Consider the following 144,179-nt stretch of genomic DNA (forward strand, 5'->3'; position numbering starts at 1 on the left):
TTTCCTCACCTTGACTATGTTTTGAGAAGCATAATGCCATTTTACTATTTCTGCAATATGCATATTCTACATATGGTTGGAAGGGTTACTTTTGAAGTGTATCCCACTACAGATTACTGAATACATGCTGTAAAATGTAAGTTGTAACTTATTTTTACTCAAAATCAGTAACGTATTCTAAACACTTTGGATTACTTCATCAGCACTGGTAGATTTTTTTCACTTATTTTGACTATAAAAACTCTGCCAGTACAGCAAGACAAAATACACATGTTAAAAATACATTCTCAATATAAACCTAAATATCTTATGCAGTTTTGTTTCTAAAACAAGATCAATCCAATTGATCTTATTTTAAAGGATTTTAGATATTTTTACAGGAAAGAAATACAGAAATGATTATCAAGAATAAGATTTTTTGCCCTAATATCAAAGGTCTTACTAGAAAAAAGAAATTGTGATCCAATGTGAATTTTCTTGATAAATATTTTAGCTTAGCGTAATGCTGAAAATTTACACAAGGATTATTTCTATTTCTTCTGCTTCAAACTTACTTGTCTGTCTCCTCGAATTAATGTAACGCATCACAAGAAAGTGTTTCACCGCTGTTCAAATGCACTTTGGATCACATCATTTATATGTTTAAATGTTTTTCATCTGAAAGGACTAAATATTAAATGAAACAAATGACAATAAAATGTAAAGTAATCTCTTCAGTAATCAAAATAATTTTTGAATGTAACTATTCTAATTACCAATGATTTCAATTGTAACTGTAGTGGAAGATAGTTACTTATATTTTAATCCCGTTACATGTATTCCATTACTCCCCAACCCTGATTGTACATATTGTATGCAGATTTTCTGTATGCATCAAATATTCAGATGACCTAATACATTTGCCGAAATGTGTAGTGTACAACAGTGCATGCTGCATAAAATAATGTATACAATACTGAATACACAATTCGATGCACTTGACTTGACCTTTCATTACCAAGTGACAAATTAACCAGAAATAAAGCTGTGATTTTTTACAAATTCCTTATTTGATTGTACTCACATTTTTAGACATTAATGTAAATGCAAAGTAGACTATCCATTTCTTAATTTTCTAGATAATAAATTGGTCACCCACTAAATTAAACATGCAGAATGAGGTTATGTGTTACGATCCCTGTGTTCTCTGTTTTCACTAGTCACGTTTATGTCACCTTTCATTGTGGTCCGCCCCGCGTTCCCTCTCGAGAGGTCTCTCCTATTGCGTAAGTAGCTTACGCTATGGGAAAACTCAGTTTCTCGAGAAATATTGAAGTCTTTATGTAAAACGCATTGCAGCTGCACAGCATACAGCAATGAGCGAGGCAGCTCGGTCATTGGCTGTGCTGCGGCAACTTGCTCGAACCAATGACGGGCGACTCTGAACGCAGCGACCAATGGCGCTAGCCAGCAGCTCAGAGCCCGCCAAGATGGGCGTGGCTAGGGCTATATATTAGGCGCCCCGTCATGAGAGTTCTTTAGATTTAATCTCCTTCAGCGAAGACCACTGGATCCTCCGGATTGTTGGAGACTTTTCGCCCGCCGTTGACAAGCCTACAGCAGGACTGCTAAGAGGACGCCGGCACCTTCAGTCGCCTTCGAAGCCTTCTGCTACGCCATCCGGCGTGCATCACTGATATCCTTTTTTACTTACAAGTGTTCGCCTCTGCGACGCTTTTGATTTAAGTAAAAGAGCAATTTTCGAGGCGTTGTTCCAAATGCCTTTAACCTGCGCCTCGTGCAGAGGCCCTCTTCCTGACGGGGACCGTCACGTTATCTGCACTCGCTGCCTGGGACCGGACCACGCAGAAGCTGCTCTCATTCAGGGCGGATGCCCCGAATGTGACTCCCTGGGACTCGCCGAGCTGCGCGCTCGCTTTGCCGCCTTCACCGCGAACGAGCCTGCTTCCACCGTGCTGCCGTCTCCTCCGTTCGAGCCGCGCAAGAAAAAGCGCCGCTCACAGAGGCTGCCAGAGCACGCTGAATTCAGTGACGCCACGCCGGGCCAGTCCCGCGTGCTTCACCACTACCCAAGATCTCCCGCCGCCAGTCCATTTCACGCAGGCGGACCAGCACCCTCCAACAGAGCGGTGGGTCTCGTCTCGTTCGGCGCGTCAGGGGACGACGGTGAAAAGGATGACAGCCTTTCTATTGACGCTGCATCCGACGACTGGCCGGGCTCGGCCTTCGACCCCGCGCCGTCGACATTAGCGGACACGAGCACGGGCACCAGCATGGACTCTGAGATCGTCCGCATCCTGTCCAAAGCCGTGGAAGACCTCGGGCTCGACTGGTCTTCTCCGGAAGAACCCGCCCGCAGCCGGCTGGACGAGTGGTTCCTGCAGGGGCGCCGGCAGGCCCCTCGACAGAGACCCTCCCCTTTCTTCCCCGAAGTTCACAACGAACTCAGAAAGTCGTGCAAAGCCCCGCACTCTGCTCGCCTGAAGCCTTCTTTCTCTTCCTCGCTCTCCTCGGTGGACGGCACGAGAGAAAGAGGCTACGAGGGAACCCCGCCCCTCGAGGAGGCTGTGGCCAACCATCTGTGCCCACCCTCCACCGCTGGATGGAAAGCCAAAGCTTCTCATCCCTCGAAGCCCTGCCGATCTACCTCAGCTCTCGCCGGCCGCGCATACGCCTCCGCCGGCCAAGCTGCGTCAGCGCTTCATTCCATGGCTGTTCTACAAGTTTATCAGGCCAAACTTCTCCGCACCATGGATGAGTCGGGACCTGAGCCTGAGGCTTTCAAGGACCTGCGCAGCGCCACTGACGTAGCCCTGCGAGCCACAAAGGCCACCGCCCAATCCATCGGCCGGGCCATGGCTAACCTGACTGTCCTTGAGCGCCATCAGTGGCTGATGCTAACAGAGATGAAGGACGCGGATAAGGCGCCATTGCTTGACGCGCCTATCGCTCCAAGCGGCCTGTTCGGACCGGCGGTAAAAGAGTTTGCTGAATGCTTTACTGAAGCTCGGAAGGATTCGCAGGCTATGCGTCACTACCTGCCCAAGCGCTCCAGCTCGTCTCAGAGCCGCCAGAGACCGCCTCAGCAGCAGCAGCGAGCCAGGGCGGCGCCTCCCGTCTCCCAGCCAAAGAGCAGACCTGAAACGGACGCTCAACGCCGCTCGCATTCTGCTAACCGAAGGAAGCCGCCTGAGCAACGGGGTCCTCGGCCCAAGATCGTGCTGAACCCAGAGCCTCGGAAGTCTTCCTAGCAATAGGAAGAAAAAGAGAGAGTGCGTGTCTCGCAAAAGCCGGACCACTCTCTCTAAAACGTGTGAAACATTACCCAGTCCCCTTACAGGTGGCTGGAAATGTCTGTACAGCAGTCAATGGGCCAGTCACAGAACTCGCTCACCTGCAATCAAACGCCGTTTTAACAGCAACACACAGAAATCACAAAAAGAGTCATTTTCTGCCTGTGTCACTAAGGGGTCACGTGTCCACACTAAAGTGCGCATTCCCACGTATCAATACTGTCCAAACAGTGCCGAATACTTCCCCAGCTCCAACTGGACGCACCATATATGTAGATCGTGTGCCTATTGTCATGTATGCACCACTACACGCAAGCACTGTTCCCACAGTTATAAACACTTCCCCAGTAAAAGCGGGAAATACTATAAAGGTAGCGCGCGTGCCTGCTGTCCTGCATGCACCCCTACACACAAACACTGTATGCATAGCCAAAAACCCCCTGCCGCGAGCGGGAGGCTATATGAAAGTGGCGCGCGTGCCTACTACGGTATATGCACCCCCACCCATAAGCACTGCCCATACAGTTTCAAACAGTTCTCTGTCTCATGCCGCAAGAATCACAGATGCGACGCGCGAGCCAAGAAACTCCCCGCTAAGAGCGGGAAGCTTTATGAAAGTGGCGTGCGTGCCTATTACAATGTATGCACCCCCACCCGTAAGCACTGTCGATACAGTTTCAAACATTTCTCTGTCTCATGCCGCAAGCATCACGGATGCGACGCGCGAGCCAAGAAACTCCCCGCTAAGAGCGGGAAGCTTTATGACAGTGGCGCGCGTGCCTATTATGATGTATGCACTCCCACCCGAAAACACTGTCCATACAGTTTCAAACATTTCTCCAGCTCATGCTGCGAGCATTTCGGAGATAGCGCGCGTGCCTGTAATCTCACACGCACCTTGGCACTCAACAAGGCTGCTCAGCGCACGCCCGCACCTCTGACAGCTGTAAGCTCAGTGTTAGCACAAGGCAATTTGCCGGTGGGGCCCATACGTCACTGCGACACGCCCCCAGCCAGCATTCAGCCCATATCTGTGCGAGCAAAAGCCTGGGAAAAAAATCCCCGACATGCCGAAATGGGTTTTGAACATAATAAAACACGGTTACTCGCTTCAATTAGCTCACGAGACCACCCCGCTTTTCAGCGGTGGTCGAGACGAAAGTGAGGAGAGATGTGTCACATGTTCTACGCACCGAGGTGCTCAAACTAATAGAGAAGGGCTATAGAAACTGTTCCTCCCTCTATGAGCGAGGCAGGTTTTTACAGCCGCTATTTTCTCATCCGAAAAGGACGGTGGCCTCCGCCCCATCCTAGATCTCAGACATCTGAACAAAGCTTTAATGATTCACTCGTTCAGAATGTTAACGACCAAACATATCCTCGCGCAAGTTCAGCCCGGGGTTGGTTTCTATCAGTGGATTTGAAAGATGCTTACTTTCACATTCCGATAGCGCCTCATCACAGGCCTTTTCTGAGATTCGCTTCGAGGGACAGTCATACCAGTACACAGTACTACCATTCGACCTATCATTGGCCCCCGTACATTCCACGAAATGTATGGACGCAGCACTTTCCCCTGAGACAGCGGGGAGTGCGAATACTGAATTACTTCGACGATTGGCTAATCATAGCACAATCAGAGAGTCAGTTAACGACGCACAGATCTTGGATTATCAGCCATCTAGAATGCCTGGGTCTGAGAATCAATTTTGCAAAGAGCGTGCTATCCCCCAGCCAGAATATCTCCTTTCTGGGAATAGTGCTAGACTCAGTGCAGATGATGGCACGCCTCTCATCAGAGCGCGCGCTCTCTATTCGACGCCTTGCAACATCATTCAGACCGGGTGCGCGCGCCCCGTCAAACGATTTCAAAGGATGCTCGGTCTCATGGCCTCGGCATCAGCTGTACTCCAGCTAGGATTGTTGCACATGCGTCCTCTCCAACGCTGGCTCTAGAGCCGTGTCCCCACTCACGTGTGGCGCTCGGGCCACTTTTTAATCAGAGCAAATCACGGCTGTATAAAAGCCCTGACGCCCTGGAAAGCCGTCGACTGGTATCGAACCGCCGTGAGTCTGGGCGTGAACACACGGAGAAAAATGATCACGATAGATGCCTCCAAAATAGGATGGGGGGCCCTTTACGAGGGCAGGCCTGTCTCCGGCTTTTGGTCAAACCCGGAAAAGCGCCTACATATAAACTGTCTGGAAATGAAAGCGGTCGCCTTGGCTCTCAGAGCCCTGCTTCCGTACCTGAAAAACGAACACGTCCTGGTCCGAACGGACAACATGATGGTAGTATCGTATATAAATCGCCAGGGTGGACTCAGGTCGAGTTCCCTGCACTCTATGGCCAGGGAGCTCATCTCATGGTCACAGCACCACTTGCGCTCGCTGAGAGCAGCGCATGTGCCAGGCGTCCTGAACCAGGGAGCGGACATGCTGTCCAGAGACAAGGTTCTCCCAGGAGAATGGTCTCTCCACCCCCTGACGGTTCAGTGGTTATGGCAAACCTTTGGCAAGGCGGAGGTCGACCTCTTCGCCTCCAGGGAAAATGCGCACTGCCCCCTTTTCTTCTGCACTCGCCCAAGTCTGGCCGAGCCGCCCCTTGTATGCTTTTCCCCCGATCGCGATGCTACCTCAGGTCATCAGTTGGATCAGGGAAGTAAAATGTGCAGTGCTCCTGGTAGCCCCTCTCTGGAAAAACCAGACGTGGTTTCCAGAACTGATGCAGATGATGCAATCTGCCCCATGGCCGATTCCGCTGAGGCTAGACCTCCTCAGGCAGGCCAACGGGATGATTCTTCATCCCCGCCCCGATCTGTGGACCCTCCATGCATGGCCCCTCAACGGGTTCCCGAGAACCTCCCCAGTGGAGTTTTGAGAACCATCACGGAGGCACGAGCGCCCTCTACGAGACACTTATATACCCAAAAGTGGAAAGTGTTCAGTGACTGGTGTGATACCAAGAGCTTGAACCCCAAATCGTGCGAGATACCAAGTGTACTCGCCTTTTTGCAAGAGCTACTGGAGGCGGGCCGCACACCCTCCACACTCAAAGTCTATGTGGCTGCCATAGCGGCATCACACAATCCTCATAAAGGACGTTCATTAGGGAAAAACGACCTAATCATTCGTTTCCTAAGAGGCGCTAGGAGGATGAACCCCCCTCCACACCCTTCAGAGTACAGGTGATATCTCTGGCAGCGCTATCGTCCCCAGCAGACGAAAGCGACGCTAATTTACTCTGCCCGGTCAGGGCGCTCAGAGTATATTTGGAATGTTCTGCCCCGTTCAGACAGACGGAACAATTATTCGTATGCTTTGGCGGCCGCACTAAAGGTCTCGCAGTTTCAAAGCAAAGAATATCACGCTGGATAGTGGATGCTATAGTGCTGGCTTATGAAGCCAAGGGCCTTCAATGCCCCTTAGGCGTCAGAGCTCACTCTACGAGGAGCATGGCCTCCTCGTGGGCGTGGTCGAGTGGGATACCCATTGAGGATATTTGTGCGGTGGCAGGCTGGGCCTCGCCTTCGACATTTATCAGGTTTTATAACCTACAGGTCCCCTCATTGCATTCCAACATTCTATCAGCCTGACTGTAGAATGGACTGGAGTATGTATATGCTGAGCATTATCTCCTCCCTTATAGGTCCGTCTCTGACTGACTTAGAGGATTTTTTATGCATATCAATACATAGAAAAATCAGTACATAAGTTATGTGCTTGTGTTTTTACAATGAGCTCCCACCATGGACCTCCTTGGGGCAAAGGCGCTCTGTATTTTCCCATTATATAGCTCGCCGTTGGCTGGCTTGTTGGATAATCACTTTGCTTTAAGGCTCAGGCATCCGCCTCTGGCTTTATAGAGCGAAGTCAGCACGCACTGCGTTTTGCATGGTGTTCCCATAGCGTAAGCTACTTACGCAATAGGAGAGACCTCTCGAGAGGGAACGACTCGGTTACTAACGTAACCTCGGTTCCCTGAGAGGAGGGAACGAGTATTGTGTAAGCTGCCGTGCTTGTGCTTGGTCAGTTCGCTTCAGTCGATTGAACCTAAAGAACTCTCATGACGGGGCGCCTAATAAATAGCCCTAGCCACGCCCATCTTGGCGGGCTCTGAGAGCGCGAGCGCGAAGCGCGCGCCCATTGATCGCGCGTACAGAGTCATTGGTTCGAGCAAGTTGCCGCGGCACAGCCAATGACCGAGCTGCCTCGCTCATTGCTGTATGCTGTGCAGCTGCAATGCGTTTTACATAAAGACTTCAATATTTCTCGAGAAACTGAGTTTTCCCATAGCGTAAGTGTAAAGATCTCCTCCAAGGGATGACACTTGACGCAGTGGCTCAAAGGTGAGGGTCTTTATTATTAACAGTAATAATCACAAATAACAAAACAATGTGCACGGAGCACTCTTCCAACAGCCAGCTTAATGACACAGCCTCGTAACTCTCATGTCACTCCTCTTTTCATGGAGGCCCTCTGGCTGATTTTTATGCCGCTCTCCCCGTGCTCACTGAAATTAGAGACAGGTGTTAGACATAATTTAGCTCAGGTGCAAGCGCCCTTACCGCTTTTCTCTCCCGGACGGGCGCTTGACCACGCCCCCGCTGCCACATACCCCCACCGCCCGACTCAGGCTGGGGCGTCATCCGGCCTGTCTACCACTCCCCCCCCCATTTCTGGAGAGGAAGTCGGCGACAGCCATCTGCACCCCTGGTCTGTGGACCACCTTGAATTTAAAAGGCTGGAGGGCCAGATACCAACGGGTGATCCGGGCGTTAGTATCTTTCATGCGATGGAGCCACTGCAGTGGGGCGTGATCCGAGCAGAGGGTGAAGGCCCGCCCCAGCAGGTAGTAACGGAGGGTGAGGACCGCCCACTTGATGGCCAAACACTCCTTTTCCACGGTGCTGTACTTAGTCTCCCTTAAGGAGAGACTACGGCTAATGTACAGCACCGGGCGCTCCTCCCCCTCCACCACCTGCGAGAGTACGGCCCCCAGCCCTCTGTCTGAAGCGTCCGTCTGCAAAATAAAAGGGAGAGAGAAGTCAGGTGCATGAAGAAGTGGCCCCCCACAAAGTGCGGCTTTAACCTGCATAAACGCCTGTTGACACTGCTCCGACCATTGAACCGGATCTGGAGCCCCCTTTTTAGTGAGGTCAGTCAGCGGGCTGGTGACATCCGAACAATTAGGCACAAACCTTCTATAATAGCCAGCCAGCCCCAGGAACTGCCTCACCCCCTTTTTGGTCTTAGGTCTAGGGCAAGTCGCAATCGCCGCGGTCTTATCAATTTGGGGACGCACCTGGCCATGACCCAAGTGGAACCCCAGATACCGTACCTCCACACGCCCAATAGCGCACTTCTTAGGATTTGCTGTGAGCCCCGCCCGTCGCAGCGATCTCAGGACGGCCCTCAGATGTTGCATGTGCCGCTGCCAATCATTGCTATAAATGATAATATCATCTAAATAGGCAGCGGCGTACGCGGTGTGTGGTCTGAGGATCCGATCCATGAGGCGCTGGTGTATTCCAAACGGTGTAGTGAAGACTGTTTTCTCACGGGACATTGGAGTCAAGGGGATCTGCCAATAGCCCTTTGTTAAATCCAAAATCGAGCAGTACCTAACCGATCGAGCAGTTCATCAACACGGGGCATTGGGTACGCGTCAAATTTACCCATCACTCTTGGGAACAAGAACAACCGGGCTGGACCAATCACTGTGGGATTCCTCTATCACGCCCATATCAAGCATCACATCTAATTCCTCCTGTACTATTTTCTTTTTATGTTCGGGTAAGCGATAGGGGCGGCAACGCACCATCGCGCCCGGATCGGTCTCGATGTGGTGCTGTATGATGTCTGTACGGCCCGGTAGAGGGGAAAACACATCCGCAAATTCCTTTTGTAATTCGGAAACCTCTGTGAGTTGACGCGGTGAGAGGTGGTCTCCACAAGTAACTGGAGTGTTAAGATTGTAGTTTTTGTTTACCTCCGGTCCGAGCTCCGCCCTCTCCGGAACTACTGTGGCCAACGTCACAGAGGCCGCCTCCTCCCTCCATAATTTCAAGAGGTTGAGGTGATAAATTTGACGTGCGCCCCCTCTATCGGTACGTTTAACTTCATAATCGAGATCCCCTACTCGTCGTGTGACCTCAAAGGGTCCTTGCCACTTGGCGAGTAATTTAGAGCTCAATGTTGGGAGTAATACGAGTACCTTATCTCCCGGTGCAAATTCCCGTAGCCGAGCACCCCTGTCATACAGCCGGCGTTGGCATTCTTGAGCTTGGAGCAAATTCTCCTGTGTTAGTCAGCCCCAGTGTGTGGAGTTTTGCTCTAAGATCGAGAACGAACTGAATTTCATTTTTGCTATTAGAAGGTCCCTCCTCCCACGCCGCGGATGATGTCAAGGACACCGCGGGGCATCGCCCGTACAGCAGCTCAAACGGGGAGAACCCTGTGGAGGCTTGTGGGACCTCTCGTACTGCAAACAACAGGGGTCTAGCCACTTATCCCAATTTCTAGCGTCATCGTGTACTGCAATTTACTGAATCATGTTCTTGAGCGTTTTATTAAATCGTTCCACTAGGCCATCAGTCTGCGGATGGTAAACGCTAGTGCTGAATCGATTTAATGCCCAAGAGCTCGTAAAGTTCGCGAAGTGTTCGTGACATAAAAGTCGTGCCTTGATCGGTGAGGATTTCTTTCGGAATCCCCACCCAGGAGATTATCTTGAAGAGTGCCCCTGCAACACTACGTGCGGAGATGTTGCTCAGAGGCACTGCTTCCGGATATCGCGTCGCGTAATCCACTAGGACTAACACGAGCGATGTCTGCGTGCTGACCGTTCTAATGGCCCGATGAGGTCCATCCCAATTCTTTCGAAGGGACCTCGATTAATGGTAGAGGGCGCAATGGCGCTTTTGGGGTGGCCGGTGGGTTTACCAGCTGACATTCACGGCACGCCGCACACCACCTGCGGACGTCACCGCCAATGCCCGGCCAATAGAAACGGGCTATTAGACGGAGAAGTGTTTTCCGTTCCCCTAGGTGACCGGCCATAAGATTATAGTGAGCCGCCTGGAAAACCATTTCCCGGCGGCTCCGTGGAACCAATAATTGTGTTACTTCCTCCTTTGTTTGAGCTTCCTGCGTCACTCTATATAACCGATCTCTAATCATGGCAAAATATGGGTATGCAATGGCGATGCCCGGCCAGAGCTGTTGACCATCAATTACTCTCACTTGGTCAAGAGCATGTTTAAGGGTTTCATCCCGCGACTGCTCTAGAGGGAAGTCCCCTTCAGGGAATTCCCTGAGAGGAGGAGCGGCCACCTCGCCCCTTCCCTCGTCATTCCAAGCAGCCGAGGACGGCCCCGGCTCCGCCTCCCCTGCCAAAGCATCGCACACCTTACACCTCTTTATGCAGGACCCATCCGCACAAATACCCTCTAAAATATCTTTAAAATTTGGCCAATCAGTACCCAAGATTAGCGGATGGGTGAGGCGGGAACTAACCGCTGCCTCCACACTATGATTTTTTCCCCTGAATTTAATCGCCAAAGTCACCATGGGATACTTGTGAACATCCCCATGCACACACCTCACCCTCACCAGTTTAGCTAAACCCAAAGCCCCGGGCTGAACCAAGCGTTGGTGGATGGTGGTCTGATTGCAGCCGGTATCCAGCAAAGCTTGGTAAATACCCCCCCTGATCCTTACCAGAATCCGGTATGCTCCAGCCCGATAGGGGGCAGCCTGCAGGACGTCGGAGACCCGCACCACCGTCCCCACCTCCACCAGCGGACACTGATCCCGGAAGTGGTCCGGGTCTCCGCACCTCCAACAGGCCGGCCCAGGCGTTGCGGCCGCACTTGTGCTGGCGGGCGCCCCCACCTGAGGAGGAGAGCGGCTGAAAGACGGGGAATGGGAGGGTACATTCTCCCAAGGCCAGGAAGCTGGTCTCTGGAACCCTCCACACCTGCGCGGGGCAGGAACGGGCCCTGGGGAGAGAACAGAAGGAGAGAACAAAGGGGAGGGGGCGAGGGCCGGGGCAGACACAAGGGAAGGGGAGAGAGAGAGAGATGAAGAAGAGGGCTTGTCCGCCCTCGGGATCGCCGCCAGATGGTCCTCTGCAAGACGAACGGCTTCCTCCAGCGACGCCGGGCGGTGGCACTGGACCCACTCCGCCGTTTTCCGGGGCAGCCGTTGACTAAATTGCTCCAGTACCACCTGATCGACAACACCCTCGACGTCGCGGTCCCCCGCGAGCAGCCACCTCCGACAGGCGTCCCGGAGCCGTTGGGCAAATGCGAACGGGCGATCGGACTTTTCCAACTTCATGCCCCGGAAGAGCTGACGATTCTCTTCCGGGCTCCGACCGACCCGTTGCAAAATGGCTCTTTTTAGGTCTGTATAGGCCAGGAGGTTAGTTGCCGGCAGTTGTTGAGCCGCGAGTTGAGCTTCCCCGGACAGGAGAGGAACTAGGCGGGCTGCCCATTGTTCATGCGGCCAGCCCCAGATTTCTGCCGTTCGCTCAAACAAATCAAGAAAGGCCTCAGGATCGTCTGCTACCCCCATCTTCTGTAACGTGGGCGGGGGCAGCGTGGAGCGGGTGTCCGTGGTCGCGGTTGTGGCCGGCGCGGCCTCCTGGCTGAGGAGGCTCCGGATGGCGTGCCGGTCCTCTGCCTGAGCCCGCATGATCTCAAAAAAACGGCGATCCTGGTCCTGCCGGAGCTCAAGCAGGGATTGTTGGTGGCTCTGGTGTAGTGTCGCGAGGGACTGGAGGACCTCCGTCAGCTGGGAGGACTCTACGGGGCGACCCATCTCCATACTTGGATGAACAAATCCCGGGTTTCGGCACCAGTGTAAAGATCTCCTCCAAGGGATGACACTTGACGCAGTGGCTCAAAGGTGAGGGTCTTTATAATTAACAATAATAATCACAAATAACAAAACAACGTGCACGGAGCACTCTTCCAACAGCCAGCTTAATGACACAGCCTCGTAACTCTCATGTCACTCCTCTTTTCATGGAGGCCCTCTGGCTGATTTTTATGCCGCTCTCCCCGTGCTCACTGAAATTAGAGACAGGTGTTAGACATAATTTAGCTCAGGTGCAAGCGCCCTTACCGCTTTTCTCTCCCGGACGGGCGCTTGACCACGCCCCCGCTGCCACAGTAAGCTACTTACGCAATACTCGTTCCCTCCTCTCAGGGAACCGAGGTTACGTTAGTAACCGAGTCGTTTTCCGTTTCACTCTCGCCAGTCACGTCCCATGTCACTCTTCCTTGTTGTCCATCCCGTGTTTTCCATTTCACCGAACACGCTCCCTGTCATGTCTTCCTTGTTGCCCGCCTGTGTTTCACTGTCTCTGTTAGAACTACACTTCCCTTCGTCCTCACTCCTCATCACCGCTGTCACAGCATTATTGTCCGCACCTGTCGCCTATTTTGTTATCACCGTGTCGATCTATTTAACACTGTCGTTTCCTCTCTCCGTTGTCCTTCGTTGACGTTTCATGTTCGTGCTCCTCATGCCTATGTTCCTGTACACTCCTTGTTCTTGTTCCCTAGAGTACCCTGTTCGTCCGAGGTTAACCCTGCCGTTCTTCAGCCCTCCGTGGATGTTTGCTGTCTGTTCACTCCTGCACCCCTTCTGTCTATTACCCAGTGTTCCAGTTTGGTTTCTTTTCCCATCGTGGACCTTTCATTTGTTCCTGTGTTTGTGTCATTATTATTTTCTTGCTAATAAAGAACCGCATTTAGACCCGAACCTCACGTCTGCCTTCTCCTACCTTCACACTATCATAACATTATGTGACAACAATATTTAAAACCTTTAATGCTGCATAATGCATTCTTGTTAAATAAAAAAATGTAATACATTCTAATTAAAATAAATTGTAGGCAGTTTATTTTGTGCATACTAAGCAAAAATAAGTATGATGGCATTCCTTTCTGAACATAGCCGGATGAACAATGAAGTTGTCATCTGTTTATTTTTTGTCTCTCTTGACAAGTGGAAAAATTGCCAGATATCAAGTCATGTAATTGAACTGGCTTGTCCTGTTATTTTGTTCCAAAAAAATAAATAAAAATAAATAAATAAATAAAAAATTAAAAAAAACATATATATATATATATATATATATATATATATATATATATATATATATATATATATATATATATATATATTACTGGTTTAAATTGAATTAAATATGTGTAAAAGAACTTAAGTCGAACCAGACAAGTAAAAGTCTTGAACTTATCTGAGTATATTAAGGAGTTATTATTTAAATTTTTATGTTGGCCAGTCCATTTTATTAAGTAATAGTAATGAGCTTAAATAATAATACACAAAAATCATTAAGAATAGCATCAGGTAGCACATGACCCATTTTGATGGCCCAAAATCTTAACAGAACAGAAATATTAACTGAATGTTGTCTTCACTTTAACTAGTTCTATGAGATCAGAACTTTTTTGTGCTTTAAAGTTATAAGAAAAATTAAAAAGATAAATGTAAATACTTTGTTCAAAGACTTTTAGGTTTGGTGTACATTTCATAATGAAATGTAAATATGAAGAAGCACTTGTCACATTCTTGTCAACACTTGTCATATTCTTATGTAACAGTTTTCAATACTTGAAATTACATATTTCTTTTGTGAGAAATTAGTTATATTTATTAATTTGATTGCTGGAACATTGTAGAGGTCCTCAGAGCGACAGAAGTTTGTTTTGTGGCTTAGTATTTGGGGATTTTGTTATAGCTCTATTTTATTCTACATATATGCATTGCAGAGAGGCAAACACTTACAGACAGTTTATAAGATCAACATTACAGAATGTCGAACAGTCATGGCTGAGATTATCATGAGAAAAATGAATGTCAAAATCACACTAAAAACAGGTCCCCACAAAGAAAAACTAAACAATAACATCAGTCATATCCACTTGGTGGAGCTGTTTTGTTATTGAAAATGTATACTACAGTCATAGCACCTTTGGACTATAGTTCAAGATGTAAATCAAGGACGGGCAACTACAATGGTGATGAGGGCCAATATTTTTTTCTCCTTTCTTCCAAAGGGCTGATTAAAAATCCACTCTCTCACATTGTTCGCCCCCTTACTAATATTTTTCAATATTGTGGGCAATCTGTACATGACTAATGCAATATATTTTATTAACAATAAAAACTAATATATACTGTATATATATATATATAGTTATAAAAAGTTTTGCTGCTAATGTATTTTACCTTTTCAATATGTGATAAGGGTTGCTTCTCTCTCTCATACTTCTCTTTATGAGCAGTGGTGTAATGGTGATTCAAATTTAAATCTTTCATGACATATGTAGTCTCCGAACACATGGGTTTCCTTGTGAACTCTTTGAACAGAAAAACTGTTCTCCATTTCGACTGAAAAACATGGTTTTCGTAGTCAATTTTCTTGTTTATTATTCCTTTTGGCTGAAATGAACTGTTTGGAACAAGTAACCTCTACTAATAGATCGCTGTAATAACACCCTAAATGCAGTCTTCACATGAACACTTTTTCAATGTACTAAAATCAATCGTCCCAAACTAAACACATCTGCACTATTCTACACCATTTGGAAGTGTAGGTACTGCAAGTATGTTTACACTGAAAATGCAACAAAAAGAAGTGTTCTACAAGTACCCGGATTATGCACTTAATTCAGACAACCGTCAAAATTAAGTGTGACTTCAGGACCATTCCAAACACTAGTAAGAATGTTATTGTTTTCACAAAGGGCCATTTCACAAGACTTTTTGTGAAATGTGCAATCAAACTACTTTCGAATCTCTTTCATCAAATCAAAATCTAATCAAATAATTTTCGATTGGAAATTGCCCACTGCATTCAACAGTCTTGCTCTACGTTGTGGAAGGGTGGGGGCTAACTGGCTGCAATACTGGCCTGATAAAAAACAAACAAGATGGCTGATGGAGTGGTAGGCAGTGACACGTCTGTGGAGAAAACACCTTTCAAATGTGAGCTCAGTGCTTAACCATCATTCATTCTATGATTTATGTTTCAATATTTGTAGATTTCACGATTTGAAGGCGGGGTATCTCGCAGGCGAACAAGCTTCAAGCGACTCAGATTTCGGATTCTTCTATTACAATGTTTGTGTTTAGTTTTGTGCCTAGGAGCGACAACTCACTTCCCAGATGCACCGTGAATGACGTAATCGAGTCGGTTTACCTTCACCCTTAAACTACTTATCTATGCGTACATACCGGAATATTTAGCAATAAATGTAAAATATTTTGTTTATATACTTATAATCAACAATTTAATATCAATAGCTTTATATATTCCAATAATATTTTAAACAATTACATCATTCACAATTCTTCATGTGATTGTAGTTCATGCCCGTGAAAGACAATATGTAAACAGTTTTGTAACGTTGTCTTTTTGTCCAATATTCAAATACTTTTTGGCTCAAAATAAAGTTTGTAATGTTTTGATTGAACTCAAAACTCTTTTATGGAGGATTTTATGAAAAGTCTATGGAAAAATCTATGGGAAAAATACATCCAGAACCCAGCAAATTTCTTTGGCCGATTTAGGAATTGCATACTATCATGCTAGTCCTACTATTTATGCAATAGACATACAGTATATGGCAGAAGTAGTATGGGTAGTATCCCATTGTGAGCCTATGTAAACATGCAGCATAAAAGCACAACTCCTAAATATTTAAATGGAGAAAGACCTGAATCTCCAAAACTGTTGGTCAAGATTATGATCAGAGAACATATTTGAAATCAGCAGTAAAATCTGACAACAATAGCTGGGTTTCGATCCACATATTTTTATTTTCATGCACATTTTTTGGGATATTGCATAAATATTACTGGATGGAAACACCAAGATGCGAATAAAATAAACAAAAATGTGTTAAGAAGAAATGCACATAAACTATGATGTACCAATTCCTATTGAATTTATTAGGAATATAAAATGCAAATAAAAAAGTAATGTGACTGAATGACTCGGACTGGACTAACCAGTGGACCAATCATTGCATCCTAAATTTTGCTCTGGTCATCTTGAAATAACGGTGTCTCGAATACAAACTTCAACTGTGCCGATTTATTGACACTTGAAAAATATATCATAGATCCGCTCAGCAAAGAAATAAGTTAGGAGGAACATTTTCAGATATATTTATTGTTACATGCTTTATGTCACATATTCCCCGTTGTCTTTTGTTTTTGTGCTTTTATGTTGAAGTTCTTGTTTAGTTCCTGTTTCCTGTTAGGTTTTTGTAGTTCTTTGTAGTTTCATTTTATGACTGGTTTTCCCCTGATTGTTTCTCATTCACTGATTGTTTCCCCAGGTGTTTCTTGTTTTCCCTTGTGTATTTAAGCCCTTGTTTCCCCCGGTTAATTACTCAGTTCTTGCATGTTTTGTTATGCTTGGTGCTAGGTTCTCTGTGTTTGTCTTTATTCTGAGTTTTCTTGTTTATTTTAATAAAGCTGCACTTAGATCCTCATTCTTTGCCTGCCTCGTCACAGAAGAACTGACCCAAGGTGGATCTAGCAGCGGTCTTCCTCCAGTTGTGCCTAGCGAACCTCCCTATGATTGAATACTCGCGTCTGTTCAGCACCATTGCCAGATGCACTGGATTTGCTGATAGTCACTTGAAGTCCATTTACCAGATCAGCCTCCTTGCCCATGAATGGAGGATTTGCCAGAGACCGGTGATTACACGTGGGAGAAGTACGTGGATTTAATTTTAGAGATGTTTGCTTCTGAGAGTACTCATAAAGAGCCCACACCTGCCACGGCCAACAAGCCAATGGCCACGCCTGCCACGGCCAACGAGCTGGAAGTCTCGTCCGTCCCAGAGCCTGCGTTGCCAGCCTCGTCCGTCCCAGAGCCTGCGTTGCCAGCCTCGTCCGTCCCAGAGCCTGCGTTGCCAGCCTCGTCCGTCCCAGAGCCTGCGTTGCCAGCCTCGTCCGTCCCAGAGCCTGCGTTGCCAGCCTCGTTTGTCCCAGAGCCTGTGTTGCCAGCCTCGTTTGTCCCAGAGCCTGCGTTGCCAGCCTCGTCTGCCTTCCATGGCCATCCGGAGGAGGAGGAGGAGGAAAAGCAGAAAGGCTTCTGCTCCCCAGACTCTCCCCCAGAGCCTTCCACGGCGCCGCCCCAGAGCCTTCCATGACTTCGCCTTCCACGGCGCCGCCCCAGAGCCTTCCATGACTTCGCCTTCCACGGCGCCGCCCCAGAGCCTTCCATGACTTCGCCTTCCACTGCTCCGCCTCGGAGACCATTCCTCATGCGACACCGCCCACTCCCCTAGAGACTCCTCCTTCAACAGTAACGTCTGCGTTACTAGTGACTCCCTGTCCTGTGGCCTCCTCCTGACCCAGTCCCGGTCCCTGTCCTGTGTCCTCCTCCCAGGCCTCCTGACCCGGTCCCTGTCCTGTGGCCTCCTCCCAGGCCACCTGACCCGGCCCCTGTCCTGCGGCCACCTCCCAGGCCTCCTGACCCGGCCCCTGTCCTGTGGCCGCCCTCCCAGGCCTCCTGACCCGGCCCCTGTCCTGTGGCCACCCTCCCAGGCCTCCTGACCCGGCCCCTGTCCTGTGGCCACCTCCCAGGCCTCCTGACCCGGTCCCTGTCCTGTGGCTGCCTCCCAGGCCTCCTGACCCGGTCCCTGTCCTGTGGCCGCCTCCCTGGCTTCCTGACCCAGTCACATGTTCCCTGTTGTCTTTTGTTTTTGTGCTTTTTTGTTGAAGTTCTTGTTTAGTTCCTGTTAGGTTTTTGTAGTTCTTTGTAGTTTCATTTTATGATTGGTTTTCCCCTGATTGTTTCCCCAGGTGTTCCTTGTTTTCCCTTGTGTATTTAAGCCCTTGTTTCCCCCAGTTAATTTATCAGTTCTTGCATGTTTTATGTGCTAGGTTCCCTGTGTTTTTCTTTATTCTGAGTTTTCTTGTTTATTTTAATAAAGCTGCACTTAGATCTTCATTCTTTGCCTGCCTCGTCACACTTTACCCTATTTTTTTTTTAAATCAAAATGTGCCTTTGTTATTGTATACCTTAGCGAATCTGTATCCAAGCCAAGCATTTTTTATTAAATTTCACAGAAGCTTAGATGAGCTATTTCAAGTGTTTTTCTCCAAACAGTTACAGAGTGTATGGCGTAGCTGTGGCCGACAGCAGCCTTAAATAAACACACCGTTTATGAGATCGGCATCACGTGACTTCATTGCAACGCTACAATACATTTTATATCTCTTTTCTTTAAACACCTCATGTAAAATGCCATTTTCTGCTGTCCCTGGACCAGAGCCTTGTGAAACCGGAAGTGGCTATGAACACACTCGCTAAATAAGAAATCAAACATGGTCGTCATATGCAACTAACCAATTCAAAGATACTGAGGGATGTATACTGTCTGCAGGCTGACAGTTGCCAATCCCTAATTAATATTCTCAGTTTAATGTTTGGATTTACCAAGCAAAATGGATTTGTTGTCAATAATTGTTCCAGAATAGTAAAGTCTGCTTTCTGTTTGTCTCACATTTCATAACAGTTGGTTTGATGCTGGTCCAAGATGGCCTATCATTTTAAACAGCTTGACCAAGATGGCCTACCAGTTCATCCAGGTCAACAACCTTAACCTTGGACCAGATAATGAGCATCGTAGACAAGCATTGTAAATCAGTTACCACCTTAATTTGGTTTTAACTGGTCTTTCCAGCAGAGTGGGAACTCCCACTTAGAGATTAGCCTCTTAGCTGGAGTTCACATATAGCCTGCCTGCATGCCTCTGTTTACAATACCATTTACACCTGAAAATGATGTAGACCCACCAATATGAGCACCAGTAATCTAATTCCAGTATTTACTTCCAGTTTTGACAGATTCAAGAGTTCCTAGAACTTAACAGATTGTTTTGCAAAGGTCTTTAAAACAGAGCATTTTTTTTTAATTTCATAACCTCATTTTGTTATTTTATGGAAAGCTGTCTATGCCAAATATTAGTAGAGTGACATTAATAGACATTGGATACATTAAACTGAAAAGAAGAAAACAAACTAAAAGTCAAAGCTTTTTCTCTCAGAAGTGTTATAACACTTCCATTATCTGCATTTGCAGAAGTGATTACTGTATTAAAAAGAATTTGTAATATACTTTATAAAACAATTATCTGTCTGCACTTATAATCTGTGGTTTACTTTCCTGTTCTGTGGAAAGATGGTTCTTCCCTTCTGATCATTTTGTACATCTCAAGCCGTAATCATGATCCATTAGAAGTGTATCGGGAAGCATAGAATAACAGGGGAGTGGCTGAGCATTTTCCTCTTTGGTATTCCACTATATTACCACCACTTCAGACATGGCTAGATTTTGATTGAGATCCTGTCTTCAGCATAACAATTTAATAGAGCATCCAACAGGCAGTGTTTTTTTTTATTTATCTATACAGTATATGCATGAGATCAAGCAGATTCAGTCATCATTCATGAGCTACCATTAAGATAATTATTTTCTCCTGAGTGTGTAGGTCAGGCTACAAATACACAGTTCAGAGTGGCAGACTGATTACAGCCTGCAATTGTTGAGGGTCACAGTTAATTAGGGGCATCAGAGTTGCATTATTGCAGAAAATGTGATCCAACTGTGAACTGACAAAACACAAATATTTAACAACAAAATAAAATAACAACTGTGGTCTTATGCACAAGAAATTTGATCTCACAGGCTATACGGTCACAGACTATATTCAATTCCCTCCCAATGGCCAAAAACTCTTGTATTATTGAATTGTACCTCACTCCAAACCTAAAAGAGTAAGAACAAATAAACAAACTGTATATTACATATTAAACAATGTCCAACCTTAGTTCATAATGTATAAATTATGCTCCACTTCTGTGATGATACATGACCGTATTATTATTATTTTATGAAAAAGCCTTTCCAGGAGCAGACACCTCTTTTGACCTGTGGGTTGATTTATAATTTTTATAAATGTATGAATGTATATATATATATACACACAGCGGCAAGAAAAAGTATGTGAACCCTTTGGAATGACATGCATTTATGTTTATATTTGTCTTAAAATAGGTTAGTTACAAATTACAATAATGAACAAACACAATCTGTTTTAACTAATAACACACACATAATTGTATCTTTATTGTACATATTGAATACATCATTCAAACATTTGCAGTGTAGGTTGGAAAAAGAATGTGAACCCCTAGGCTAATGATGTCAACAAAAGGTAATTTGAGTCTGAAGCTGGCATCAAATGAATGAAATGAGATTGGAGGTGTGGGTTAGAGCTATTTTGACTTAAAAAAAAAAAAAAAGAATGTTGAGTGTGCTATTCACAAGAAGCATCTGCTGACATGGACCATGCCTTGCAAAAAAAAAAAAAAAAAAAGATCTCAGAAGTATATTAAAAAATTGTTGCTGTCAGGATGACTTGGAGAGTCAAGTCAATTCAAGTAATTTTTATTTGTATAGCGTTTTTCACAACACAGTTTCAAAGCAGCTTTAAAGGAAATCATGCATTAACAAATAAATAAAACACAAATTAAACTGTAATATCTACAAAGTCTTAAAGTGATCACTGTGTAGTTTGATTATATATGACTGTAAATTGTGTATAAAATCTAAATAATGAAAAATAACCATGGGAGAAACCAGGCTCACTGTGGGGGCCAGTTCCCCTCTGGCTAAACAACATGTATATAATGCCAATATTAGTTATTTGTGTGCTGTGCAAGTTATGGTTTAAAATTTGTACATTAAGTAAGCGTTAAGGTCCAGTGTTTAAAAAAGTTATTCATTTTTATGAATTAAAAAATAATAATTTAATGACTAATGTCTTTGAAGTCCATCCTGGATTAACTGCAGAAGTTCACATTAGATGCAATGTCTTTGTAAATTGGCTGATGAAGGCTTTTGTTGGCAATTAAATGACAGTCTATGTATTCCATTTCAAGAGTGTTGTCAATCAATAGAAAATGCAGACAGAGATCAATGAGGTGCATCTCAGTTCAACCGGCAGGTCATTTCGGTGAGGTTCGGTGGGGTCCATCCTAAATCCAAAGTTCAGGTAGTGGCATATGAAGTATCAAATGTCTTATAGTTGGAGTTGGCATCAGTTCATCCTCTGAAGTCAAAAGACTGAAGTGATGGAGTCCAACACCAAGTAGTAATGGAGTTGGATCTGGCCAGCTCTGGTAACCTCGGCATATGGAAAGAAATAGAATAATATTAGCATAGATGCCATTCAATTTTATGCAGCATTATAGATCATGATAGATGTTTCTGGTTCCGGCAGACCTTACTAAATCAGCCTAATTGTGAGTTGATGGATGAATTATGCCTGTCTAAAGAGGCATGGCTTTAGTTTAGACTTAAAATGAGTGAGTGTGTCTGCATTCTGAACAGTGTTAAGGAGACTATTCCATAGTTTAGGAGCCAAATTTGAAAAGGATCTACCTCCTTTCGTGGATTTTGATATTCTTGGGATTATTAACAAGCCAGAATTTTGTGATCATAATGAACATGACAGAATATAGCATGTCAGAAGGTCCCTTCAGTACTGTGGAGCTAGACCATTCAAAGCTTTGTATTTAGTTAACAGAATTTTTAAATTAATGCAAAATGTTACAGGTAGCCAATGTACCGACGATAAAATTGGGCTAATATGATCATATTTCTTGGTTGTACTCAGCACTCTGGCAGCTGCATTTTGAACCAATTGAAGTTTATTTATTGAACTTGCTGGATATCCTCCTAGTAATTCATTACAATAATCTAGTCTTCAGGTCATGAATGCATGAATTAGTTTTTAGGCATCAGCAACAGAGAGCATGTGTCGTAACTTTGTACAAACACTGGAAATGTGATATTCAAAAGGACAGATTGGTATCAAATATAACAACTATGTTCTTTGCTTTAGAAGACGACGTAACAGTACATCCGTCGAGAGTCAAATTATATTTTAGCGGCTTATTTTTAGAGGTTTTGGTCCAATAATTATTACCTCTGTTTTGTCAGAATTGAGTAGAAGGAAATTTCTGGCCATCCGAGCTTAGATTTTTCAATGATACACTCTGCTAATTATGAGAATTGCATTTCATTGGGTTTAGAATAAATATAAAGTTGGGTATCGTCAGCATAACAGTGGAAACTTTTTCCATGATTCCTGAAAATCTCTCCCAGGGGAAGCACGTAAGGTGAAAACCAGAGGACCTAAAACTGATCCCTGTAGCACTCCATACTTTTGTTTGATTTGATGATTTCCCATTTACACAAACAAAGTGTTAGTGGTCTGATAAATGGGACCTAAACCATGCAGACATGATCAGATGATAAGAGCAAGTAATTTGTAACTCTGATAAGTGCAAACTCTGTACTATGATGGGGCCTAAATCCTGACTGAAATTGTTAATATATTACATTTCTCTGTAGAAATGAATATAGTTGGGGGACACTTCCTTTTATAGTATTTACAACATAAATGGTAGATTTAAAATTGGTCTGTAATTAGTCAATTCTCCAGGGTCAAGCTGTGGCTTCTTAATAAGCGGATTGATTACTGCCATTTTAAAGTTTCTTGGGACACATGTCCTAAGGATAGCGAGGTGTTAGTAATATTAAGAAGAGGTACAGAGATTACAGGGAATACCTCTTTTAAGAGCTTAGCTGTTCTCTTTCATCATCTCGTGTTCGAGATCCACCTATGGGAAGGGCATCCGCACCTGACCTCTGCAGAAGCATCCAATTGCACCAAGTCTGGCCTGACAGACAGAAGCGCGTGTCCAATGCTCGGTAAGGGACCCGCCCCTTACCAAGTGCATAAAACACTAGTACACGCTATCTTACCTCAGTTGTTATTCGCTTCTCGCGACCTCTTTGCTTCGCAGCTCTACGGTTTTCGCTGACTTCACCACAGTCAACAGGAGGAAATATCCATTTGATCAGCCTCCGCCAGGCGTGATTGTCAGACGGTTGCGTTTAGTTGCGATTATTTCGGGTTGCAAGCCACCCACGCTCGCTACCTGGATTTGCTCAGGCTGCCAGCCTGTTTATCAACTTTCACCTCTCCAATGGATCACAAGCTCTCCGGTAACCCACCGGACATGCAGTCGCGTGCATGCCCTGCCGCCTGTGGTTCACTCATTGCCGCGAGGGATGCCCATCCCTTCTGCGTGGTGTGCATGGGACTAAGACACGCTCAGGAAGCGCTTTCACTTCCTGAGAACTGCACCCATTGCCTCGCCCTGCCTAGGAAGCTTCTTCGACGAAGACTCAAGGTTGCATCCTCTCAAGGCACGGACGATCATTACGATTCGGACGCTGGAGTAGGTGAAAGCGTTACAGCTCCGGGGACTTCCCAGAGCATGCCTGCTCTCAGTTGGGCTGACCAGTCTAACGAGGGCCTACTCGAGGAAATCCTTCCCGGTATTTCCTCGTTCGACGATGAGCCGCCCGGCTCAGGCGAGGACGAGGACCCCGCTATACTTGAGGGCTCGGACGACGAGTTAACCACCCCTACCGCCCAAGCTCCCCCGGTTAGCGGCTCGACTACACTGCCGCACGCGGTCCTTCTCGAGGTGTGTGAGCGAGCGGCCGCTCGTCTCGGCATGGAATGGCCGGCCCTCCAGAACGGCGCCGACCAAGAGAGGGATGTGTATGACGGCAAACTCCTAGGTCCCCCTTCCGGTCCTAGGAAGCAGCTCATGCCTGTACGTGCGCTAATCACATGTGACTCTATTGGAAGGACCCGCTACATCTTAAGCACGGCTTAGCGGGTCTGGAGGTTAAGGATATGGCAGCGTGTGGCATGGGCGACCCTCCCACCATTGAGCCCTCGATCGCCAGACACCTTAACCCCTCGCAGGGAGGGTTACTGGCCCCTCCTAAGCCAGTTCTCCCTAATAAGATGGACCACTTCTCAGCATCTGTCTTCCAGGCCTCGTACAAGGCCTCGGCACTCGCGGTACGGGCTCTAAATGTTTCCTCCCTCCTCTCGGCCTACCAGGCCGAGCTGTTGGAGGACATGAGCACTCATTTGGAGAAAGGCGTGCCATCGCCGACGCTGTGGAAGGAGATCGTTACCGTGAACGACCTGGTCCTTCGTAATGCCCGCCAGGCCGTCCAAGCCGGCGGACGCTCCATGGCCCTATGTGTTGTGGGGGAACGGGCCCTCTGGCTCAATCTCTCTGGTCTGCCCGACAGCGAGAAAAGACGCATAGCAGGAGCCCCAGTGGAACCAGGCCAGGCTCTTTTTGGCCCTGCTGTTGCACTTATGCAACACTTATGCAACAGCGGTGCGATGATAAGAAGAAGGAGGATGAGGCTATGCCTGCCTAGAAAGGCCACTCCACACCAGCCCCCCGCACGGCCCCCTCAGGCCCCAGCCACCGGACGGCCGTACCGTAATACAGCCAGGCCTAAGGCTCGCAGCAGGCCACCCAGCCAGCAGCCTAGCCAGCAGCCCAACCATCCTCCTAAGCCCTGGGGTAAGACATCCTTCGCGGCGGCTGCAGCGAAAAAGCCCACCCACTCTACCCCGTCGGCCGTCATTTGTGTATCACAAATGAACAATCCGGTTGAATTGCCTGCCCTAGGCAACTCGCCGGTGAGTGTGGGCTCTCTCACGTCACACGTGACAGCCTGGCAGTCTGTGTCTGCCCCAGAATGGGTGATTCGCACCATTACGAAGGGCTACAGACATCAGTTTGCCAGAAAACCGCCACGTTTCAGCGGAGTTATCTTTTCTCACACAGAAAAGAGCTCCGCGCACATTCTGAAAGACGAGATCTCTTCTCTTCTCTTCTCGAGAAGGGGGCGGTGCGAGTGGTACCTCCGCATCAATGTCAACAGGGTTTTTACTCCCGTTATTTCCTGATTCCAAAAAAGGACCGTTCACTTCGTCCTATTCTGGATCTCAGAGTGTTGAACAAACATTTAAGGAAATACAATTTCAGAATGTTAACCCACAACGTTCTCTCTCGTGCAATAAAACAGAGCGATTGGTTCACGTCGATCGATCTGAAAGATGCGTTTTTCACATCAGCGTTTACCGCCACACAGGAAGTTTCTTCGTTTAGCCTTCCAAGGCATACGTTACAAATTCACAGTACTTCCATTTGGCCTAGCACTCAGTCCAAGAGTGTTTTGTACGTGTGCGGAAGCAGGGTTAGCCCCGCTGAGAATAGCGGGGCTCAAAATCCTGACTTACATAGGCGATTGGCTGATTATAGCCGATTCGAGAGAGATCGTCATGCAAAACACTGCCCGTGTGCTCGCTCACATCACAGCCTCGGCTTCAGAGTGAACGTGAGCAAGAGCAATTTCACTCCGCGCAGAGAGTTACTTTTCTGGGTTTGGAGCTGAATTCGGTTACAATGCGCTGCGTCTCTCACAAGAGCTCGTTCTCTCCTTAATGAATTGCCTCTCACAATTCAAAGAAGGGGCGAGGATACATTTTCGCACATGTCTCAGGCTACAGGGTCTTATGGCTGCGGCTATACATGTCCTGCCTTTGGGCCTTCTGAGAATGAGGGCGTTCATGAAGTGGGTTTTAACTCTTCATCTCAGCCCTTTAACAGCTCTGTCACAGTGACGCGCTCGTGCACAGCAGCGCTGCGCCACTGGAGGAACGCAGAGTTCTACGCGCATGGGACCCCTCTCGGGGCGATTATGCTGCGGAAAGTAGTGACGACAGACGCGTCCTTAACAGGATGGGGAGCCACGCAAGAGGGCAGAACAGTGAATGGTGTGTGGCCAAGCACACTTCACTCAGCCCATATAAATTATTTAGAGCTCCTCACTGTGTGGAAGGCTCTGAATCACTTTCTGCCCCGCTTGCAGGGGCATCATGTGCTGGTGCGCTGCGACAACCACGACAGCTGTAGCATATATCAACCGCCAGGGGATGCGCTCCTCCAAGCTGCATGCTCTCGCTCACAGGCTGTTAGTATGGAGCAGGCGGCATTTCCTGTCGTTACGGGCGACCCATGTCCCGGGCATACTGAACAGGGCGCAGACCTCTTGTCAAGGGGAAACCCGCTCTCACGGAGACTGGCCTCCATCCTCAGATAGTGTGTCTACTGTGGAGGAGGTTCGGCCAGCCAACCGTAGATCTCTTCGCCTCGCGCAAAAACGCCCATTGTCCTATGTTCTTCTCGCTACGGGACGAGGACGCCCCCCTCGGCATGGATGCACTGGCCCACCCTTGGCCCAACATGCTGCTCTATGCATTTCCTCCCCTTTGCCTCATAACGCCGTCTCTGGCCAGGGTGAGGGAACAGAGCTTGACCATGATTTTGATAGCTCCCAGGTGGCCCAAGGCGCTGTGGCTCTCAGAGATTATCCCTCTGCTGTATGCCCAGCCATGGCCCCTCCCACTTCGCACAGACCTTTTGTCTCAAGCGAACGGGGAAATTTATCACCCGCACCCGGACAGGGTGGCCCTCTGGGCCTGGCCCGTGAGAAGGCCAACTTAAACACACTGGGGCTCCCCCCACGTGTTGTGGCCACCATTCAGTGTGCCAGAGCCTCTTCAACACGGTCTCTTTACGACTGTAAGTGGCGGGTGTTCGAAGAGTGGTGTGAAGGGCGACGGGTAACGTCATATCAGTGCTCAATCACCGACATCTTATGCTTTTTGCAGGACCTTATGGGCAAGGGAAGATCCTTTTCCACTATTAAGGTCTATTTAGCGGCTATCGCTGCATGTCATGTGGGGTTCGACAGCGCTACGGTGGGGCAACACCCCCTTATTTGTAGGTTTATGAAGGGCGCACGCCGCTCTCTTCCAGTCCCCAGGAGAGTCCTTCCTGAATGGGACCTCTCCATGGTGCTGGACGCAATGTCTCAACAGCCGTTTGAGCCCCTGGGGAGTATTTCCCTTAAGAATTTGTCTTTCAAGACAGCTTTGCTCTTGGCCTTGGCATCTGCCATGCGGGTCAGTGATATGCATGCACTCTCTGTTCATCCCTCGTACACTAAATTCTCTCTCAGTGGAGATAAGGTTTTTCTCAGGCCCAACCCGGCCTTTATGCCAAAATGCTTCCCGGCATTCACGTGTGAGGTGATTGAGCTTTCCGCGTTCCACCCAGCTCCTTTCTCCTCCACAGAGGATCAGAGGTTGAACGCTTTGTGTCCTGTACGTGCCCTGCGGGCGGACTTAGACAGGACCAGCTCGTTTAGAAAAGGCGACCAGCTTTTCATCTCTTGGGGCCCCCCGCACTCAGGGAACCCCATTTCCAAGCAACGCCTTTCTCATTGGCTTGTGGAAGCTATATCTTTGGCATATGAATCAAAGGGAGTGCAGCCCCAGAGGGCATCAGAGCTCACTCCACTAGAGGTATGGCTGCCTCTTGGGCTCTATTTAAGGGAGTCTCTTTGCAGGACATATGTGCCGCTGCAAGCTGGGCCTCTCCCCATACGTTTGCCAGATACTACCGGCTAGATGTTACCAGAACCCCGGTAGCTCATTCTGTCCTGGGTGTCGGCTCTTTGTAGCTTTGTGCTCTTAGGCCCTCCACCCCTCTTTAAGTCTGGGCTGCCTAGTCCAGCACTTTAAAGTCACTAAGCATGTTTCTACTCTGCACCTGGCACCATATATTCACCATGATAGTGCGGTCAGGTTTATTCATGAATGTATGTTACCATATGCTATTCTTTGTTGCTAAAGTGGCTTCCTCACTTTGTGGGGTGGTTTCCATGTGACGTGTCATGCACCGCCTTTCGAGGTGACCGTCCTCTGGCTTTCAGGGCCTCATTGTAGTGTATTGGGCAATCGGGGAGCTGTCCATATCTCCCATAGGTGGATCTCGAACACGAGATGATGAAAGAGAACAATAGTTTACTATCGTAACCCCGGTTCTCTGAAACATCGAGTGGAGAGATCCACCAAGCTTGCCCCGCTTGCTGCACGAGAAGCGAATATGCTCACTGAGGTAAGATAGCGCGTACTAGTGTTTTATGCACTTGGTAAGGGGCGGGTCCCTTACCGAGCATTGGACACGCGCTTCTGTCTGTCAGGCCAGACTTGGTGCAATTGGATGCTTCTGCAGAGGTCAGGTGCGGATGCCCTTCCCATAGGTGGATCTCTCCACTCGATGTTTCAGAGAACCGGGGTTACGATAGTAACCTATTGTTATTGGATCTAACATAATGTTGTGGCTTTACATTTTTTTATACGTTTTTTTTAGCTTTTCATGACCTATGACAGCGAAGTATTGAAGTTGCTTGTTAAGAAAATTATGAGAAACTGTTTTCTGAGGTGCTGTGACCTAATTATTTCAATTTAATCAGTAAAGAAATTCATGAAGTCATTACTATTGTGCTGCAACAGAATATCTGGTTCAGTCGATGCTTTATTCCTCACCAATTTAGCCACAGTACTGAATAAACACCTAGGATTGTTGTGGTTATTTTCTATGAGTTTGCTAAAATATGCTGACCATGCAGTTTTCTGTAGTTACAGACACTATCCTTCCATACAACACAAAATACCTCTAATTTTGTATTCTTCCACTTGCACTCCATTTTCTGAGCTGCTGTCTTGAGAGCATGAGTGTGATCATTGTACCACGGTGCAGGGATATTTTCTTTAATCGAAGTGGGGGCGACGCTATCAAGAAGTGCTACATTTTCTGTTATTAAATCAAGTTAATCTAGACTTTTTGGCTTACTGAGTATGTGAGACCATTCTGGAAGATTATTAGAGAAGATATCTTTAGTGGTAGAACGAATAGTTCTACCTGAAAGATAGCATGGTGTAGATTGAGTGACATTAGCTGATCGCAGCAAGTGGAAGTGGAAGTAATGATCTGAGTTGTCATCGCTCTGTGGTAGAATTTCTATAGTATCAACATCAACTCCATATGACAGAATTTAATGTAGCGTATGATTATGGCAATTTATGATTATTTTCAATAAATGCTAATCCCAATTGTCATTTTCAATATCTATGAGAATGTTTAAATCACCAACAATTAAAGCTCTATCTACATTAAATACTGGATCTGATATAAAAATTGCAAATTCACCAAAGAAACCAGAGTATGGCCTGGGTGATCTATATACTGTAGCAAGGGCTAAAGAAGACAGAGATTTTTTTTTATTTATATCTGACGGTGTCACATTAAGCATTATTAAATTCAAAAGAATATCCTGTACTCTGAGTAACACCAGTCAAACAGAGCACATCCAAACTATGATCTGTAATAATTTAATTTACAATTTGTGCTTTGGTAGAAAGAAATCTAATGTTTAGTAGCCCTGCCTTTATATGATATTTATCTTAAAAACAAATTAATGATTGACCGTAATCAAAAATGATTTAGTGAGAGTTTTGTGTTTGGTAGTTTGGAGGAAAGACACAGTCTCTATGTGATATCTTGGTGAGACAGTCTCTATGTGTTGTAGTTTATGTGACCTGTGTGACGTCTCAAGGCAGCTATCAGACATTCAGATTAACTATATTGTCTGCTTCCTTACCTGGGCCCCAGTTAGTCAAATACTATCACTATTAAGACTATGAACCAAATTACTAAAGAGGAGAGCGGCATCTTCCCTGGAGGGATGGAGTCCATCTCTCTTTAGAAGGACAAGTCTACCCCAAAAACTCTTCCTATTGTCTATAAATCCTATGCTATACTCCTGACACCACTCAGACACCCAATGACACTAAACTACTATAAACCTCATCACCACGATGAGCAGGGAGGGGCTCAGAGCATATTACAGTGTCTAACATTATTTTTGCAAGTTCACACACCTCTTTAACATTATCTTTAATGATCTCCGACTGGCAAAGCCAGACATCGTTAGTGGTGATATGAATAATGATTTTAGAAAATTAGCCGGCACTTGTAAATTTGATCTGATGTCAGACGCACGAGCCCCCGAAATGCATTTATCGATAGTGGCTGGAGTCTCTATTTCCACATTCCTTACAATAGAATTACCAATTATTAAGGCTCTTTCAACATGATTCTCAGTGGATGCATCACTGAGTGGGGAGTGGTGTCGGTATGCTGAGCAAGTATTCTGCCAAGACGTCACCCAAACGCCCTGCTGCAGGGGCTCCACAGCTGGAACCAAAGAGTTTGTGTTGCTCGCTGTACTACCCGCATCCGAAACAATATCTATCTTCCCTTTCTCACTGAACACTGGCACTCGGATGGATGTCTCTAACTCATTAACCTTCTCCGTCAGCCTGACTAATTCCTTACATTTATCACATGTAAATCCCTAACTGATGATGGTAGAAGCTATAGTAAACACATGGCATTCAATGCAGGAAGAAATAACGTGAGTGGATGCCATGACATACAGCAATTGTTTGTTGTTGTTGTTATGATTGTTCTTGAGTGGCAAGGGTTTAAGATCGATGTGGTTCGATGTGGTTCCTAATCAGCAGATGTTTGAAAATGATGCAATAATCAGTGTAAAACACAGCGGAGAAAACTAATGCCTGCAGTCGAGACGTGAGTCGTTTGCAGCCCTGAACAATACCGACAACTCATCTGTTTGATGAAGATGGACAAGCGGAAAAAATAAAATAAAAATGGGAGAAAAAGGTGCGTACGGTAAAATACACACAGTTGAAACAGTAGAAAAGCTGAAAAACACGAAGCACACAGTAAAATGGCAAAGGATAAAGCAATGAACGTGAATAAGCAAGAATAAGCAATGCTAAGCAGGCTAGCAAGCTACAAACACAGCTACAAACACAGACTTGCCAGCATGCCGGCCTAAATGCTGGGACATTAATGAAGACAGAGCAAAGATAAAAAACAATCCACAAAAGGTATGAGGATTATCCACCATAAGATGTAGTATAGCAATATTAGAGAAGAAAACCGGCAAGGAGAGAACACAAATAAATACTACAGAAATAAGTAGTGTAGTCTGTAGAAGTCAGAGATGAGACTGGACACTGAGTGTTGAAACCTGCGGGTTTATATGGAGTCCTTGATTGTTATGGGATTGGAGGCAGGTGCGGATGATAACAACTAAATGGGAATTGTTATTTCAAATGGCTCATTATAATCCGATGGTGGGCCAATTAGGTCAGGAGAATACACAGAGAGTACCACGGAAAATACGCACAGTGGGATTAATCCGTGACTGCCAAACCCTGTGGAGCACCTATTCCAGTACAGAGTAGTTAGTACCCATAGTGGGTCTGGTCTGGAATTCCTGCGCTTAATTCGCAGACCAGTGGGCTAGGGAGGAAAGACATCCAGGGAGCACGAGTTTAGTGGACTCACCTGGGAAAGAAAGCACACGTGTTCCCCTCAGTGGAGGGGAAAGTCACCAGCGCAAGCGGTACACCCGGTCAGTCGTCGAACAGACTCAACCCGGAGATTGTAGAATCTCGCAAAGGTAATGGGTGTCGCCCAGCCCGCAGCTCTACAGATGTCTGCTAGAGAGGTCCCATTGGCCAGTGCCCACGAGGATGTCACACTTCTTGTAGAGTGTGCTCTGTTTGGAGACAGCGTTCCTGTTCCGTTGTCTGCCAAAGCAAACAAAGAGCTGCTCAGAGAGTCTAAAGCTCTTTGTGCGGTCCAAATAGGTATGTAAAGCACATACAGGATACAGCAATGATAAGGCTGGGTCTGACTCCTCCCGGGGCAGTGCTTGCAAGTTCACTACCTGGTCCCTGAAAGGGGTCGTAGGAACCTCGGCACATAGCCCGGTTGAAGTCTTAGGATGATATGAGCATCTGCCGGACAGAACTCCAGGCAAGTGTCGCTGACAGAGAACACTTGCAGGTCTCTGACCCTCTTGATGGAAGCGAGCGCAATCAGGAGGGCCATCTTCTAGGAGAGAGCACTTAGCTTGACTGATTCTAGAGGCTCGCAGGTGGTTCTCTAGAGGCCCGCAAGGACCACAGTGAGGTCCCATGAGGGGAACAGGCATGGCCTGGGAGGGTTCAACCTCAGAGCGCCTCTTAGAAACCTGATAATCAGGTCGTGCTTTCCTAGCGACTTTCCTACCATCCACTGCATCATGGTGGGCCACTATAGCGGCAACATATACCTTTAAGGTGGAGGGGAACAGCTGCCCCCTGTAGGAATGAGAGCACTGACCTGACTGCACACCTCTGCAGGTCTTCAAATCGGGAAGAACACCAATTTGCGAACAGGTGCCACTTTAAGGCGTAAAGCTGCCTGGTGGAGGGAGCTCTGTCTTGGTTGATGGTGTCAACGACAGCTGGTGGTAGATCACTCAGATCTTCCACATCCCGTCCAGAGGCCAGACGTGGATGTTCCAGAGGTCTGGGCACGGATGCCAGAGGATGCCCTGTCCCTGACAAAGAAGGTCTTTCCTCAGGGCGATTTGCCAGGGAGGTGCTGTCGCGAGGAGCGTGAGATCCGAGAACCAAGACTGGGTGGGCCAGTAAGGGCCACTAGAGTGCTTTGTTCCCCGTCCGCATCCAACGCATCTGTCCCGAGGGGACTTGCCGCCGACCTGAGGGAGTACGAGAGCGGACAATGGGAGTTCTCCTGGGAAGCAAACAGTGCTTTGCCATAACGTTCCCAGATCAGCTGAACCACCTGGGGGTGGAGCCTCCACTCTCCATTGAGCGGAACCTGTCACGACAGCGCATCCACTGTTGTGTTGAGGCTGCCCTGGATATGAGTAGAGTGCAGCGACCTTAGTCGGTGCTGACTCCAAAGGAGGAGATGGCGGGCGAGTTGTGACATATTACCAGAGCACATGCCGCCTTTGCGATTTATGTACACTACCGTCGCAGTGCTGTCTGAACGTATCAAGATGTGCTTGCCTCAAATCAGTGGGAGAAACCTCCGCAGGACAAGAAGTACAGCCAGCAACTCTAGTCAGTTGATGTGCCAACACAGCCACGGGCCCGACCAGGGACCGGCAAGTGCCTGCCTGTTGCACACGGCGCCCCATCCCTGTTTGGAGGCATATGTGGTGACCATGATGCGTATGGACACCTGCTGCAGGGTTACTCCTGTCCGCAGGAAGCAAAGGTCTGTCCAGGGGTTAAATAACTGATGGCAGAGAGGGGTGAAGATCACACCATACGTGCTGTGGCACCATGCCCATCTCGTGACTCGAGTCTGAAGCCAGTGCTCGAGCGGTCTCATATGCATCAACCCTAGCGACGCGACCACGGCTGAGGATGTCATGTGCCCCAGGAGCCTCTGGAACTGTTTTAGAGAGACCGCAGTGCCTATTTTGAATGACGAGAGGCAATTCAGCACCGACTGCGTGCGCTCGTTTGTGAGTCATGCTACCATTGAGACTAAGTTGAGTCTAACTCCATGCCGAGAAAAGAGATGCTCTGAACTGGGGAGAGCTTGCTCTTTTCCCAGTTGACATGAAGTCCTAGTCAACTGAGGTGCCTGAGCACCTGGTCCCTGTGGGCACATAGTACCTCTCGAGAGTAAGCTAGGATCAGCCAGTCATCGAGGTAGTTGAGTATGCGAATGCTCACTTCCCATAATGGGGCAAGGGCGGCCTCTGCGACCTTCGTGAAGACGCGAGGGGAAGGGACAGGCCGAAGTGGAGGACTTTTTGCTGGTACGTTCGGCCCTCGAACGAGAATCGTAAAAAGGGTCAGCGTCGGGGCAAGAATGAGACGTGAAAGTATGCATGCTTCAGGTCTATCGCTGCGAACCAATCTTGATGCTTCAAAACGTCCACCATTGTGCCTGTACTGAAGCAAGCCATAATCACTTGCCTAAATGACTGGCATCCTGTTGCTCTGACCCCCATCATCAGCAAATGCTTTGAGAGGTTAATCAGAGATCACATCTGCTCTGTGTTGCCCACCTCTCTGGACCCATTGCAGTTTGTCTACCGCAACAACCGCTCCACTGATGATGCCATTGCATCTACAATACACACTGCTCTCTCCCAACTGGAAAAAAGGAACACATATGTGAGAATGCTGTTTGTAGACTACAGCTCAGCATTCAACACCATAGTGCCCTCCAAGCTTGATGAGATACTCCAGGCTCTGGGCTTAAACAGCTCGCTGTGCAGCTGGAACCTGGACTTCCTGTCAGGTAGACGTCAGGTGGTTAGAATGGGCAGCAACATCTCCTCATAACTGACCCTCAACACTGGAGCCCCACAGGGCTGTGTTCTCAGCCCACTCCTGTATTCCCTATACACACATGACTGTGTGGCAACACATAACTCCAATGCCATCATTAAGTTTGCTGACAATACGATGGTGGTAGGTCTGATCACTGACAATGATGAAACAGCCTACAGAGAGGAGGTGCGCACTCTGACACGCTGGTGTCAGGAGCACAACCTCTCCCTCAATGTCAGTAAGACCAAGGAGCTTGTAGTGGACTTCAGGAGGAAAGACAGAGAACACAGCCTCATCACCATTAATGGCGCATCGGTGGAGAGAGTCAGCAGTTTCAAGTTCCTCTGTGTCCACATTACTGAGGAACTCACATGGTCAGTCCACACTGAGGCCGTTGTGAAGAAGGCTCACCAGCGCCTCTTCTTACTGAGACCACTGAGGAAGATGGGAATGAACCACCACATCCTCACACGGTTCTACACCAGCACTGTAGAGAGCATCCTGACTGGCTGCATCACCGCCTGGTACCGCCCACAACCGCAAAGTCCTGCAAAAGGTGGTGCCAACTGCCAGACACATCATCGGAGGTGAGCTTCCCTCCCTCCAGGACATATATAACAGGCGGTGTGTGAAAAAAGCTTGGAGGATCATCAGAGACTCCAGCCACCCGAGTCATGAGCTACCATCAGGCAGGCGGTATCGCAGCATCAGGACCCGCACCAGCCGACTACATGACAGCTTCTTCCTCCAAGCAATCCGACTTTTGAACACTTGATCTCTCATGATCAATAATCAGCACTGCACTTTATTAATCTATTATCTCACACTGGACTGATATAATTATATTCTCCTCAGTACAACTACTGTATATATATTTTTTATATAAAAAATATCCCGGTAGGATGCGGGTTAGTGACTGAGGAGGAGGTCCTAGTGAGACGTCCTCTGGACTCGACCCCCAGCCGGGGTTGTGGATGCTGTACAGATGTAGACGAGGAGGTGAAGTTTCTACGTCCAGAGTGCCATTACGCCTGTAAGGTTCTCACAATGAGTACATGAACCAGCCACAAACGCTGCCTCGGTGTGATAGCGACCCAGACACACAAGGCTGCGCCTATGGCCATAAGAAGCGTAGAGATGTCTGCCGCATCCAGGAACAACGCAAAGGCGGAAGGGCAACTTCAAAAAGACGCGTCTTTAAAATGACGTTTGATGCCAAGCGTTAACTTTTATTTTTTATTTTTTTGCTCTTTAGAGGACAACTTTTGAAGCGCCCATGGGTGTGGACTGCACTGGCGTGCAGAGGAGGGAGAAAGTCGCTGGCAATGCGCCGTAGATCCAAAAGAAAAGCTCACTTTTAGAGGTGAGGGGAACAGAGTGATATTTCAGCTCGCTGAACACACAACCGAACGGCTCCGAAGAAAGATTCTGACTGCAATTTGGCATTGGCCTTTTTCATATTCAGAAGTATCCGAGGCTCCTGAAAGAAGCGACTTGTGTCACTACAATCGACACACCGTCGAGTGAGTGACAGAAGGGGAATCATAATCATGATCTTTTTGGTCAGTACTGAGATCACAATTAATTTAAACAATTTCTTTGGACACATCACACATTTATTGAACATTTAAAACAAACTTGGGTTGGGGAGGAGACTATTATCATATGATTATGATAATAATAATAATTTTATGTTACATACACATCACCTTATTATTTCAACACATCAAATGGTTATTAGTCTTAAATTGCACACATTTTTGGAGCGTGTTGCAATCATCTGATTTGAAAATACTGTACATTTTCAAAAAACAATGAAATTCACAAGGAAAAACATCATATAATTTGTAGTTGTAGTGCTTTCAATATAGCAAAGGGTGAAAACAAATCACTCCTTTTTGTTTTTATTAGCATTTTTCATACTGTCCCAACTTTTTCGGAATTGGGGTTGTATAAACAGAATCCACATATGATCAAAAAAGGATGTCGTTGAGTACACTCTGCAGGGTTTTGAAATCTGGAGCAGCAAAAAAGTTAACCTTGTGTAAAATTCAAAAAATCCTTAAAACTAGATAAATTTACTTGAGTAGCAAAACTGCATATGATATTTGTCATATCATAAACTGCTTGTTTTCAGATGTTTTTTTCATATAAGTTTTTTTCTCACTTTATTTACTTGTTTAATCAAAACAAGTGAAAACATTTGCCAGTGCTTAAGAAGTAATTCACAGAATTTAGATTACATTACACCTAATGGAATATGTTACAAAATACATTTTACAGCATTTATTCTGTAATATGCAGCAGAATACTTTTTAAAAGTAACCTTCCCAACCCTGGTTACAAAGTTATCTTGAAGAGCTTAGATATTCATTTGTCCACAGTTAGACAACTTGTCTAAAAATGGAGACAATTTAGTACTCCCTAGAAGTGGCCGTCCAGCCAAGATGATTTTTTTTTTACGTTTATCAAGATATCCTACAGGATAACGTCTGAAGCTCAGTAGAAGTTGGGTGATTTAGCAGGATAATGACCCTAAATATTGAGTAAATCCACTACAGAATTATTTAAAAAGAAAAGAAGAAAATCCACCTTTTTTAGTGGCCAAGTCTGAGAACAGATATTTACTAATGCTATAAAATGACCTCAAGAGAGCCGTTAACGCCAGGTATCCCAAGAATATGGCTGAGCTAAAGCAGTTCTGTAAGGAAAAATGGTCCGAAATTCCTTCTAAACATTGTGCAGGTCTAATCTGGAGCTACCGGAAATGCTTGGTTGAGGTAATTTCTGCCAAAGGAGGATCAACCAGTTATTAAATCCAAGGGTTCACTTACTTTTTCCAAAGCACTGTGAATGATTGTTCAGTATGGGATATGTTCAATAAAGACATGAAAGATTATAATTGTTTGTGAGTTAGCTCAAGCACATGTTCGTTTGTCTATACTTGTGACTTTGATGAAGATGAGATCACAATTTATGACCAACGAATGCAGAAAACTACAGACACAGGTAGGCCTACTCTGCCAACCCTTCAAATGTTCGGGATTTATGCTGAGGACAGCATGCTCACCAGTTCAATTGGCTGGCTTTTCTTATTCCTGCTTGTCCTTTTTAGCACGTACAGTAGGTCTTACATATACTGTGGTTTAAAGTTTCTTTAAAACAGTGACAGGGTAAAGCAGCCAATAGGTCAACTTCAGTTTCAGATCGAGAACAAATCAGTCCCATACGAGACAAACGCTCTTTAGCTTTATCGTGAAGGCGATTATCTAATGTGTAATCAGCTACAATCGTTACGGTAAATTCCCGCCATAGCGCGCGAATGATTCTACTTCGGTCCTTACGGTAAGTGTGTATGGCTAGTACTGTATTGGCGAATTGGCAAACTGTAGCACGCGAACGCAGGACGTGCTACTATATCAAGGCTGCAAACCACGGGTTGTTTGTACTCCTCCGAGAAAAGGTAAAAGTGATCATAATTTCTCTTTCTGATAAAATGTGTCATTTCTTTTAAAAGTCAAGCATTATAGTAGGCTATATATAGTTGTTAGTTTGATTTGAAGGAGGCAAAAATGTTAAGACAATTTCCCCACCTTTAAAGCCAGGGAGTGTACGCGTAGTGTAAATAGTTAGGCTATTTATTTACTCGTCTATTTGGTCCGATTAATACAATGGAGGAAAATCCTTATGATAAACCTAAAGTTATTAAATGGTTTGCTGATTTAGGTGTGCACATATAGAACAGCTTGTTGGCGTAGTAAAAGTTAGCGAATAAATAAATCTACTCGCCTTTCAAAACCGTGGTCTGTGCTATCTGTAAACGTTAGTGCAGTTTGTTTGTCTTCACCTCCAACATTGTGCCTTTATTACAAGGCATGCATTTGTAAAGATGTTATGAATGGTTTGGTAGGCTACTGTCCAGCTTTATACTGTTCATCTAAAATAATTTAATCCTCTATTGGAAGGCAATAAGCAATTATTTCTCAGTATCTTCAAAAGAGAAAGAAAAGTCCTTGTTTAGTGGTTGCAACGCCTTTTCACACTTTGTAATATATTCTCATCTGAATTACCTGTAATTTTTAATGTAGTTTAGGTATATTATCATATGAAAAAATCATCTTAAACCTTTTGGTTATGTGTGGAGACAGGATTAGCCTACTTTCTAATTGGCAGTTTGGATGATGGACATACTATAACATTAATTTGACATCATCCGCTGCTTTTGCTTATACTGAATGATAAAGTTTTGTCAGTTAATGTTTTTACTGATTTAAAATCACTTTTTGCTACTTGTTACTTTCAGTCGTATTGTTTCCACTTTGTAAACGACAACACAGAAAAAGTGTTAACAATCTTGTATACTTTTCAGAATCACGTAATTGCACCTAAAGCAGTGATGACAATTGGCAACAGGTTTTTCAAAAGTGCCTGCATTGTCTTTTAAAATTATTTGAAATAATTACGTACAGTAGTTATGTTTAAAGGCATTTCCCCTATCCAATCTGCGCTTCGCATGCAGTTTCAAGAAGCCTGGCAAAGGATTTGTCTCAATAGCCGAGGCAGAATTGGAGCTTAATGGAGAATTTGACTGAACACAGTAAAACTAGTTTGCAGTTAGAGATTCAGGGATTTCCTTTGCTTGATTTAAGACAACAAACCAATTACAGTCCTAAAAACGTAATTGTTTTTAGTCCTGATTTGTGAATTCAGATAAAGTCACTAATGCAATTGAAATCCATCGATATTTAAATTGGACATTTTTCCATTTTAACGTGTATATCAACAAGAGTTTACATGCCAGGGAAGTGAAACCAACTGAATTAACCAGGCTGATTTGTGAATTATTTCACAAAATTTTTCATTTCTGTAAATTGTTTTCAAGTCCTAAAATCAGAAAGATTGTAAATGTGCATTTTTTCAAATAATTGATGTTCCTGGCTAAGATATAATTAATTATCATGCAACCTTACCTGTTTCATACAAAGCTTGACTCTTTTCACATACATCATTTCAGAAATCTGATGAATATAAACAGGTGCACTGAATGCTCACATGTGAATGAAAGACAGAAAAAGGCTTTCACTTACTGTAAGATATGAAACAATTACTTGATTTATAAGCACTCTGAATTCAGTCAGTCCTCTACCCTGTCTGATTTTTTTTTTTTACTTGCTTCACATTAATTAATAATTTTCTCTGTTTTTCATATCTCAAAGGTGCATGGTGGAATGCATATCTGAGTATTTACTGGGGGACACTGGGGCTAAGAGTTGGATTTTGGATTCTGCATCATTCTCAATTGTTTAAGTAAGTAGTGTGGGGCCAGAAGGGTTGTGTTTGTTGTCTATTGTTTTCACGTATTTATTGTACAAATGAAACTTTTCAGTTTTTTTTTAACTAAATGTATTAATAGCCTAATTATATTAAAAAAGCCAATTTAACTGAGGCACTTTTTTCTTGAGTTTTTACTTGCATAGAACAGAGATATTGATGATTCAAATGTATATTAGTTAAATAAATACAAAAATACACTTCTGTTTTGATTTTTTAAGATATATCCAATTTTTTGCATTCCCTGCACGTTCACAGAACTTGTTCCATGCTTAGAGCAAAGGTTACTTGGGCATAGCTGTTGTGAACACAAAAGACATTTAGCAGAATGACCAGGCTGCTCTTTTCCATACAACGAAAGAAGATGGCAATACAGACTACAGTTTAACAAAGCTCCACAAACATAGTCCATACAACTTGTGCCCTATATTCCAAGTCTACCACAGCCATATAACCACTTTTAGTAAGGAACAGACTAAAATGTAAATCATTATTCATTGAAAATCTTGCCTTTATGTATAATAACACTAACATTCAGTTCAATGTATTTTTTTTAGTAAATCATCTTTTCAAAGAATAAGGCTTTACAAATCCCCCATTAAGCAAGCAGTTGGACAGTTGCAGGGAAAAACCTCCCTAAGAATTTGAAATTAAAGCCTATTGTCAGACTTTTGTAACAAATTTTGATAAATGGTCTTGCGTTTTCAATAAACCTCCTTATATGTGCAATATGTAACAATTTTCATGTAATATTCTGCTTTTCTTTTGGCCAATGTGTGAATGGCTTGTAACGCAACATAAAAAATGAGCCCTTCCCGAACTTCCTAGGTTGCCTATTAAAGCCTGTAGACTGATTTTCATGCAAAGGGAGCAGGTCACTTGTGCCGGGAAAATCCAAAGTATGTGACTTTTATGCAGAGCCTTGACTCAGACAGTAATAGCTTCTCTTCCGCTGTTCAACAGCGACAACAAACTGCAACACTAGGTAACGTTATCTTAGAGATGGAATCCAGCAAATGTCCGGCACCCAGCGCAACACTGACTCCTACACAAACTCAGAGTAAGCCAAAATAAAAAACATTTATCTACTGAATCCATCTGGCTAAGCAGAAACGTGATTATGGTCAAGCAAAAACTAGAGTGATCATCGGCAGGGCATTTGATTCCTAGAGGAACCGTCGTTTGGTATTGGGGACCTACCCTGAATTGGTGTTCTTATTGGACAGGGAAGCTTACATAACTGCAAAGTGTGTGAAATATAGTGCCATAAGTATTGATCGGTGTAAGTTTAGATAACTTGATCTTACCGGCACAGTAACTGTCATAAACAATGTTAATCTGTAATTATTCAGCAAGGTAAGCTGCAATAACACATTAAATGAATGCTAGACAATGTTAAATGAATGCTAGATAATGTTCAAGATAATGCAAAAAGACTCATTCATTAGTGTAACGTAATTTGGTTATACAGAAAATATGTACAATATATTATTATAAAACAATAGCACATCGATATATCAAAATGACAGTTGTGATGGAATCACATCAATAATAAATTGTCAACATATTTATAATGTACAGTCTATTTCATAAACAGCTACTGTCATCATCCACCAAATTTAGCTAACAGCCATTGATAAAGCTGTATAGCTAGCTAATGCCGATAGGGTATCGTAAAAATGCAGTCAATGTGTAATGCAAAGAAAAGTGATTATTTCAAACTACAGTCTAGCAGAGTCAGACCTATATCCACACTTTGTTTTAGCCCTGTTCCAGCACTGGATAGTCAAATATAATATACAGTCCCAAAGTTTGTAGTAAAACAATCATAACTGTGTAATTTTAATTATGCTAACTCATCTGTCAGCATGATTCTGGTGAATCACACTGTCTCTTTGTATGTTACGTCATTGTTTTGGCTGATGCTTGCATCCTTATGGAGTGTGTGTACAAGTGCTAGCATGAGCAACAGGTAGCTGTCTGCAGTTCACTTAACGCCACAGATGTCATTAATAAAAAGGGTTTCTGAATCTTACATACTGAACCTTTAAAAATAAACAAAACATTGCTGAACATTAATCCTGTTCTATCAACTTGGCTTGATTTTTAAGGCTCATATATGGTAATACATCCAGGACACTTTCCTGGATTGAAAGCTTTCCTAAAATGTGTTCAGACTTTGTGTCCTTTTGGTGAAGAAAATGCTAATTATGCGACAGTTCAGGAGTGAGTCACTGAGGAAAATGCATGCTGTGCTTCATGATGTGAAACATTACCAGCTCTGATTGTGGTAATGGCTCCAAGCTTGGTCAAATGACAGAAGCATCACTAAGCCAGGGGCCAGAAAAGGGTCAGGAGGAAACTTTGTTCCCATAACTAGGTGATTTCAATGGCAGATTTTTAGATTAGATTAGGACTGTCAGATTATGGCTGTGACCTTTGAGGGCAATTCATTTTTATAGCAGTATAGCAAGCATGTTTAAAAGTCACCTATAGACTATTGGATTCACCGCTCGGTACTTGATTTGGATGTAGGTGAAAAAATGTCAAGCAAGTTTTCAAGTTTATTAATCATAATATAGAATGTCCCTATTTAGCCTCCTATTGCTGCTAGAATCAAATTAAAGACCCTGCCTCTGGCCTTTATCGAAGCCAACAACTTAGTCTTGTTATCATCAGAACCAAACACCGCAGAGCGGAAGTCAGCTCTATCTGGCAGACTAACACACTCTCCTGTCCATTTAAAAGCCCTCATCTTGTTCAATGTTTGTACTTGCTATGGTTTGTTTCCTGCTGAAGTCATCATCTACATTACATTTTTTGTAGTTTGGCAAGAGAGCAAAAAAAATTTATGTAAATATAAAGGATAAGTGCCCAAGCTTCTTGTTTATTAAACAAGTTCTTTGTTTTGGAAATGTGTATTTCATCATCTTTTTAAATTAATTTGTAGATCCTTTTGCCCAACATTGTAAAAATAAATAGAGATTCAGATGGTGATAAATTATGGTTTTATGAGATGCATAGTTTCAAATTTGCTGCTTATTATGCCAATGTTTACTAAATATTGCATGATAACTTTTTACAGTGTTTCACAAAATAATCTTTGAGGTTTGGGTAAACTTCCTATTTTGATTCTGACTTGAAGGCGAGATTTGAGAGAGAACAGACGTTTTCAGAGTTGTTATTCAGGTAGCTCAATCTTTTACCCACTTAGCACTTGTATGTAAATTCTTATTTTTGACCTGGGCTTTGTTCCAAAACTTTATGAACTGCCTTGCTGTCTATTGCCTACATAGGCAGCATCCTAATCGAAATAAAAAAAAAAAATCCAGAGCACAAGAGTCTGGTTCCAAAATAATTGGAATATGACTTGGAACACTTTACATGAGCAGCATTTCTGTGCATCTTACAAATAGTGCTCTTCATGAGAAGCACACTTGAGACTCACCCAAAGTCCCTGTCACTCAATGTCCATGTTCATAACGCCTCTGGGCAACCTGTGGGACACAAAGTACAAGCACAGTTCTTATGTGCTTGAATGGGGAAAAAACTATATATCCAAAATGATTGGTCAAGATAACGATCAAATCACATAATTCAAATCAGCATTAAGATCTGAAAACTATTGTGTCATAAATTGTTCCTCTCTAGCTTAGGTCATGGTAAAAAACAAAAAATGTTCAGGGTGGTCCAGCTAATGCGCATGCGCACTCTGGATGAAAACTAACGATATCTTTATTAAAAAGGTAATTGGCTATTTTAACTGTAAGACAGGACTTCCATTCCTAGAGCCACTATATTCAGCATTATGAGTTCTCCCATTCATAAGTATACCAGTGAACCATCTCATACATTCTTTGACTTCAATAGAGATTGTTGCTACATATTTATACTCTAATAAGCATAAATACATAGCTACATAGCACACACAATACTGGGTAAAACATGAATTATGCCTTATAGCATAGAATGAATTTAAAGTAGGCTATATTTATAATCAGCATTTCTCTTGCTTTGTAATCTTGGATTGTTTGTTGCAATATATTATGGGATTGCCGTCTCCGCAAAGGATACACACAATACTATGTTAGATTTTGGCCTAAATAAGATATTCTAAGCATCATTCATAATTATGCTGCCTACCGTTTAGAACAACGTGTGTATCAGAAACTTGCCTATGATGCCTTAAAATGCTACCTGCATAGACAACTCACTAGGTTTTGGAACAAAGGCAAAGACAATCCATTTGACTTCTTTTGCTTTTGGCCATGGCTGTTTCTGTGTATCTTTCAAATGTTTCTTTCACTAATGTCAGTGAAGCGTTCTGTCTTTGGTTCTGCTAGTTTAAGATGCACAGTACCTACTCAGTCAGCTCTTAAGTGTCATTATCAGGCTAAAAGACCCCACAAGACATTAGTTTAATAAGCACTGGAATTGTATTGGCTTTATGTGGGTCTTGACAGATGTTTTCATTTGAATAAAATTTTTGCTGAAATAGTTCTTATAAATCCGCTCTAAATATCAGTGCAGTGAAAGCAATATTGTCTGAGCATATGTCACATTAAGAAGGGAAATCATTTGACTTACTAAATATCCTTTTAGATCAATAAAGTACAGTTGAAGTCAGAAGTTAACATACACCTTAGCCAAGGACATTTAAACTCCGTTTATCACAATTACTGACATTTAATCATAGAAAACATTCCCTGTCTTAGGTCAGTTAGGATGTTTACTTTATTTTAAGAATGTGAAATATCAGAATAACAGTAGAGAGAATGAATTATTTCAGCTTTTATTTTTTTCATCAGTTTACATACACTTTGTTAATATTTGGTAGCATTGCCTTTAAATGATTAAACTTGGGTCAAACGTTTTGGGTAGACTTCCACAAGCTTCTCACAATAAGTTGCTGGAATGTTGGCCCATTCCTCCAGACAGAACTGGTAAAACTGTGTCAGGATTGTGGGCCTCCTTGCTCGCATACACTTTTTCAATTCTCCCCACAAATTTTCTATTGGATTGAGGTCAGAGACATAATCTTGAATGCCGAAAGTCAACATTGACTTTGTTGTCCTTAAGCCATTTTTCTACAAATTTGGAGGTATGCTTGTGGTCATTTTCCATTTGGAAGACCCATTTGTGACCAAGCTTTAACTTCCTGGCTGATGTCTTGCTTCAATATAGCCACATCATTTTCCTTCCTAATGATTCCATCTATTTTGTGAAGTGCACCAGTCCCTCCTGCAGCAAAGCACCCCACAACATGATGCTTCAAGGTTGGGATGGTGTTCTTCGGCTTGCAAGCCTCACCCTTTTTCCTCCAAACATAACAACGGTCATTATGGCCAAACAGTTCAGATTTTGTTTCATTAGACCAGAGGATATCACTCCAAAAAGTAATATCTTTGTCCCCATGTGCACTTGCAAACTGTTGTCTGGCTTTTTTGGAGCAGTGGCTTCTTCCTTGCTGAGCAGCCTTTCGGGTTATGTCAATATAGGACTCGTTTTACTGTGGATATAGGTACTTCTCTACCTGTTTCCTCCAGGATCTTCTTAAAGGTTGTATGCTGTTGTTCTGGGATTGATTTTCACTTTTCAAACCAAACTACATTCATCTCTAGGAGACAGAATGCATCTCCTTCCTGAGCAGGATGATGGCTGCACGGTCCCATGGTGTTTACATTTGCATACTGTTGTTTGTACAGATGAACGTGGTACCTTTAGGCATTTGGAAATTGTTCCCAAGGATGAACCAGATTTGTGGAGGTCCACAATGTTTTTCTGAGGTCTTGGCTGATTTGTTTTGATGTTCCCATGATGTCAAGCAAAGAGGCACTGAGTTTGAAGGTAGGCTATAAAATACATCCACAGGTACACCTCCAATTCAGTACACCTCCTATCAGAATCTAATTTATTATTGTCTAAATGCTTGACATAATTTTCTGGAATTTTCAAAGCTGCTTAAATGCACAGTTAACTTGGTGTATGTAAACTTCTGACACACTGGAATTGTGATATAGTCAATTAAAAGTGAAACAATCTGTCTGTAAATAAGTGTTGGAAAAATTAGTAGATGTCCTATACAACTTTAAATCTGTGGAGTGGTTAAAAAATGAGCTTTTTCAACTTAAGTGTATGTAAATTTCTGATCTGAACTGTATCTATCTTTCTTGCAATTGCCAGTTGACACTCCAATCAATATTCACCAGTGTCTACGATATGAAAAATCTATTGATGCAGGATGCTCCATTCCACTTAAACATGTGAAAAGACATACAAATTGTTCTGAAACAGAAATTGCAGTATGGTTGTAGCCTTTAAATATGAACCTGACTGATTTTTTTTCTCTCACACGTTCATGGAATGAACATCCTAACACTTTCACTGTCTGTCACTGATGACTGCACACAAAGAGGGTTTTTAAATCCTCTACCTAATTAGCTCTGAGGGTCTTTGTCAGACACTGCTTTATGTAGTACTAAGCTATACCGAATTATTTTAAATCAATAGATCCCTAAATGTAGGAGATTCATTAACCAAATGCTGAGCATTCTTACACAACTGTGTTTTTTCAATTGAACAAGTCTGTAAAAACAAAATCTTACATTTGGACAATAGCAAAAATTGATATTGTGCTGTTAAAGACAATTAAAACGTTACTGTTAACAATGAATAGAGGAGGGGTGTAGTGATGTAAAATAATCTATTCTCATTTAAGGCCCAGATATACATCATACGAAATTAAAGAATGAATGGGTATGATGTTATTTAGAACAAAATCTGGCCAAAAAGATGGTGTTTTTGTGTTCGTTTATGTGGTTCTTAACAGCTCGTCTGGGTGAACTTTTAGCAAAAATTCTAACCAGCTACTTAACACCTTACTTCCATTGGTTCATGTCATTAGTACAGCTGTTGCCAAAAAGTATTGGCAGTGACATATATTTAGTGTTTTGCAAAGTTTGCTGCTTCAGTATTTGTAGATACATTTTTCACATGTTTCTATGGTATACTGGAAATCAATGATAAGCATTTCATAAGTTTTAAAGGCTCTTATTGGCCAAAACATTCAATATATGCAAAGAGTCAATATTGACAGTGTTTACCCTTGTTCTTCATAACCTCTGCAATTCGCTCTGGCATGCTGGATATCAGTTTCTGGGCAAAATCCTGACTGATGGTGATCCATTCTTGCCTTATTAGTGCTCTGAGTTGATCATAATTTGTGGGCTTCTGCTTGTCCACTCTCCTTTTGAGGATTGACCACAGGTTCGCAATGGAATTAAGATCAGAGGAGTTGCCTGGCCACAGATCCAAAATTTAAACGTAATTATCTCCGAGCCACTTCATTATCACTCTTGCCTTGTGACATGGTGCTCCATCATGCTGGAAAATGCACGGATCATCACCAAATTCACCAAACAGTGTTTTGGGCAGATTTGTGAGAGAGCCCACTCCCTTGGATGAAAAGCAACCCCACACATGGATGGTCTCAGGATGCTTCACTGTTGGCACGACACAGGACTCTTCTCCAGACTATCAATTTTCCAGATGTCCCAAACAGTCGTAAGGGGGCTTCATCAGAGAAAATATCTTTGCACCAGTCTTCTGCTGTCCAATCCTTGTACTTCCTGCAGAATTTCAGTCTGTCCTTGATGTTTTTCTTGGAGAGAAGTGGCTTCTTTGCTGCCCTTCTTGACACCAGGCTATTGTCCAAAAGTCTTCGCCTCACTGTGCATGCAGGAGCACTCACACCAACCTGCTGCCAATATTGAGCATGCTCTGCACTGGTGGTGACACAATTACATTTCTGACTCTTCAGGAGAGATGGTCTGGCGCTTGCTGGACACGTTGGGATGTCCTCAAGCCTTCTTCACTGAAGTTGAACCTCTCTCCTTGAAGTTCTTGATTATCCGGTAAATGGTCTTTCAGGTGCGATATTCTTTGCTGCAATTTCCTTGCAAGTCTGGCCATTTTGATGCAAAGCGATGATGGCTGCACATCTTTCTTTAGAGGTAACCATTGCTAACAAGTACACAATGATTGGAAGCTCTTCTTCCCTCCTTTTATAGCAAACAGTCAGCTCTTATAATCCAGTCAGTATGATACGAGTGATTTCACCTGACTAGTACTCGTTCACACTTTCCCAGGTGCTGCTGATATGATTAGTGAAATTATGTTAGCTGGTCATTTTGTGCCAGAGCCAAAAAACTGTGAAATTTGGGTTTTTGTGATGAAGTTCATTATTTTGGCCAATGAAGCCTTTTGCAATTATTTAAAATGCATCTGATCACTCTGCACAATAATCTAGAAACAATGTGAATCAACACCACAACAACTGAAGCAGAAAATGTTGCGAAACACAAAATTGATGTCACTGCCAATACTTTTGGCCACGGATGTAGGCGTGACTTGAAGCTTCACCTACTACTTTGTTTACGTTTTTTTAGTGAGTATTCGACTTGAACACACTGGCATTCAAGATTATGTCATGCTATTTATTTATTTATTTTTTATTTAGTATGCAAAAGAAATCAAATACTCTCGTGGCCATTCACTCATGTGCCTAGATATGCCTCTATCACCATTCTTGTGTCTTTATTCTAAACATTAACACTCTTATAAACCTATCTTTGCAGTAGTATCAGTGTCATTATAAATTACAATAACCGAGTGTAATCGGTGCATATTATGGCCACATAAAAGTTAGTGCATTAGTGCCATGAATTCAGAATGTAAACAAGACAAATGAAACAATTTCTACTGCATATTACTTTAAATCATCATCGAGGTGTTAAAACAACTTATTTTACTGAACTCATGTGAATTCTACTCATAGAAGGAGGCATAAAGTCATTGATAAAACATTTTAATGTCACGTTAGTTTATGTTTTACATGTAGCGTCCTCGTATGTATATTTACTTCTAAACACCCTACCATTGCAGTATGGCGTGTGTCTAAATGTTTGGGAAAAGTATACCCTTGCTCTGCTGTTTAGAACTTCTTTTTACCTCTGAATGAACAACGAATAAGAACTTCTCTGGAATTATATCGGGTCCTTAAGAGGTCATGAGTTGGTTTGGTTAAATGTGGTATATTTTACCACAGGGACTTTTACCAATTGGGAATGACTGCAAATGTACTTCTATACTTTTATACTCCTATTGACGATTTCATGTGAGGACACCGTATGACCACGCTGCCATGTTTGTGACCAAAATTCTATATTTCTTCAGTGTGCTACACTGTGGGATGTGACAATATTCAGCGAAACATTTTTTATATTTATAAATCTTGAAAATGTGATACTGGTGTTTGCTTACCAGAGCCAAAATGTTATTTTGTTTCAATAAAGTTATGTCTTTCAAGTGACACCGCTTCATTTCGCCTAAGTAAAGCAGCAATTAAGTGGGAGAGCTGGGATAAAACACTTGGTCGATTTTTGCTAATTTATTCAGACATGTCAGTTATCTGTACACGTTTAAATTTTATTGACATTATAACATAATTGAGTCTGATACAATTAAACTGGAAATGCTCATAGGATGATGTTAAATTCGTAACACTCAGACTGTATAAACTTATGTCATAATTGTTACACATTGTTATAAATAAAAAGCACTATAATTCAATATATAGTATATGTTTAATATTTATATACTAATGTTAGTAAAAAGACTTGGGATTGATGCCTTTTTCACACATTGATAATCTGAAGATTTTCCAGATGATTTTTGATATATATCGGGATTTTTTTTCATGTATGAATAGTGCTGCTTGTTGCAAAATAATTTTTGTCTTTTCAAACCTATTTCTCAACACAACTTTGGTAAAGTGTGAGCAGCAGGGTAAATTAAAGGGGGTCGCGCTCTGAACACATCTGGCAGACGATCTGAAATTTGTAACAGTTATTTATGTATGCACACGCCGCTAATGCTCGGAGTCAAAATTCTGCAGTGCCAATGAGCGCAACTCGCATCTCGCAATTCGATTATTTAATTTGGCCATCGCTGGATGATATATTGTGTATATGTATCTTTCATATAGCCTATACAATGTATTTGCAGTAACAATTATGTTGTTTTGTGGTTTGACAGCTTGAATGAAACCTCTTCAAGGCTACATATAGAGAAATTGCATAATAAACATCACCATTTCTAATCATTCAATTTGCACACCAGTTTCATAAAATAACCTGCAAACTCAAAGTCAGTATGTTCATTCTTGAAGTACAAAATCCTTCGTAACTTTTGACTGCCTTCTGATTTGAGTTAAGTATAATGGAGTTAATTGGAAAGTACTCAAATCAGACTTGCTGGCGTACTGAGATGAAACGTACATCAAATATATTAAAATGTCAGCAAAGGTCAAATTTGGCAATATATTTGCTGTCTTTAGACCTGTATACACTTTTTCTGGGACTTAACGTGGATAAAAAGAATTTTTTTAAAAACATTTTCTTGATATCGTTTTTTTCCATTCACCGCCATTGCTTCGTCCTGCTGATGGTCACAAATATGGCAGGTGCGATGAAAAAGTAACGTTACTGAAACAGGTCAATACTGAACCTTAAAATTATAAGAAATGGCTGTAAAATAATATATCAGTGATATCATAATTGTAGAGAGAAGAGCATCTGGAATTGAGCTAAACTGTAAAATGTATGACCGTGTAGGGTTAGTGCTTAGTGCCTAACCCTGGGTGGTGCATCAAAAACACAAAGGAAAAGTATTAGTTATTGGCCACAATATTATTGACTACATTAGAAGGTATATACTGAGAATTATAAATATAAAGGTATTATTTTTTGTGGGTTACTATAGCAAGCTGAGAATAACATGATGAGTCTGCATACTTCTAATATGCATCACTTATGTTTGCCTGCATCATTAAGGATAGGCTCTGAAAGGTCCCTGACCTCACTGTTTCAAGGCAAGAAGTACGAACGACTATTTACATAAACACTGAAAAATGTGTTAACCTAAAAATTGTGCTTCATGTTGTCACATTTAAATTAACTGTTTTGATTCAAGTAAGAAATATTACTTAACATGTCTGAATCAACTTTAATAATTTAGGTTACACCAACAAAACTAATTTCAAGTGTTATATCAGGTAGATATAGCTCATTAATGTAACAGTTGCTGCTTATCACTATTTACAGTGCATTAGTGACAGATTGAATGAAAGATAATGCATGAGGGTTAGTTGTTTGTTAGCCTTGCCACTAGATGTATTGGAGAATGAGAAAAGGCAGTTACTAAGATGCATTTACATAGTTTTGGACCTTGGAGATGTTAGGTATGCTGTGTAAGCATGCAGTTTAGTTTGTTATTGCTCTGGGCCAACAGAGAGAAGGAAGAGAGTGGGAGACAAATTTCCGGTGGGTGAATCAAATTATTGCTGGTATATTATTAACTGAAAATTCCGGTTTGGTCAATTCAGCCTTTTTACCCTCTACCAGTATAAATGTGATTTAATTTGGCCACCCAGATTAAGATCAAATTAGTTCAAGTGGAGAGAAATGTAAACTAGAACTGTGCATTTGTCTTTCTGTTTCAAGCTTTGTCAATTTAAACAGTTCTTGTGTTTTAGACTTCTGGTGGAAAAACTGAATTGTACTTTCTGTGTACCTCTGTTTAGGGCCCAGTATATAACCTCATGTTAGAATATTGAGAATTATGTAATCACTGTTTCACTTTACCAGTAGTGCATGATCAAATTAATTCCTCTTACATGACTAAGAGGATGTCTCAGACTTAAACACAGCAGGCAGAGCTTTCCTTCACATGCCAACTGCCAGGAGGCACAAGTCACGGAAATTACAATGTGCTTTTTCTGTATCTGATATTACGTTTAGGTAGCTCAGGATGTTTTTGCTATGTATACATGGGATAAATTCATGTTAGCACCTGCTTAAATATGAGCATTTTGCTGCGAGGGAAAAGTGCTTCATCATGTTGCCTATTATTTAAAAATACTGTAAACTTAAAACAGCCCAATTTGCTATCTGGTATTTAAGTCTGCTCAAACTTGATTACTAAAGTGTTTCTAGTAGACAGAATGCAGCTGCTTTTAGAAGCTGTTCTGATGATCCAGCGGAAGACGTCATGCATCGCTCTTCAAATCAATATGACAGGCCTGACAACCTAAAGCATTAGGCACTTTCAGATTCTCTCAAAAGGTGTTGGTTCTGCCTGCAGCTAATGACTGCTTTAAGATGAAGGCTTTGCATCATAATAATGGGAAAAAACTGCTTTCCCTAACAACTGTAATGGAATCAACATGATGTATAGCATGGGCATACAGTCCTGTGCTGCAAGAAGGCAGTGCATTCATATTTCTTTGAAGTGTTGCCCAACCACACAGATTATGAGATGTTTAAGATAATAATTCAAGCAACTGCACCTCCATCTCATTGTTTTGCACTCCAAATATGTTCTTGGGGTAAAATGTTTAATCTGTTAGATACCAATTCATGCAATATGCATGGCTGTAAATCCCACACAGATCTGCACTGACCTTTTCAATCTGAGTATTAGAGTCTGTTGTCATGGCAAGAGAAGGTGTGTGAGTGAGGAAGCTTGACTGATGTGAGGACATGAGAATAGCCAGAGATCAGGATTGACATCTCTTATGCACTAATTTGTGTCCGAACTCTGAAATGTCTGTGTTGTAAAGGGTTCTTTACATTCAAACCCTTCTAGTTTCAAAACCTCTCTACCTTATATGGCTGCAACAATTTCTGAAGTAGCAGGAAGTAGTTATTGTAAATATTTACCACCAACACATCAGTTTCAACACACGAGGGGACCAGGTTTTGGATCATTGCTATTCTCCTTTCCGAAAGAAAGAAAGAAACGGGAAGCACCCACCCTCCGAACGATCCAGAGCTGGTCGGACCAATCAGGCTCTATGCTACAAGACTGTTTTGATCACGAGGACTGGGAGATGTTCCGGTCCGCCACATCGAGGTTTACGCTGATAGCGTAACATGTTTCACCAGGAAGTGCATAGAGGACGTTGTTCCGACCAAAACAATACAGATCTACCCCAACCAGAAACCATGGGTTAACGGCGATGTTTGCGTGGCACTTAATGCCCGGACCTCCGCTTTTAATTCCGGGAATGCGGAGGAGCATAAACAAGCCAGTTATGCCCTCCATAACACTCAGAGCAGCCAAATGCCAGTACAGGCACAAAATTTAAGGACAGTTCAATTCCACTGACTCTAGAAGTATGTGGCAGGGAATTAACATCATCACAGACTACAAAGGGAATAAAAACTCAGCCGTGAACACCGCATTTTATGCTCGTTTCGAGGAAAATAACACTTATAGCACTTGCGGCCGACACTACAGAGGATGGTTACTCTCCGTCTCTGTTGTGGATGTAACCCGATCCTTCCGATGGGTGAACATCCGTAAAGCCGTGGGTCCAGACGGCATTCCGGGTTGCGTCATCGGTGTACGTGAACCAACTGGCTGGTGTTTTTACGGACATTGTCTGTAGTCCCCACATGCTTCAAGAAGGTGCACAGTCTGACATGCTGGTGTCAGGAGCACAACCTTTCCCTCAACGTCAGTAAGACCAAGGAGCTTGTAGTGAACTTCAGGAGGAAAGACAGAGAACACCGCCCCATCACCATTAATGGAGCACCGGTGGAGAGAGTCAGCAACAACAAGTTCCTCAGTGTCCACATCACAAGGTCCATCCACACTGAGGCCGTTGTGAAGAAGGCTCACCAGCACCTCTTCTTCCTGAGACGGCCAAGGAAGTTTGGAATGAATCACCACATCCTCACACATTTCTAAACCAGCACTGTAGAGAGCATCCTTACTGGCTGCATCACTGTCTGGTACGGCAATATCACTGCCCACAACCGCAAAGACCTGCAAAGGGTGTTGCGAACTGCCAGCGGGGAGGGGCTCGCTGCCGACCGCCTGGAGTGGGAGAATCACTGCCAGGGGCGGAGGAGACCCCTTCTGTTCCCAGAGAATGTGGCGGGGCGTTCTGTCCACCAGGGGCTGGAGGAATGCCTCCGATCCACCCGGAGGGGCATGGATGTCGTCCGTTAGAGGGTGGAGGAGTGGCCGAGGAACAAGCTCCGGCGTATCGGAGAACTGGCGATTACGTTTTTTTTTTTCATCTCTCCTCTCTCTCTCTCACTGCCGCTCCGCATTGTTCTTTTCCCTCTCGTTTAAATTTTACAGTGTTTTTTTGGGGGGTACTACACTGTTACAGGAAGTACCCCCCCCATTTTTATTATTTCTGTTTCCCTCCTCTTGTCCCCTCCCTCATCCAGGTAGATGGGGATGACCTGCCGGCAGACGGGGCGAAAGGCATGCCCCTCCCCAGGGAAAGAGGCGGGGGGATGTACGTCATGTCGGGGGCTTCCCAGCCTGAGAGAACGAGGGAGGAATGTGGCAGGGCAGAGGGCGGGACTGGGTCGTGATTCTACACACCCGGTCCCTTATCAGGCTAATCAAGCCTCCGAGAGGGATAAAGGCCGACTGCAGAGGATAGTGCGGGAGAGAGAGATCGTTTACGGACATGTCTGTCGTGTGTGTTTGTGTCTTAAGTTTCCCATTAAAATATTATTTATATCGTCAAGCCGGTTCTCATCTCCTCACTTCAATTGACTGCTTTACAGTAATATTCTTGATTTGTGGTGGTTTAATTATTTATGTACTTTAGCCAAGATGCGTTGCTGTCAGTGAAAACATGTATTCACTTGTGTTAAGTGTTTTGAACAGCGAACGCTACCTACAGTTGTATGTATTCAACCTTCTGTTTTATGTATGTAACATTCAATTACCATTTATGGAGTTGCAAATATAGCTGTTTTCAAAGAGCTTTTCGATTGCTCCTCATGTCTGCTATTGTTAGAACAAACAGGTAGTCCCCCAACTCCCACCATAAACTCACAACATGGCTTGAGTCAAGTTTCGGGCAGTTGGGCCACTCCAACAACCACAGGGATGTTTATAGTTTTCAAGAAAATCAACCTATGAATGGCTTTCTTATAGATGTCTCTGTATATAGCAGATCAGCTTTAAGATTGTATAAAGGAATTACATTTATTTATTTAAATGTGCAGTATTTAAGATTCAGAAACCCTTGTTATTAATGACACCTGTGGCCGTTAAGTAAACTGCAGCCAGCTACCTGTTGCTCTTGCACACACTCCATAGGGACGTGAGCGAGCATCGACCAAAACAGTGACCTAACGTACAAAGAGGCTGAATGTGTTTCACCAGAATCATGCTGACAGATGAGGTATCATACTTAAAATTACAGTTATGATGGTTTTACTTCAAACTTTAAGACTAAACTAAAACTAATCAGCTAACATAGCATACTGATAAACACATACATCTACTTACTACCAAACTATATCAGACAGTTTACTGTTGCACTGCACTGTTTTGTTGAACTATTGTATGTCATATGTTGTACTACGAATAAGAAACCAACGATCTTCTCTTTATACTAAAAGTCTGAAATTATTTGAAAGTTATGAAGCAAGGTAGCTTGCAATTCGTCAGCGTTAGCAGGCAAGATCAATTTACCTAGAATTACACAGATCAATCCTTATGGCACTATATTTCACATGCTTTGCAGTTATGTAAGCTTACCTGTCCAATAAGAAGAATGCCTATGGCAGCGGGGGCGTGGTCAAGCGCCCGTCCAGAGTGAGAGCGTAAGCGGTAAGGGCACTTAAACCTGAGGTAAATTATGCCTAACACCTGTTTCTAATTCCAGTGAGCCTGGGAGAGCAGCATAAAGGCAGCCACACAACCAGCAGTCCGGGGAGAGAGCCTGGGTCCAGAAAGTTTGTTATTGTGAAGCTGAAAAATTAATTATTGTTAAGCTGAAAAGTTTATTATTGTGACGATGAAAAGATTATTGTTTGACGCTGTGAGCGCTGAAGTGTGGACAGTAAAATCCTTACCTATGAGTGGAGTAACCTGCCTCCCGTGTCCACCTTATCAAAAACCCTCACAATGCCAATTCAGGTTCGGGTTTGATCCACAAAACGAACGTAGGTTCCTCCAGGAATCAAATGCCCTGCCGATGTTCACTCTAGTTTTCACTTGACCTCGATCATGTTCCCGCTTAGCCAGACAGGATTCGGTAGATAAAAAGTTAGTTTTTTTTGGCTTACTCTGAGTCAGTGTCGGAGTCAGTGTCGGAGTCAGTGTCGGAGTCAGTGTCGGAGTCAGTGTCGGAGTCAGTGTCGGAGTCAGTGTCGGAGTCAGTGTCGGAGTCAGTGATGTGCTGGGAGCTGGGCATTTGCTGGATTCCATCTCTAAAATAACGTTACCTAGTGTTGCAGTTTGTTGTCGCTGTTGAAGAGCGGAAGAGGAGCTATTACTGTCTGAGGCAAGGCTCTCTGAAGCATGCATAAACGTCACATCCTTTGGATTTTCCCGGCAAAAGCAGCCAGCTCCTTTTGCATGAAAATCAGTCTACAGGCTTTAATACGGAACCTAGGAATTCCAGGAATGGCTCATTTTTAAGTTGCGTTACAAGCCGAATATTACATGAAAATTGTTACATATTGCACCTTTAAATGATCTGTAAACCAAATAATTTTCCAAATGCTTCTTTGTGATAAGTGAAATTAAATTTCCGTCAGGACCACTTCTGTCAATTCTTGAGCTGGGGATGAAGGATGGTGTTAAGTGTAGCTTTTATCCCTGCAATGAAATGGCAGTCATGGCAATGATTAAAAAGACTTTAAGGTCTGAAATGTATTGAGTATCACCTGATTGCGAGCTTGACTCCCGTGACCTGCCTGAACTGACGCTATGCTTGATTTATTGTAAATAGGAAAATCCACAGGTTTCCTCACTAACCACTGGGGTCGCCAAGATGATTCTGATCTCCGCTGACTGTTTTCTGGGCCCGTATTCACAAAACATTTTGGAAATGTAAGAGCAACTCTGAAAAATTAATGGCCTGTCACTCGTAATTTTAGGACTCCTAAATTTTTAATCTAAGAGTAATTCAGGGGGCATTTTAACGCTAACAGTAACTCCTAAATCCACTACAATTTAGAAGTCATCATTAAGACTGCTAAGAGTTAATCGCAAACAAACCGAAGCATAGCTGAGTCATCTATCCACATCGTAGTGTCAGTGTATTGTAATGTTATATTAAAAATATCACTTGAGTCTATGTATTTTAATATTATGTTATAATATTGACTTTGACATTTAAAAAAAGGTATTGCCTTAATCGCGGGTGTGTTTCATTATTTTAATCTTAGTAAAGGATGCAATTACCTTTTCTGCTAAGCGAAACAACCCAATTACACTGTAGATTTAGGTTTTGAGAACTCCCAGGCCACAGAGATGCAACTGTGCACGGATGAACTGGAAATTTCTCACTCATCCGTCAGCAGCATCATGCATCAAATATGAATTTTACTCCATGTTCACCTGCTCTCTTCCCGAAGTAATTTTCTTCCTGACTGCTCCTGTTCCCGCAACCCCACATTTTTTTCCCACATAGGGCAAAAGCCATACAAATAGAGAACAAGTGTACACAAAGATTTCATTTTATGCTATTGCTATTATTGCTGTTTCGAACAAGTTTGTGTGTGTGTGTGTGTGTGTGTGTGTGTGTGTGTGTGTGTGTGTGTGTGTGTGTGTGTGTGTGTGTGTGTGTGTGTGTGTGTGTGTGTGTGTGTGTGTGTGTGTGTGTGTGTGTGTGTGTGTGTGTGTGTGTGTGTGTGTGTGTGTGTGTGTGTGTGTGTGTGTATTTATCACTTTATGGGGACCAAATGTCCCCATAAGGATAGTAAAACCCGAAATGTTTCACCTTGTGGGGACATTTTGTCGGTCCCCATGAGGAAAACAGCTTATAAATCATACTAAATTATGTTTTTTGAAAATGTAAAAATGCAGAAAGTTTTCTGTGAGGTTTAGGGGTAGGGTTAGGTTTAGGGGATAGAATATAAAGTTTGTACAGTATAAAAACCATTATGTCTATGGAAAGTCCCCATAAAACATGGAAACACAACATGTGTGTGTGTGTGTGTGTGTGAGCGTGTATTTATCACTTTGTGGGAACCAAATGTCCCCATAAGGATAGTAAAACCCGAAATTTTTGACCTTGTGGGGACATTTTGTTGGTCCCCATGAGGAAAACAGCTTATAAATCATACTAAATTATGTTTTTTGAAAATGTAAAAATGCAGAAAGTTTTCTGTGAGGGTTAGGTTTAGGGGTAGGGTTAGGTTTAGGGGATAGAATATAAAGTTTGTACAGTATAAAAACCATTATGTCTATGGAAAGTCCCCATAAAACATGGAAACACAACTTGTGTGTGTGTGTGTGTGTGTGTGTGTGTGTGTGTGTGTGTGTGTGTGTGTGTGTGTGTGAGATCACCTGTTGCCACACCCAAGCAGAGATGCTCTCAGCTTTCTCATTGGAAATGTAGCCGTCCAAGCGGGGGTATTTATCTCTATTTCGCAGTAGCCAGTGCGCAAGAGTCTTTCCCTATAGAAACCGCAATGTCGTCTGCCAGAGTGTGTCCTCTCCAATGCGAAAAGTCTGGTAAGAGGTATGCACCTTCAGTTTGTGTAATTAATCAGTCTGTTGTGACTCAGCTGTGTTGAGCCGTAATGTTGAAGTTGTTTGTTTAAAGCCATTTAAATTATTTCCTAGCTTTAGTAGTGTAGTACAAATACAAGCGATCATGGAGTGCTGTTGTATGTAAAGACTGGCTGAATCGGCTTCACTTCACCTAACTGGCTCATATTAAACATAAAAATGATCTTTTGCCACCACCTGCTGGCTAACATATATAATGTTAAAACATTACATGTAAAAAAAGAAACACTAGCTCTTAACACATTTGCACTGCTCTTACACTTTAGTTTAGAATGGCATGAACACAAGCGGAGTGATACACACAGTGAAGCGTCGGAGTGCTGATGGTGTCAGGCCATCAGAGCTCAAGGAATGTCTCTCGTCCAATCAGATTCGAGGACCGGAACTAACTGATGTATATTATATTATAATAGGGTATGTTCACACTTGGCAGGTTTGGTTCGATTAAAACGAACTCTGGTGCGATTGCTCTGTTAGTATGGTTCATTTGAACAAGCGTGAACGCTGCCATTCGAACCATGGTGTGCACCAAACAAGCGGACCAAGACTGCCTGGATAGTGGGTCTCGGCCTGCTTTCAAACGAACTCTGGTGCGGTTTGATTGATATATATGAACGCAACATGAACCAAAGACATCTAAATAGACCAAAAACAGGAAGTAATTTGCCTAATACTGACCTCAAGCATACCTAGTTCTTCTCATCATAGGAGCTATGTTGCCCATTACACTTCGGTACAGGTGTTGGAACCGCCGTCAGCTGTCCTTGCAGCATATCTTTGTTTGTGTGTGCAACAGAGGAATTCCTGGCACTGTTTTGACTCCTTTACACATTTTATTAGCTCTTAATTTGTTCTCGGCTATTAAAAATACAACCAAATATACATATAATAAATATAACAAGCACATTTCGCCCAGCAGCCAGCATTATTTTGGATGATCGGCAAGTACCGTCAAAAAATATACATCATAAAAGCTGTCCAGTCAGGTTGTGAATTTTTCCTGCTGCCTTTGGTTTTGTATCATTAGGTTCGGTGTTAAAAATGCCAGTGTGAACGCTAAGTGAACCAGGACAAAATTTATCATTTTCTTTTTTGGTCCGGACCAAGAGGACCAAGATCCAAACTACAAGTGTGAACACACCCTTCTATTATGTTATGTCATGTTCAAAGTCATAGTATACTTAATTGTCCCCAGAGGGAAATTTGGTGTGGACTCCATCCTGCTTCATTACACTAAACATTAATGTTTACATGCATTATATTATATTATATTATATTATTGGCTAAACATTGAGATGTTTATCTAAAATGAATTTGTCGACAAATAGTGGTTCCCTCTCTGGCAATCCAGAGTCAATATGTGCAGTTGTTGTCTGTCATAAAGCCAGTTAATGATATCAATGTAACTAATCTGGGTTCATAGCTTCAGATCATTCACTACTTAAACTTTTTTGAGTTTGGCACCATCAAAAACGGTCATCTCGACTCTCTAAAGTATCAGCACAATGGAGGCACACAGTTTTTTTTGGACAATTTTTACAAATATAATACATTATCCACAAAGAATATATGCCGATGCGAATAAAAACACTGGAGACCGATGAAAGGAAACAGGCATCAGTTATGAATCGTGGAACACTTTTGCGTTCAGGAAAAAGGTGGATAGAAGGAATATAAAGAGGTAGTATTCAACTAATAGTTTACTGTTGCTAATCCAGTAAAAAACTGTTGTTGCAATAGAACAATGTACGTTGCTGAGTTGTGCAGTGGTAAAGGGGAAGAGCAATGTATGTGCTTGGCAGGTTACAGTTTATGCAGGAACTCAAAGAATAGAAGGCTGCTTGAGAATGGCTGAAGCAGCAGACTGTATTGGTCATGAAGGGGAAGTGGTGAGAGTAATGGGTGAGAGTCATTCACATGACGGTTAAAGCTGTTCTAAGTCTGTAAGTCCTTGATCTCATCCTCTGGTGTTTTCCAGACTATGAAGACACAGTGTTGGGGGTGAATGGGTTTTTGATGGTGCGTTCTGTCCTGCAGCACCATGGCTGATAAATCTCTTGCAGTGATAAAGGCTACCAGAGTAATAGCCTTGACTGTCTTGATTGTCACCACTCGCTGGATCATCTTGCTATATCATCAACTGTGATGTAGATTTTGAATATCTTCTTGATCAGGGAATATCTTCTTGTGTTGTGTCTCTTCCTCCTCCTGGTCCACATTCATCCCTTTTATTTTGCCTGTCTTCAGGGAAAGGTTGTTGCTCCTGCACCAAATTACTAGGTCAGCCATTTCCGTCCTACAGGCTGATTCATCATTCCAGTTATTTTGGTGTCGTCAGCAAACATGATAATTAAATTGTTGTGGGTACGTTTTTAGTGTTTTATTGCTTGGACCTTTATTTGTGTTTTCAACATTATTGTAAACTAGACTGCAAATTGTAATCTGATATAGGCAATCTTCCTACAATTCCAGCACCTTTCCCAAATGATATATGGACTAATTCTGTAAAGTTAACAGGTTTGTTACTCTTGGCCAGTTTTTACCTCAGGTTTTACTCATATGTGAGACCAAACACTGGAGTGAATAAACAGCAATGACAAGCATGTGGCTAATGGGGAATTAAGCTGTTTGGCCTTGGCACACTGTTTAAAACCCTCTTTGAACGCAGAGACAATGACATAGAGGAAAAGAGATGCTTAACATTTGAAAGAGGGCAGATCAGAAAAAGACGGCATCCTCAAATAGCTGATTAATGATTAGAGAATATAGTTTTGAGCATATGAATGGCGCAAAGTTTGTGCCATTTGTGTTACTAGGCAACTGAAACAACTTAACGTTTTTCTGTGAAGATAATGATATGAGATTGAAAAACAATTGGATGAGCTTCCATGAATGGTAGACTATCAATAAAAGCGATTGAACAGACATACAGTGAGGAAAATAAGTATTTGAACACCCTGCTATTTTGCAAGTTCTCCCACTTGGAAATCATGGAGGGGTCTGAAATTGTCATCGTAGGTGCATGTCCACTGTGAGAGACATAATCTAAAAAAAAAAATCCAGAAATCACAATGTATGATTTTTTAACTATTTATTTGTATGATACAGCTGCAAATAAGTATTTGAACACCTGAGAAAATCAATGTTAATATTTGGTACAGTAGCCTTTGTTTGCAATTACAGAGGTCAAACGTTTCCTGTAGTTTTTCACCAGGTTTGCACACACTGCAGGAGGGATTTTGGCCCACTCCTCCACACAGATCTTCTCTAGATCAGTCAGGTTTCTGGGCTGTCGCTGAGAAACACGGAGTTTGAGCTCCCTCCAAAGATTCTCTATTGGGTTTAGGTCTGGAGACTGGCTAGGCCACGCCAGAACCTTGAAATGATTCTTACAGAGCCACTCCTTGGTTATCCTGGCTGTGTTCTTCGGGTCATTGTCATGTTGGAAGACCCAGCCTCGACCCATCTTCAATGCTCTAACTGAGGGAAGGAGGTTGTTCCCCAAAATCTCGCAATACATGGCCCCGGTCATCCTCTCCTTAATACAGTGCAGTCGCCCTGTCCCATGTGCAGAAAAACACCCCCAAAGCATGATGCTACCACCCCCATGCTTCACAGTAGGGATGGTGTTCTTGGGATGGTACTCATCATTCTTCTTCCTCCAAACACGGTTAGTGGAATTATGACCAAAAAGTTCTATTTTGGTCTCATCTGACCACATGACTTTCTCCCATGACTCCTCTGGATCATCCAAATGGTCATTGGCAAACTTAAGACGGGCCTTGACATGTGCTGGTTTAAGCAGGGGAACCTTCCATGCCATGCATGATTTCAAACCATGACGTCTTAGTGTATTACCAACAGTAACCTTGGAAACGGTGGTCCCAGCTCTTTTCAGGTCATTGACCAGCTCCTCCCGTGTAGTTCTGGGCTGATTTCTCACCTTTCTTAGGATCATTGAGACCCCATGAGGTGAGATCTTGCATGGAGCCCCAGTCCGAGGGAGATTGACAGTCATGTTTAGCTTCTTCCATTTTCTAATGATTGCTCCAACAGTGGACCTTTTTTCACCAAGCTGCTTGGCAATTTCCCTGTAGCCCTTTCCAGCCTTGTGGAGGTGTACAATTTTGTCTCTAGTGTCTTTGGACAGCTCTTTGGTCTTGGCCATGTTAGTAGTTGGATTCTTACTGATTGTATGGGGTGGACCGGTGTCTTTATGCAGCTAACGACCTCAAACAGGTGCATCTAATTTAGGATAATAAATGGAGTGGACATTTTAAGGCAGACTAACAGGTCTTGAGGTCAAATTCTAGCTGATAGACAGGTGTTCAAATACTTATTTGCAGCATCATACAAATAGTTAAAAATCATACATTGTGATTTCTGATTAGTCTCTCACAGTGACATGCACCTACAATTCAGACCCTGCATGATTCCAAGTGAGAACTTGCAAAATAGCAGGGTGTTCAAATACTTATTTTCCTCACTGTAGTTAAGTCTAATGGTGCTATATTGTATAGCCTGCGTAGGGTGTTCTGTCTGAAGGGTCCAAATGTCAAAATAATGGCTGTGAAATTTTATTTCCAGTTTCCAGAGGCAGCTAGGAGACTGATGTATGCTGATTCAGAAAGGGACAGTGTAAATATGACAAATAAATAATATTCTTTATCATTTGGAATGCTGCGCGGGATAAGGAGAAAATTATAAACCTTTGTACTGTATGCATATACTGTTTAGTCAAACTAATTGTTTTTCATTTTGTAAAAAAATAATTAAAAAAATTGCATCAGAGAGTGTGATACCAGTTATTTAAATAAATATAAGTCTACATGGACTGTAGCACAATTATGTTTTGATTAAAAACGTTGAAAATTATTTCGGTGGATTGATTTTTAGTTTACTGAAACTTTCAAGATGAAATTACTTTCTTCTGTGGAACAAAAACTAAGATATTTTGATGAAGATATGATGTGAATGTATCCATACAATACAAGTCAAATAGGGTCCAACACTTTCAAACTCCAAAAATTACATTTAGGGCATTTAGCAGCATAAAGGTAATCCATACAAATAATGTGATTTAATCCATGTCTTCTGAAGCGGTACAATCAGTTTTGGGTAAGAACAGGCCAAAGTGTACTATATCTTACCATCTACAATTTCCTAGTGTTTTGGGCTGATCAGCCAGTAAGTCTGCTCTGTGTGTGTGTGTGTGTGTGTGTGTCGAGCTTCCCTCTCCCTCACTTGTTTGCCATTGTGTTAATTACCTGCCTCAGCTCGTGGCACTCATTATCAGTGATCTACTGCAGCTTTTTTCATTCTGTTATCACCTCTCTCATTCTACTTAAACTCCCCATGTTTGCTCTCTTGTGCCAGTTCGTTTTGGTCCTCCAAGCTTGTAACTTGATCTCTGTTGGTTAAGTCTCTAGTGCTCTGCTCTTGTGTGTGTTCGGAGTTTTCTCCACCGATCCCTGGCAATTTCTCAGACAGACTCCGGATTAGCACTCACTCCTCACCCCGGTTCTCTGGTCCTTGTTTGTCAGCTGCCAGCCCATTTGTTCTCCCTGGGCTTCCTTGTGGCTCTCTCTTGTCTGTCGGTTCTCCAGTGATGAACTGCTGATTTGGTTTCCTGTCTGGTTCCTGCATGGGTGCTCTCCTGATCCGCTCATCCTGGTCTGGTCTATTCACCGGACTTCTTCCACTAATCGGGTCCAAGTCAAGACTCCTCTGGGCCCAGTCCTTCTGCTTCCAGTCCCTGTCTCGGCCCCTTTAGTTTGCTACCCCAGGCCTAAGCCAGCCATTTCTCCAGTTCAGCCCCTTACCCTCCTCCCCAACTAAATAAAACTATTTGTCAAATCTCACCTCTACTCTTGGGTTCTCTTTACAGATACACTAACACCTACAGTCAGGTCCATAAATATTGGGACATCGACACAATTCTAATCTTTTTGGCTCTATACACCACCACAATGGATTTGAAATGAAACGATCAAGATGTGCATTAACTGCAGACTTTCAGCTTTAATTTGAGGGTATTTACATCCAAATCAGGTGAACGGTGTAGGAATTACAACAGTTTGTATATGTGCCTCCCACTTTTTAAGGGACCAAAAGTAATGGGACAATTGGCTGCTCAGCTGTTTCATGGCCAGGTGTGTGTTATTCCCTCATTATCCCATTTACAAGGAGCAGATAAAAGGTCCAGAGTTCATTTCAAGTGTGCTATTTGCATTTGGAATCTGTTGCTGTCAACTCTCAATATGAGATCCAAAGAGCTGTCACTATCAGTGAAGCAAGCCATCATTAGGCTGAAAAATCAAAACAAACCCATCAGAGAGATAGCAAAAACAATAGGTGTGGCCAAATCAACTGTTTGGAACATTCTTAAAAAGAAAGAACGCACCGGTGAGCTCAGCAACACCAAAAGACCCGGAAGACCACGGAAAACAACTGTGGTGGATGACCGAAGAATTCTTTCCCTGGTGAAGAAAACACCCTTCACAACAGTTGGCCAGATCAAGAACACTCTCCAGGAGGTAGGCATATGTGTGTCAAAGTCAACAATCAAGAGAAGACTTCACCAGAGTGAATACAGAGGGTTCATCACAAGATGTAAACCATTGGTGAGCCTCAAAAACAGGAAGGCCAGATTAGAGTTTGCCAAACAACATCTAAAAAAGCCTTCACAGTTCTGGAACAACATCCTATGGACAGATGAGACACAGATCAACTTGATGGGAAGAGAAGAGTATGGAGAAGGAAAGGAACTGCTCATGATCCAAAGCATACCACCTCATCAGTGAAGCATGGTGGTGGTAGTGTCATGGCGTGGGCATGTATGGCTGCCAATGGAACTGGTTCTCTTGTATTTATTGATGATGTGACTGCTGACAAAAGCAGCACGATGAATTCTGAAGTGTTTCGGGCAATATTATCTTCTCATATTCAGCCAAATGCTTCAGAACTCATTGGACGGCGCTTCACAGTACAGATGGACAATGACACGAAGCATACTGCGAAAGCAACCAAAGAGTTTTTTAAGGGAAAGAAGTGGAATGTTATGCAATGGCCAAGTCGATCACCTGACCTGAATCCGATTGAGCATGCATTTCACTTGCTGAAGACAAAACTGAAGGGAACATGCCCCAAGAACAAGCAGGAACTGAAGACAGTTGCAGTAGAGGCCTGGCAGAGCATCACCAGGGATGAAACCCAGCGTCTGGTGATGTCTCTGCGTTTCAGACTTCATGCTGTAATTGAAAGGATTTGCAACCAAGTATTAAAAAGTGAAAGTTTGATTTATGATTGTTAATCTGTCCCATTACTTTTGGTCGCTTAAAAAGTGGGAGGCACATATGCAAACTGTTGTAATTCCTACACCGTTCACCTGATTTGGATGTAAATAACCTCAAATTAAAGCTGAAAGTCTGCAGTTAAAACACATCTTGTTCGTTTAATTTCAAATCCATTGTGGTGGTGTATCGAGCCAAAAAGATTAGAATTGTGTCGATGTCCCAATATTTATGGACCTGACTGTAGTTATGATCATGATTTGAAGCTCCATTGCTCCAGTTCCATTTTGGATTGTTTTCACTCAAAACCATTCATATCGCTTCTGGGCTATAACATTAAAGAGTTTTAATTATTTGTGAAATGCTGTAACTGACTTCTCTTGAAGTTGTTTATTTTAATATCTAATTTGCTTTTATGATGCCAGTGGCTTTTAAAGGGTTTATATCTCCTTAGAGGCTGTATTAATTGTGTTTTGTAAAGCATTAATACACTGTTTGTATTCCAGCATTTTTTCATAGAGCTGAATAGTGTCATGTCTAGATGTTTTGTTTTCATGTCTTTTATTTTGGAAATTCTAGTTCCTGTTTCCCTTGTCATGTGATGTCCTGTTATCCCTCCATGTTCATGCGTCTTGTTTTCATTAGTTTATTGTTTCATTAGTTTGTCATTGGTTTATGTTACCCCATGTCATGTATTTAAGCCCTTATGTTTACCATTGTCCTTTGTCTAGTATTGATGTTTGTAAGTGTAACTTTTTTGTTTTGTTCATGCCATGCCAAGTCTAGTGTAGTTCAGGTCAAGTTTATGTTTATTTTTAGTTCTTGTTTATTGTTAGGGTTTTTGGTTTCACGTTTATTTAAATAAACTTCACTCCTTCGTCATCGTCTTCGTCATTGCCAGCATCGTTACAAATAGTACCTGCAGCTTTTGGAAAAACGCTTCAATAAAGGACATTTGTGGTCTATTTTCGTGAGTGGCCTTAGGTTTTTCTCTTTTTTAATTAGCTACTTTACTCGGCTGTCTAATGGGAATGAGTTGAGTAACAGAGATTGAATAGAACATCCAATATTTAACCACTGTATACTGCTTTGGGTCTGCTTTTATTTTGCAGCATCGGTTAATCTCTTTATTTTGCAGCATCTAGTGTATCACATTAAGTTAAGCAGCCACATTCTGTGCTTTCTGTCCTCATTACATCAAGGTGAAAAGTTAGATTCACATGAGTGCCTGCTTGAATCAAGCTCTATTCATTAACACGAAGCTAATCAGTTAAATTAGACAGGCTTTCGTTTGTTCAATAAGCACTGTGCACTTGATATGAGAGAAACATATCCTTTCTCCCTCTGTGGTGCAGAAATTTGCTGTCTTTGAACCTCAGTGGAAAGTGGAATTCAGGGAAGTAGATTCAGTACTCCATTTCAGGCCTTAATTATTTATCTCACTTTATGTAAGTACTACAGAAGTGTTTTTTTTTTCTTTTAGTCTCAGTAGGTATTTTAAGTCTAAAATATAGGGGTTGACCACCAGAAATCATGCAACGGTCGATATCACTGAGATCACATTTTCCCCCGTTCTGATCTCCTGACCTGTATCTGTGTGATTTTATGCATTGCACTGTTGCCACATGATTGACTGATTAGATAACCGTATGAATAAATAGTTGTGCAGGTGTTCCTTATAAAATAATTTATTAAGTGAGCATATATTAAAAGCAATTGAATGATTCTATTTAAAATAGAATTTAAACTGACAATTACTTTACACAATACTTTCATAAAATTCCCTAAAAATATTTGAAAATGGAATATATGCACAATCCATTGACATGGCTAGATTTTGAATCTGACACTAGGCAGAATGACCACTTCTGCTAATTGGCCAATTTGGCGCAGTTGACATCCGATGATCTAAAAATAGCCAAGTATTGGCTTATTAATCAGCCTGGCTGAAATAACGGCCCATTACTACACAAAAAGGTGGTAAAATATTGACCATTCTATTGGCCTAGTTGATACATCACTCTGTCACCACTTAACTAAACACAGAGAAAGGCCCACAGAGTAGAAAGTCTTTTTCCTAAAAACTATTTAAATAATAAAATTTCCTGTCACTGATGATACAGTATGTGTTATTCTTGTCTGTAAAAATTGAGTTCTTGTCACAGACTCCTGTTCAAAGCTCATTGACTGTAAACATTTACAAATCATCTTGTTACAAGGTCATCGCCATCTCTTTTTGCGATTGTTTCTAAAAAATAACCCAATACACATGGCTACTGTTTGATTATTGGAATTTTTATGTGATCAGCATTTACCTTTTAAGTTTTCCTCAATTATCTTGCCATTCCTCATTATAATTGTAATAATAATAAAAAAACAATCATTACAATCTTTAAAAATGTGCATTTTGATAGTATATTTAAATAAGGCAGTTTCCTCTGTATGTTTGTATGTGCAGCTGTGTAGGAGGATGTGGGTTTATACAGGTCACACCGCAATGTTTATACATTTTCCTTTTGCTGTATTATTTAGTTTAGCTTGTAAAAGGGAATACTGATCTCTGTTTTATATATCTAATTATCTATTGTCAGTGGTATGAAACAGAACAACATTTTATTGTTATATTTGAATATTTTTTTTTTATTTGTATAATTTGAATAGCAGGCACAAACAGGTCTGTGAATGTTCTTCCACTGATGCATTGTCCTTTCCTCAGTCTCTCCTGACAGTTCACTGAAGTGCCTGCTCTCCACTTCTACCATGTCCTCCACACCTCCACCTCTCATGAAGAAGCACAGTCAGACCGATCTTGTGAGCCGCCTTAAGTCCCGCAAGGTATTGGGTGTCGGCGGAGAGGATGATGACGGGGAGGTGCATAGGTCGAAGGTAACATCCACATGCCAACACTGGTCTTTTTCATCATTGGCCATTTATTTATGAAAGCTTTTTATTCCACCGGATTTCTTCGTATCCGGAAAGCTGAATGCCAGATAATAAATTGAGAAGCTACCATTGAATAAAGGGACAGAATCTGTACATCGCTATTGAAGAAATAAAATCTAACATACCAAAGCAACCTTTCCATTTGAGTTTGTCTGTTCAGGCGGGTAGTAAAACTCAATGAGTGAATGTTACACATCACAAATAGTCAATCAATACACTTTAATCGTGCTAATAATTATTTTGAAATAATAAAAATAATAAAGTAAAAATATCTGAGCCAGTATAAGACTGAAATCTCAGTTCAAAGACTGTCTCAGTAATATTAATCAGGAACCTTGACTGGATGGTCTTGGAAGATTACCTAGCAATGTCAGTGCATGCTAAATAATATTTAAGAGCTCAGTATTCATTATATAGTGACATAAAATATTCAGCCCCTTCACTCTAAAACAAATTTTGGTGTGGATGTGGGGATGTGGGGACATTGTCACTTCATGCGTTTTTACTGGTCGGATAGCTATTCGATCATTAAAAGACCAAGTGTAAACCTCCGGAGGTGATTTGAGATGCATTCCAGATGAAACTTGGTCAAGTTTAAATGCATCTGGCTGTTCAAACTACATATGTAAATTTTACACTGCCCAAACAGTACTAAGTCAGCATGGGGGAAAATGTGAAACATAATAGAAATTGAAATTGCATAGGGCTTACGTCGTGCAAATGGATGCACGTTGTAGGAAAGATATAACTTTTTTCATTTATTTGATGAGATTGCTGATGAAATTGAAACTAAACACTGACAATGAACGCAGCTGACGTGCATGGATATATCTTTCCTAGGACAAGCCCAGAGGGGAAAATACACCGTTCGCACAGACACACTCGTGCACTGGGCAAAGTCACTTGGAATCAAATAGTAAATCACCTCTTTGAAATTCACTTCCCTAGCATTAGCATAATCACTGGAATGAACTTTATTTGCATAAAGCACTGGAATTGAAGATCAAGTTTTATCCGTTTGGCGGAGACACGTTTATTGTGGCCAAGTGTAAATTAAATGTACTTATTTAATCGGATGGCAATCCGATTAGTACAAATGCTTAAAGTGACCAAGTGTATATATCCCCATAGACAAAAACCATAGAAATCATTGTGCATTAGGAACACATCTGCTACAGGAAATATGGCTTAATAGGCACAGTGTGGCACTGAGGCTCTGTTTAAGGACACTAATCACCCCCTCATACTCATTGTGTAGCCAGCCTGCAGTCATATCTCACCACAATTAATGAACCCACAACAGAGCCAAACTACCCATCTCACACTCACAGCTGTTAAAACATGCTCAGCGCACTCGACGCCACTGCACTCATGGTGCTTTGAGATAGTCTACATAAAACATGGGTGACAGTCAGACACGACCGCCCTCTACGCCCTGGCGCTGTTTTATATGTACTCTGTTTGATTTCTCCATTAGCTCTTCACTTAAACAAGCTATTAGACCAGTTACTGGTTGTGTGGTCAGAAAAAAATCATATTGTAAAGCATCTTATGAGAAAACGGTTTTCTCCATATTCCCTGCAGATTTTGAGATGTGTCAAAACACAACACAACTCCAACACAACCAGAGTGAGGTGTCGATTGAGTTGAGGTCTCCCAGAGCACTTGACATGCTTTTCTTTCTTAGAGCAATATGCTCCCTGAACACTATATCTCTGCAATCACTCTTGTCTCCTAAAGCAATCAATGGCCCCTACTTTCTTACTAATGCTCTTTATTGAGTAAACAAAGCATACTTTCTTCATCAAGGTCTCCACGAGAGCAAAGTATTTGCCACACAAATTCGGAAATATAATTACAATGAATGTTTTTGGCCTACTGTACTTATTCAAATAAGCTAAACTGATAGAATAATAAAGAACAAAGCATATTTACAAAACAGAAAAAATCTGATGTTAGCTTGACTATGACATCAGTTTCTGTGTAAACATTACTATTTGTGTTCCTGTGAGGCTAAACATTCACCCTCCTATCCCATACAAACACACACAGTGTACTAGTGCACACTGAAACACTCCTTTTTTTCTTAAAGTGCCCAACACAAGTGCCGAAACAACAAGGAAAAAAATCTGTCACCAGATTACAACAGTTAAGGTCACCAGAGTACAGCATGTACATGCCGTAAATAACTATTTTACTTTCAGGTGAGCACTGATGAGGGCAACATTGTCCAGGCTACAGTAGTCACTTCTCGGTGTAGTCTTTTCCCTCGCCTTCTATTCCCTTGAACTCCTCTGCTTCCCTCATAACATAATCTTTACATTCTGTATTATTTCAGCAATATGGCTCCCCATCAGAAAAGGATCGGGTTTTCATCAACACTAAATTACCCTCTGTGCAAAGGCTTTTAGTGGAGCATGATGGAGAGGGAAATGTACAGATCCCGCTCTCTTAGGTTGGGAGAAGGAGCGAGATTGCATGTTTAATGGCTATTAGGATGTGCTGATTAACTCTGGAAGTCACATACATCATTTTGAGATGGAAATGGAATAGAGGGAGGTAATATCAGTGTGCTGATATCTTATAGAGCACATTTATTATATATTTCTTATACCACAGGGCATTTAAATGCTTTATTCTGATTGGTTGACAGACATTCTAATGTGTGTAATAATTTTTTAGTAAATACACTGCTGTGAAAGAGTTCCAGGTCTTGACCGCATATCAGTTGAATATCTCTTCACAAAATTATTTACGTTATTTCAAAGAGCCATACAGGCTACCACAACAAAATAAACAAATAAAATAAAGACATTGGCTAAGGTAATCAGATAAGAATGACAAACAATGTCTAAAATATCCTTAATTTATTTTAATATCTGTAAAAGCACCCCTTTGCTCCCCCCTCTCTCTCTCTCTCTCTCTCTCTCTCTCTTTCATTCTCACCAACCAAGCACACACACACTCAGGCCCTCATCAGTCTCTGCTCCCTCTCGTCCTGCTCCAACTCTCCCGATTACTAATTATGCTCACCTGATCTCCATTAGTCATGTCATCAAGAACACTTTAAATATTCACCTCAGTCTCTCATTAATTGTCTAGTCTCATTTGGACTCTCGTTTGCCATTCCTCCTTGTGAAATTTCTAGAAGATAATCTCCTGTATTTGAGTTCTGTCGTTCTCTTCCTCTGAGCATAACAGAACACCCCCCCACAGAAACACACACACACACACACACACACACACACACACATAGACACTCGCAACACACAGAGCCTTGATATCAATGCACACCCTCCGACTTAATAAAACAGCAAATGAAAAGCTCTATGCAAGTACAGTGATTCTACCACCCTGTTGCTGAGATGTAGTTAAACAAACAGCTTCGTGATTTGAAATTACGTTACAGCTAATGAGAGCTGCGACAGACTCAAGTTAACACACGCCCAAGCACTCTATCTCTCTCTCTCTATCGCTATGTCTTGCTTGCTCTCTCAAACACACACACACACACACACACACACACACACACAAAAGTACACAAAAGTGCACATAATTATTACTCCAATAAGTGCTTACAGTTTTTCTGTATTGCTAAAACACATTTCTTGAAACATTCACCCATTTTCTCCAAACTTTAAACAAAACCAAATCTTCAAACTACATTCGCTGACTCTGGATTTCCTCAAAATCATTACATCTGTGCTCAAAATCAAACAATGCTTTCAGATCATTCACTCAGCAAGTCAATATATAAATACTACGGAGCATTTATTAGACAATACATAAAAAAATGCATGAACCATGGTATGTAGTTACAGAGATTTTTTTTTTTACTATATATAGTAAGCACATTTTTTAATTACTGTCAAAAAAGTATAGTAATCACAATATATTCAACTCATGTATTCAGTAAAAATACAGTAATCCAACTGCAACCCCCCCCCCAAAAAATAAAATAAAAAATAAATAAGAACACTTAATGAAAAACACAGTTTTACAGTACACTCAAAAATTTTGTGCAACTGCAAAATCAAAGTCAATGAGAGATTCAATCTGCCTCAGCATCACATTTTCACATAATTAGAAACAAGTGTGAATCATTTTTAGTTGTTGTGTGTAAACAATGACAGTTGTGTTGTAGTTGTGTTTTTTGCTGCCCATGTTTACCGTTTTTCATCAAGTTATTTTAGTAATTTTTTAGTGTGTTAGAATGTGTTTAGAGTTTGCAAAAAGAGTGATTGATTTGACAAATGTGTTTAGGTCAATGAGCATTTGGTTCAGAGAATGGGGCATAGTGTTTTAGCAATTCAGAAAAACTGTAAAAGCAGCCCAAGCCTCTGTTACTAGTTCTAACCTTCGAACTAGCAATGAAGATATAACAAAGCAAGTGGCTGAATCCATGGCATAATAAACCACCCAAGGTGTAAAAGACTGCAGAATATGAACAGACATGCTTATGCTGCACAATTAGACATACTATCCCCTTGATGCATATATAGACTGGTTGTGCTGGGAAGGAGGAGGGTTTCAGGGAGAAAACTTTTATGGACCCTTTTCATACTTCCGCATTTGTGAAGCAGAAGTCATCATAGTTGGGTAAATGCAACCATGGCCGCTGCCGAGGGGTATGTGTTTTCACAGTCCTTAATAGTTTTGCCTGCATTTACATTTGGAGACGTTGACCATCAACGGTTAAATCTAAACTCAACAAAGGTTACAAGTTTGTTTTCTAGGGTTAACTGCATGAATATGAAGGTAAGTCGATAAAAATAAATTATTATTGAGAGGTTGTGCGTTAAATCAGCAGGCACACATTTATAAATTAAAGGAATGATTGTAATGAGGTTCAAGGAATGAGGAAGCGGGAGACGGCAATTCGAACTCAGGAATGTCACTTTTATTGAATGAACACAAAACGTTCACTTAAATGCTCAACGATATAGCTTCACATAAAAACTCAAATTTCCAAAATGACAGTGGCCAACACACACAAACAGCTTCTCAGCAGGGCTCTCTCCCTCTCTCGACTACTGGTGTCTCCTCTCCTTAAAAGCCCCAATCACTACTTACTGAAACACAAGACTGGTGTTAAGCACATGTGGAAATCATTCACCACTCATCTCCCTTGCTTTACTCTCCACAGCATGGTGCTCCGCCATGCCCGGAGCCTCCACAATGATCTACAAATCTGTCACCATAAAATTCAAAAAAGAGGGCACAGTTAACAAATCTGTGAGTTGTACATAGTGAAACTAATACCTGAGGGCGTGTGACGCAGGATATGTTGATTTGTATGTTAAATGACCATCTGTTCATTTTGAAGCATAATGACAATTTTTACATTCAAATTATTTTTATATTTCGTTACATCCAGATACCAAGTATGGGGCATAAAAGCCCTTGTGACTGTGAATGATACTGGATGGGGGTTCAGGAGTATCGACTGAGAGAAAATGTAAAATGTATATTTTCATTAAAGTGAGAAAGACTAGGCTGCAAACTAGTAATTTAATTGTCTTTCCTTGTCATCCATGCCAAAGATGATGAAAAATTTACAAAATTAGAACAGAAATCGATTTGTTTATTATTAAGCTATTAACTGATTAATAAAGCTACATTTAGAAGGAAAAATGTCATGGTCTAAAGGCGCTCCGGAACCAATTTAAGTTAAGCGGTGTCTCATGTTTACTCAAATGTGGGAAAAAGAGGCAACGCATGCAGAGCGAGACAGGGCATAAATTACATATTCAAGAACAAAGCATAGAAAGATCAGATCTGGTATACCCAGTACTGTTGTTTTGTTGCGCTGCTCACTAGAGACGATGAGAGGATGCAACCGTCTGGATCCTTTTCCAACTAATTTTCAGATTATCTGATTTTCAGATTATCAGGTTACCAAATACATTCAGCAATATTTTAGATGATATAATAATTCCTGACATCAATTATTTTTTTTTTTCACAGCAAACTGCAAATAATGTCCTCTACGAATGAATATATCATGGCAAACATACTAAAAATTAGCACCCAGTCAGTCAATTCATTACTTGATCTGTTTCCACACAAAAGCAGTTTATGCAGCAGTCTGAGTCTTCTCCATTCACTTGCATTGAAACAGCTCTCCTTGTTGACCGTTACAAGATAGCGCCCCGTTTGATGTATCCAAACCAGCCGAATGAGGTATCTACGTATGTATATCAATGGCCTAATTGTTAGCAAGGCAGCTAATGCTAGCAACTTCATACAGTCCTAGAAAGCCAGACTGCTTGCGTTTTTAGTAACACAAACCTGATCGTCTAGAAGTAGAACACAGGCTAAGTATAGAAAATGACTCAAAAACTTGTCATCATTGTTTTTTAACGCAATAAATACTGGATCATTTTATCTTCCAGCCCTACGTTTAGGCATATTAACTGGCTAAACGGTTATAGTGCCTGCCGCTGAATTCTCTGTCAGTGCGACTTATACAGAGATGCTACTTATCTGTGGTGCTAATCTTTTTTCCCTCTAAACAACATGATTTTGACCAGGTGAAACTTAAATTCAGCTGCGACTTTATTTCTTAAAAATACTGTTAATGCAGCATAATGGTAATCCATATGACTCATATTGTTAAATCTATGTCTTCTGAAGTGATATGATAATTTTTGGGTGAGAATTTGATATGATTTCCTCACACTTGACCCATGCGGAAAGCACTGTACAAGATCATGATCACACTTTGGAGACTGCAGATGTTAAGATTTATAGTGAAAAAGGAGTTACATTTTGGTCTGTTTAACACAAAATTGATTGTATTACTTCAGAAGACATGGATTAAACCACTAAAGTATGGATCACCTTTATATTGCCTTTATGTCCTTTTTGGATCTTGAAAGTGTTGGAATTGTATGGATAAATTAACATCATATTTCCTTCAAATTATCTTCGTTTGTGTTTTCCAGAAGAAAGAAAGCCATACAGTATGAGTTGAAATGGCGTAAAGATGAGTAAATGATGAAAGAATTATAATTTTTTGGTGAACTGTTTCTTTAACTCAAAATACGGTAGAAAGCAACAGTTGCCAATGTAAGCTTGGTGATTTAAAAAATTTATATTTTTTAAGACAGGGATCAGCGAAGAGTCATTTGGCCATAATCTTAATAAAATTACTAGTTACTTTTTTGGCCACAAAATCCAGCTCTGTACCAGATCAACCATATAAAAAGATGGCTCTGAATACTTTTATTAAGCTTTCATAAAGTAACCTGCTAGTTCTTTTTATGTTAGACGCAGATTGCTTATTCATATGGAAATCCATCATCATCATCCCTTAAAACTCATTAATGTGTTTGCTCCTCCAGGGCTTTATATATAACTCTTTATATGGATCATCCTCTTTAGGCTTTTGCGATATTCCATGTCTGCCTCAACCAGCAAGGCTACTAAAGGGAAGCTGTTTATGTTGTAGCCCCTTCTACATCCCTGTCTCTCTCTGTCTCATTCTCTCTGAAGGAGCTGTGCTCCCCTTAGGCCCACAGCCTAGATTTGACAGGGCTGAGCAGGAACACAAAGCCATCATTGTGAAACCACCCTACCTGCTGTCAAAAGGGCCTATTAAATCAAAAACCTCAAACTTTCCTGTCAGCCTCTCCAGACGCCACACCATAGTTTCTAATTTTGCAAAATAAAACTTTTTCCCTCTGCATGGACCATTTGAGTCTTGGCAGGCTTGTGCTATCAGCAAATCTGATAATCCCCCTTTTGTGAGTCGGGCCTTTTAAAGGTAACCTTTTTCCCCTAAATTTGAAATTTTCCATCACCAAGGGTCTATATTTAGTGTCGCAGCTCAGCATATGGAGAACGATATTATTAGATGTTTATCAAAGTTATAAACATATATTATTGATGGTTGTTTTTTACATTAATCAAAAAATCTTTTCATAAATGAATAGAAAATGTTTGTTTTGCAGATCAGTCAGATGTTGGGTAATGAGATGAAATTTGCTGTACGTCAGCCCATTGGCCTCCGGTAAGCCTTTAAGACATGATCAGTCTCTTCATGTCTCTTTTCAGTTTTGCGTTTTGGCAGTCCCAAAGGTTTGGATTCATTTGAGTCTAATGAGAGGCCAGTTGATTTGATGTGTAGTTTCTCTCATTTCAGGCTTTGGCTCCTCATCTCTGCAGTGTTGTTTACCTCCACATCTTTAATGGTAGGCAGTTTTCTCAATAGGACTGGTGCTCCCTCTCTAACTTCATCTAACACACTTGCTTTTAGTACAAAATTAAGCAATAAGCTCTTTTATTGTATTTTATATCTTCATTTACATGCAGGATTATATAACCAGCAAATATCATGGAGGTACCACAGGTTACAACATAATTACTGCTAATTTCATATTGATCTTGCACTCAAGGGTCAGTATATAAGGTCAGTGAGAGTGAAAAGGCTGACTCTATGGGACTTCATCTGTTTCTTAGCTTGCTTATGGAGCTGCTGCATTTACACCTCTCTCTAGAGCTTCCATAACATTATAGTAATTAGCTGAAATTATTCTCTGTGTTCTAGGCACTGGCCTTCCCCACCCAACTCTACGAGATAATATTTGAGCTCACCACCACCAGGATCTCCATCAGACTCTACGGAGGAGCCCTTCTGTGTATGTTCTGCTTTACTAGACAGGTTTTTCTTTACGGGATACAAAGTAGCCTGTTTTGAGTAATATTAGACATACAATACATAGGCAGGTGAATAGTTTTAAGCCCGAAAACATGCAGTCTCACTTGCAAAAGAGTATGTTTAAATTAACTTCAGAGTTCGATATCAGGACTAAAACAATAATTAATCTTTTTAAAATGTCATGTAAAATATTTAGTCTGACTGAAATCATACTAGTCAGTTGTACACCTGGACACAGTCTTTCTTGGTAGTTAGCAGATAGGATGTTCTAAGCTTCTTGGAGAATTTGCCACCGTTCTTCTACCTATGTAGGCTGTCTCAATTGCTTCTTTCTCTTTATGTAATCCCAGACTGACTCGATGTTAAGTGGGGGGATCTTTGGGCGCTATGCCATCTGTTGCAGAGCTCCCTGTTCTTCTATTCTATTCCATTTGAAAACATAATGTCTGGGAGTCTAAAATGTATATTTCCTATTGACATACTGAAGCTGAATATAAACATTGATCAGCCACAACATTAAAATCACTGACAGGTGAAGTGAATAACATTTATTATCTTGTTACAGTGGCACCTGTCAAGGGGTGGGATATATTAGGCAGCAAGTGAACAGTCAGTTCTTGAAATTCATGTGTTGGAAGCAGGAAAAATTTGCAAGCGTATGGATCTGAGCAACTTTGTCAAAGGCCAATTGTGATGGCTAGATGACTGGGTCAGAACATCTCCAAAACTACAGGTCTTGTGGGGTGTTTCCAGTATGGCTTGGTTAGAACCTACCAAAAGTGGTCCAAGAATGGAAGACCGGTGAAGCGGCGACAGGGTCAGGGTCTGTTCTCACAGAAGAGCTACTGTAGCACAAATTGCTGAAAAATTTAATGCTGGCCATGATAGAAAGTTGTCCGAACACACAGTGCATCGCAGCTTGCTGCGTATGGGGCTTCGTAGACGGAGACCGGCCAGAGTGCCCATGTCCACCGCAAAAAACACCTACAATGGGCTTGTGACCATCAGAACTGAACCATTGAGCAAGGGAAGGAGGTAAGGAGGTGACCTGGTCTGATGAATCACATTTTCTTTTAGATCATGTGGACGGCCGGGTACGTGTGCGTTGTTTACCTGGGGAAGAGATGGCAGCAGTATGCACCATGGGAGGAAGGCAGGTTGGCAGAGGCAGTGTGATGCTCTGGGCAATATTCTGCTGGGAAACCTTGAGTCCTGGCATTCATGTAGATGCTACTTTAACACATACCACCTACATAAAGATTGCTACAGACCACGTACACCCCTTCATGGCAACAGTATTTCCTGATGGCAGTGGCATCTATAAACAGGATAATGTGCCCTGCCTCACTGCAAAAATTGTTCAGGTATGGTTTGAGGAACATGACAAAGCGTTCAAGGTGTTGACTTGGCCTCCAAATTCCCCAGATCTCAATTTGATTGAGCATCTATGGGATGTGCTGGACCAACAAGTCTGATCCATGGAGGCCTCACCTCGCAACTTACTGGACTTAAAGGATCTGCTGCTAACGTCTTGGTGCTAGACACCACAGGACACCTTCAGAGGTCTTGTGGAGTCCATGCCTCGACGGGTCAGAGCTGTTTTGGTGGCACGAGGGGTACGTACACAATATTAAGCAGGTGGTTTTAATGTTGTGCCTGATCGGTGTAAATTACCATCTTAAGACAAAAAGTGCCTAAAACATTTGCACGGTACTGTATATAATGCAATGGTAGCTCCACTTTGTCCTGCACACACGTTAATTGAATGGCAATTGGCCTTTGTGTTCTGGGCATGCTCTGAAAGAAAGTGGTGATACGTGGCATAGATGGACCGGCAAATTATTTTTTAAATGCCAAAAAGCTAGAAGAAGCAGGTGTTATTCAAAGCCCTAAACAGATCAGCATTTAATAGAGTGACTTCAAACAGAGCAATTACAGGGAAAGAAGATGAATGGAAGAAACAGCATCAATCTAGTCATGTGCCCACCTTCTGCGATTTTGAAGGACCTTCACTTCCTCAGCTGACGTCTTTCTTTTAAGTATTGGAATATGCATTGTGTTATCTAAACTTGGACAGACAGATGCATGTAAATGTACTGACTGCTAAAGAACAACTAAAGTTCTCCATTTGACATCTCCACTGACATTTTTTTTATCTGGCTACAGCTACCCCATTCAACTATGCTGCAGCTGTGATGTGCAAACATTTAGGGACAGTAACTGGTCAAACACAAAAGCTCAAAGGACGGAACTGCGGAATATTTAAGCATGTTACACACAAACTTGATTGACCCTTGTTTATGGCCCCAGCTGGCACTAAAATGGGTTTGATGGCTGTATGGCAGTACATCAGCCTATGATCTCACTTTCATTATGGCTGAATGGAAGCAAATCCTTCTAGCAATATTGATTCTAGTGCAATATCTATCATAGCAGTGTAAGATGGAAAATCTCCATGTTAATGTGCATGATGTACACTGAGCAGTTTCCACATACTATTGGCCATGCATTGTATATGTGCACAATTTCTGTTTCATTTGTACATAGTTCCACTATCCACTCCATCTCAGTCAATGCATAGCAAATTCATAATGTAAACATATTTGTGCAAGTCTGTCTCCCAATATTCATGATGTCTAGATGAGCTTTTTCCTACTGGCATATTAGTATATGATTTTAAGAGTTATGAATATTTTATACCTCTGTTTTAAAAATGGATGACTCCATATAATTCCAGTTAGCCACACATAGGGCAGGGCCTTTAGAGTGCTGGGCAGTGCTACAGCACTAGGACTGGTAATTACCCCCTGCTGGTCACAACAGTAGCACATACCAGGCACACCCCGTGCTTGAGCTTACAATCCGCCATAGGAGGTCCTGTAGTATAAAAGATTGCAGGGGTAGCTTATGGGTGTGTGAAAGAGACTGTTTTGTGGAAATTAAATCCCTTCCTTCCTCATGCACTTATTTAATTATGAATAGCAGTACATTTGTCTTTTCTCCATCATAGCTGACTATGGTAATGTAGCCTCTAATTCAGCAGAAATAATTTTTCCCATCCTCGTTTGTTTAGTTCAAGGCCTAGCGAGTTGGTAATGTTGGATATTATGCTAATGTGATTACATGCATTATCTATCTCGAAATGCTTAAGAGTATGCTATAACATCAGAGCCTTGTTGACTCTGAATGGAAGCTTTGCTGTATTTACTGAAAGTTCCCTGTGTACACATCAGGTTAGTATGCAAATTTCAGGAAAAACTTCTCGAGTTCCAGTAGTCTTTATAGTGTTTGACACCTGGTATAGTTTACAAATAATTAATATCCCTGTGGCACTGCAAGGTGTGAATGTTCTTCTGTTAGATCAATGGCCAGTTCAATGATGGGAATTACTCTAGCAAGGCTGGAAAAATAGTGCTGGCAGATGGCACTTGGCAGGGGTGAAGAAACAGCTACTCTCTATGTTATCCACATCCGCACTGTGGGAGTAGATCAGAAAGATTCTCCATGCTTTTCTCGGAGCAGAATCGGAACTCACAGCAGAATCCTCCTCTGATCTCGGGCCAGATTTCAAGCTTTAAATTCAGTTTTTAGGTGCTTCGTGGAGATTACTCCATATGTTTATTTGATGAGCTCCCTTAAATGTATCTACCTGACTTAAAACGATCTCAGACTTCATTGCTTAGCAAATGTTGTTGGCTAGTAACTGCTTACAAAAAGAAACAAGGGGTCTTCCTCACGGGGGCATTTACCAGCCTGAAAAAACTAATTCTTCATTGAGCCACATTAAATCTTAAAGGGATAGTTCACCAAAATATATTAAATTATGTCATAATTTATTCAACCTGATGTTGTTCCAAACCCATATGACTTCCTTTCATCTCTGGAACACAAAAGGATACATTTTGAAGAATGTCCCAGTCCCTCTTCTGTACAATAGCAGTGGATAGTGACTCAAGCTTTCAAGCTTAAAAAAGTAAATAAAATGATCATAAAAGTTGTCCATGCGAGCTGTGCGACATATTCCAAGTCTTCTGAAGAATATGATGGTTTTGGTGAGACAATATGAAGTTTAAGTCATTATTCATTCAAAATCTTGACGTTAGCTGTGCATTCATGCAGGCCCTTTGATTGAATAACGTTGGTGCTTTATTGCATCTTCACTTTAACTTCTAGAGCACCCCCGCTAATTTCAGAAGCAGCCTAAAAGATTTTGATCTGGAACCAGGCCTGCGTTTGTGAGTGCAGGAATGTGTGAGCCAGTTCTCAAGCACTCTCATGAATGTGCAATGGACGCCAATATTTTCCTGACTGACTGAGTGTTTCGTCATCTTAACAGGTATCTCATTAATCCTGTGGAATGGCTTGTACACAGCAGAAAAGGTCATCATTCAATGGACGCTACTTACGGAGGCATGTTATTTCGGGGTACAATTTCTAGGTGAGTGGAGGGTTTCTTCCTCTTTTCAGAGAAGAGTGGGCAGAATGGGTTATGGGTGTGAGAATGAAAAGTGACATTCAATCCTTATTCTACCCTTATTCACACACCATTTAAATTGTTTTAACCCCTTTGGAGTGTTAGCAGAGAAAGTCTGGACTACAATCTCTGTTTTTAAGACTATGCTGCCCTCTTATGGCAACCAACTCTCTTAAGAGTCCAATCTAGTCTGCCCATTATGGCACTGTTTACTTTACCACTGCTATAGCATGTATTTCCACAAGAGGGCAGCATATCGTTGTTTTTAAAATCATAATTATATCACTAAATTGCACGTTTTTTTGCAAGTCCCTTGTAAAACTAGAAAAAATTCTTGCTGCAAAAACATTAATTCCTTCAGGTTTTCCTATTTTATTGGACAAGGTTAGGCTCTTTTTCACTCTCCACTGGGAAAAAATATAAACAGAAGTAACTTTTTGTCACTTTTGTCACTTTTTGTGTGACAAAAATACATAATTATTCAATGAATATTTAAAAATAAACCGTTTAAAATATCTGAAAATGTATTTAGAACCGGTGAACCTGTTTTTCAGGAGGAACATTAAAGAAAAAGTTTACCCAAAAATGAAAATTCTTCCATCATTTACTCACCCTGATGTTGCTTTAAACCTGTATGGCAAAACAAAAAACAAGATGAATGAGAGGATGAGGATTGCGAATTTCCAGCTCCAAAAAACTAATAAAAGTAACATGACAATAATAAAAGTAGTTTATATGACAAGTATAGACTTCTTCATAGTGTGAGGAATAATCCCAAACTTAATACTTAAGACTGCTACTTTGCCTAACTTTGCAAATGAGTCTTTAAATTGTATACATGTTTTTTTTCAGTGACCTCCATCACTCTCCTGGAGATGGGCACTCTGTCCAACAGTGCAATTGTTCTTCTTCTTAGTGAAACCGTGTTCCTCCTCGTCACCTTGAGTTACTATCATCACCTCGGCCGCCGTCCCAAAAAGATCTAAGGGAGGCCAGCCACCCCGTGATTCTTGTGTTAGATGGATGGTTTGGCATCACAGAATTATTTGAATACAGTAGCTCCACCGCCTGGAGCTAATTAATTCACACTTCACTGAGAATGAGCCTCTTTTTGTGGACATTGTCTGTTAGGAGCATTTACTCTCATTAGATGGTCCTCAGGTTATGACCATTGACTTCATATGTTACATAAAGTGAGTTCACTATAGAGGCTTGTTTTTTTTTTATTTTTGGGCATGCATAATTGCCACATGGTGGGACTTATCTGGAATTTGGCACATAGCAGTCTGAATTTGGTTGCAAATACTTTTAAACTAACACTCCGATTTCCAGTGTAATCATGTTGGCTGAGCACAATAGATTCAGCTTGGTATTACCTACAACAATGCCACAACAACCAATAATGCCATACAAAGACTAGCAAAATGTTGAACATCAAAATGCACACATACAAAATGCTTAACAAATACAGAAAATACTGCACATGACTCAAATGTGCTACATATACATTTAGTTAAAAAATGTCTAAATGATGTATTATATAAATCATATAAATTCCAAAGTTTGAACACTGTAAAGACATTGTTTTGACATAATTTGATGTAATGTTGTATTAAAGGGAATTTAAAGGCATTCATTTTACAATGTACCTTTTTAAACTTGTAATTTATTACTGCCTCTGACAAATCTCTTTGGCATCAAACTAAGAAATTCTGCCCCTACCAATTTAGACATAATTGTTTTGTTAATTATTGACTGCTTTACATACCTAAGAGACATTTACGCTACAGTTGCTGAAGTACATAATGTAATTTATTAACTTGAAACGAGTTCCCTTTGAGTACAGATTGAAAGGTTACTAAGAAAAACTCTTATCGATAGAACAGATTTCTAAGGGTTATATGTAATTTCTCTATGATCTTCCATGTCATGAACTTAAATGTTACAAACAGTTTTGATCTCTAAAATGTTAAGAATTCAAGGAATAGTTGAAAAATGTTAATTATGCCATCATTTACTCACCTTCATGTCATTTAAACACTGAAATCTTACTCTTGTTCAAGTACATGCAAAAATGCTTTCTCAAGATGTGTTGCATCAAATTCGGATGTATCATTGATGTTAAAGCTGACAGAATATTCATTTTTGGATGATCTATTCCTTTAACAGCTGTAATTATGCAAAATAATGGTACATTTTTAAAACTGTATTTAGTGGGATGTACTTTATGCCTTTAGTGGTCATTGCATGAAGTCATACATTGCATATGGACAGTAGCTCTAAAATGTAGCACTTTTATAAATATAAAATATGTAAAAGAATCTCATTGAATGAGATGATTTTCTCATTAACATGTTCTACTATTTTAGAAAATGTTAGCATGTTGAAATTCTATTTACTTCTTGTGTTTACCCTGAAATAGTATAATGAAGTTTTAGCATCATTGTACTTTGAATATCATGCCCTAAACATGTTTGCCAACATCTGCTCATGCTGGTTATAGATGAATTCTTTATAGTATGTTATTCACAATCCAATTGTCCTGGTGTCATTCTTTACAGTATACTTCCATCTCTGAAATGTCATTTGAAGTGTTGACAGTTCTTCTCCCTTAGATCTTAGATACAGATACTACTTTTATTCTCCTGCTGTCAAATTCTGCGACACTTCTATTCCAAAAGAACTTCCAGTAAAACACACACATGGCTTTGTGCCAAACGGAAATCAAAGGACCTTATAAATATGGTATTTGGATATAGCAAGTTAAGCTGCATTTGTATTGGTCTTAGATTTAGCAATTTCATAATTGGATGTGCATCTGTGTATTTCTTTAGATCAACTGTTTATTAGTATATATTTACAGTAATTAGCAAGACATGATTTAATTGTGAAGTCAAAGCACAGATGATGATTGTACTAAAGACTTGCTAGATTTTTTAATCACTTTATTGAAAACATTTGAATGAGTCTGGAATGTGTAACACAATTTTTAACATCTGTAAATTTGCAACTTTTTTTGTATATGAAAAAATGGTGATTGCACTGTTAGTTTCAGAATCTTCATTACAGATTCTAGTTACGTTTTTTTGTTCTTTAATGTTTTTTGGAAATAAACTGTACATACATGTATAGCTAGTCTGTATCTACTTTTTGTAGAGAAAAGGTGAATGTGCTAAATAAATCTATGAAGTTTTTCAAATGAAAAAAGGTGTTCTTGGACTTCTTTTCTGCTGTCTACAGCCGCATACTCAATGTAATTCTTATCTGTAGCTAAAGAACAAGCAGAGCTGACTTTCAAATTAAAATCGGTGAGGTTAATATGTATTATCACAAACATATGCTTAAATCTTATTAAGGCCACTGAACCTTCACAGAACTCATGGTACATAGTACACTCAGTGTAAGTCTGCACTCAGGGGATTATGGGTTTTCAAAGCCTTGGACATCATAATTGTAGGAAATAAAGTTTGGTATACTTTGGTATAAACCACATGAATACAAATTTTACACTTCTTAAAGTGATAGTTCAACCAAAAAAGAAAATTCTCATAATTTACTCACCCGCATGCCATCCTAGATGTGTCTGACTTTCTTTTATCTGCTGAAAACAAAGATTTTTAGAAAAATATCTCAGCTCTTTAGGTCCATACAATGCAAGTAAATGGTGACCAGGCCTTTGAAGCTCCAAAAATCACACAAAAAAACAGCATAAGTAATCCATAATACTCCAGAAGACAAGAATTAAACCACTGAAGGGATATGTCTTTTTTTTTATTTTAGATCTCCACTTTCACATTCACATTCTTTAACACTGAATTAGTGAAAATGTATATTTAGTTGGAAAAAAAAAGGACTTAAATATTAATCTATTTCTCATCTACACTTATCATATTGCTTCAGAACACAATCATTAAACCACTGGAGTCTTATGGATTACTTTTGTGTGTGTGTGTGGGCATGTTCAAGTGGTTTACGAGGGCTTTTTTTTATATCACAAACTGGTAATTACGAGGGTGTTATGCTATAAATGTGGTTTATGAGGACATTTCTAGTGTCCCCATAAATCAAATCGCTTAAACATATGAAACAATGTTTTTTTGAAAAGCAGAACGTTTTTTGTGAGGGTTAGGTTTAGGGTTAGAGGATATAATCTATGCTTCATACAGTATAAAAATCATTATGTCTATGGAGAGCCCTCATAATGTTAGCTGCAGCAACATGTGTGTGCATGTGTGTGATTTTTGGAGCACCATTTACTTGCAATGTATGGACCTATAGAGCTGAGATATCTTTCTAGAAATGTCTGTGTTCAGCAGAAGAAGGAAACTCATACACATCTGGGATGACATGCGGGTGAGTAAATGATGAGATAATTAAAAATTTTGGGTGAACTATCCCTTCAAAACTTGACTCATTTTAAACTAGAAATGTAAAAATAAATTTCTTTTGCATTATTGTAATGCTGGGAAGTCAGGAGAAGGCAGACAGGAGGTGCGGATCCAAATGCAGGTTTACTAGCAAACTTGAATAAAATAAACAAACACAGGAACAAAAGAACAGTCCACAATGGGAAAATAAAACGAAAGAACGGACGAACATAAAGAAGCTACACGGGTTGGGGAAACATCCACGAAGGGCCGAACGAACACGAATAAACATCCAGAGAATAAGAGTACCAAGAGTGAACATCAGGGAGCGGGAACAGCGAGCATGAAACGACACATCAACATTCAACAATCGACAGTCACTAAACAAAGAACCAGGGTTTAAATACACAAACACAATGAAGACTAAACGAGACACAGGTGAGAACAATGAAGAGTGCAGGCAGAGAGAGAGGCCAGGAATTGTGGGAATTGTAGTTTATACACAGACAGTGAAACACGGGGCGGACAACAAGGAAAACGTGACATGGAATGTGACGTGCTGAGTGAAACAGACAACACGGGGCAGACAACACAGGAATGTGACATAAACGTGATGGGTGAAACAGAGAACATAGGGCAGACACACAGGAACGTGACATAGCCCCCCCTCAAAAGGACCGGATTCCAGACGGTCCTAAGAAAAGGAATAGAAAAAATAAACAAAGGTTCAAGGAGAGGGGGCCTGGACAAGGGGGAAAACAGACAGACCAAAGGGGCCACAAGGGACACAAAGACAGACTAAGGAGGCACAAGGGACACAGAGACAGACCAAGGAGGCACAAGGAACAATTAGGCAGTCCATGGGGGAAAAAGGGGCAATTAGGCAGTCCACGGGGGCACAAGGGGCAATTAGGCAGTCCACGGGGGCACAAGGGGCAATTAGGCACACCAGGAAGGCCGAGAGGGCAAGCAAGCAGTCTCTGGGGATGTGTGAAGGGAACCGGGTCAGGTGGCCTGGGGGGCGTCCACCGGGTAGGGACAGGTTTAGGAGGCCAGGGAGGTATCGACCGGGCAAGGACAGGTTTAGGTGGTCTGGGAGACGGCCACAATAGGGGGACAGGTTTGTATGTCCCTGGAGCTGGCCCCAAGGCAAGGGCCGGTTCAGGTGGCCTGGGAGGAGGCTGAAGGGCAAGGACTGGTTCGGGATGCCTGGGAGGCGGAGCCGTGGGAGGCGGAGCCGTGGGAGGCCCGGGAGGCAGAGCCGTGGGAGGCCCGGGAGGCAGAGCCGTGGGAGGCCCGGGAGGCGGAACCGAGGAAGGTGGCGCCGTAGGAGGCTCTAGAGGCGAAGCCCTGGAAGGCTCTGGAGTCTCTGGGAGCAGAGCCGTAGGAAGCTCGGGAGGCGGAGCCGTAGTAGTAGTAGTTTATTTATGGTAGGAGGCTCTGGAATCGCTGGGTGAAGAGCCGTAGGAGGCTCGGGAGGCGGAGCCGTAGGAGGCCCGGGAGGCGGAGCCGAGGGAGGTGGCGCCGTAGGAGGCTTTAAAGGTGGAGGCCTAGAAGGCTCCGTAGGCGGAGCCAAGGGAGGTTATGGCTTAGGAGGCTCAGAAGGCGGAGCTGAGGGAGCCACTGGAGGCGGAGCCGGGGGAGGCTCATGAGGCGGAACGGAAGGAGGCTCTGGAGGCGGAGCCATGGGAGATGGCGCCGTAGGCAGCTCTAGAGGCGGAGCCCTAGAAGGCTCTGGAGTCTCTGGGAGCAGAGCCGTAGGAAGCTCGGGAGGCGGAGCCGTAGGAGGCTCTGGAATCTCTGGGGGAAGAGCCGTAGGAGGCTCGGGAGGCGGAGTCGTAGGAGGCTCGGGAGGCGGAGCCGAAGGAGGCTCGGGGAGAAGAGCCGTAGGACGCTCGGGAGGCGGAGCCCTAGAAAGCTCTGGAGTCTCTGGGAGCAAAGCCGTAGGAGGCTCGGGAGGTTCTGGGAGAGGAGCTGTAGCCGCAGGAGGCTCGGGGGGCGGAGCCCTGGGAGGCTCGAGAGACTTGAGAGGCGGAGCCCTGGAAGGTTCGAGAGGCTTGAGAGGCGGAGCCCTGGAAGGTTCGAGAGGCTTGAGAGGCGGAGCCCTGGAAGGTTCGAGAGGCTTGAGAGGCGGAGCCCTGGAAGACTCGAGAGGCTTGAGGGGCGGAGCCCTGGGAGGCTCAAGAGGAGCCCTTGGAGGCTCGAGAGGCTTGAGAGGCGGAGCCCTGGAAGGCTCGAGAGGCTTGAGAGGCGGAGCCCTAGGAGGCTCGGGAAGAGAAGCCCTGGAAGGCTCGAGAGACTTGGGAGGCGGAGCCCTGGGAGGCTCGGGAAGAGAAGCCCTGGAAGACTCAAGAGACTTGAGAGGCGGAGCCCTGGGAGGCTCGGGAAGAGAAGCCCTGGAAGGCTCGAGAGACTTGGGAGGCGGAGCCCTGGGAGGCTCGGGAGGAGGAGCCCTGGAAGACTCGAGACTTGGGAGGCGGAGCCCTAGGAGGCTCGAGAGGCGCTGGCTCTTGGACGGTCCTGGCTACTGGCGCTGGCCCTTGGACGGTCATGGCTGCTGGCGCTGGCCCTGGGACGGTCGAGGCTGCTGGCGCTGGCCCTGGGACGGTCGAGGCTGCTGGCGCTGGCCCTGGGACGGTCGAGGCTGCTACACGAAGCGCCATGGGCGACTGGAGAGTCACCACTGAGGGAGGAGAGGCAAGGTCCTCCTCGACGACGCCCACGGTGAACGGCGAGCCACAGGCCAGCAAAGTCGCCTCCAGGAAGTCGCGAAGAGTCCAGTCGCGAAGAGTCCAGCCGCGCGTCGTCTCTCCTTCAGCGAACTCCGCAGGTTGTCCCTGAAGAAAACCACCAGAGAGGAGTCCGGGAAATCCGAGACACTTGCCAGTGTAAGGAAGTCGCGGATGTGGTCCTCTATAGGGCGGTCCTCTTGCTTTAAGCAGAGCAGGTCGTAGTTTGCGCGTTGAACTGCTGGATCCATAGTTGGTCAATTGTTCTGTAATGCTGGGAAGTCAGGAGAAGGCAGACAGGAGGTGCGGATCCAAATGCAGGTTTATTAGCAAACTTGAATAAAATAAACAAACACAGGAACAAAAGAACAGTCCACAATGGGAAAATAAAACTAAAGCACGGACGAACATAAAGAAGCTACACGGATTGGGGAAACATCCACGAAGGGCCGAACGAACACGAATAAACATCCAGAGAATAAGACCAAGAGTGAACATCAGGGAGCGGGAACAGCGAGCATGAAACAACACATCAACATTCAACAATCGACAGTCACTAAACAAAGAACCAGGGTTTAAATACACAAACACAATGAAGACTAAACGAGACACAGGTGAGAACAATGAAGAGTGCAGGCAGTGAGAGAGGCCAGGAATTGTGGGAATTGTAGTTTATACACAGACAGTGAAACACGGGGCGGACAACAAGGAAAACGTGACATGGAATGTGACGTGCTGAGTGAAACAGAAAACACGGACTGGACCACAAGGAACGTGACATGGAATGTGAGAAGTGCTGTGTGAAACAGACAACACGGGGCAGACAACACAGGAACGTGACATAAACGTGATGGGTGAAACAGAGAACATAGGGCAGACACACAGGAACGTGACAATTATCTTGGACACCCTCATGTCATTGACCCTTCTATATTTCAGCAGATTTTCAATGCATTGTTCAATGTTCATTTATCTTTCACTTTCAATATTATTCCTTGACTCCCTGTAGTGAGAAGCAGATTTGTGCATGTTGGTAATTCCCTCTAAATTCAATAACAACCGCATGGTGGAGACTGCGAGTATATCCTTTAACTCCAACCTACAGAGTCTCACTCGTCTCATTAACGCTGGACGAGACGCGCAGCTGATTTCTGCTAGGATTTTTTTTTTTACATTTCCCATTCCGATAACATACGTGAGTACAGTATATCATAACATGACTTTTATTAATAATGCATTTATGTCTGTCTGATGCTCAATATTTGCTTATAACTTAAGTGACTGGAGTTAAAAAGTTTACTAATAATATAATATCAAAGCTTAAATTAGAGAGTGTTCATGGGTTGGTAAATTAGAGTGTGACTCTTCTTGTCTTTTAGATGTTTTTAATAGTAAAAGTTGTTTAGAATCGTTTTTTTTTTTTTTTTTTGGTTTGCTGTGCTGATGTGGCGCACACTACAGTAATAGCGAACATATTGTTACTGTCTTTCAGTGTGTGTGTGTGTGTGTGTGTGTGTGTGTGTGTGGATTCAAAGATTTCTGTTATAGTTTAGTCCTTCAGTATGAATAAAACACAAGAGTCTCAGTGCCCTCTGACAGGGCTGTTTCTCCTCTCTTATGGCGCTTTCAGTTTATAAGTTATTTCATGCTTCTGGTAAGGAGTGTTATGAATCTGGCTTATTTTCGGTGTTGTGTGCTGATATCCTCAGGCGACATGTGGACTCTCCTCAGAGTAATCTGTTTATGTCATTTTAGTTCAGTGAACAAGTCTTTTCCCTTCCCAGTACCCTTGTGTCAAGTCTAAGTGTTTGTTTTTATTTCATATGCTTCTGTCTGTGAGGTTCGTGAAATACATAGCTTATTAACTGTAATATGAGATATGTCTTACTGTCTGGTGGGCGGGACAAACGACTGACTGATTGACACTTTGTGCACTCATAAGTGTAGATTTACCCTGTTTGCACTTTCCCAAAAATTAGGTATGAATTTTATAAGTTGATTAAATTGTTAACAACTGCAAATCAGTAAGTTAAAATAATTAGTTATTAATACAAATGGTAACACTTTACAATAAGGTTTTATATGTTAACATTGGTTAATGCATTAGGTTTAATTGATTAACAATGAACAATACTTTGAATGCATTTATTGTGGAATTTTCCTTTCTACATGTACTAATACATTTTTTACATTAAATGTAACATTAATATTATTAGTAAACGGGTACAAATATATAGATGAAAAAATGCTGCAAAATATATCTGTTCATTGTTAGTACATGATACTTAATGCATTATTAAATAATAATAACAAATACAACCTTATTTTAAAGTGTTACCACAATAATAATCGTGATGTTTAATTTATATAGGACATTTCCAAAGCTTGAGGTTACTTCACAGTTAAATTACAAGCAATGTACATTAATAACATTCAAATTACGCTCAAAAGACTGCTGCATTGCAACTCATTTATAGCTAGTAGTCAGCAAAATTTTCCTGTTTACCTGCATTCCATTAAAGGGATAGTTCACCCAAAAATGAATTCTCTCATTATTTACTAACCCTCATGCCATCCCAGATGTAAAAAATAAAAAAGAGTTGCAATACAACTGTCTTTTGAATGTAATTTGAATGTTTTTAATGTACATTGCTTGTAATTTATCTGTGAAGCAACCTCAAGCTTTGGAAAGGTCCTATACAAATGAAACATCAAGATTATTATTTACAATAACACTTTCCAATAAGGTTCTATCCCTTTAATATGTGCTATCTTAAGCAGAAACATCTGGTGCTCCCTTTTCCTCTTAAAAACATGTTGCTTAATTAGACCGAGTTCATAAATCTTTGACGTAACATTTGAATAAAATAAGACAACTTTAATTACTTCTCTGGGCCATTTTATTAGCTACTTTTGCAGCCCACTTTAACACGACTGGTGGCATCAAGATGGTCTTTGTGTTCAGGTGGAGAGATTAACTGTCCTAATGAATGTACTCCTTGTTTCTGGCTGAAGTAACTGTGGAGAGACAAGGCCACAGGCCCCTGTGGGCTTCCCCTTATTTGGGGTTTCACTTTTCTTTTTTCTGCATGCTGTGAGGAACAGCAGTGTGGAGTGCGAGACTGTTTATTCTCTCAAGAAGGTACACTCTTCACCCCAACATGGCTGTTTCTTGACGGTTGCCATAGCAACTTTTTTGGCATGCCAAATTTTAAATGAAGATGTCTTGAAGCAACAAAGACTGGAAGGCCTGAATCACTTTCTTTCATTCAGCTTTAGGCAAGCACAATTGCTCAATCACTTGAGATATTAGTACCTTTATCAATGGATTGGTTCCATAACAGTTGTGTACTTTCTCTTCGCATTTTGTTGGTCTAGTGTGGTAACTTCAAGGCTACAGTCGGCTCATGAGTGTGTGGAGTTTCTTCCATTGTTTGATGGCTGAAAGCTGCCATTGTTGTGGTGAGAAATCAAAGCTGGCCCTATCTGTGTGAGTGTGGGGGAGGGTGGTTGAAGAATTGGGTGTGAACTAGTGCCTCAGTGTACACCGGGCAGATGAGCTGAATGCTGATGAACTTCAGACTGAGAGCTAAAGCCTGTCTCTCCTCAAAGGATATGTCTAATAACCTTAGATACCCTCCAAAAGGCCAGACTCACATATTACACAAGCTTCACATTACTTTTGAGGTGATTAAGGTTCTTTTTGTTGTTTTTGCTGAAGCAGTTTTAGGTTTGAACAAGATAAGTATCAATTAACTGCTATTGATAAAAAGCTCCTGTAGATATATTATCAACTCTCCCCCTGTAGTGGTGTTCTGGCTTGATTCAAATTTTTGTTGGTGCATTGTGACACACTTTTTGTCACTGTGGCAGAGGTTGGATAAGTTACATGTGCGTTGGCACTCTTTACGTAGACAGAATAGCAGTGACCTTCATATGTAGTAAGTCATTTTTATATGTATAGCCTTTCAAAGCAGCTTTACAGAAAATAATTTTGTAACAGAAAATAATGCTGTAATGTCTTAAAGCCTCCACACGCACAAGGTCTCTGTGGTAACGTGCTCAACAAGCCATGTGATAAGATGCATGGATTGATGGTCTTAGATGCAGAGGCAACTGAGATTCATTTTCTGCCACCCAGATTGAGTCGAGTCACTACGCCACCTTAAGGACATAGAGCGCATTGGAAATTGGGCATTCCAAATTGGGAAGAGAAAAAAACTAAGTGTGGAAGTAGCTTGTTCATCTAGGCCTGCCAATCATTCTTAATGATAGAGGGGCAAAAACCATATATGCAAAGTATACAATGCATAAGGGCATAAATATTCAAGGGGAACCCCACCACTCCTGGAAGGCGAAAACGTTCAAGGTGGACCCCCCCTCCCTAATCCCAGACACTGAAAGGGGGACAACAATGTAAGTGTACATCCTCGAAAATGGCTAGTTGCGCCCTTGCATAAGAATATATAAGCAGCTGCTGCGATCACTCTGGTGACGATTCTTCCTGCATCCCTCCACCTCTCCATCTCCACCTTTATATTTCATAACGCCTATACCAATTATCATTTCAATTTAATCTTTCTGTTCCTTGGGCTAGTCAGGTGGGGAGTGGATCGCAGAGCTCAAGCCCAGTGCCTTGCTCGATCCCCTCCGTTATGGACAGCATGGAAAATCTGTTTACACTAATGCACTCCAGGACTACATGAACCAGTTAACGCTTTACGTCCTTGTTTGACTGTGTAGAATGAGAATTTTTCACAGACTTTCCTCTCATGGGTCTTATCAAAGTCTAAAAAAAAAAAAAGTTAAGATCTTTCCCGTAGTGGACAAAATATGAGAGATTAAAATTTTTAACGGATTTAACTTGCATGTTTCGATTTAGATTTGAAGAGCGTATTGTTGCAGTGCTGCTGAGTTGCGCCAGATCTCACATTTTTATGGGCTAGTTGGCGCAACTCAGCAGCACTGCAACAATACGCTCTTCAAATCTAAATCGAAACATGCAAGTTACGTTTAAAATTTTAATCCTGTCAGTTTCTTTTGTCTTTCTCACGGAACATAACTTTCTAAAAGGAAATTTTAGGATTTGTCTAGTTACACACTCTACAGGCAGGCATTGGGTTATGGGCTTCATTGGATCAGCGAAAATGGTTCAATTGCGTGTGTGGAAAGAATATGTTTTAAAGGAATTGATCAACTAAAACTGAGAATTCTGTCATAATACACTTAACCCTCATGTCATTCCAAACCTGTAGACTTTCTTTTTTAATTTTTTTTAATATCACGGGCCATCAGTAGTATCCACTGCCATTATATTGAATATGCGGCCAACTTTAAAATATCTCCTTTTGTGTTCCCCATTAGAAAAAAGTAATATGGGTTTGGAATGATGACTGAATTTTCATTTTTAGGAGAACTATCTCAATGAATCCTCTAAAGCCTTTTATAAATCTCGTTACCCAGGTGCTCTGTTGCTGATGAGGTATTCTGTACATCATTACCTCATGCATGACACCCTCTGTTAAAATATGTGTTCAATGATTGAACTTTTATCACTGTGTGACATTTAGCAGGGGTTGTTTTGGTTCTTTAGATATAGTATCTCTTGTGTAGGACAGTATCTCTGAGTGATCATTCCATCCATTCATTTGCACTGTAAGAAAGTGATGAATGCACTCCTGTGTTTGTCCATGAATGGCTGCAGCAATAGTGTAGCAGTATTCCCCATCAGTGTCGCTGCTCTATATCTGCTTATTATTATTGAAAATACTTTCGGCCCATCTGTGGGAATTGGGCCTGCCAAAGTGTGCCATGCAATACAACTCAACAGGTTTCAAATTCGCATGAGAATCGCTGTATCGTACTAACATATTAATGGTAGCCAGAATGTGGGTCATCTTCAAAAAGTGTGACAACAGCCTTTGTGCATTCCAGAGAAGAGTATTATACCATTCTGTTTGTGCCATAGATATTTCTGAAGATAACAGTGTGTGTCTGAAAGCAGAAGATGCTGTATTGAATATTTTAGCTGTAGGAGAGATATGCGTCTGTGTGATGGTAACTGTCTATGTTTGTTTTCAGATTATTTGTTTATCTCACATCATTAATCCTGCAAAAAAAAAAAAAAGCCTAGAACCATCTGTGAATCTCAGATCCAATAAATATTACGTTTCTCATATATTCCTGTATCATCTGTATCATCTGTTCATAAATCTGATTTGAACTTGCCTTTAATTCAGTGTTATTTTTCTGTTTTGGTCTTTTACAGAGTCAACAAAATGGGGAAAGGATGCATCACTGCCACTAAGTCCTTCTTATTTCTCTTCAACTTAATCTTCTTTGTAAGTAACCATTCAGTTAGTTGAATATTTTAGTTAGTGGACTAGTGTGTGTGAACCCAAAGAAAACAGAGTCTATCAGTATGTTTACATGAAGTTATAATCGCTCTACAGCGGGTTTTTGCGAAGTTGAGCTTCAGTCTTCATCTGTCTGCCCAAGTATGACATAATGATGTGTAATCGAATATTTGAAGGAAAGACACCAGCTGAGGAAGTGTTAAATACATAACATTATTTATTAAGATATTTAAACAAATACATTGAGCTACAATCACATTATCTAGATCTGTTAGTCTGACTTTGCTTTTACGCAACATTTTAAAAAGAGGAATTATTGTTTTATTCTAACTGACGTTGAACTTTTAAAGTACATGTAAACGTACTGAATGTTTACCCTTTGTCATCACTACTGAATTTGAATGTGTATGTGTTTCTTTGTATAATGTATGACATTAACTTAGACCCATAGCATGTAGTACAAAACTGTTATTCTCTGAACTAGTGATATCATTATCTTTCTATTAATAAATATGGTTTCTGGTAGTCTAGTTGTTTAAAAAGCTACAATGTGTTTCAGTTCATGCAGTCTTGCATCTCTCTCTACAAGAATGTGCTCTTAATTACCATCCAGATAAAATGTTAGCCATTTGTTATCCAGACAGTTTACTCTTCTCCATCTCAGATAGAGAAATGTCATGATTACTGTTGTAACCTCCATTCCCTGATGGAGGGAACGAGACGTTGTGTTGATTGTTTTGACACAAGGGGTCTTTCTTGAGAGCCTTGCGTATGTCCGGGGGCAGGACATGCAAATTCTGTCTGCCAATTTCTCATTGGCCTTTTTTCAAATCCAGAGGTATGCAAGGCTCTCAAGAATGACCCCTTGTGTCACTACAATCGACACAATGTTGAGTGAGTGACAGAAGGGGAACAGACTGCTCTCATTGGGCTTGATAAAAAATAAACGCTCTGATCCAACTTTATTCTCTCGAAATCGCATGCCTGTGTGCTTGGGCTCAAACAACGCAGGAAGAGCTGAATGATTAATTGCAACCATTTGTAACATTATTTCTGATAGTTGGCAATACATATATACACGTTTAACATTTTAAGGAAGACAAACGTATGACAACAACATTAAATGGGTGGGTTTTAGATTGTGACAGACGGGATAAACCGTATTCACAATAGGTTACGCTAAGCACCCCAGCATGTGCCTTAGTGTTAGGGATGAGGAGAGTAGATGGGGTGCTTGTCCGAGTAGGTTTAATGAAGGCTGTAGTGCTCTTGAACTCGTGCTACATCCGCTGAGCCCCCCTTCCCCGTCTGCTGCTGCCACGCAGAGGCACTGCACAATCAGTCCCAGATGTTTTCTGAGAGGAAAGGAGAAAAGAGTCTGGAACCTCACAGTTAGAGATCAGGAAACAGTTCACAGGCCAGGATTAGTGTGTTTGTTACATACTCTCAGACACAAGCACACAACTTTCCTGTCTTAAACATACAGTGTTATTCAGGGAACACATTTATACTCATGCTTACAGAGTTTCCATCTTTAGCTCTGTCCAAGAGATTTGGAGCGAACAAGTTGCAGCTTGTAAATTGAAATATGGGGCCCCTCTTTCCCCTCTTGTCCTGCACTACATGATTGATTCTACTCTCCATCTCTCTTACTTTTTCCTTTTCTCTCTCTTCCTTTGCTCCTTGTCTTTTCTTATTGGCTATCTGCAGATCTTTGGATCTATGATTATGGGATTTGGACTGTGGATCCTCCTAGACAATCAGAGCTTCTTTGTTGTGTTACGTAAGTATCTGTACCTGTGTTCCTTTTTATAATATATGACAGGATATTCCATAATTTAGTCAACTGTTATTTTTCTAATAACATTTTTCCAACGTACATTGGATGTGAATGGGCAAAGTCTTTCTAGCAAGTAAGCCCACTGGTGGCCATCTTTGGAATGCTCTTTTCCAGGGTGCGTCTCAATCAACTCCCTAGCTCCCTGTCTCATGAATCAGTATATCGTGAAAATGAATTCGGGCACTGGCAATGGTGTTGATCCACTGAACATTGGGACACTTATGACTCAATAACCTTCGACACGACAACCGCAATCAGTGCCATCGCTGTGTAAATGACACTATCATTAAATTTCATTGAAGATATTCAAGCATACATTTTTATTATGAAAGATAAATTACATTAAATAAATAAATAACAATGTAAAGGAGTGTATTTTAAACCTCCTTTTAACAACTCTAGAATTTAAAAGATTGTTTCCCTTTCATGGTCATTATGGATGAAAGATTACAAACACCATCTCTTTTATGGAGAAAATAAGGCTTTAACATAATTTATTAATAGACTTTTGCTAGTCTTCTAACGACTTAAGAGACTTCAGAAGATATGACAACGTTTCCGTTAAGGAAACATAGTCAGCAATGGTACTCGCTGGTTTTTACGTGGATTATGGAATTTTTTAGGGAGCTAAAGACACAGCCCTTAAAATGGCAGACTCTCTGATCAGTACCCTAACTAATGAACTAGGGAGCTGATTGAGACGCACTTCAGTCATGAAAGTGCAACCCCTATATCCAGGGGCGCTGGATATTCTGGGGCCCCTGAATGTATGTGGGTTTATGTCCCTGCTCCTTTCTACTTGAATGGGGAAAGACCGAACAACTGTTGGTCAAGATTATGACCAAAGTTGGTAAAATCTGACAACAATGGTATCATAAATTGTGCTTATTTACCTCAGATTACGCTAAAGTCTAGCTTATCCACTTAGGCGATGTCTGTATCTAAAAGGTGATTGGCTCTTTTTCCATTGATCTTTAAGCATTACAATTTCTCCTATTTAAAAAGTCAGAAATGTGAAGCTTATAATTTTTAAAATGCATTTACATGAATTCTTCTGTTAAAACTTGTGTATTATTTGAGCCGTACAGTTGTTTAAATAGTCATTTTTACAGTTGTTTTAAGGGTTTCGTTATTACATCATCATGACAACAAAGTTGTAAATTGTAAATAATTTTACACAGAAAGGTTAGTAAGTGATTTTATCACACAAATCATGTTCACACACATTTTTACACAAATGCTGTCGAATGAGCTTAACTTGTATTGATCCTGGGAACTTTCATTAATCTAAAAGGCCATTTAATGCCCCCACGGAGAGATCCTTTGCTTTTAGTTGGTTATGGTAAAATCCAGAGGAAGGGGTGAGTGGCGTTCTTGATCTTGTCTTTTTTACTCTCTCATTAGTGAGCTCTGCTGTTAGCTTTTATCCTATCTATCTCTGAATTATACCTCCTGGCCCTGTGAGCCTGTGAATCACTGTCTGCTGCAGCCTCATTTTTACTGGCCCATCTGTCACTCGTTTGCTTTTGTTTGATGAACACTGTTAGTCTCGTCTTAAACCACACGACTCAGCCTTTTGGACAGATCATCCTCGATGAGTTCTGTATTTTTCATCACCCCTCCCCCACCTGTACACACACAACACTGCTCGCTTCTGATCTGTTTTCCATCCCAGAGGCCATTGCAGGGAGCTCTGGCTCACTGGGTCTGTGTCTTACAGATGCTGTCAAGCAGGCCGGAGCTACATGCTCACAGCTGGCTACAAATCAGCTGCTGATTTCATGCCTCTGTGTGAATGGCACTGGCGAGCCAGGCAGGGCCTGTGTGTGACATAGCATGTCTGAGGCAGTCTGCAGGTGCTCCTTTGCTGCCACACAGGGCTCTTTTAGCAGCTGCCTTATTAGCATGCATCACGTCAATGCTCAGATCAGGCCTCTCATTGCATTAGTCATTGCAAAGAACAAATTAACACTGGTTTATATGAAGTGTATTTTAGGAGGGAATAAATGCCCTTCTGTCTCTTTCTCTTTAAAGAGTACCTCACCCACAAATGAAAATTCAGTGATAATTTACTCACCCTTATATCGTTTCAAACTTTTATGACAGAAAACAAATGTAATATTTTAATAATATCCTGGTCGTCATTTCAATGCAATGTCAGCTGATAGAGATTCAATTTAAAGCTCAGAAAAGCACCCAAAAGATTATAAAAGTAGTCGTGCGTTATGTTTTAAGTCTTTCAAAGGCATGCAATAGACTTTGATGAGAAACAACCTGAAATTTAAGTCATTTTTTCTGTGGAAACTTTTATGTTGCACATTCATGAGTGCATGAGAAGCTTGATCACAGTGGCACGCGTGAACTTGTGTTGTTTTATATAAGTTACCTAAAAAAGTAACCCACTAAAAATGACTAATTACATCTCTAAAATTCAATCAGATTACATTACTGATTACTTTCTAAAATACTTTTCACAGACAAGTAAATTTTTCCATGAAATAATTTCAAAATAATGCCTGCACAGCAGCAGTGCCCAACTAGTCCATCGCGATCTACCAGTCAATCACATTGTCCACGTCAGTCAAAGTGACAATATCTTACAAATAATCATACACAATTTAATAAATACAGATGATCGCCTTGCGGCTCGCACCATGTCAGATTATCGCCTCGTACCACATCAGTTAAATAGATAGTAGAACCTAAACGAAAAAAGATTGGGGACCCCTGCTTTCCTTCTTGTTCATTGTTGCATAAAAGCAATACACTGAGCGCCGCACTATTTTCCACTATTTCGCACTATTATTTTGGAGCCCGGGGAGACTCTGGGTGGTGACTGGGATGTTTATAAAAAAATATATTTTGTGATCTGCATAAGAATGAAAGTAATATGAATCTGGAATGGCAGTAAGTTATGAGTAAGATCATTGTTGGCTGAACTATGCCTTTTTAAATGGTACTAATGTACCCCAAAGCACACAAGTCCTCAGATTTACACAATGATTACAGCACTTGACTTGAACTTTACTTTCTGCAAAAAGTCTGAAATTTTTTCAAAGGTTTTCTTGCTAAATGCATTGCGCTTGACCTAAGACATGAACCTAGTCATTAAATGCATGTGTTCCTACAGAACTGCATGTGTTTGATTGATTGTCCAGAGCAGACCACTGATTTAGGAAAGCCCAGGCTTGCACCACAGCATGAGACCAACAGCAGTGAATCTGTCAGTCTCTCGTGTTGCTCCTTTGCATGATATATTTCATTTTACTGATACATTCCTGCTGAATACATTCCTGCACAGTGGCTGCAGGCTGTTTGTTGGGACTCCCAGCCACCCAAACAATGTGGAGCACTTTTCGCTAATGTAAAAAAATAAAAAATAAATATATATATATATATATATATAGTAGTACTTCAGCAGTACTGAAACCCAACAAAAAGTTGAAGCTGAAGTGCAGACACACTTGTTTTTTTTTGTTGTTTTTTTGCAATGGCAGTGCCCATTCTTGGGGTTTAGCATAATTGAAACAGGATCATTGAATTCAGAGCAACTGGTCTCCTTAGCCAAACGCTTTGAACTTGGTTTCTACTGAGCACAGTGGTTGAAGTACAAAGGCATTTGATTTGTTGGTTTTTATTTGGCTATTGTTTTTGGAATTGTTATGGCGATGGAGAATTGTAATAATATTTACCATATGTCGCAAAAGAGCCTTCCAGTTCACAAATCTGCCATTTAAAAAAATATAATTAGCAACTGTTTACTAGATGTTAAGTCAAACATTTCAGAACAACCAAGTGACGTGTATCTGACTAACAGAATTCCTATACAATGAACAGAATATGCTGAAATGATTCCAAATAAGATAACTCACTCCACATTGTTCTTTAGAATGCTGAATTAGTTTGCTTTGTTTCAACTAAATGTGATCTGCTGTCTCTCAGTTTCCAACCACAAACTGGAGCCTTTCCTTTATGCAGTTCCCTCTTAATTATTAATTACTAAATTGTTCAACTGCTCAAATGATGTATGCTTTAGACTGTTTTGTCTCAGCCATGTGATAAGATTAACTCATTCTGTTATTTGTGCTTTGATGCATGCTGTAATCATGAGGGTTGAGATGGTCATCACACCTAAGTGCTTAGTTTCGTAATGATGATTACATCAGGTCCCGTGACAGGCCATTGTATCCTCTGTACCCACAGTTACGCAGTCACACAGACAGCCCCACAGATCTCTGCTCAACACTGTGGTGTTGTTCGAAAGGCTGTCTGTGGTAATGTTGTTTTTGCTGGGAGCCATCAAGGTTTTTGATGGTGGGTGATCTGACAGAGACTTCTCAGTCTGGCGTTCTGACAATATGCATGAAATCCTGAGTGAAGCAGGACCAGAACACTGCTGGGTAAAGCCATGGAATTTCTGACACAACTGTTTAACAGTGTCCAATGAGTCTTGCCCAGTATGACAGACAATCACAACTCCAATTGAGATTGTAAGGGAGACCTGCCAAACCCATCTCAACATTACACGATTCAAATTCAATGACAGCCAGAGACCAAAAATGAGCCAAATCCACATTTCTTTAGGTAGAGCTAAAGTTGCTGCATATAAACCCTGGAAATATAAACCTGTGATTACATAAATGGTGTTTCATGCCATTTCACTATGTAGAAAATAAGAGCTGTTTATAATATCGCTGCTCATTAAAGGAATATTTCAGGTTCAATACAAGTTCAGCTCAATCAACAGCATTTGTAGCATAATGTTGATTACCACAAAAAAATAATTTTGACTGGTCTGTCCTTTTCTTTAAAAAAGCACAAATTGAGATATCAGTGAGGCACTTGCAATTAAAGTGAATAAGGCCAATTTTTGGAGGGTTTAAATGCAAAAATTGTTTAAATCATCATTTTCACAGTCATTTTAAGGTTTTAAGGTTTGTTGACATTACATCATCATGGTAATAATGTTGTAAAATTGGCTTTAACTTTACATAGAAATGTTTAGTAAGTGATTTTATCACACTAAAATCATGTTAACACAGATATTGTTTAAATCTTGTGGCTGTGCTTTTGATACAGTGAGTATTTTAATGTTTACAGATTGGCCCCATTCACTCACTTTTTAGCTTAAAGAATGACCCAAAATCTAAAGTATAATAAAAAAGCATCCAAAATTATCATAAATGTAGTCCATGAAAGTTTTGTGTCATATTCGAACAGCGAGTAACACCTCTCTGATCATTTTTTGCATCACTTCCCTCAAAGTGTAATACACAGACAATAAATTACCAACTAGAGCCTTTATCAGACACAAAGGACACTTCATCTACGTGCACTTTTGCAGTCAATTCGGGATGAACTTCAAAGACTCTTAATCATTGATCGTACAGTTCAATCAATATACTCATAGATAATTGTTATTGCCATTATATTCATGCTGTATATAGCCAGAGGGGAACTGGATCCCAAGTAGTATCTCCCAAGGTTTTTTAGTTTTGGGTTCCTTGCCACAGTTCCCTCTTGCTTGCTTGCTCATGCCTTAATTTTTAAGGCATGATTTTCAATTATGTTTTTCAGTGAAACTGCACAATGACGACTTTAAGACATTACACACATTACAGCATAATAGTCTGTAAAGCTGCTTTGAAACACGTTTTGTGAAAAGTGCTATACAAATAAAATGTCTTGACTTGACCTCTTAAGGCATAGGATAGGTTTTTGGTGAGAGACAACACAAAATGTAAGTTATTTTTCAGTGAAAATCTTGGCCTCTGTTGTACATGCATGTGAGAAGCTCGTTCACAGTGGCATGCTTGTACACATGAGTACACGTGTTGCTTTAGCACTTTAAAGTGAGTCACTATGAACTACCATTGCATTAAAGAGTGCTGCATAAGATTGAAAGTCATACGGGTTTTGAATGAAATGAGAGTGAGTAAATTAGGACAGTAATGAGATGTTGTTTTATGACTGGTATTATGTTTGTATTTGTGATTAACAGAGGATTCGTCCATGGCTCTGAAAGTGGGCTCCTATATTCTGATAGGCGTTGGCTCATTCTCCATGGTTCTGGGATTTCTGGGCTGTCTAGGGGCCATTTATGAGATCCGCTGTCTGCTTGTATTGGTGAGAAACACACACACACACACACACACACACACACACACACACACACACACACACACACACACACACACACACACACACACTCATGTTGGTCTACCTATCATTAGGAGAACTTTCCATAGACATAATGATTTTTATACTGTATAAACAATAGATTATATCACCTAAACCTAACACAACCCCTAAACCTAACAAAAAACATTCTGCATTTTTACATTTTCAATAAAACATTGTTTAATATGTTTTTGAAGCTATTTAAATTATGGGGACACTAGAAATGTCCTCATAAATCACATTTATAGCATAATACCCTTGTAATTACCAGTTTGTAACAAAAAAAAAAATCCTCGTAAACCACTTAAACATGACCCCCCACACACACACACACACACACACACACACATACACGCACACAAGCATAGACATGCATATAAATACACAAGCACAATATGTTCAGCATATTTTTATAGTCTAGTCTAATTGGGTTGATGTTTGTTTTGCAAATTACAAATTTTTCATGCAAATCCAAAGATTAACTTTTTATGTTGTTGCATGACTATCATAGGGAAATTTCAACAATACTGAGCAGTCTCTTGTTACTTGACCTGAGTAGACTGAACTTACAGACCAGCTGTTGCATTTCTGTTGCACATATGTACAGACTGTGTGTTGACATGCAGTTAATGTGTGAGACTGGCACATGTGGTGGGTTTGCACATAAGTCAGTGATATCTGAATCCTTTATTTTATGTCTTTTTTCCCTCAACAGTACTTCACCTGTCTATTGCTCATCCTTCTTGCTCAAGTGGCCGCTGCTGTGCTCATCTTCTTCCAACGTGACGTGGTGAGTGACCGCCTTTATGTGACTCCCATAAGCCTGGCTTCGAAATACTTATGGCTTGCATGTGCTTTGCTGTTAAAAAACTTTGAGAAACAATTATGTGGTCAGAACTCCATGTGTTCCATATTCCAGCAAGATTTAATTTTGAAGGTTTTGTTTGGATTTCTGGAACAGCGTGAAAAGAGGTCAAGAGAAGCATTGGCATAAAATGAAAAGATACTGCCCCCTATTGCACATATCAAGAAATATAATGTACTGAGAATATTTGCAGGTCATTTTAGGATTGTTATCTTTGGTAGACCTTCACCATAGTGACCCATGTGAATAATGAGGACAAAGGAAGACTTGAATGCATACACGCACACACATACACTTTCATACTCACACTCTTGTCAGCAGCCAGCAGTGGGTTTCTCTGATAACATGGTAGGAAGCATCTGAGCAGGATATGCAGTAAATCATATAGAATTTGTAGCAGGTAGATGGTAGATTTAATCCAACAATCATTTTAAACACAATGGCAAGCTGTCAGCTGCCAATTAGAAGTTAGATGTTCACAGTTAACAAAAATGCTACATATGCTCCTTTTCAAACCACTGACCCTTTTAACTCTCATTTCAGTTGAGGAAGGAGACAACTGAAATTGTGACCAAAATCATGGCCAACTACTCTGGACAGAATAAAACCACTGAGCAGGCCTGGGACTACATCCAGAGAACAGTGAGTTGAGAATGGACGTAACTCATAAATTGTCCTTAATTCAACGGGAGCTCAGGTTCCAGAAGTGTATTGAATGTTGTTTTAATGTACTGCCATGAAAACAACTCTGTTTCTTTGGGAGGATCAAGCTCTATAATGTAGAAATGTTTGTAGAGTAAGGCTTTTGACATGAGAGCGATACTCTTAGAGAGTTTAACCTTTCAGAGCTGTCTTTAAGACAGTTGACGGTTCAATACATTTTGCCTTAGACGTCAGTATCTCAAATGATGTTGGGGAAAGTAAATTCAACATATCTATATACCTTAAAATCTTGACAAAAAAAGCTATGGAACATTTCCACCATTAGTGTCTTGGAAAAAACACGTGCTGACCTTGTGTGACAACCTGCCCCAATAGTAGGGCATGTTATTACATGGCTAGGTTGTTACAATGGAACCTGCAATTAAACCAGTGATGTAGGTTTCATGAGATCATTGGGCCAAAATTAAAACAATTATGAGGCACAAAACAATTCATAAAAATAAAAACAAACGGAAAAAGTAATGCACAAAAATATAGAAACATTGTTTGTAAATCTATGACATTTAAAACACGTAACAACTTGCACCAATCTGACTATCATGAAAAATACCTTTGTCCTGAGAACCTATTTATGCCTTTCAGTTAAAATCTGCATTCATAATATAGCTGATTCTTGACCAAATGTATTCCATTACCCAAGAGCTTGAACAAAAATATGATGATAGTGAAACATTTCTTGGAAGGTAGAATTCACAAATGTTTTTTCTAAATTAAAAGAGGTTTAATCTAGGAGTTTGAAACCAGCATACAAAACCACTGCCAGAGAAAAAAACATATTTGCGCAATTGGACTTTTGATTCCAAATTTTACCGTTGCTGCAATCTTATGACAACTTCCCTTTGTGACAACTAGTTATATACAATTTTACAACTTTGTTGCCATAATGATATAGTGTTAACAAACCCTAAAACCCTAAAATGACTGTAAAAACTTTACAGCTCATATAATACATGACTTTTCACATAAGAATTAATGAAAATGCTTTTATAAAATTACTTTGTAAGTGCCTCATTGTAACTTAAATTTTGCTTTTTTAAAGAAAAGTAGGGATGAGGGGCCTGGGTAGTTCAGTGAGTATTGATGCTGACTACCACCCCTGAATTCATGAGTTTGAATCCAGTGCATGCTGAGTGAATCCAGCCAGGTCTCCTTGGCAACCAAATTGGTCTGGTTGCTAGGGAGAGTTGAGTCACATGGGGTAACCTCCTTGTGGTCACGATTAGTTGTTCTCGCTCTCATGTGGTAAGTTGTGCGTGTATTGCAGAGAGTAGCATGAGCCTCCATATGCTGTGAGTCTCCGCAGTGTTATGCACAGCAAGCCATGTGATAAGATTCATGGATTGACAGTCGCAGAAGCGGAGGCAACTGAGACTTGTCCTCCGCCACCCAGATTGAGGTGAGTAACCGTACCACCACGAGGGCCTAGTAAGTAGTGGGAATTGGGCATTCCAAATTGGGGCGAAAAGGGGATAAAATTAAAAAAAAGAAGACAAGTAGGGATGAGTCGAAATTCATTTTTGTGGTAATCAACATTATGCCACAAATGCTGTCGATTGAACTTAACTTGTATTGAACCCAGAATATTCCTTTTATGCAAATACATTCATTAAAAATTACAAAACTGTATGTGTTGTTCATTAATGAACGTGCCTGTTTGTGGGTTTAATTGTCTTGGCTTATATTCAAGCCAAGATTGTAGAATCCTTCATGTCCTGTTGTTTCTTCCCTGTGTGTCTTACAGATGCAATGTTGTGGCTGGGCACATGGGCTCATGGACTGGGATGCCAACTATGTGATGAAGAACAGCACAGTAGATAAATTGTACCCATGTTCCTGCCACAATACTTCCTTGCCTCTATTTAATATTGCAGACAACGGCTTCTGTGAGGCTACATCTAATGACTTCCCTATCTATCAGATGGTACGGGAAACACTTATAACTCACATACACTAACTGAGCACTTTATTAGGAACACTATAGTCCTAATTAAGTGCCCGACATGGTTTTCTGTTGTTGTAGCCCATCCTCCTCAAGGTTCGACATGTTGTGCACTCTGAGATGCTATTCTGCTCACTACAATTGTACAGAGCGGTTATCTGAGTTATCATAGTCTCTCTGTCAGCTCAAACCAGTCTGGCCATTCTCTGTTGACCTCTCTCATCAACAAGGTATTTCCATCCACAGAACTGTGGCTATCGGATGGAAACAACAATCATGCCATTGTCAAAATCACTGAAGTCACATTTTCCCATGTGAACATTAACTGAAGTTCCTGACCCATATCTGCATGATTTTTATGCATTGCATGTGTTCCTAATAAAGTGCTCATTCATTCATACACTCAGTATATGAGAAATACTGGACATTAAGTTGATCATTTTTATGTTTTTAAGTGAAACACCATGCAATTTTGTCCACAATTTTGAAGTATGAGACAATTATGAGAAATTTCAGCAATCTTAAAGGGATAGTTCCCCCAAAAATGAAAATTATCTCATCATTTACTCACACTCATGCCATCACAGATGCGTATGACTTTCTTCTGCGGAACACAAACAAAGATTTTAAGAAGAATGTCTCAGCTCTGTAGATTGAAATCATGATCGCCAAGGAGACTGCTGTTAAGATGAACAGTGAAAATGTAGTTACATTTTAGTGTTTTAACACCAAAAACCAACTGGATCGCTTTGATTAAACAACTGGAATCTGATGGATTACGTTTATGCTGACTTTATCTGCTTTTTGGAGCTTCAAAGGTCTGATCACTATTAACTTGCATTGTATGGACCTTCAAAGCTGAGATATTCTTCTAAAAATCATCGTTTGTGTTCACCAAAAGAAAGAAAACCATACACATCTGTGATGGCATGAGGGTGAGTAAATGATGAGAGAATTTTCATTTTTGTGTTTCTCTTGTAATTGGGCAAAATTGGCAGTCTGATCGATTAGTGTGAAATTATAAATGACAGATTATGAATTGGCTGATTGGGTACAAAGTCTTGGCTATGATGTGTATCATGCAGTCTAATTTAATGTTGCACAGTGTGCAATGGCTTTTACTTAAGTTCTCACTGGGAACATATTGTACAGTTTGACAAGCAACAAACATTAAAGTCGTATTGTGTGCACCCGACTTTAGTTTAGAACAAACTCTACAAAAAATAAATGTCCTCTCAATTTCAACTGGTTTTATTTTCAGCAAACTTAACATGTGTAAATATTTGAGTGAACATAAAAAGATTCAACAACTAAGACATAAACTGAACATGTTTCACAGACATGTGACTAACAGAAATGGAATGTGTCCCTGAACAAAGGGGGGGTCAAAATCAAAAGTAACAATCAGTATCTGGTGTGGCAACCAGCTGCATTAATTACTAAAGTGCATCTCCTCCTCATGGACTGCACCAGATTTAGCAGTTCTTGCTGTGAGATGTTACCCTACTCTTCCACCAAGGCACTTGCAAGTTCCCAGACATTTCTAGGGGGGATGACCCTAGCCCTCATCCTCCGATCCAACAGGTCCCAGGTGCGCTCAATGTGATTGAGATCCGGGCTCTTCGCTGGCCATGGCAGAACACTGAAATTCCTGTCTTGCAGGAAATCATTCACAGAACGAGCATGGCTGGTGGCATTGTCATGCTGGAGGGATGAGCCTGCAGAATGTTAGGAGGATGTCTTCCCTGTAACGCACAGCATTGATATTGCCTGCAATGACAACCAGCTCAGTCTGATGATGCTGTGACTCACAGCCCCAGACCATGACGTGACCCTCCACCTCCAGATCAATCCCGCTCCAGAGCACAGGCCTCAGTGTAACGCTCATTCCTTCGACGATAAATGCGAGTCTGAACATAACCCCTGGTGAGACAATATCACGACTCAGTGAAGCGCACTTTTTGCCAGTCCTGTCTGGTCCAGCGAAGGTGGGTTTGTGCTCAAAGGTGACATTGCTGCTCATGATGTCTGGTAAGGATCTGCCTAACAACATGCCTACAAGTCCTCAGTCCAGCCTCTCTCAGCCTATTGTGGACAGTCTGAGCACTGATGGAGGGATTGTGCATTCCTGGTGTAACTTGGGCAGTTGTTGTTGCCATCCAGTACCTGTCCCGCAGGTGTTATATTCGGATTTACCGATCCTGTGCAGGTGTTTTTACACGTGGTCTGCCATTGCGAGGACGTTCAGCTGTCCTTGCTGCCTCCCTGTAGTGCTGTCTTACGGCCGTTTCACACATACTCCGTTTGCAGTGCGTATGTGGTGCATATTTTTTTCCGTACCCATGTTAACAGGTTAGAGCTTTTACACTGCACGCGAATGCAGTCCGTCGATCCGTTCCAGCTGCGGTGCGTATACAGCGATGCAGCGATCGTTTACGCACCGAGTCTATTTTTGCTGTGCTGCACCGCACTGAATTAAAGTGGCAGCGCATTGTTCACATTAAAATAGACATAGATTGTCAATAAACTGTAATAATTTCATCATATATGCATAATTACAGTTAATGTGTTCTACAGTTACTAAATTACAGGGTCAAGAAAAACAAAAAAGTATGATTATAGTCCTAAAAGTTGCAAAATGCCATCATATATTTTTTTTTTACCCTAAAAAGTGAACCCAAATGCGTCTCATTCTTCTCCTTCTTAGCAACAGATATAGCGCGATAGCTTTTCTTCTGTCAACAACTCGAACTACATGTAAAACAAAGAATCACAATGATTAAAATACATTTTCATACTGTTTCAATGCCTTAAACAATTTCAAAGTTAACGTTTGGATTTAAAATCAAAATTCCTTACCCAAACTGCGGATCAGTAGCGCACTGCAAACGCAGCATATGTGAAAGCACTATAGTGCATGCTGCTCCTGTACCGTATACGCACTGCGCACGGAGTATGTGTGAAACGGGTGTTAGGCGTCTTACAGTACGGACATTGCAATTTATTGCCCTGGCCACATCTGCAGTCCTCATGCCTCCATGCAGTATGCCTAAGGCATGTTCACACAGATGAGCAGGGACCCTGGGCATCTTTCTTTTGGTGTTTTTCAGAGTCAGTAGTAAGGTCTCTGACCTTAATTGCCTACCGTCTGTAAGCTATTAGTGTCTTAATGACCGTTCCACAGGTGCATGTGCATCAATTGTTTATGGTTCATTGAACAAGCATGGAAAACATTGTTTAAACCCTTTACAATACAGATCTGTGAAGTTATTTGGATTTTTACAAAATTATCTTTAAAATACAGGGTCCTGAAAAAGGGATGTTTCTTTTTTTATGATCCCTGAGATTGAATTAATCACTGGTAGTTCCTTACCTCAGGGGCTTGAACCACTAATTTGCTATATTATACACTAAGCTGTTGCACCACAGATACCTGGCTGTAAGTTCTATGATTTTGCTTTCAGGTGGATTTAATGACAAGTGTATTTTTGTTTCTTATATCAGGGCTGCCTGGAGAATGTGGAGAGCTGGCTCTTTACAAATTATGGAGTTATACTGGGCATCTGCCTTGGTGTGGCAGTCATTGAGGTATGGTGTATCTCTTCTGCCTTAGACAACATGAACAGTATACCTCTGTTACAAGACAGTTTTACAATTGTAAAGTGAAATGTAATGTGACAGTATTTACTCCCATTTTTTTATGTTTTCAACAGCTCCTCGGTATGATACTATCCATGGGCCTTTGCAAGAGTGTACACCAAGAAGACTACACCAAAGTGCCAAAGTACTAAAGAGCATCGACATGGACATTAACATAATTGTATTCAGTCCTTCCTTATTGACTTGGAAAACAGATCTCCCTCTTTTTCTACAGAAAATTCAGTTTTTCCAAAAGACAGACCTGTGATTAAGGTTTATGTTTTGTCAAGAAATATGTTGCAAAAGTTCACTCTTTGTCAGTAACACTAGGTGAATCCCCTGTGATTTAATCAGATCTGTTAAGCACAGTTTGAATGGCCCGTTGTATGACCATTGTCTGAAGTGTACGAGCTGCTCACATAAATGAATGAAAATCTTATGTCAAGTTCTGGTGCCCCTCAGTGGTCTATTTATACAACATCACTCTCAATGCCCAGGCTGGTCTGTTTGCTTTGAAACATGTATTTCTTCATTATAGCAGCCCAAACTATGAGCTAACAGCTGGATAACTTAGGTTTATGCTTTATAGAAAATAGAAACACCACAACGGCCTGCTTTTTTTTAATCAAGGGACTTTTTTTTTATAGATATTTAGCATGTGTTCATTTTGCCACGAATAAGTAAGTTGTCCATTTATGTTTGTGTATCAGTGTTGTTTCCAGTTGTGCTTTTGCTTTTTTTGTATTAGTGTGTATATATTTTTAGCTTTTGTTATCATGTTGGTTTTAGGTCAGTAACATTCTTCAAGTCTAAATTTTCCCATTTTTGTACAGAAGATAGTTTTTTTTGGGTAAATGCTTATGTTTTTGAGCATATTGTAAGGAAGTACAATATAAAGCTGTTCCTTGATGATGTGAACCAAATGATGATTCACATAGCCCCCAAAGGTGACTGTAGTCTTTATTATTTTTATTTTTTTACAACTTTATTGCATTGATCTTAATTTAACTGTTTTCAGTGACACCACTATTTAATTAACTGTATACTTGTTAAGTGGAAAAAAGCTAACAGTTTTTTTTCTTCTTCTTTTTTGGTCTGTAATAGCTCTTTTCATTGGAAAAAAGTTGAGATCATAATAAAAGCTCCACATGTATTTTACTGTTCAAAAAATAAAATAAAATATCAAAACATATTAAATACAGGGAATACAGTCCCCTACAAAGCTATTAAAATCAAATATAGAAGTATTGCAGCTACATGTACCTTCTAAAGCTGAAAGTGTTTCAATAAAAAACTCACCCAACCTATTTGTGCCCAATGTCTTTTTGTGTAACTACTATGTACATTTGCCAGTTCTTCACTAGGTGGCAGTAGCATGTCTCTTCTAAATAAATAGTACTTAAGACGTGAGAAGTGGTGGTCAAAATATCACAATGTTTGGGTCATTCCTACTATTCAGTGCCATTTCAGCTTGGTAAATTTCTATCAAAAAAAGTAAAAATTTCCATGATTTAGTAATTTTATCTGAAGAATGGCTTGTTACACTACAAGAAAAATATATTGGTCTAGTTCAGGATATGACTCTTTAATAATTTTGACCAAATTCTTCACACATGCAAAGGCCAAATGTCCACCCTGTTACCGGACATTCTCATCTCAATTATTAAATGTTTTGAATTCACAATTATTGTAATATTTACATTTTCTAAGAGCTAACATGTCCCTCACTTTACCCTGCAAATGTATTTTAACTTAGTATTCATTAACAAGCATTATCTTGAAAAAAGTTGTTGTATTTTAAGGCACAGTGGTAATTTTAACACATTTCTTTTAGAATAAAAAGACATTTCAATGGAATTTTGCCCCATTTTTAAATTATTTCATTTTGCCATTTCATTCCATAAAATTAACCACAAAAATATGCATAACATTTGTTGAACTTATTTTATTAACTTAAACCAACACAGAGGTAACAGGGTGGACATCACACCACTGAACAACAATAAATGTCATCAACTCATTTACCCTGGCACCCCCTGATGAAGAAAGACACATGTCCACATCAACATTCAAACTTAAACATTTTTTAGATAACTTAAAATTCACACTTTTATGAAGTTCATATGTTTACAGATAACAGAGAACAGTAATAGCAATAGCTGCTTTTCTGCAGCAGACAACGGTGCCATTTCCTGACAAATACATGCATACCATTTAAGCTACTCTTTCTTGAAGGTATATAACAAATAAATGTATAATAAATTAATTATAATACCAATTCAAGCTTTAAACACTTATTTATTTAGCATTTACACCTACTCTGTTACAATATGTCCACCCTGTTACTGTGCAAAATAGTAACAGGGTGGACAGTAACAGGAGGGACTACTCATGTGATGAAATACAAGCTAGTGCGCAGTGATCACTGAGGAAGATTTTTAACCTGTTTATTAACCATATTTTCAAAATTAAAAACAATTATAAGTTTCCACTATAAATAGGCATAACAGGGTGGACATGTTATGCTTTACCACATCAGTGAATCATTCTTAAACATTGAAAAAAGGGTGAATTAAGGAGTGATACTTACTCTGCTTCTTGAAGAGAATTTGCCGCCAAAAAGTATTCAAATTCCTGAGAATCATGTGATTAGAGTAACAGTCAAGGGGCGTGTTCAGAGGGATTTTCCATCAGAGTAACAGGGGGGACATTCAATTCAGGGACACAACATATTTTAAAGACTTTAAGCATTAAAAATGTATTACTAACAAAAAATATATTTTGTTGAGGAATATTATAAATAAGAATATACAACAATATTGAAAAATTTCGAATTTATTAGATTTTTATTACTTATATTTGTGGCTGAAGTTATACAAGCTTACTTGGGACATGGCAGTTTAGTCTACTTGCACTAAAATCAGGGTCAATATTTTTTAATTAATTAATCCTGGGTACATATTATTGTGTTCTATGGTAAAGGGGGGTTAAGTATTTAAGATGATCATTTAAAAACAAGTATTAGCCCATTTTTACTCAAAATATACCACATTATGTCATGAGGACTCAAATGGCACGGAATGCTAAGAATGACCCGTTTACGTTTGGAAAGATTTGCAGTAAAGGTAAGTAAATGAAAATATGCACTATATCAATTAATACAAATAAAAAAAACATCATGAAATACACTGTATTGTTAGGCTAAGAACACGTCACCATTAATTTATGTAAAATATATTAACATTACTTGTGTTTTTCCATTCATTTATGCAGCCAGATGGTGGTCTTCCTCAAGGGATCATTGAGGTCTGTATTACTCTTGTGTGTTTCTCAGAGGTGTTAAATGACAAGGCCCACTGCTCTGTCTAACTAACAATAGAGGGTTCATTGCCACCTGCTCGCCCCCTTCACATCCGGCCTGCCCACCGAGCTCCATCCTGTTTTCAAAGACTTTCCATGGTCTTGCTAAAATGCCACACACATGGCTAATCATGTTCTACTACTCTTGAATTTCCATGGCTATCTTAAGAGTCCGGCTGGTTGTTTGTTGCCTAAAACCACATTTAGATTAAGTTGTCCACTGCTCTTTGTATGTGGAATAAGATAACACAATGAAGCAATATACCATGAATTTTCATAATGAAATGGCTGCTACAGTGTATTGCTTCAGGCTTAAAACTGTTATCAGACAGCTGTAAATAGAGAGGGTTTTTACCTGAGCAGTGATCACAGACAAGAGCATCACTGTTGTCTCCATTAATCTATGACAATGCACCTCAGATGCACCTGTCACTTTCCCTTGCCATCATGTGGCGAGTGGAACTTTTTATTCTTGGCGAAGAGCGCCTTTTTGACCGCTCACGCCCAAACTCAAGGAAGACACCGGCTACGCCACCCGGGAATTTCGCCCCGAGGATAGACTAGGACTAATTCGGTAGTTAAACCACCAAATACAGAAAGCACACAGGTTCGACTGATGCACGAAGCCAGAGACGTAGTTCCATAAAAGCAATAATTTTATTTATACAGTTACTAAAAAATCAAGTGTTTAATACCACTGACTAACATAGGGAAAATGAGTGCTGAGGCCTTACCAGTGGAGGGGCAGAGTCAAAGGGTGTGGGATCTCAGGTGAACACAGACACACACACACCGTGATAATACTCAAAAGAAACAAAAAAAAGGAAGACACAGCACACAGGAGGAGACACCACCACCGAGGACACTGACACCACCACCTTCGGCACTCAGCAACTAAGGAAAAACAAGATTTAATTATTGGAAAGCAACAACAATCGACAAAAAAATAAATAAATAAACAACTTCAATGATGCAAGTCTAGGCAGCACAGATGGCTTAATAGCTGCCTAGAACCTGACAAAAACAAACAAATACAATTTAAACAGAAGAAATATAAATTAACCAAACGAAAATCACTCCATCATAATTTAAATCAATAAATCAAAACTAAACGACAACTTCCATAAGGCCAATCTAGGCAGCACAGGTGGCTTAATAGCTGCCTAGAGCCTGACAAAAATAACCAGAAACAAATAAATACAATTTAAACAGAAGAGAATGTCTTTTATCAATTTAAACAAAAGAGATATAAATTAACCAAACGAAAATCACTCAATCATAATTTAATAACCAAAAAATAAATAAACACACTTTAAACAGAAGAATATAAATTAACCAAACAAAAGTCACTCCATCATAATTTAAATCAATAAACCAAAAATAAACAAACACTTCCACACTAATAAGCACGGGCGAGTCACAGAAAACGAAGCTATTGTCCGTGTCACAAGGACTCAAGTACAGCCCTGCCAAACGCCCAGTTGGGTAACGAATCCGAGCTGAACGGTACATATAACGTTCAGAGCCTGGGATAAGCTCGTGCAACCCGTTGGACAGTCTATTGTTGAAGCCAAATCAGTAGAGACAAAACAGCATCATGGCTTGGAATGGAAGGGCTAGTGCAGATACCAGCACGAGCGAAGCGGTTTACAACCCTGACGTACACAAACAAACCAAATTCAGTCACAGTTTTATGATTAAACAAAATATACCCACGATGCCAATTGGTATACATACCCGCCAGGGAGCGTCACACCAATAACCCAGTAGTGCCACTAATACAGTTACACAGAGCCTACAATAAACAATGGCCGATTACTTAAATACTCAGAAGAAAAGAAAATATCCAAGGAAGAGAAAGACTTAACCAACCTACCAGCAACAAAAATCAACCCGGTTCCGTTACAGGAAGGGTCGGCCTGCGACAGGGAAACACTGCAAGAGACACCGCACGCTGTAATACCCATCCTAACACCAACAAGGCCCATCGATAAACAAATTAACCGCACTGTATTACCTGTCGGATTAGCGCAACTGCACCGCAGACGAGAACGGATCCAGAGCGGAGATGTACTTCCAGCAACAAGCAACTTAGCGCAACTGCACCACAGACGCGAACGGATCCAGAGCGGAGATGTGCTTCCGGCAACAAGCAACAAGGCATGTCTAGAGGGCACACCCCCCCACCTATATAGCGTGCAGTTACCTCCCTATTGGTCCAGAGAAAAATTTAACCCATTGCAACAAATCAACCTGCTACAATCTACCCCAACTTTTGGATCGTCGCCCCGACGATGGAGCAAACACAACAGGTTTGGCCTCGACTACCTCCACGGTCTAAAGAAAGCCGACACAGAACTAACCAGGGGGTCCGGAAGGTTTACCGCACCACCTACCGGTCCCGCCACAGCCCTCGGGAGGCGATTAATGTTAGAATGGTGGCCTGCTGTTGGCCGGGCCGTCCGCCGAACTGCAACGTCACTGATGCCAGGATGGGTGGCCGGTGAAACTGCGTTCGCAGTGCTAGGAGCCCCAACAAGATCCAAAACCGGGGACACTGGGTTGGTTTCAGTTTGTACTACCAACGGGGGCTCCTGCCTGAGAACCAGCAGATCACAGTCACCAAAGTACTCCTCCTCTGAGTCGGAGTATTCTAAGGGGGGTGACAGAAAGGCAACAGGGCCCCCAGGAGGTTCTGGCCTGACAACAGCCTTCAACAGGGCACGATTAACATGCCTGGACTTAGTCGGATTGTCTTCAGACGCTATGGTGTATACAGCTCCACCTTCGACCGGTGCCCTCAGGACTCTATATGGCACAGGATCATACAGGTCTTGAATCTTATGGCGACCTCGTATATTAAAGTTCCTCAACCACACCAACTGGCCTACTTTCAGAGGGTGGTCTCGAACATGCTGATCATGATTCCTCTTGCGACGGTCGGCCGCACTCCTCAACCTTTCCCCAGCCCCCTCAAAGGCCATCCGCAAGCGGGTCTGATGTTCCTGAATCCATTCATGAGTACTGCCACCAACAGGATCCTGTACTCTACCTAGCAGGAAATCAATTGGGAGCCTGGGCTCTTGCCCAAACATCAACAAGAAAGGGGACTCCCCAGTAGCCTGATGAGGGGTGGTATTATAAGAATACAGCACCTGCGGCAGACAGGAACTCCAGTCCCGCTTCCGAGATACCGGAAAGGTGCGCAACAAGTTGTGCAAAGTTCGGTTGAAGCGTTCACACTGACCGTTACCAGCTGGATGGTATGGAGTGGTACGAGACTTCTTGATGCCATAGAGCCCGCAGAGCTGCTGGATCAAAGAACTCTCAAAATTGCGGCCCTGGTCTGAATGTATACGAGCAGGAACACCAAACTTTGAAAACCATTCAGTCACCAAAACCTGAGCCACAGTGGGGGCCCTCTGGTCACGGGTGGGAACAGCAAGCGTATACTTGCTAAAGACATCAGTCAGAACGAGGACATTTTCCAACCCGTGACAAGTCGGTTCTAACACGGTGAAATCCATAGCTACGATCTCGTTTGGCTTTGAAGCAAGCAAATGCCCCATGAAGCAGCGAGCAGCTGGCTGGGTGTCCTTAGCCACTTGGCACCTCTCGCAGGCCTGACACCATTGTGCAACCGCAGAGGACATACCCGGCCAGTAACACCGCCGTCGCAAAAGCTCTAGTGTTCTTTCCACACCCTGATGACCATGGTCTTGGTGAACCTTGGTCAACACCTCTTCCCTTAAGGAAGCTGGCAGTATTAACTGGGACACTGCCTCAAGGCCATCAGGGCGGAAGGCCTGGCGATACAAGACCCCGTCCCTTTCCATCAAACGGTCCCACTGGCGGAGCAATGTCAAGGCAGGATGGGAGACTGCCTTCCGCTCCTCCCCATTGGGACGATTCCCCTTCCGCCAGAAACCCAGAGCCTCTTTAATGACCGGATCTGCCTGTTGTAAAACACCAAGATCTAACGGTGTATATTCTGGCAGAGCGACAATAGCAGATTGTACCGCTTCAACTTGGTTCACTTGGGCATGCTGTAAGGACTCTGGAAGTAACGTACCAGGCACCATGGCCTCTAGATCCTGCATGCCAGAAGGGTGTTGACGGGACAGAGCATCTGCATTTCCATTACTTCTCCCCGATCGATATTTAATTTCAAAATCGAAGGAGGCCAGCTGTGCTGCCCAACGTTGTTCGGTAGCACCAAGCTTCGCCGAGGACAAATGGCTAAGGGGGTTGTTGTCTGTGAAGACAACACATTTGTGGCCCAGCAGATACTCCCTAAACTTCTCGGTCATGGCCCACTTGAGCGCCAAAAACTCCAACTTCATGGAGCTGTAGTTTGACATATTGCGCTCAGTGGGCCTCAGACCTCGGCTGGCATAAGCCACTGGTCTAATCTTACCTGACTGCTCCTGGGAGAGCACTGCCCCAAGTCCCCCGAAGCTTGCATCAACCTCAAGAATAAACGGCAAAGAGAAGTCGGCATAAGCAAGCACAGGTGCTGTAACGAGTTTGGTCTTAAGTGCCTCAAAATTACACTGGCACTGCTCCGTCCAATGTCCCCTCACGGACAGCTCTGCTCTTCTCTTCAACTTTGTGCCTCCTAGTTCAGCAACCAGCCTATGCAACCCCTCCACAAAGCGGCGGTAATAACTCGCAAACCCCAGAAACGACCGCAACTCCGGGATGGTGGTAGGTGGCGGCCAGTTCGCCACTACCTGTACCCTACTGGGATCTGTAGAGACGCCTTTGTCAGAAATGACATGGCCCAAGTAGCGCACTTCCTGTTGGAAAAACGCACACTTGCTAAGCTTTGCCTTCAGGCCCTGCTGTTGAAGCCTCCCCAGCACAACATCCAAGTCTCTCTAGATGCTGTTCGACCGTGGAAGAGAATACCACAATGTCGTCCAGATACAAAAGCAACGACTGGCACTGCTGATCACCAAATATGCGTTGCATCAGCCTCTGAAAAGTGCTTGGAGCATTGCAAAGCCCAAATGGCATACGATTCCACTCGAAGAGGCCAAATGGGGTGCAAAATGCTGTTTTGGATCGATCTGCCTCAGAAACAGGAACCTGGTTATAGCTGCTGGCCAGATCCAGAGTGGAAAACCACCGGGCACCCGTCAAGGCATCCAGGGACTCGTCAATACGGGGAAGAGGGAATGCGTCTTTCCTCGTCTTGTTATTAAGTTGCCTGTAATCGACACACATACGCAGGCTTCCATCCTTTTTCTTTACCAACACAATGGGACTGGCATAGGGACTGCTGCTCTCCCTTATTACCTGTGCCTCCAGAAGTTGGTTGATGTGATCCTTGACCAGCTCATACTCAGAAGGAGGGATGCGCCTGTGGTGCTGCCGGACAGGAACATCATCCAAAAGAGGGATGTCATGAGCAATCAGGTCTGTACAACCCAGATCACCATCATGAGTGGCAAAGACAGGGATATAATTTTCCAAGAAGGACCGAACCCGGCTCTGCTCTTCAGCAGGCAACGAAGACAAGTCCATGGCCTCAATCTGGTCTTGCACCCCAGGAGGGACAGCTTGGGACATCACTGTGGCAACCACAGATGGTAACTCGGTGACCCCTGCAGGCAAGCTGACGACACTGACCTTATCGAGGGTACCCACAACAGTGCGCGGATACAGTATCACATCGATGGCCCCAACATTCACAATGGGTATGTAAGCAGTACCCCTGACCACCTGAACCAAGGCCGGAGAGGCCAGCAGTCCAGCAGGCAACCCAGAACCCAAAGGCTCGAACAGTACAGTACAACCAGAAAACTGCTCTGAACAGGTTGCAGCAATGGTCTTCACCATGCCACCAGGGATGCGGCAGGACTTCCTGCCCCGAACCCTCACCTTACCTGAAACGTCCTGGCGAGCCTGCTCACTGACCTGGTGACACCGCTGCAGTGCCCTCACCACAGGCTCTGGGGCACTAGATACTGAGGGCAGATTGAACAAAGCCAAACCATGCTGGCCAAAAAGCTCTCTGTAGCACCTGCGGATAATATTCATTCCCAACACACCGGGGACATGAAGTGACATACCACCAGGAGGGTCTTTAACCACCAGTACACCGCACTTTGCCACTGACTTACTACAAAGTTTAACATCCAACTCCAGGTAGCCGATGTAAGGAATGGCCAGCCCATTGGCTGCTCGGAGTTGCAGCCAATGGCAAGACTGAAGTTTCTCTCTGCCCCACGGCTCAAAATACTGAAGGAAAAAACTCTCTGTAACTGTAGACACCATAGATCCAGTGTCCACCAAGCAAGGGACATCAACCCCTCCCATAGTTACGTCCAAATGTGGACAAGAGGAAATCAACTTAGGAACTTCCTCCACAACACTTGAAATAACCTCCGAGCCAGTGGCTGCCCCCCCCGAATTGTGACTCTGCAATTCGGCGGGCGCTAGTTTTCCGAAGCCGGAAGGTGACACAGTTGCCTACTGGACTGTTGGGAGGCAGGCCGGACAGGCTGAGTGTGAGGTGGGGCACGTATCCCCTCACATTCCCTAGCAAAGTGACCCGGCTCCTGACAGCGCCGACATATAACAGGGCCCGTATAAGATGGCCGGTTGCGCGGCTGAGAATTTTGTAGGAGGGAAATGCTTTGAGTAAGCTGATTTAATTGCGCTTGCTGCAGCTTCAACATTTCTCTCATCTCACTCAGATCAGATGCTTGAGTGGAAGTGCTCGAACCCGGAGGGCCACACTGGACTCCAAACTGCATGCCCAAGGCAGAGGGGACAGAATGACTTCGGCCCCTAGCACCCCCAGGCAACCCCTCACGCTCCCACCGGATGGCCTCGCACCTAACCTCGAGTAAAGCCACAGTAGGCTTCCGGCGCACCAACTGTTTTAACTCGCGGCGGAGAGCACCTTCAAGCACGTGCTCCACAAACTGGTCGCGCAACAATACTTCGGAATTTGGCATTCCACTGGGGGCACTGTGTTTTACGGAGGCCATAAGACTCATCAGGGCAAGGGAAAACTCTTGCAGTGTCTCTCCTTCCTGCTGCCGTCTAGAAAAGAACGCTTCCTGAAGGGCTACATAGGACTCATAACAGCCATACAACTCCTGCAATGCCACTATAATTTTGGCTGGGTCACCTCGCTCTGTACTGGGCCGATATTTTATTTCTTCGCGCGCTTCCCCCTCCAAATGGTCAAACAAGAAGAAGGCCTGATCGGAAACAGACAGGTGACGTGCCCTCATGCAGGCCTGCGCCTCGTCAAGCCACTCTGTGAGCCCTATACCTGATCTACCCCGGAACATGGGACATTTTCTATCTCGAGGTACAACAATTAGTCGCTCAGTTACAGGGGGATTAACCGTGGCGGCAATAGGGGCCACAGAGCTGGGACCAGGAGCGTTGACATTCTGCTCCTGGCGCATCTTCTCATTATCCGCTCTCAACTGTGCAACCAACTCCCTTAACTCCTGTAACTCCTCGTCCATCACTAAGTCCCACTGATACAATGGAGCCAAAGAGTAACGACAGTTCGTTAAAAGCCACAAAAAGGTGAAGCCAGCTGCTGTTTTGTCTCTAAACACACGCCAAAAAAAGAAAAAAACAAGATTAAACAATAACCAACAATACAATAATTACACCATACAAATACAAAGAAAAATAAAACAGGAACAAACGTCTATGGCTTTCAGAAATGCACTATCCTGCCGACTGCGCCAAATGTGGCGAGTGGAACTTTTTATTCTTGGCGAAGAGCGCCTTTTTGACCGCTCACGCCCAAACTCAAGGAAGACACCGGCTACGCCACCCGGGGAATTTCGCCCCGAGGATAGACTAGGACTAATTCGGTAGTTAAACCACCAAATACAGAAAGCACACAGGTTCGACTGATGCACGAAGCCAGAGACGTAGTTCCATAAAAGCAATAATTTTATTTATACAGTTACTAAAATATCAAGTGTTTAATACCACTGACTAACATAGGGAAAATGAGTGCTGAGGCCTTACCAGTGGAGGGGCAGAGTCAAAGGGTGTGGGATCTCAGGTGAACACAGACACACACACACACGTGATAATACTCAAAAGAAACAAAAAAAGGAAGACACAGCACACAGGAGGAGACACCACCACCGAGGACACTGACACCACCACCTTCGGCACTCAGCAACTAAGGAAAAACAAGATTTAATTATTGGAAAGCAACAACAATCGACAAAAAATAAATAAATAAACAACTTCAATGATGCAAGTCTAGGCAGCACAGATGGCTTAATAGCTGCCTAGAACCTGACAAAATAACCAAAATAAACAAATACAATTTAAACAGAAGAAATATAAATTAACCAAACGAAAATCACTCCATCATAATTTAAATCAATAAATCAAAACTAAACGACAACTTCCATAAGGCCAATCTAGGCAGCACAGGTGGCTTAATAGCTGCCTAGAGCCTGACAAAAATAACCAGAAACAAATAAATACAATTTAAACAGAAGAGAATGTCTTTTATCAATTTAAACAAAAGAGATATAAATTAACCAAACGAAAATCACTCAATCATAATTTAATAACCAAAAAAATAAATAAACACACTTTAAACAGAAGAATATAAATTAACCAAACAAAAGTCACTCCATCATAATTTAAATCAATAAACCAAAAATAAACAAACACTTCCACACTAATAAGCACGGGCGAGTCACAGAAAACGAAGCTATTGTCCGTGTCACAAGGACTCAAGTACAGCCCTGCCAAACGCCCAGTTGGGTAACGAATCCGGGCGCTGAACGGTACATATAACGTTCAGAGCCTGGGATAAGCTCGTGCAACCCGTTGGACAGTCTATTGTTGAAGCCAAATCAGTAGAGACAAAACAGCATCATGGCTTGGAATGGAAGGGCTAGTGCAGATACCAGCACGAGCGAGGCGGTTTACAACCCTGACGTACACAAACAAACCAAATTCAGTCACAGTTTTATGATTAAACAAAATATACCCGCGATGCCAATTGGTATACATACCCGCCAGGGAGCGTCACACCAATAACCCAGTAGTGCCACTAATACAGTTACACAGAGCCTACAATAAACAATGGCCGATTACTTAAATACTCAGAAGAAAAGAAAATATCCAAGGAAGAGAAAGACTTAACCAACCTACCAGCAACAAAAATCAACCCGGTTCCGTTACAGGAAGGGTCGGCCTGCGACAGGGAAACACTGCAAGAGACACCGCACGCTGTAATACCCATCCTAACACCAACAAGGCCCATCGATAAACAAATTAACCGCACTGTATTACCTGTCGGATTAGCGCAACTGCACCGCAGACGAGAACGGATCCAGAGCGGAGATGTACTTCCAGCAACAAGCAACTTAGCGCAACTGCACCACAGACGCGAACGGATCCAGAGCGGAGATGTGCTTCCGGCAACAAGCAACAAGGCATGTCTAGAGGGCACACCCCCCCACCTATATAGCGTGCAGTTACCTCCCTATTGGTCCAGAGAAAAATTTAACCCATTGCAACAAATCAACCTGCTACAATCAGACTCTACTCCAGCTCTCCAGAACTACATCTGTTATCAGAATTGTGATGGGTTTACACTGGAGTAGAGCTGACTTTGTCTCTACTGAGAGAACTTTGTCTGTAATACCAGAGGCTGGAATATCTGATCATGAACTTCCAGCTTGCCAAACAGCAGAATTTATTTATCATATAACTGTATACAGTTGTGGTTTAATGCTGATACTCTCGTTAAAGAGTAGTTTAGAGGCTGCTATTTACAAGCAACATTTACTCATGTTTCATGTTCTCCAGTTTAGATTTTTAAGATGGCTTATTGTTCTTTTGTTTTACAGATGGTTCCTCATGTTTATAAACGCACAAAGAGAAAATTACTATGTCAAGGACTAGCTTAACTGACTGGACAGTAACGATTGTGAGAAAGAGCAGCTGACAGGATGCCATAGAGACATGTGTGACTGCACATACAAGAGACAGAGCTGTATCCACACACACACACACACACACACACACACACACACACACACACGTTGACTCCCCATAGACATAATGATTTTTATACTGTATGAACTATAGATTATATCCCCTAACCTAAACCTCACAAAAACTTTATGCATTTTTACATTTTCAGAAAAACATTGTTTAGTATGTTTTTTTAAGCGATTTTAATTATGAAATGCCCTCATAAACCACCCAAACCTGCCCACACACACACACACACACACTGTTCCTGTGGCCCAGTCATACTCTGCTCATCATCACTGAATTTAATCTAATTTCACTTCACAGTGATGGCTAATGAATGGGAGAAGGGGAAGGTTCAAAAAGTCAGCAAAGCTTTGAATTTCCAAAACACTGTCTTTGTGACTCATAAAATGTAATTTGGCATATATTAGCTCACTGTTGTTGTTGAGAACAGGGACAAAACATGTCCTTCATACAAAAGTCCACTTTATGTTAAAAATCAAGAAATACACTCACTGAGTACATTATTAGGAACACTATGGTGCCTATAAAGTGCCTGATGTGGTCTTCTGCTGATGTAGACAATCTGCCTCAAGGTTCGACATGTTGTGTGCACTCTGAGATGCTATTCTGCTCACTACAATTGTACAGAGCAGTTATCTGAGTTACTGTAGCCTTTCTGTCAACGTCAACCAGTCTGGCCATTCTCTGTTGACCTCTCTCATCAACAATCGTTTCCACCTGCAGAACTACTGCTCAATTGATGTTTTTGGCATCATTCTGAGTAAATTCTAGAGACGGTTGAAAATCCCAGGAGGTCAGCAGTTACAGAAATACTCAAACCAGCCCATCTGGGACTAACAATCATCCATGCGATTATCTAATCAGCCAATCGTGTGGCAGCAGTGCAGTGCATAAAGCCATGCAGATGCAGGTCAGGAGCTTCAGTTAATGTTCACATCAACGATCAGAATGGTGAAAAAATTGGATCTCAGTGATTTGGACTCTAGCATGATTGTTGGTGCCAGAAGGGCTGGTTTGAGTATTTCTGCCAGCGCCAGTAGCCATGACCGTCCAAGAGCCAGTGCCAGTAGCCATGACCGTCCCAGAACCAGCGCCATTAGCCATGACCGTCCCAGAACCAGCGCCCCTCGTGTCACTCGAGTCCTCCAGGGCGCCTCCTCTCGAGTCTCCCAGGGCTCCGCCTCTCAAGTCTCTCGAGCCTCCCAGGGCTCCACCTCTCTAGTCTCTCGAGCCTCCCAGGGCTCCGCCTCTCGAGCCTCCCAGAGTTCCGCCTCTCAAGCCTCCCCGAGCCTTCCAGGACTCCTCCTCTCGAGCCTCCCAGGGCTCCACCTCCCGAGCCTTCCAGGACTCCGCCTCTCAAGCCACCCGGGGCTCCGCCTCTCAAGCCACCCGGGGCTCCGCCTCCCGAGCATCGTAAGCCTCCCGAGCCTCCTACGGCTCCGCCTCCCGAGTCTCCTAGGGCTCCGCCTCCCGAGCCTCCTACAGCTCCGCCTCCCGAGCCTCCTACAGCTCCGCCTCCCGAGCCTCCTACGGCTCTTCTCCCAGAGACTCCCAAGCCTCCTACGGCTCCGCCTCCCGAGCTGCCTACTATGGCTCCGCCCCTAGAGCCTTCTAGGGCTCCGCCTCTAGAGCATCCTACGGCACCCCCTCCCTCGGCTCTGCCTTCAGAGCCTTCTGGGTCTCCGCCTCTGAAACCTCCTGCGGCGCCACCTCCCTCGGCTCCACCTCCAGAGCCTTCCAGGCCTCCGCCTCTAGAGCCGCCTACGGCGCCATCTCCCTCGGCTCCGTCTCCTGAGCCTCCCTTGGCTCCGCCTCCAGAGCCTCCCTCAGCTCCGCCTCCTGAGTCTCCCTCGACTCCGCCTCCTGGTCCTCCCACAGCTCCGCCTCCAGAGCCTCCCTCAGCTCCGTCTCCTGGGCCTCCAGAGCCTCCCTCAGCTCCGCCTCCTGAGCCCCCAGAGCCTCCCTCGGCTCCGCCTCCTGAGCCTCCAGAACCTCCTTCAGCTCCATCTCCTGAGCCTCTCTCAGCTCCGCCTTCAGAGCCTTCTAAGCCATCGCCTCCCTCGGCTCCACCTCCCGGGCCTCCCTCGGCTCCGCCTCCCGAGCCGCCCTCGGCTCTGCCTCAGAAGTCCTCCTTGGCTCCGCCAGCTCCCTCAGCGGCCACTCCTCCTCCCAGACCTCCTAAACCTGTCCCTGTCCTATGGCCACCTCCCAGGTCTCCTGAACCTGTCCCTGACCCTTGGACTTCCCGCCTGCCCTCTGTGCCCCCTTGGACTGCCTTCCTGCCCTCTGTGCCCCCTTGGACTGTCTGCCTGCCCCTTGTGCCCCCCCTGGTCTGTCTGCCCCTTGTGCCCTCACTTTGTTTTTTGTGGGGGGTTTTTTTGTCATTTATTTTTATTTTAGGATCGTCTGGAATCCGATCCTTTGAGGGGGGATTCTGTCACGTTCACTGTTGTCTTTTGTTTTTGTACTGTTATTTTGAAGTTTAGTTTAGTTCCTGTTTCCTGTTTTGGTTTTTGTAGTCCTTTGTAGTTTCTCTTATGCTGTCATGTTCCCTGTTGTCTTTTGTTTTTGTACCGTTATTTTGAAGTTTAGTTTAGTTCCTGTTTCCTGTTTGGTTTTTGTAGTCCTCTGTAGTTTCTTTGTATCATTGGTGTTCCCCTGATTGGTTATCTTTCTCTGATTGTTTCCTCCAGGTGTCCCTCATTCCCTTGTTTGTTCCCTCCTGTATTTAAACCTGGTTCTTTGTTCAGTCTTTGTCGATCGTTGTTGAATGTTGCTGTTTTGTTCATGTTCACTGCTCTTGACTCCTTCCTGGTCGTTCGAGGTTTCCTTGTCCCTGTGGATGTTTTCCCAACCAGTGTTTGCCCCTCTATGTTCTCCCGTGTTTTAGTTTCCTTTTCCCATTGTGGACCTTTTATTTTGTTCCTGTGTTGTATTTTTATTGTTTGCCCGTTAATAAAGCCGCGTCTGGATCCTCACCTTTCGTCTGCCTTCTCCTGACTTCCCTATCCGTGACACATTGAACACAAACTTTACAGTGGCAGGCCTTAAAGTTCAGTAAACTAAACTGAAGTTGTTATAACTTACCCCAGTTTATGTTCAGCTAACTAAACTGACATTTTCATAACTTGATCAGATTCTTTTTTAATTTGTGAGATAAACATCAGTAAAACAAACAAACAAACAAAAAAAGCCCTTGCAAAACAGGCACTAAATAATTGAGAGTTGAATCAACAATTTTTTTTTACAGTGTACTGTGGGTTTTCCCTGCTGTGGTAAACATCTTTTGGGATAAATCTCACTTCCTAAATGGAAAAGTTTAAGGATTTTTCCTTCAAATGATGTTTAACAGCTTTTAAGTGATATACTGTATACACTCACTGAGCACTTTATTAGGAACACTGTGGTTCTTATGCTGTTGTTGCCCATTTGCCTCAAGGTTCGAAGTGTTGTGTATTCTGAGATGCTATTCTTCTCACCACAATTGTACAGAGTGGCAATATGAGTTACTGAAGACTTTGTCAGTTCAAACCAGTCTGGCCATTCTCCGTTGACCTCTGTCATCAACAAGGCATTTCCGTCCGCAGAACTGCCGCTCACTAGATGTTTTTAGTTTTTGGCTCCATTCTGAGTAAATTCTAGAGACTGTTGTGTGCGAAAAAATCCCAGGAGATCAGCAGTTACAGAAATACCCAAACCAGCCCATTTGGCACCAACTATCATGCCAAGGTCGAAATCACTGAGATACATTTTTTCCTTATTCTGATGGTTGATGTGAATATTAACTGAAGCTCCTGCCTATCTCTAGCCATTGAAAATAAAGTGTAGCCTACTACTGCTGGCAAGGATGTGTATTTCAACATTAACCATTGCTTTAATTTTGTTTGATGCAATTATTTAGGTTGATATTACAGTAACAAAAAGAAATTCACCATGTCCAAATGACCTACTGTATAAAGGGAAAAATGCTTCCTGTTCACTTTACATATTCACACCACAACTTTTAGACAATAATGAATCTATTTTGATGTGTTTAGCCAATGAGATTTTTGAATGGTGGTTAAAGTCCTGGAAAGCTCTTGTGTGTTGTGTCCAGCCCGTCCTGTTAGCTCCAGTGAGGGAATTAAGGGCTGGGGAAGCAGGAAAGAAAGTGGAGGGGATGACTGAACTAAAGCTGTTTAAACAGCTGTACTGAATCAGCAAGTCTGGCACCATGTCCCACACACCTTGCTGAGATGTACAATTTTGAAGAATTTCACCCTACAGTTCAATGTCCAAATATGTGATTTTGTTCAAACATCCACATTGTCTATCAATACCCATGCCAAACTAAGTCATAATAATAATAAACTTTATCTCACTTCTTTTAAACATTTTCAATTGTCTCTCACTGCTAGTGTTCCCTTTTGTCCAATTTTTCTTTCTCTTCTTCTTTATAGCTTATTTGTGCAGCCTAAGTTAATCGACCATATTATTGATATTGCCTGTTTCATTTACATGTTCTTTTTATATTAATGAACTCATTCATTACAGCACTGTTATTACTGTTCCTCTGTGATAATGTGAACTGGGTGGCAGCTGTGCAGTGCCAGGCAATTCGTTCAGACAAAGATTGCACCCTCAGTAAATGACATTCTGCACACTGGTGCAGTGTTTTGGACATTACCTGCACTTATAATATGGAACTTTTATTAGGTGTGAAGAGCTATAAATATTCCCATTTCCCATGACTGTAGTCTTTTTCAATTTATTTGGATAAATTAATAACAACACATATGTAACATTTCATGAAAGCTATTTGTAGATTCAAACTGACTGCTTCGAATGGCTTATTTTATCACTAAAGTTTCAAAGGCTTTTACTCATTTGCCATGACATCACTCCAAATCACTCCTCAAAAATGCATGAAATGTGACTCAGTCTTGCACTCTCTCTCTCTCGCTCTCTCTCTCTCTGTCTCTCTCTCATGAATCTGATTTTCAGCTTGATGGGGCTGAAACTCCTATGACAGTTGGGAGAATAACTCAGTCCCAGTAGACTAGAGCTGTCACACTGTCTTTATGTATTGTAGAGATGAGTGAGTCAAGATATGTTCTCACCTCAAATTTACTTGGGCAGTATCAAGCTGGCTCTGCTCAGAGAGATATTTGCATACATCCTATTAGGTACACATTACATATTACTACCCACTAAAAGCTTGATTTCATTGTCACTTTACTGTAATAAATGAATGTTCAGAAAAATAAGAAAGAAACGTTGACAATATAAGTCAACTAATTTTTATTTGTATAGTTTTTTCACAATACACTCTGTTTCAAAGCAACTTTACAGAAAATCTTAGTCTTTATGTCCCCATTGAGCAAGCCACAAGGCAACTGTGGCAAGGAAAAAATACAGTATATTGTCAAAAAAAATATATGAAAATTATTTGTTCACTATAATTATTGTGCTGAATCTACCTAAACAAAATGGTAGTGACACTAGGGGTCACTCTAGAGAAAAGGCCAATGAGAATTGGGGATTGGAATTTGCATGCCACTCCCCTGGACTTACAGGTATGGAATGCAGAGTTCATTCAGGTTTTGTGCTGAGGAGCCGAGACAAGGTCCTGGACATTCCAGCAGGTAGTACAGCCTGTGGTAAGAGGGACATAACGTCTTGTTCCTTTCTGTCACTCACTCGACATTGATGAAATGACACTAGGGGGCCCTATATGAAACGCCATAATAGCTGAACTGTGTTACATGAACTGCTGATGCAAGTGTAAGCAGGCTACTGCGAGCGTCGGAACAGATGCACACGGACTGCACGTAGCCTCCCCAGATGCCCCCAAAAACGTAGTATAGCTCCCCACATCCCCTGGGGGGGATAGACGACGTATCTAGCCGCTGCCTTTTCTCTCTAAGTTTTCTCTCCCCTGAGTGTTAGATTCGGCTGGGGCCTTTAAATGCTCATAAATTGTGCTGGGGAAGGCGTTCTTTTCCTGTCCTATTCTTTCAGGCGGAAAAGACCTCACGGAGACCAGACCCTGCCCTGAAAGAGGGGGGGGGGGGGTTGGGTCTGGTGCCAGGTGTGGTCCTGTAAAGGAACCGGTGGCTGCATGCTTGTTGCACACGGTGCCCCAGCCCGAGTTGTGGTCACGTCCAGGTGTGTCATGTTAACTATGACACACCTGAACACTTGCTGTAGGTGGACTCTGGCCGCAAGAACGCAAGGTCTGTCCAAGGGCTGAAGAGGTGGTGGAAGGCTGGCAGGCGGCTGCATACCTGCGTGAAATGGCCACATTAAGGAACCGTGCTTTGTCTGCGTCTCTCATCTCAACCAGGTTCATCCACAGGTGGCGCTCCTGGACCACGAGAATTGACATTGTCTGCCCGAGTGCACGTGCCGTGACCTTCGTCACACAAAGGGCGAGATTGGTCAGGGAGCGCAGTTCTTGCAGCACATCAGGATCAGAACTACCCTCGTGCAGCTCTTTTAGAGCCTTGGCCTGATGGACCTTTAGGAGGGCCATGGCATGCAGGGTGGAATCGGCCTGACTGGCAGCACTGTAGGATTTTGGTCGCCAGAGACGACATAGTCCTACAGGCTCAGGAATGTTCTGTAGCCTGACACTCACGGTAGCCCAGACAAGCATGAACTGGACGGGAGCAAATGAGCGTGTCGGGAATGAATGGTCTGTGGGGGATTACCTAGTGGAGCCGTACCCATTGAAGCCCCCGAATCGCCTTCAGCATCAACCGGGGTGGCCTCATACCCGTAGGTAAAAGAACCAACGGGGGGGTGGTGTTGACAGCTGAAGTGGCTTTCCCCCGGAAGAAGGTCATGTGAGAACATGCACCATCTACGAATGCTTCCTCAAAGTGATCATGACCTAGACACGTGAGGCTGCGATCATAACCATCAGTGGTGGAGAGGTAACGATCGCACCCAGGAACTACACAGAAATGGAACGGCATCTTTAAAAAGACGCTTTTTAAAAAGACGTTCAATATCAATGCGTTTGCTCCAATAGAGGAAATATACCCTTTAGAGGAGAAATACACTCATTTTAGCGATGTCGAAGCACCCAGGGGTCAAACTCTGCTCTGAGCGTGCAGATGGAGAGAAAGCTGCTGGAATGCGCACTATATCCAAAAGCAAACACTTCTTGAAGAGGTGAATGGAACAGCAGTGGAATTCAGCTCGCTGATATTCAACCACTCGGCTCCAAAGAAAAAATCAGAGTGAAATCTGCATTCCAGCTCCCTTTTATACCCGTATGTCCGTGGGAGTGGCATGCAAATTCCAATCAGCAATTCTCATTGGCATTTTCTCAAAGATATGAGGTGTTTTGGGGCTCTCAAGAGTGACCCGTAGTGTCACTATATCGACACAATATCGAGTGAGTGACAGAAGGGGAACTACAGTATTTTTGCCTGGTATAACAGACATGTTGAATCTAATAAGCATGTGCAAAAGAGAGGAACATTGCAAACTCTTTAAAGAGGTACTCTTCAACAAAGCCAAATTAATAGTTAGTCTCTCCTTATTAGTTAGTCTTGAAGAAACACAATATCATATTTCTTACGTTTAAGAAAATAAATAACCTTCCTTCTTTTTATTACGGTACCCCAACCCATTCAAATTCCACATGGACAGAGTGGACAGTCCACTCATTTTAACATTTGACATTTTGATATAATAGAAAAAATTAATTGTGTGTCAAAAACTAAATTACAAAGACCACATTTCAGCATTAGTGCAACAATAAAAAAACAAAAAACAGCTCCTTTTCAAAATGGACACTGGTGAATTTACAGTGCTACAGTGTTTCGCTGTGTAGCAGCATGGTGCTAGCAATGTTAAAGTCATGGGGTTACATTCCCAGGATCCACAAAAAAGTGTCTGCTTAATGCATAAATGTTACTATTAAGCTGTTATTACCAAGAGGGTACAGTATCAGTAAAATTGGTACGAAAAGAGTTCTGAATGATTTATTTTCTGAATCGATTTACAAATTCAAAACAAAATCACCCAGAACCCTGGACAACATCTCCACTCTGTAATCAAATAAGAAGAGACTTAAACTTTATGAATTTTAAAAAAAATACTTATAAAGTTATGTGCCTTAAAATTTGTCAATGTCATATGTGTAATATTTAGCAGTTCATTGGTGAATAAAATGTGGTTACCATTTCAATTTAACCAAGGCACCATGTGTATGAATAAACAATGACCAGCTGTACCATTATTTATGCCATTTACTTTTTATACTTTCCAAATCTTTGCACATCACTGGTTTGAGAGGCAGCTAAGAGCTGACCATCCCTCCCTTGGAAGATATTTGGACATGACACTGGGGAATTTAGAGATGTGTTCTCCACTGGGCCATGTAATACTACCTTCACCTGCCTATTTCATCTGGTTTATAGAACGGAATGACAGAGACAGTGCACAAGAGCTTGCTCAGTCCCTGTGGTCCGACTGAGGGGAAGAGGAAAGAAAGAGATTGCTAAATGAGAGGAAGAGAGCAGGGTTAAATGTGGCAGGGTTAAAGTTTAAAATGGGAAGTGTAGCTTGCCAAAAACGAAAGGCTTGATATCTGTCCTGCAGCGCTCAGATGCAGGGCTGTACATGTCTCCTCCCAGCACTGCATAAGTATTCTATAAAAGTATCTATATAAAATGGTCATGAATGGATGCTTTTCTTGAATCTAGTGCATGTAGTCTCAGAAATTCCAATACACTTTACCTGCTTTCCTTGAGGGAGGAGAGGGAAGCACTAAACCTGTTGTATCCACAGTATGTGGATGTCAATTAATAATGTCAGTTATCATTTCCATACCCACTCCCCACTGCCAGAACTTGACCTTTCCTGAAGCCCTTTACTTTGTTGCCTTTTTAATAGCTCCTGCCAGGAATGATATCAGAGTTGGAAGGTTACAGCTGTAACTGCAATACAAAGGAGTAACAAAAGATAGGAAGGTAAGCGGTGCTGATAACCAGGAGCTCAGCGATATAAAATAGAAGAGGTAAATGTGAACAGTTGATACACATACTGCTCTCTTTGCTGAGGTTTAGATTAAAATATTCTGAAAACATTAACAAATTTCTCAGAAATACCAAGCACCAAAAATCATTCCTAAAAACCTGGTTGCAATTTTCACAGTCATTTGAATTTGACATCATTATTGCTCATCATTGGGTAAAGCTGCTTAAATTTGGATGTTGCCCATTTGTATTAAGGTTTACTAGAGATTAAATGGCACAATTTGCTCTTCAACAGTGAAAGATAATTTCTGACTCACTGAACCTGATGAATCATAGATTTAACTCATTAATGCAGGTGCTCTCAACCTTTGCCTATGCCAAAAAGGAAAGGAAAAGGGAAAAATTAAACTGTATATATACACTTACTGAGCACTTTATTAGGAAATCCTTTGTCCTAATAAAGTTCCTGAAGTGGTCTTCTGCTGTTGTTGCCTGTCTGCCTCAAGGTTTGACATGTTGTGCATTCTGAGATGCTATTCTGCTCACTACAATTGTACAGAGTGGTTATCTGAGTAACTGTATCCTTTCTGTCAGCTCAAACCAGTCTGACCATTCTCCATTGATTTCTCTAAGATGCTCACTGGATGTTTTTTGTCTTTGGCACCATTCTCAGTAAATTCTAGAGACTGTTTTATATGAAAATCTCAGGAGATCAGCAGTTACAGAAATACCCAAACCAGCCCATCTTTCACAAAAAATCATGCCACTGTTGAAATCACTGAGATCACATTTTTCCCCCTTCTGATGGTTGATGTGAACATTAATTGAAGCTACTGGTCCGTATCTGCTTGATTTTATTAATTACGCTTCTGCCACATGATTGGCTGATTAGATAATCACATGAATAAGTATGTGTACATGTGTTCCTAATAAAGTGCTCAGTGAGTGTTTATGTAATACATATAAAAAGAGAAAATATCAAATATAGACGAGGTGATGTAAAGCTTAATGCTTAATCTAAAGAACTTTGATGTACCAGCCACATGGTTGGAGTTTTCCCTGTAGCCAACCTTATTAAATTAAAATCAGCAGGCTTAATTGTATACCCACAGGGTGGACACAACTAAAAAAATTAAATAAAGTATAATCCACACTACAAGTCTATCTTGTTGACATTTGTTTGCAGAAGCTCAGGATCACCATGCCAGTCTCATAATGACAACAGGAGCTGTAAATATCTTCTCTTACTGTGATCTGTCATTCTCCCCTCAGGTGACAATGAAAATTGTACATTATTTAATAGTGACCTCTGGCTGCAGTCACAACAGCTCTGGAATTCATGGGGCTTTTTCCAACGAGTAAATAGTTTAAAATCAGGCCACAGGCAATGTAAGCAGCTGTAGTTCACCCCATGTAAGTATTTATTAGTCTTCCCTTTTAGGAATAATGTGTTATTATGTGATGAAATACAATGTTGTTTTATAAATATACTGCTTTATTATAATTTTCAGTCATAAGAAATGTTTTTGATCAAGATTTAACAGTCAAGATTTACAAAATATGATCAATGTATTGCAGATCTTAATGTTTTATGGTGGAGGTGCTATTGGCTGGTCTCAGCTTTGGTCCACCGGTGGTGAGGGCATCCTGTCTCACAACAGACAAAGAGCTGCCTCAAGCCTACCCAGACTCCCCATGGTTTATTGTACCCAAAAGAATGATTAAGCAGTGATAGATAGGTGACTGTACAGCTCAGCAGTCTTGACTAGGTGGTTGTAATGCTATGGAGAGGCATTTTAAAATGTGATGCTCCATCAACAGGCAACATGATAATTAACAGATTGAAATTGGAATGTCTTATTCACATAGCAACTGGCAACACATTATAGACGAGTCATTGCTCAGAACTACACCATGCGTTAATTTTCATTCAGCAATGGAAGCATAACTCGTGGTTTGTTTAAATGTGACTCACTGAAGCCCCGGAGGGAAAAAAACACTCTTTCAAACAAGTCTGCAGTGTCATTACTGAAATATATTGTGAATTATTTTAGACTCAATACAGAGACTCTTTTTTTGAACCGAGAATTAATTCACATAGCGAAAGTTAAATGTCTTGCTAAGGTCAGATAATGTAAGTTATCATATATGATATGGGCAGTACATTCATTGGAAAATAGGAGGAAACACAGAATTAGTGCAATTGAGAGTGTGGAGAACAGAAAGAAGACATTTGGAAAACTATTTATATTATTTATGTCTGCTAAGGGAGTTGAGAGAGAAATTATTTGACCCACATTTCTCTTATCATCATCTGAACTAAACCAAATTCCCAAATTCTGAACTACAAACAGGACCCTGATAACACTTTTATCTAAAAAATATCAGAATATAACATCAGCCAATTTAGCATTACATGACTGTTTGAATGCAACCACCAAAGTCTGGCCTTAAATGCTACAACTTTTATTGCTAAATTGAGGTATTTCTTCTTTTTTAAATATGTTATTTATTATTAAAGAATTGGGACGGCTTGTTTTAATCTGTTAGCTAGAAAAAAACTCGTGCAGGCTACTTGTTTGAGTGTTTTGGACTATGGTGATGTTGTCTACATGCATACTGCCTCTAATACTCTCCACGTTTTAGATTCGGTGTATCATAGTGCTCTACGTTTTTTAACTAACTCTGGTTTCTGTACTCATCATTGTACGCTGTATGAACTGGTAGGCTGGTCGTCATTAAGTCTACGTAGACAACTTCATTTGCATATTTTTCTATACAAGGCCATGTTGGGTAAATTGCCGGCATATCTATGTAATCTCCTGATGAAGAATTCCAGCAGTTTTCATCTCCGATCCACGAGGTGGCTTTCTTACCAGGTTCCAAGGGTTTTTACTGAGCTGGGAAAAAAAGCCTTCTCTTACTTTATGCCATGGTCTTGGAATAACTTGCAAAATTTGCTACATCTAACTGATCTAGTCCCATTAAATGAATTTAAGGCCATGTTAAAATGCCATATAACTTAAAAATGTAACTGCCATATGTGACCTGTTCCTTTCTATGTGTGATGCTTGTTTGTTTGTTGACTATGTTGTATTTTGTATTTAAATTGTAACTGGTGTGCCGTCTTGGCCAGGTCTCCCTCGAAAAAGAGACTTCAGTCTCAAGGGACTTCCTGGTTCAATAAAGGTTAAATAAAATAAAATTATCTCAAGCTGGTCAAATTATTTTATTTTTAACATGCAATAATTATTCTATTATTTTATTTTAATTATTTGTTTTTATTACAGATCTGCTTTTCGGTCAGAATCTGACAGCATCAAATCTGTGCAATGCATAAAATCTACCAATAATTTTGTGAATACTTGGAAACAAACAAATGTACAAATAAGAAATGTACTTTTTCACCCAACATACATACAGTGGTCAGACATTAAGTAACAACAGACAAGATGTGTTTCTTGAAGAAACACTATATCATATTTCTTCCGTTTAAGAAAATAAATAACCTTCCTTCGTTTTATTAGGGTACCCCAACCCATTCACATTCCATGCCATAGATATTTTGCGGTCATCCTTATCACTGGCCAGGAACTTCAGTGTAAAAGTGATCTTCCGTCAATATAAAGGTTTCTTGAAGGAGTGTTTTTCCACAAAACAAACTCCAGCCGCTAGGCGGGACCAACAGAAAAAGAAACAAATATGGCCTCCAGCTTCCTCAGACAGCCAAGAGCAAGTACAGCGAGTCAATCCACCCACTTGAGAAACACCAAATGGCTTGCACACTCCAATGTTTTATGAAGGACAGAGCTTGCTTGGGGCATAAAAATACTTTGTATTTTTAGTATTTATACTCAGTTTGGCTGGGAACATCAGTGCAAAAGCGATCTTCCGTTTATGTAAAAGTTTCTTGGATTCCTTGAATTGATCACGTTTCTCTCTTGTCAAATTCGCAAAGTCTGGGAACAAGAACATTTTGTAATTCTTCCAAGAAAGCTTTCCTTTGCTTCTCGCCTCGCATAACACATGATCTTTATTGGATGATCTTAGGAATTTTGCCAGGATTGATCAGGGCCTGTCTCCCTCAGCGGATCTGCGAGCCGGGACTCTGTGAGCTTGCTTGGCTTCCAGTTTATGGCCTATTATGTTGAGCAGACTCTGGAAGAGCTTGTCTAGGAATTTCACTATATCTCTGCCCTCCTCATGCTCAGGAGTTCCAACAATTTGGTGTTCCAAATTAACTTTGGTCACCAGTGGATTATCAGATAATTCCCTCTCCGATTTCTCCAGATAATTGATTCGCTTCTCAGCATCTGCCACTCTTGTAACCAACTCAGAGAATTTCCATTGCCACAATCGATCGACATATTACAGTGAGATCATCTAAGTCAGCAACAACCTTCATCAGCATCACAAACGTGTTTGACAGTTGAAGCCGGATTTCTCCCGCTGCACCATTCAAACCGAGTCCCTGATCCGCAGGCCTGTCAGAGGTTTCAGCTGGAGCACGTAAGTGTCTTTTAATATCTGTCTGAGGATTTTACATTTTTTGACATGTTGACCTCAGAGAGCAAATATGTCGCAGGATGTAGCAAATCTCACTGGATTATAACACAAAATGCGAATAACACAAAATGCAAAATGCGTATGCAAAATGCGATATGCAAAAATACATATCTCCTGAGATATGTATTTTTAATCTCAATATTTTATTTGTATCTGGATTAACTGTGCATGTCACAGAAGGCTACATCCACAACGTGCATTAAGGCAAATAAATATGTGATGCTGCAGTTTCCTTCAAAATAAAAGCACATGCTTATTATGTTCAACTGAAAAAGAGAGAAGCCTCATTTTGGGCAACAGGAAGTGTTGTGATTCCGAAAATGTACTGTAATAAATGATTTAGACTTTGGTTAATGAATGAAATTATCAGAATGAAATTAATCGGTTATTAACTAGTTACCAATATTTAAAACTTAAACACCCTGGAATAATTGATAGAGACTTCGTTACCATTTTCGATTATGTTCTGCAAATTTAGTTTTTTGTTTTCGTTCCTTGGAACGTTTTCAGTCCCTAATACAGAATGAACAGCCTGATGCTTTTTCATTTGCCTGCAGAGGTCAGTGGAGACAATGGGCCTACAAACATAAAAAGTAAGTTGGCATGCTGAACATACAAAGGTTGTACTTTAAAGTTCAAACTGTTATTTATTATTTGTTGAGGTACTTTTTATCAGCCAGTATCACTAATTAAAATCCATTCCTAGTTTCATTCCTTGACCGCAACGTTGCCATGGTCAAGTTCTCGCAGTAAGAACAAAAACCATCCACAAATACCAGCTCACTGGACACACAACCGCTCGGCTCCAAAGAAAAAATCTGACTAAACAGATGAATGATTTCCTTCTATTATACCTGTATGTCCGGGGGAGGGACATGCAAATTCTGTTCGCCAATTCTCATTGGCCTTTTCTCAAAGCTCAGAGGCATCTGAGGCTCTCAAGAGAGACCCCTAGTGTCACTTCACCGACACAATGTCAAGTGAGTGAAAGAAGGGGAACAGCATTCATTTGACCTGGCGACCTTCTTCCACTGCTCTAAGGACCTCCAAGGACGTGAGCACCCAACAAACCTTGCCGTTTCAGAGATGCTCTGACCCAGTCATCTGGCCATAACAATTTGTTCCTTGTCAAAGCCACTCAGGTCTTACTTCTGCCCATTTCTACCACATTTAACATGTTGACTACGAGAACTGTTGTTTGCTTACAATCTAATCTACACAGACCTTAACATGTGGGCTTGTTAGTAGATGATCAACATTATTTTCTTCAAATATGATTTATATATAAACAGTCATTGTATTTAGATTCATTCAGAGAGCACTTACCACCACAGTTTACAAATACGCTGATATGGTTTCCAGCTCATAATTTTTGATCCTTTTAAACCAATATACTGTTGTCTGATTTTGAAAAGAATAGCAGAATGTGCTGAATGCAAATTAAGTGCATCATATTTACAGAAACAATACAGGTTTTCTGGGGCTTATACTGTGACCTTTTGAGTTGATTTTTTTACTGGACGTATCAAAACAGATCACAATAATTGTAGGAGTCATCAAATCTTCAATATCCTGGGGTAAAATAAGCTCTCTTGCCACTAGCCTTGCTATAGAGCACAAAATCCCTACCCCCACTGTCTAAATATAAGGCTGAAATGGTCTGTAACAGAAAAGAGAAGAGAGCAACAGAGCAATGTATTGTACCTGTAGTCGTTGTCTATAAATATAAGCTTCAGGGCTCAAGCAGAGCATGGAATGATCTAGGTGGGTCACCTTGCCTTGAAGCATTATTTATGCAGCTCTCATAGAACCTCATAGAATCCAGATCAGTTAGTAACAGTTCCTACAGGCTACACCGAACACTCACTTGGATGTCACAGTCAGTACAGAGACACTTATATACACTTTTGTTTTCAGTAATAAATGCACACATAATACTTTAAGTATCGTTATAATCCTGATGCTTCAAAATTGTTTTACATCTGTATTTAACAGGGAGGAAATGATGCTGAGGTAATAAGTGTTCTAATATTTTCTGTTTCTCCCACTTTGATATATTTAGGAAATAGCTAATGAGCTGGGAACCTAATAAAGGCAAAAAATAAAATAGTAGAGGGTGAGGTAGCAGCTTGTTTATTCTTAAGAAATGAGAGACACACAGAATAGATTATTCTCTCACCTTTTCTGGAATTTTTTATCTGACTACAGGTGGTTAATAAAATCAGATTTATTATCGTTTATTAAACATTCCTCTAAGAAATAGGCTATCCACAAATACTAAATGTTTCACACAAACTAATGCAAATGTACCTCCTACAAATACTCAGGATCAATTTAATGCTACATTAATTAAGATTAATTTAGGTGACCAAAGGGGGGTTATTTATTTATTATTATTATTTATACATTTTGTTTATGGACATTTTGCATGAAATAGATGGCCATAAATATCGATGTAAAGTGGAGAGAGAATGAGGGGGAATGGAAATAGGACATCATGCAGCAATGTAAGAAACAAATCAGTAGAAAACGTATAATGTCCTGGCAGAAAATTAACAGTACATTTTCGTAGATATACAGTATATCCTCTGTACCATTCAGGACACTTTTGATAATCCAAAAAAAGATAATGCCTTAGATTTACAGCATATCCTCTGTACCACTCACGAACACATCCTTCAATCCTTAAACAGAAATTTCTGTAAAATTACAGCATATCCTCAGTAGCATTTGCAGAAAATTTCTTCACCACTGAAAATTCTAATGATCAAATATGTACCATATTTATTGTCAGTTTCTTCGTAGCTGAAATTTAAAATTCTGTTTAGTCATTGTAGTAGCCTACATTTTCTGGTAAATATACATGTATTTCTTCCACTCTAAAACAATGCTAAAATACAATAATGACTGCTATCCATCACCAGACCAATGTAGTGTTCTAATGTGATAAAATAACTCATTAAACAGCTAATACTGTGACATGATAAAATAAATCCACCACAATATATACAAATTGAACATGTTTATTTTTGCTTCATGTAAATAAATTCATAAAAGTGCATTCAATGGCTTTTGTTTGCTTTAAACATGTTAACAGTCTAAAACATTGAAATTATAACATTTAATTTAACAATGTGCACAGCACCATTATTTTGTTGTTTTAAACAGCAACAAACAGAATTAAAACAGCAAAACCCAAACATGAGCAATACTCCTGTACAGGTCACAATAAAGTTAAATATCACAACAAGTAAAACTTTCAAGATTCAAACCAATTTTCAAATACATTGCAAAAATGAATTACAAGCACCAACTCGCTGTCCTTTTCTGCATAACACGGCGGCGTTTTGTGGCATAGTGCTGCGGCTCATTTTAGCTTATCGCGGCCCATTCAGCCCATTTTGTGGCCGACCCACTGTGTACCTCTGAACTTGAGAAAAGGCCAATGTCAAGTTGGTAGACAGAATTTGCATGCCCCGCCCCCAGACATATGGGTATAAAGGGGAGCAAATGTCAGACAGGTATGCCCATCTCGGGACTCGAGTCTGAAACCAGTGCTGGAGCGGTCTCATATGCACCAACCCGAGTGGCGTGACCGCAGCCGAGGATGCCATATGCCCCAGGAGCCTCTGGAACTGTTTGAGAGGAACTGCTGTGCCTGGCTTGTAGCAAGCAAGGCACACGAGCACTGACTGACATTGAGACCGAGTCTAACTCCAAACCGAGAAAAGTGATGCTCTGAACCGGAGAGAGCTTGCTTTTTTCCCAGTTGTCATGAAGCCCTAAACGGCTGAGGTGGCTGAGCACCTGGTCCCTGTGGGTGCATAGTAACTCTCGAGAGTGTGCTAGGATGAGCCTCTGCGACCTTGGTGAAGATGCGAGGGGACAGGGACAGGCCGAAGGGGAGGACCTTGTACTGATATGCCTGGCCGTCAAACGTGAACCGCAAGAAGGGTTGGTGTTGAGGCAGAATGGAGATGTGGAACGCAGGATAGAATTTGACTCTGTGTGAGCATTTTGAACGGGCGTCTGTGTAAAGTCCGGTTGAGAACTCGCAAGTCCAAGATTGGCCGCAACCCACCGCCTTTTTTGGGTACGATGAAGTAAGGGCTGTAGAAACACTTCTTCATCTCGGCTGGAGGGATAGGCTCTATTGCGTCCTTGAGTAGCAGAGTGGCCATCTCTGCTTGTTAGGTGCTGGCGTTTTCAGTGCGCATCTGAGTGGAGCAAATACCGCTGAAACGAGGCAGGAGCCTGGCGAATTGAATCGCATAGCCGAATCAGATGGTCCTGGCCAGCCAACACGATGGGCTGGGAAGCGCAAGCCATGCGTCTAAGCTCCGTGCGAGGGGCACTAACGGAATTATGATTTTGGATGAACCGGGTGGGGCCTCACGGCGGGGGGAAGCAGGTAGTCCCGAGGCTTGGGTGCTGAGAAAAAACTCAAAGCACTTACCATGCTCCGCGCATCCCGCAGGGGGCAGGTTGTAGACAGAGGAGGGGGTCCTGTACCTTTGTAGTCCTACCTTCCTTCGTAGCCCTGAGATCGAGGTCGGTGGTAGAGCGCAGCTCCTGCAGCACGTCGGGATCGGGACTACCCTGGTGCAGTTCTTTGAGTGTCCTGGCCTGGTGTTCCTGCAGGAGAGCCATGGCATGCGAGGCGGCATGTCCAGTGGTGCTGTAGGCTTTAGCAGTCAGCGACGACGTTGTCCTACAGGTCTTGGAGGGGATTACCGGGCTGTCCCGCAAGGTGGCGCCGTTCTCGGGACATAGGTGGATTTCAACCGCCCTGTCCACCTGAGGGACCTCCGTGTACCCGTGGACCACCCGCCGTCAAGGGTAGCAAAAGCAGACGAGCGAGGAGGTCGGTTGCGGGCAATAAAAGGTGCCCTCCATGAACTCGTCAGCTCATCATGCATTTCCGGGAAGAAAGGTACTGGTGGGGGGGTGTGGCTGAGAGCCGAGGTACCAATCATCAAGCCACGAGGGTTGGGGGGAGGACGGAGGGTTCCAAGAATCGAAAGCCTTGACCGCAACGTTACCATGGTCATGTCCTTGCAGTAAGAACAAGAACCATCCACAAACGCTGCCTCGGTGTGATCGCTACCCAGGCACATGAGGCAGCGTCTATGACCCTCGGATCTGGAGCGATACCGGCTACATCCAGGAACTACACAGCGGCAGAAGGGCATCTTACAAAGACGTGTCCTGAAAAGGATGTTCAACGCCCGGTTGTGTATGTTGCTCTTTTACCAGAAAACAAACTCTTTTAGAGGAAAATAAAACTCTTTCAGAGAAGTCAACTCTTTTAGGAGAGAAGCGCTGTCGAAGTGCCCAGAGGCAGAGTCTGCACAGTGTGCAGAGAGGAGAAAGCAGCTGTAATGCGCCGTCAGATACAACAGAAGCTCTCTTGCAGAGGTGAGTGAAGCAGTCATGACACACAGCTCTCTGATCACACAACTGCTCGGCTCCGAAGAAAAAATCTGTCTGACATTTGCTCCCCCGCTCCCCTTTATACCTGTCCGGGGCATGCAAATTCTGTCTGCCAACTTGACATTGGCATTTTCTCAAGTTCAGAGGTACGCAAGGCTCTCAGAAGAGACCCCTTGTGTCACTACAATCGAAACAATGTTGAGTGAGTGACAGAAGGGGAACTGCGGTTGTGGGAAGGAATAGACTACAGAATAGCTCATACATATATCTTTGCCAAGTACTCGTAAATTTCCTGATCTCAGCAAGATATGAACACGTGTGTCTTAGACATATCCTGTGTTTGTAGATCTCATCTGTACATTACTTAGAACAATAATAACTATAAACTAAGCTCTATTGCTCCAGCTCTGCAATCTCATCATGTCATACGTAACATAAACACATATACAAGAACACATAAGTAATGCATCTCATAGTATGAATGTATAAATGACGTTCTATATGAATAAATACAGATTTTGGACACATAAATGGTACATCTGGTAACATGAATGTAAAGGCACAGAAATACAATGATAATATGAACTGAATATAAAACTGAATAAATTATTGTGAACATATGATTATGATTGCATAACTCTGATTTTAGTTGATTTCAAGCATAATATCAATAAGCAAAAATATAGAAAAGACTCTAGCCACATGAATCAGTGCCATTTTTCTTTAACAGTATATTCTTTGAGTTTGGTTATTAACCTCTTGCTCATTCAATGCTAAATTGTGGCATAATTGGCATGGTTCTGCAACAATGCTTTCTTGTATCTTTGTCTCATAGTTCCAAATTCTGCCCATGCCTGACAACATTATTCAATGTAAAACTAAGAAGAAAACGGTACAATCAGAGGTTGAGGGAAGAGCAAGCATGACGCTAGAGGCAGGGCTCCATGCGTGCTTGTGTGTGTGCACACTCTTGGTACCTCTCTCCATGTGCCAGTGTGAGCAAGCTTTTGCACTGGTCCATTTTGAGCTTTGAAAAAAGGTAACATGGATTTTCATAGACGTTCAGTTCATACAGTGACTTCTATAGTCTTGGAGGAATGTCTAGCTGTTTTGTTCCCGTCATCTTAGCTTTTTTTCCCAGGAAAATTCTTAAGGAAATTGATACGTTTTTTTAGCTACACGAGTAATGAAATGATTGAAACTGAACTACAGAGTAACATGAAGACGTTGAGATGGAAAAATACTCATCCTTCAAGACTTTTGGAGTATTTTGAGTATTTTTCCATTACAGAATTAAATTTATTTTAATACACTTTCCACCACTTTGACAGCCTGCAAGGAACTGTAGAGTTAGGCTGTGGACACACTGGAAATTGCAGAGCGAAATGTATTTGTGTGTTGTGGCAAAATAGGCGTGAACCGGAAGCTTATTGCCAAAGTAATTAGTTGAAGTTCACAATTA

At 42.0% G+C, this 144,179-nt stretch overlaps 2 protein-coding genes and 1 pseudogene across 2 annotated transcripts; all 3 read left to right on the forward strand.

Moving 5' to 3' along the window:
* The first annotated feature begins 26,248 nt into the window (after window positions 1-26,248).
* On the forward strand, window positions 26,249-27,840 carry LOC127655168 (uncharacterized; annotated as a pseudogene).
* A 9,910-nt stretch (window positions 27,841-37,750) lies between these two features.
* On the forward strand, window positions 37,751-84,896 carry LOC127663116 (tumor protein p53-inducible protein 11-like). The gene is made up of 8 exons (XM_052154574.1): window positions 37,751-37,868; window positions 39,622-39,712; window positions 68,366-68,535; window positions 76,548-76,606; window positions 76,739-76,787; window positions 77,144-77,234; window positions 81,591-81,692; window positions 82,581-84,896. The coding sequence occupies exons 3-8, from the start codon at window positions 68,410-68,412 to the stop codon at window positions 82,712-82,714; spliced, it is 561 nt and encodes a 186-aa protein (XP_052010534.1). The 5' UTR covers window positions 37,751-37,868; window positions 39,622-39,712; window positions 68,366-68,409; the 3' UTR covers window positions 82,715-84,896.
* Window positions 84,897-89,877: 4,981 nt separating this feature from the next.
* LOC127663107 (CD82 antigen-like) lies at window positions 89,878-111,673 on the forward strand. Its single transcript, XM_052154563.1, has 9 exons — window positions 89,878-90,019; window positions 95,093-95,165; window positions 96,891-96,963; window positions 103,022-103,146; window positions 103,916-103,990; window positions 104,609-104,707; window positions 106,530-106,709; window positions 110,232-110,315; window positions 110,441-111,673. The coding sequence occupies exons 2-9, from the start codon at window positions 95,103-95,105 to the stop codon at window positions 110,516-110,518; spliced, it is 777 nt and encodes a 258-aa protein (XP_052010523.1). The 5' UTR covers window positions 89,878-90,019; window positions 95,093-95,102; the 3' UTR covers window positions 110,519-111,673.
* Window positions 111,674-144,179: the final 32,506 nt, after the last annotated feature.

The sequence above is a fragment of the Xyrauchen texanus genome, chromosome 2, assembly GCF_025860055.1.
Source record: "Xyrauchen texanus isolate HMW12.3.18 chromosome 2, RBS_HiC_50CHRs, whole genome shotgun sequence".
NCBI classification, from domain to species: domain Eukaryota; kingdom Metazoa; phylum Chordata; class Actinopteri; order Cypriniformes; family Catostomidae; genus Xyrauchen; species Xyrauchen texanus.

Bases quoted from the DNA above. Each gene is read 5' to 3' on its own strand.
- LOC127663107 (XM_052154563.1), top strand. From the start codon at position 95,103: ATGGGGAAAGGATGCATCACTGCCACTAAGTCCTTCTTATTTCTCTTC. The intron at 95,166-96,890 runs GTAAGTAACCAT...GGCTATCTGCAG, and splicing joins TCTTCAACTTAATCTTCTTT to ATCTTTGGATCTATGATTAT. The intron at 103,991-104,608 runs GTGAGTGACCGC...CTCTCATTTCAG, and splicing joins TCTTCTTCCAACGTGACGTG to TTGAGGAAGGAGACAACTGA.
- LOC127663116 (XM_052154574.1), top strand. From the start codon at position 68,410: ATGTCCTCCACACCTCCACCTCTCATGAAGAAGCACAGTCAGACCGAT. The intron at 76,607-76,738 runs GTAAGCCTTTAA...CTCTCATTTCAG, and splicing joins CGTCAGCCCATTGGCCTCCG to GCTTTGGCTCCTCATCTCTG. The intron at 81,693-82,580 runs GTGAGTGGAGGG...GTTTTTTTTCAG, and splicing joins TTTCGGGGTACAATTTCTAG to TGACCTCCATCACTCTCCTG.